Genomic DNA, 144,179 nt, shown 5'->3' with positions numbered 1-144,179 from the left:
ATGGAGAAAACAAAATATTCCAGGACAAAACCAAATTTACACAATATCTGTCCACAAAATGCAGCCCTACAAAGGATAATAGATGGAAAATCCAACACAAGAAGGACAACTACTGCCTAGGAAAAGCAAAAAAATAATCTTGAAACAAACCCAAATGAAGAAAACTACACAAACATAATTCTACCTCTAACAAAAAAAAAAAAAAAAAAAAAAAAAAAAAAAAAAAAAAAAAAAAAAAAAAAAAAAAACAAAAAACAAGACAAAACCAAAAAAAACAAAAAAAAAAAAAAAAAAAAAAAAAAAAACCCAGGAAACAACAATCACTATTCCTTAATATCTCTTAACATCAATGGACTCAATTCCCCCAATAAAAAGATATAGACTATCAGACTGGATATGTAAATAGGATCCTGCATTTTGCTGCATATAAGAAACTCATCTCAGTGGCAAAGAGAGACATTACCTCAGAGTAAAAGACTAAGAAAAAACCTCCCAAGCAAATGGTCCCAAGAACCAAGCTGGACAACCCATTCTAATATCAAATAAAATAGTTTTTCAACTAAATATTATCAAAAAAGATATGGGAATACACTTTTTACCCATATCTGGAAAAAAAACTATCAAGATAAACTCTCAATCCTGAACATTGATGCTCCAAATACAAGGGCACCCACATTCATAAAAGAAACTCTACTAAAGCTCAAAGCATATATTGTACCACACACAATAATTGTGGGAGATTTCAACTCCCCACTCTCATCAACGGACAGATCATGGAAGCAGAAACTGAAGGGACATACAGAAAAGAAAAGACACGAAAAGAAGTTATGAACAAAATGGATTTAACAAACATCTATAAAACATTTCATTCTAATAATCGCTAAAAGAAATAGAAGCAGCCATCAAAAGCCTCCCAAACAACAAAAGCCCAGGACCACATAAGTTCAGTGCTGAATTCTGTCAGAACTTCATAGAAGACCTAATACCAATACTCTCCAAAATATTCCACAAAGTACAAACAGAGAAAACCCTACCCAACTCATTCTTCAAAGCAACAATTAATCTCATTCCTAAACCACACAAAGACCCTACAAAGAAAGAGAATTTAAGAACAAATTTCCTCAGGAACATCTATGCAAAATTACTCAACAAAATTCTTGCAAACTGAATCCAAGAACACATCAAAAAATCATTCACTATGATCAAGTAGGCTTCTTCCCAGGGATGCAGGGATGTTTCAGCATATGGAAACCCATCAACATAATCTGCTGTATAAACAAACTGAAAGGGGGAAAAAGCACATGATCATCTCATTAGATGCCTAGAAAGCATTTGACAAAATTCAACACCACTTTATGTTAAAAGTCTTGGAAATATAAGGAATTCAAAACCCATATCTAAACATAGTAAAAGCAATATAGAGCAAACCAGTAGCCAACATCAATCTAAATGGAGACAAACTTGAAGCAACCCCACTAAAATCAGGGACTAGATAAGGCTGCCCATTCTCCTCCTACCTACTTAATATAATAATGGAATTCTTAGCTAGAAAAATTAGACAGCAAAAGGAAGCAAAAGAAATACAAACTGGAAAGGAAAATGACAAAATATCACTATTTGCCAATGATAAGTGACCCCAAAATTTCCACTGGAGAATTCCTACAGCTGATAACTTCAGCAAAGTGTCTGCATATAAAATTGACTTAAACAATTTAGTAGCGTTCCTCTACTCAAATGATAAACATGCTGAGAAATAAATTAGGGAAAGGAAACCTTTCACAATAGTCACAAACAATATGAAATACCTTGGTGTGCCCTTAACCAAGCAAGTGAAGGATCTTTATAACATGTACTTCAAGTCTCTGAAGAAAAAAATTGAAGAGATATCAGAAGATGGAAAGAATTCCCATACTCATGGATTGAAAGGATCAACATTGTTAAAATGGCCATATTGCCAAAAGCAATCTACAGGTTCAATGCAACCCCCTTTAAAATTCCAACTCAATTCTTCAGAGAGTTAGAAAGAGCAAGAAACAATTCACAGACTTTATTAAGCTAAAAAAGAAGGAAGGCCAAAATGGGGATGCCTCAGTCCTTCTTAGAAGGAAGAACAAAACTGTCATGGGAGGATATTCAAGGTCAAATAGAGGAACAGGGCTTGACAAAAAGATCATTCAGAAGCTGCCTCACTTGAGGACCCACTACATATGCAGGCACCAAATCCAAGCACTATAGCTGATGCCAAGAGGTACTTACTGGCAGGAACAAGATAAAGATGCCTCCTCAGGGACTATGTTAAAGTCATATAGATACAGCAGATCATGTTTGCAGGTAACCATTGGATTGAACTTGGAAAACCAAATGAGGGTGCTAAAGAAAGGACCTAAGGAGCTGAAAGGGTTTGCAACCCCATGGCAAGAAGAACATTATCAACCAATCAATCCCTCTGGAACTCTCAGTGACTACAACACCAACCAATGAGCACACACAGAGAGACCCATAGCTCCAGTTGCATATGTAGCAGAGGATAGCATCCTCTGGTATCTATGGGAGAAGAGGAATTTGGTCCAGTGTAGGCACAGTTTCCCAGTGTAGGGGACTGTCAAGTCACTTAGGTGAAAGGGTTGTTCGGTTAGGGAGCACCTTCATGGAAGTAAGTTGGAGGGGGGGATGGAAGTGCGGGTAAAGGGGATCACATTTGAAATCTAAATACAGAAAATATCCAATAAATAATCAATTAAATTAAAGAAAGGGAGAAAATTTTTTTACCAATTATTCTTCAGGAAAAGTGGTTAATATTCAGAATTTGCAAAGAGTTTTAAAAATTTAATACCAAAGACATATAACTGACAATTAACAAATAGGGTAATGAAATAATTTCAAAAACCACAAACATCAAATAACTAATATAAAAGTTTTCAACATCCTTTGTCAAAGTAGAACCATCAAATGACCCACCTATTTCACTTCTAGGAATATACACAGAGAACTCCATCTTCCACCACAGAGACATTTGCTTCCCCATGCATAGTTCTGCTGTATTCATTCTGGTAAGTAAATGCAACCAATTTAGCTTTGTATCAGCAAGTGAAGGAGTAATAAAAGTCTGATACAAGAACAGACATGATGTACATTTTTAATCCTAGTACTCAGGAGGCAAAGGAAGATGCAAGTGGATTTCTGTGAGATAGAGGCCATCATTTCCTATATGCATAGTGAGTTCCATGTCAGCCAGAGTTACACAGTGTAACTATGAGAAAATAAATTTCTATTGACATTAAAAAATAAAACAAATAAATAACCAGAACATGTCTGGAAAGATGGCATGGCAAAAAAAAAGATACTTTATAAAATTTCAAAACAGAATATAATTTTTGCTCTAAGATCAAAATGAAGTCACAAAAATTTCAGGAAAATAAATTTATTTAGATACCTAATGAGGTCACCCAATCTCAGAAAGAAAAATCCTACATGTTCTCATACACAAATCATAGCCTATACTATGTACATGCATATAAATAAATAAATGCACATTTGGTTGTAGTGTAACATTTAGAAAGAAGAACAAGAAAGACTAATAAAAATAATAGTATGTCTACTGAAAAGTTGCATTATATTGTATATTTCTTGTAAGTTAATTGAATACTCTAAGTATATCACATATTCACTGCTAAAAATACTTAAATGAAGTTCACATGAAATTCTATAAAGGCTTATTATCTTACTTGTGGATTTGAATTTTAAATTTTTATTGTTTGAATAGTTCTATAGAATTTAGTTCTTTATAAATAATACAAAAGTTATTGTATTTTATTCTTTACACATGAAGTTTATTTAACCAAACAATAGAGTGTGTATATTGTTAAATGTTTAAATTAATTACAATTTTGAAATTTCTGAGTTTTCCTGGAAATGCTAATTTATTGTCAGGGAATCTAAAAGAGGAATATGCCTGGAATTTGAAAACTCTGAGAAACTTCTTTTTTCAATATCTATTATAATTCTAAAATGTGTCATTTTTGCTGAATAAAATTCCATTTAAAAAAATAAAAGATTAAAAACTAAGAAAATCAATTTACAGTACTATTCCAAAGAATAAACAACTTACTGAAAACATAAAGAGACTATACATAAACAAGGGACTATACCTAAAACTATAAAAGTATTCTGGAAAGATTAGGAACACTTAATTAAATAAAACCATCCTAATGTACATGAATTAGGCGGCAATAATATCAGCATGGCAATGCCAACTAATACAGTGAAAGATTCCTTGCAATTTTACCAATATTGTAATATTTTTCAAAAAAGGTAAAAAAGTTATTTTTAATTTGCTATTGATTCTTTGTGAGTTTCACATTATGCCCCCTATTCCTGCTCATCATCCTGTTACCTCAAATCTACTTTTGTCTTTGCAACATCCCCCAAATTAAAAAAAAGCACACAACCAAACAAACAACTTCCAAAGCCTGAAAAAAAATTTTCATCATAGAAGCTGTAGTGTGTCACACTGTGCCCCACAGTATATCCCTCTGTCCACACTTCTTCACTTGTAAATGTTCATTTCAGTGAGTAATTGGTTTCGTTTGAGGACTCTGGCTTGTGAGACACAGTCAATATTATGTCCTTATTTGGGACTCCTCATGGTTATCCTGTTGTTTTTCTGTGTCATGGAATTTCTTGAACAGCAGGACTGGCTCTTTCATGCATCGCAATGGTTTGCAGATGATGTAGATTTTGAAGTGATTCAACTCAGAGCCCTCGAATTTTGTGGGCCTGGGTGGTAGCTGAACTAGTCAGTTCACCAGATTTCCCTTGTCCTTACTACCATGTTGAGCTCTCCAGCATTGCTTTGGCTAGACCACACAATATGGCCATCAGCAGATGAAGGTTATAAGTGATTTGATAAGAGTCAATGGAAAAGGGGGGCATGTGCTTCATAAAGGGGGAGGTAAATACAGAAGGAGGAGAACAGTTAAAAAAAGTCTTTGATAAAACTAAATTTTAAATACTATTACTTACCTATAATATATATATATATATATATATATATATATATATATATATATATATATATATATATATATATAATTATTTATACCAGTATGCATATATAGTTTTAATGAACTTTTCTCTTCTGGTCTGACATGCTCCAAAAACGAAAGACCACCTAACAAAACCCCCAATATCAGACATTAGCTATCTTTTGAGTTGTTGGCTAGGGATGTTCAAGAGACTCTGAAGACATATTGCCCTTATTTGCCCCCTAGAAGAGAGAAATAAGTCCTTATTGCTTAAGACAACCTGTACTTCAGTAAGAGGCCTAGAGATCCCTGAACTAAAACTCAGTTGAAAGCTTCCTCTCTAAAGAGTCACTTTTGTGGTACCAGAAAGTGCCATGTAAGTTTCCAAAGAAGGAAGACAATCAAAAATCATATCAAGCTATGATGCCCATATAGCACATCAATAATTAAAATGACACAATAAAGCCAAGTGTATAGTAGTGATCATCATCAGCTCTTAATTGTGCTTTAGAGCCACTTCTAAAGAGTAAAATGAGAAACCTAGGTAGCTAGCTACTCAGTAGTAGTGAACTCATGGTTATTACAGGAAAACCTCACATCACTATTTAACTAAACCAGCAGATTTCATAACAGCAATGTAAATATTTGTTCTTGTATCCAAATGTAAATTTAGTTTAAAGCTCAGTACAGAATGCCACAACTAATCATAATGCAAACACTCCCAATAGATACATATACAAAACACTTTTGTACCTAAGTCTCAGTCACACTATGCAAGAGAAAATGGAAAGATTGTGAGAAGAGCCAGAAGATCATGAAGCTTATTGTGAGATTGTTCACATATGAATGTCAGAAGCTATTCCCACATTGCAGTCAGAACATGAACTGAACAAGGGGACGCCACCAGACTTGATAAAATGGACAGAGACATATTCAGGAGGTCTCAACCATACAAAAAGAATTAGAAGCAACTAAGTGATGTTGAACATGGGAGAAATAGTCTTCCTCAGGGAAAAGCACACCAATTAGGAACCCAATAGGAAATGATCAACCATGAAATCATAAACACACAATAACATATACAGAGTAAGCAGGCTACATTTAAGAATATCTATTTCTATACATAGATATATGCAATAACAATGAAAAAAGTGGACATGAATTTGAAAGAGAGCAAGGAAGGACATATGAGAATGTTTGTAGGGCAGAGGAAGATGTAATGATATTATAATCTCCAAATAAAATAAAAGTAATAAAAACTCACATACAATTATGTGGAACTTTATGTAGATAAATAGTCTTGAGAAAGAAAATAAAACCTCTCATATTTATTGCTTTTTAAAACATACAAAATTACAATAATTTAAACACCGAGATTTAAATGTGTTATTATGGCTGGAACAGAAAGAGCTCCTATGTGTGTAATCATTGCTGCTTAGCTCATGACACTTTTCTATCAGGTGCTGGAAACTTCTATGAGTTGGCACCTCATTAAAAGGCATAGGTCACTAGGGATATGCATTTATTAGCTATTCCCAGTCTTTAGCACTGTCATTTCTATCTGCTTACTGTCTGCTATTTCTAATATACATTGCCAGCACCATGATATTCTTTGTCACCACAGTTTCATAATCAAGAGAATCTAGCATTATTACCTGAAATCTCAGAAACCAAAAGCTATTTTTTAAATCTTCTTTTATCTGTTTCTCTTTTGTGTCTTATCATGAAATAATTAGTTAAAACATGTCTAATATTCTCATTTATAGGCAAAAGACTTTGGTAATTATTCCTACAAAGAAAATATCCATATGTCCAAAATTACTTTATGAAACCCAAGCACTTTTGCCGATGCTAAGAACTACTTACTAGCAAGAGCCAGTTATGGATGCCTCCTTAGAGGCTCTGTCAGAGCCATACTGATATAGATGAGCATGTTTGCAGCTAACCTTGTGACTGAACATAGGGACCCCAAGGAAGGAGCTAGAGAAAGGACTGAAGGGGCTGAAAGGGTCTGCAACCCCAAAGGTAAGAACATTATCAACCAACCAATTCTTCAACAGCTCTCAGGGACTAAAACACCAACTAATGAGTATGCATGGAGAAACCCATGACTCCAGTTCCATATGCTGCAGAGGATGACGTTCTCTGGCATCAGTGGGAGAAGAGACCTTTGGCCCAGTAAGGCTTGTTTTCCCAGTGTAGGGGAATGCCAAGATGTTGAGGTGGGAGAAGGTCGCTGGGAGAGGGAGCATCTTCATGGAGGCACAGGGAGGGGAATAGGAGATGGGAATTGGGGGTAAGAGTATAACATTTGAAATGGAAATACAGAGCTTATCCAATAAATAATGAAGATCTTAATTTGATGTTATGCAGTGTGACAAAGAACAAAAACAATGGTGTGTAATGTATGGAAACATCTTTTATCTAATAACCAAAGATGCTGAGCATATTTTTATTTGTCGATGATCATTTTTCCCTTTTGTTTTTATTTTGCATCTTATGACTATCTCTTTTTGAATAATACCTATTTCAACACTACTTACATTGTTCTTTTTTGTTCATTGCATTCCTTTCTTTTACATATATGCTTCTTTAATGATCAAGTTTTCTCTTTTAAAAGCTTTATTACTTGGTTTATTGCTACTGCATCTTTGCTGCTCACTAGAGTTGGCTATGTGACAATTTCAAACATGGATACAATTCATTCTGTGTCGTCTCACCCTCATCTCTCTTATTCCTCTCCCATATCTGTCACCTCCTACTCTCTCCTAGCAGTTATTTTTCTAGATTTGTGTCTTTATGCTTGATTTTATGACCCACAGATTTCAACCAAGACAGTATCTATGATATTTAATTTAGAACTATCCACTGGAGTGTGGTGAGGTCAGCCAAAGTTATAAAAGTTAAAATAATATCTACCCAGAACCTATCAAAAGCAAATAATAGTAAGGCCTAATAAGCCCATCCTCCATCTATGCCTAACTGTTGACTAGTTTGTTTTTGTGAAGGCCATTTGCTGGCTGTAGCTGCTCTGGGCTCATCATCATAGTGCCTGTCTTTGAAGATATCATTTTGCAGCCTTTCTGCTCTCCAGTTCTTACATTATACCTAGTATTCTATGATATTCTATAAGCTTTAAATGAGTGCTATAGATATGTTCTTTAGGGTCATGTTTTTAGGGTTCACTTATGCTCAGTGTATTTAGCAGAGATAAGTTTCTATATTAATCATTGCTGAATGGAAATTCTCTTAGTTGGAAGTAGATGACCCACATGAAGTACAGTTCTAATTACATCCTCTTGTGATAGAGGAAAGGACTGATTTCAGCTTATAATTTATATTCCACTATGAAGGAATGTCAGGACAGGGACCTGAAGGAAGGAACTGGAGTGGAGTCAATAGAAGAATATTTTTATTGCTTTGATCCTCACGGCTTGCCTAGCTTGTTTTCTTATACCACACAGTAACACATAATCAGGAGATTATTGGGCAGGCCTGCCCACAATGATAATTAATATAGAAAATATCTCACAGACTTGCCTATAGCCCAGTCTGATAGAGGTGCTTTCTCAGTTAAGGTTTCTACTTCTCAAATGACTTTAGCTTTGTCAAGACGACATAATCTAACCAGAACAAACAAGTAGTAACTGTGATTTAATTTTACATTCACAATCATTTGTTAAATGTTCTCAACACAATTATACATGCAAGTTAAAATATGTATCTGTTTTCTAAAAATTTGAAAAATCAGACAGTGTAGAAACTGTCACATAAAAACAATAGAAAAAAGAAAAATGCTCTCTTTGAAATCTTTTGGGCGTATTCACATTCTAGCATATTTTCTCATGAAATAAATTGGCATCTGTCATGTGTTTTAGATTGTAAATACTCATCATAGTGAGTGCTTCTTGCCATCACTAGTTTTGAAACAAGCATTACAGATTGTTATTATTTTATTGATGAAAAATCACGTTCAGAAAAAATTGATTTGCTTTGGATCTCAAAGGAAGTAATGAAGAAGTATGACCAGAATGCCAAGTTTCTAGTTACTGCTGTTACCTGCACGCTCATGTTTGTTCCTTCCCTCCCTTTCTCCTTCTTTCATTTATTCCATTTACTTATCTTCATTACATTTTTCTTTATCTACAGTCTAACACAATTAATTTTTGTTATTCATTGTACAATATCTTTTGTTTCACTGAATTTACATTATACAAATAATATATCAAGCATATATTATCCCCAATTTTTCTCTATCTCCATCCCCATATCGCTCCCCCCCTCCCTCTCTGTCTCTATATCTGTGTGTCGGTCTCTCTTTCCTAACCCATTCAACTGGTCTTCTTCCTCTCTTTCTAATGTCCTTCCTTCTCATTATATGTCACACACATACACACTCATAGATAGATGTGTTGTGGATTTGTTTTAATAAGTACATTATGGGTTCTCAAATTGCATGAGATTCCCATATGTGAGTTGATTAGGGTCTCTGCCCACAGCTGGTTCTGATTGGAAAATAAAGTTGCCAGTGATTAATGGCTGAGCAGGAAGACAGAGGTAGGACTTCAGATTTCCTGGGCAAGGGAACCCAGGAAAGAGGAAGGATTTAGAGCCACAATGCTGGGGAAGCAGAAGGATCAGGCTTGAGAGCTGGATTAGAGAGAACATCCAACCATGTAAGAGCTGGGAAAGAGAAGTCCCAAGGGGCCCCCCAATTGGGTCTAGAGAAAAATGATGAACTATACATTTTAGTAAGTAATAATTCAGGAGGGGAGTCATTGGTTATGTGGAAGTTTGGGAGTGGCTTAGCCATTGTGCTCTCTAAGGCATATTAAAGTAGAAGGATGTAGAGAGATCATATCCAGTGAATAGGCACCATCCTTACATGAGGGATGGGGGCACTCACCCACCTCAAAAATAGTAATTCAGAATGTCTCCTGTGCAAAAAAAATGCAGAGAGAAAGAGTAGAGCAAGTACTGAAGGAAAAGCCATCCAGAGACTGTTCCACTTGGGAATCCATTCCATATAGAGTCACCAAACCCGAAAATATTGTGGATGCCAAGATGTGTACAGACAAAAATGGAGCAGTAACAGAATAAATGGCCAACCAGTGAGTGGTCCAACTTGACAGCCATCTCATGGGGCAAGAACCAGTTCCTGACAGTATTGATAATGATACTCTGTTATGCATGCAGAGAGGAGCTTAATATAACTCTCCTCTGAGAACTCCAGCCAGGAGACAAAGGAAACATGCAAAGACCATAATCAAAGATTAGATGGAGTCCTGGGAGTCTTGTGGAAGATTTGGAGGAAGGATTGAGGGACCCAGAACTGATAGGGACCCAACAGGAAGACCAACAATGTCAAATAATCTGGACCCTTGAAGGCTCCCAGAGACTGAATCACAAACCATAGAGCATACAAGGGCTGGACCTAGCCTCCCCATATATAGCAGATGTGTAACTTTTTCTTCACGTGGCTATTCTTGAATCTGTTGCCTGCCTGTTGATCTTGTTTTCCTAACTAAGCTATCTTATCTGGCCTAAGTGGAAAAGGATGTGCCTGGTCTTACAGTGACTTGATTTGCCAGGGTGTGGTAATACCCAGGAGGGCCTTCCCCTTCTTAGAAGAGGAAATGGGGTTTGTGAGAGGAGGGGGGGACCAGGCGGAGGGGTGAAGGCTGTGATTGGGAAGCAAAGTGAATAAATAAATTAGTGAAGAAAAGGAGTGATAAATGTTCCAAGTGGTAGTTATATAAACAACTAAGTAAACTATTACATCATATATACATGGAGTTAAATAATTCCTTATAAATTTGGACAATTATTAAGTGGCAATCAAAAAATGATAAGAGATGAAATATTTGAGAGTATGATTAATATTACTTGAGAAAAATAAATTCTTGGACTTCTGCAGACATTTTACAAAGCAATTGCTCTGCAAATTCATGACCCTTCCCTCCATAGTTTTCCTTGCCAGTTTAAATAGAACTTTTCTCCTTTAACATCTGTTTCTATTTTCCTTCAAATTCTTATTCAGAATTGGCAGTTTTGCCTGGTGACTTGATAAGCAATAAGAATAGTCTGATTCCTATTCTCAGCTGGTGAAGATTCACTACCCCATCAATAGTCTCCTGATATCTGACTGCTTTTCTTCTGTTTCTTAACTCATTACTCATTTGAAGGTCTTGAATTCTGTGGATACCTATCCTGTTTTGTACGTAAGATCTGTGGTTTTGAATGAAGAGAACAAACCTTGTGACCTTAGTTAAAGCTTCTTACATAATGAATTGTAGCCACATTTGTATGAAATGTATTTTTACTTTTCACAACCTTTTTTCTTTAAAAAATTCAGACTTCCTCCAGCATAATATCAGAGAGATGAGATTATATTGCAGTTAAAAGTTAGAAGAGAAAATTAATTAATTAACATTAATCATTCATATTGTATCAGACAGAGTGCTGGCACTTAGAACACAGAAATGAATAAATTATAGTTCCAGCCCTCAATGAGTTCACATTCTGGTTGAAGAAGAAAGAAAGAAAAATAAAAACACAATTACAATACATTGGACTAAGGCTTATAGGATTAAGCTGCACAAGATGTTGAACCTTGCCTAGTCTAGAGTGAGGAGAGTCAAGGAAGCTTAAAAGTCCTAATATATTTATCCCTAGTACTCACAGTCTCCAATATTTTGTAGCAGAGCTCATCTGGATAAACACATCATAAAAGAGACAAAAGACTTACTAACAGTTAGTCAATAAAATTATATAGGGACAAGTGCTCAAAATAGCACTGCATTTGGAGTTTATCCTTTGTAGCCACTGCCTTAAGTTTCCTCATAATTTAACTCTGAGTTTGTATTTTGTAAGTATAGTCCAGTGGGATAACAGACATTGAAACCCAGCTCCTGTTATTTTTCTGCCACTCTAGGATAGATTGTTGGCCTTTTTATATCCTGTTTCTTTCCTTTTAAGTCCTTACTTGGACTCTTATTTCTCTTAATTTCTACTAGGAATTTTTTTCAATTTTTGCATCTAGTCATGGTCTAGAAACATAGGTGGAGTTTCTTTTGGTGTGAAACATGGTATTTCAGTTGGAAAAGGTGGTATTATTCATACCTTGGATTGTCAGCACCATGACAATTTCACAAGTCAGCTGGTTTAAGACTTCTTAATTATATGCAATTTTTCTTTCTAGTGGCTGATCCCACCTAAGTTGAAGTGAACCTTCATGAAAAGCAGACTTTTGGTTTAACTTTGTCAGTGTCCATAGCAAACACTTCCATTGACTAGGGTGAGAAGAAAAGTCATAGTCAACATTCTTGAGCTAGTGTGAGTATATATGTGAGAATATGTGAGTACTGAAGATTTGTACTCTGCAGTTGAAGACCACTCTTTGGATGAATACCTTTTCTTTCTCTTCTCAACTTCACAAGCTTGGATTATTTGTCTCTTCTGGCCACGGGAAAGAGTCCCCAATTATAAATTTTATAATTTTGTGATTATATACACATGTCTTAAATCCTCTGATATTTATATTTGTATCTTGAACTATTACTATATTAAAATGAATAACAAATGTTAGACTGAAATCATACTAATAGCTTTTCTTTTACTCTTGGAACATTAAACAACAAAAATATGACAAGAGGAGATAAATTATGGAAGAACTGAAAACAATTTAGAATGTTAGAAGCTCAATTTTTCTATTTTTAAGGAATGGAGCTTTAGGCTTTTATTCGCCAAAATATGTATTTATGGAGTCAACTATGGGAAGAAGTGATGGCACAGAAATTCCAAAATCATATAATAAAAGTAAATATAGCACAACAGTTTTCTTTCTAAAATCACCTTTTCTGTCAAAGGCACACTTTTTGGTCATAGGACAGAACAGTATTAATAGAGAGGCTTATATGGTAAGGAATTATAACTACTTGTTTGTAAGCATTCAATGAGCCTAACTAAGTACTATAACAACAACCAAAGTGAGTTTTTAAGTACATACGATAACTCCAGACCTTGGCACTCCAGTAATAATTGACTACATCATCATCAGACCTGAAGCCAGGGGTTTTATTCACAAAATTTATATTAGATGGCAGCTAGTATTTTAAGCTTCTATATTTAGGGAGTAAATTGTTTGTAGCATTAGGTAATTAATGTATAAAGAGATGGGATTGGTTGGGGACTGACAGATTAGTTGACAAATAAATGTCTCTATTATCATGAAGTTAGAGGAAAGGGCAGATACTGTATCTATAATGTCAAGTAGATAACTTTAGTAAGTATTTGTCTGTATAATGATCTAAACAGAGATTGAGATTTTTATGTTAAGATCTGGAATGTTAGGCAAAACTAGATGTAGGGAGCCGAATGCAGACACCATTAAAAGATGGCGCTGGCTCCCTCACGGTTTGAGGTCAACAACTCCATATATAGTAATGCTCTTGTCAGCTAAGGCGCTGCACCCTGCTCATGCACAGTACATAACCTATCTCCGGCCAATCCCAAGGCCTCTGGTGTCAGCAGACTGGTGACAACCAATCATGGCAAGCCCTGTATGCACTTCTCCCTATATAAGCAGACAGCTAGGGTAGTTCGGGCTTCCTGCTCTCCCCTTCAACCAAGAGGCTCCCACAATAAAGCGTGATCTGAGAAGAATCCTCTGGTGGTGGTTGTCTTTCCTCGCTGGTCGAAGAGCGCGCCGCAACTGGTGTCAAAACCCGGGACCGAGCAAGGGGCCGAAGAGGATCCATAACTCAACACTCGGGAGTGGCGACGTCGGTAAGTCAACTTTTCCCAGGTATGTTGCTTGCGGGTCCTGACCCCCTGTTTCTCTGTGCTGTGTTTCTGATTTGGGTGATTGTTGTCCTTGCCTGCTGCTTTTGGTTGCAGTGTAGGGAAAGATGCAGAGTGTTAACCAAGTACCAGGATAGTGTGTCAGAGACCTCAAAAGCTGAATTAAAAGGGGAAAACTTGGGTAGGCCTAAGAAAAAACAAAAAAAGGAAAACAAAGACAAAAGCTTAAAAGTAGTGCCTGCAAGTGAAAAAAAAAACCGAAAGCTGAGAGAGGAGAGGATTGTGCCCGGAGAAACAAAGTACAAGTTTCCCGGAGAGGATACTTTGTATCCGCTAAAAGAGAAAAAAGCTTTAGAGCTGGCAGAAGAAGAAGATTTAGAGGAGGAGGCAGCAGAATGTGAGGCAGAGCGTTTTCAGCCCAGGCGGAGGACTCCTGTAGCACAACCAGAAGCTCTTAAAGCAACCGCCTCTGCTCTTCCGCTCTATCTTTTGTTCACCGGAGACAAGCCTTGCGCTCAGGCAAATGTTTCCTTTGTTCAAGGATGATCACTGCCTCGAGCATAAGCAAGTTAAAGAGTTGGCAGAGTCAGTCCAAACTTATAGAGTCACTGCTAATTATACAAAAAACCTAGATAGGCTAATGCCACCTGGATTGCTGGTTTCTGGCCTATTTCCCAGCCAAAGGGTAATTTGTCTATTCCAGCCCAACCTAAGTGGTCACCTTTCTGTATAAGAAGAAGAGATTCAGCCCTGCATCCTTAGACTGGCTGTCAATCTCGGAGAGTACATTGGGCAGTTAAGGGCCTCTTTACCTTTGCTTCTAATATAAAAACCGTTTATAATAATACCTTAGAGAATTGATCTGGTTCAAAAACAGATGGATATATTGTGGCAGGTTGTCTAGCTGGGCTTCCAATGAAAGTTCTCAGGATTATGTGTGACCAGTATTCAGTATAAAAATTTTACTAAATCTGCAAATTATTCTAAACAATTATCTCAGTATCTTTTACATGTGTCCATTGATACCTGTTCAAGAGCCATTTTTGCTTCTCCTTTATTGGGAGAAAAGGCTTCTCATGTTATTACTCATTGTCTTGAAGCATGGAGTGTATGGGGCATTCCTAAAGTGTTAAAAACAGATAATGGTCTTGCCTATACTTCAGCAAAATTCAAGCAATTTTGCCATCACATGGGAGTTTCACTCCTGACAGGATTGCCCTATAATACACAAGGCCAAGGCATTGTTGAAAGGGCCAATAAAAATCTTAAAGAATGTTTACAAAAACAAAAAGGGGGTATAGCAGAAGGAGCTGCCCCCAGGGAAAGAGTCTCTCTTGCACTCTTTACCCTTAATTTTTTTGCATCTAAATGATGATGGAAAATCAGCTGCAGACAGGCATGCCTCCGAGGGACCACCAGATGAGGAGAGGCTAGTTATGTGGAAAGATGTGCTGGATAATAAATGGTATGGACCTGATCTGGTTATATGGAGATCCAGGGGAGCTGTTTGTGTTTTCCCCCAGGGTAAGGAAACACCTCATTGGGTCCCAGCCCGGCTGACGCGCCCCATCAAGAATGCGACGACCTCTGTAGAAGATGTCCCTGTTGCTCCTGTCACTGACAGCAATGGCGACCAAGACCGCAGCGGACCTGGGAATATTATCAGCATTCCCCAAGCCCATATTGGTCCAAAAATTTTAATGCCAACCTTGACTAACTAAGAAGAGCAGTGACTGCCATCAATGCTACTCGCGTAGATCCTGGATTTGTTGAGGGACTTACCTCTTGGCTCTCCTTTACTGTGTCCTACTTTAAAGAATGGGTGGGGGTGGGGTTATTTATAGCTTGCTGTCTGGGAGGTTGCATACTTTGTCTATGGTTGGTGTGCCGGCTGCACGCCCAGAATCATCGAGATAAGGTTGCTATTACCCAGGCATTTGCTGCATTGGAGGATGGTGCCTCACCCCAAATTTGGCTCTCAGCCTTAAAGAGCACTTAAGTTAGGTTGCACATGTGGCCTTTGCACCCCCACGAGACCATGTTGTCTCATTGCACTGGGGAAGGCATGTGTAAAACCTGGTCTTTGGCGTAGCCTTTGCACCTCCCTGGGCTAGTTACCATCACACGGGAGAAGGTGCGCCTTGGACACGGCCTCCTTTGAGCAGTCCACACATCATGAGGTGGGGACTTGTATGGGAGTAAGTCTGATGTTGTGCTCAAGTTAAAACAGAAGGGGGAACTGTGGGGAGCCAAGTGCAGATGCCATTACAAGATGGCGCTGGCTCCCTCACAGTTTGAGGTCAACAACTCCATATATAGTAATGCTCTTGTCAGCTAAGGCGCTGCACCCTGCTCATGCACAGTACATAACCTATCTCCGGCCAATCCCGAGGCCTCTTGTGTCAGCAGACTGGTGACAACCAATCATGGCAAGCCCTGTATGCACTTCTCCCTATATAAACAGACAGCTAGGGTAGTTCAGGCCCCTCGATTCCTGCTCTCCCCTTCAACCAAGAGGCTCCCACAATAAAGCATTATCTGAGAAGAATCCTCTGGTGGAGGACGTCTTTCCTCACTGGTCAAAGAGCATGCTGCAACTAGATAAATGATCCTTTTAAATAAACTGATAAGCAGGATACTGGTATTGAAAAAGTAGGGGAAATGATTACATGGATGAAGCTAGACATGAGGCAGATGAAATAATGAGGGGCTTTTACAAAGAAGGTTGATTAATGCCCAATTTGTGTTGTCTAATCTTCCATGATATAAACCTCTATCATTTTCTTAAAACTTCAGTAAACTGTGCCATATGGTAAAAATTGCTTTACTCTTTTCTGTGTTTTAGAAATAAAAGGGAGATTTTGTGCCTTGCAATAAGTTCCAGAAAAAAAAATCACACCACAAAAATCGCAAGAAACATGCTGCACTACACACACACACACACACACACACACACACACACACACACATATATATATATATCAGAGAAGTGATTCAAATACTTAGATTTTAAGAACAAGAAGATAAGGACACAAGTTTCTTGTTGGTTTACCCAGATCCCTGCTTCTGGTACTTTTTCTTTTGTGCATGATGCAGAAGAGTACTATATGTACTTTGAAACAAATTAATGTTGTTGGATATTAAATATTATCTGTAATAATATTTCCCCAATACTCACTTAACCTCCTGTTTCATGTTTATTCCCCTTTTTTAGTTTCTGTTTTCCCTTTAGGTAGTTTCATTTATATTTATTATCATAAATTCAAACTTCTGTGGTGAATGAAGTAGGTTACCTTTACACCAGCAGTATATAAGACATTTAAACATTTTTGAAAGCACTTATTCAACTCCTCTACATATCAAATATTAGAATACAATACTGTTTTCCATTTTCTGTTGAAACTAATTTGCCATCTCAGTTATGGAAAATTCAACTAGCAGTTACCTTAGTGTGTTCAACATATTCTAGAATAGCTTTATTACTTTTACTCAGCTTGTCGTTTTTGTCCCATTTGACCTATCTTAGAGGAATTATCAAAAGTTGATTGTTAGTTACTACTTTATACAAACTTATTCATTTTGATTTTATTAATTTGAAAGTTTTTTGTAATTATATGGGGCCAATGAAGCAATGTAACAAGAAAGGGCAATTGATGTCAATTATTATCAAACCTGTATTATACCCCTGCCCCCAGTGGAAGGAAAAAAATATACTTGCAAGTTGTCATCTGACCTTTACACTCATGCCATGGCATATATGTGCACACACATATACATAAATAAATAATAAATATCTAAATGTGATAATATTTTAAAAAGAAAGCATATTTATGAGTTTGAATGATTTAAGCACAAAACATTAGGAAGAGCAGTGAACATTCATTTCAATGGCAGCTGTGTTTCAAATATCTATGCAAATTAGAGGAATAGTTCCCATTCTGACAAAGTTAGATAAAACTTTTTGATTTTGTATGAGTACTTTAAATCATCCAGACTAAATATTAAAGATGTGAATTAAAAGAAGTATTAATAATGTATAGGGGCTGATTAATTGTAAGGTACTCCATGTTAAAATTATTCAAATGCAAAAAGTTAAAATATAGTATGACATTAATAAATTTTGATACAATTAGAGTTTAAATGGGATAAAGGATCAAATGAAGTATGTCAGTGAGTAAGTAGTAATTTGTTAAAAATGCTACCGTATAGGTTGCAAGAGTGAGGATTGCTTGCTATAGATAGAACCAGCTAGACAGAACAAATATGCTCAAGGAGACAATCTCTCTGTATATAAATACTTGAAGGACTACTATGTATGTTCAGAGGCATGTGGGATAGAATTTGGTAAGAAAGAGTGACACTCTAATTTCTTCCATTAATTTCAAAATGTGTCAAAAACATGTAGGGACACATAAAAGATAGTAGTTGAAAATACAAATTAAAATCATATGGAGTTATGAAATTTTCAAGCAAATAAAATAATTTTTCCTGATACTCTGGAAATCTTTAAATGACATATAAAGATTATGTATTTTAGTCATAAAGAGAATGGAATCAAATGGCAGTTTTAAATCTCAGATATAACATGAGTGTATTTGTAGTAATAGCTACAAACAAAGAAAACAAAATCTATGACCTATCTTTGTTATCCTTTATTCGGCTTTTGTTTATACTTACATAATATATGTATCATATACATAATTTATATATGTGTATATACATATATGTAGTTAATTGCCTAAAAATACCAGCTATTGTGATATTCTACTTTCTATCATGTATTTCACTATTATTATATTTTATTTGACATGTCTTGAAGATTGTGTAGTATAAATCCATAAGAGACATCTTTATCACAGCCACATCATATTTATTTTTATGAATGTACTGTAGTTTGACAACTCATAGGGAGCCCATCAGGGTTCATAATATGGATGTGACATGAATTGTTTCTTTGTATTGGGTTTTTTTTGGGGGGGTACTTTAACTGGCAACGCTGGAGAATTAAAAACCAGGAACAGAGAAACCAATTAAGAGGATCAATGATAGAATGTATGAGAAAGCACTTTTCAAAGATAATGCACTAAATAAATCTGAGTTATTATGATTATAACTCATGTCAGAATTAATGAGGGGCTGAAGCTCAGGCTTTCTGACTCCAAATCTAGGGCCTTCTTTCCACATCATGTTCTTTGGGCTACTCCACCCAGCCTTGCCATTTGTACTTGTGGTAATGCTGACAATTAAGGCTCTTACAGTGCTTTGCCATTTCTGAGGGCTTGGTACTCAGAACTTATGGCACTTCCTAGCACCCAGTGAGGTAAACTCACCAGTGATTCACAGCTGGCAAAGTGACACTTAAAGCGACTGTACAAAATAATGAAGCTCAGTAGGAGAGAAAAACATAAGTGTCTTGGGAAAAAGGCACTATCATAGGACTAGCAGAATGGGACTAGCACAGTAAAGGTGGATGACCTGAAAGAAGAACAGAGGAAAGATAAACAAGTTTCCAATCAAAGAATCATGCCTACGTAGCTTACTCTTTTGCCTCTAGCACATAAAAATTGATCAAACATTTGCCACTTGAACCTGAAAATCACTTTCAAAAACATGTCTTTTATCTATCCCCTCTAAAATGGGATATAAATAGAATAAAGGAAAGGAAGAAATGGCTAGGGTCTAGCCCCTCGGCAATTCTTTATAAAGTCATGTTGTAGTGTTCAAATACTTTCAAAATAGAACCTCTTTGATTCATTCCTGTGAGGCAAATACTTTACCCTTCTTTTTCAGAGAAGAATTAGCCTCAAGGTGGCCAAAGGTTCCACCTTTGATATGTGGCAGAACTGGAAGTCTGACTCTTGATTGTCCAATTCACTGTCCTGTGGACTTTCCATTGTACCACAATGTCCCTGTATGAAGCCTTAAATAGCACTGTCATAGGAATTAAAAAAAAAACAGATTATTTAAGCCCAAATTATATTTACAGAGGGAAAGTAAGGTGACAAAGCTTTAGAAAATTGATAGGTTAAGGTGACAGCCATTGATTACAGATCAAATTACATGGCCTTTGAACTTTGCTTTCTGAGAAGAGATGTTTGTCTATTTGTAGGTTTCCATAGTAGGAAGCATTGAGAAGAGAGAGATCAAATGGCAGCTTTTTTTTTAAAAGGCAAGAGACTCCAAAGGTACACCACTATAGACTATAAGAGTTGAAATTCTGGCTTTTCTGGCAGTATGAATTATTTTTTTTCAAGGTGAATAATGAATGGTGTGCCACATGGTAAGTAGTTAGTAAGTTGTTTAAAGATTTGAAAGATTTAGATTCATCTAGGAAACAGACAAATACCAAGAAGCAAGTTGGGGGGAAAGGGTTTGTGCTGGTTACACTTCCATATAGCTGTTTATCACCAGAGGAAGTCAGGACTGGAACTGAAGCAGGTCAGGAAGCAGGAGCTGATGCAGAGACCATGGAGGGATGTCACTTACTGGCTTGCTTCCCCTGGCTTGCTCAGCCTGCTTTCTTATAGAACCCAGGTCCACTAGCCGAGAGATGACACTGCCCACAATGGGCTGGGCCCTGTCCCGTTGATCACTAGTTGAGAAAATGCCTTACAGCTGGATCTCATGGAGGCATTTCCTCAACTAAGGCTCCTTTCTCTGTGATAACTCCAGTTTGTGTCAAGTTGACACAAAACCAGCCAGTACAGAAGATTAAGTTTTCTTTTGTTTTGTAGTTCCCTTTTTTCATTCATTCTGTAATTAGCCCTTCTTAACATGTTCTTCATTAAATCCACAACATTCTCTGATTCTGTGCTTTTCCCAAACCAACGGAATATCTAATCCTAACATGCTTTGCCACTATTGTTATCTACATTGTTGAACAACTGTGTAACTGCTTTCAGCATTCTGAATGTACAGACTACATATATATGAACTTTACTCAGATGTGATGAAGCTTCTAAACTAATCCCCTGTATCTTGGAGGTGGTCTGGGCATAAACCTTGCTTTTGACTTGGACTATATCTATTATGTTTTACAAATTAAGGACAATTTAAGTAAAATCAAGCTTGTCTAGTTGTGTTTATGCCATTGAACCATCCTAAATAAAAATAGTTATGGGCTGTCTGTTTCTCAAGGCAGAAGATCAGGTTAAATGAGAATAGAGTCTTGAGAAGCCTCTCAGTTAGAGGCATATGTAATGCTACCTGTTTTAGTTATGTGAAGGCAGCCAGCAGAAGTGTTCCAGTGAGAGAAGGAACTAGTTATTGGGACAAATATATGTAACATCATCATTTTCTTTTTTACTAACAACAGCTGAAACCCAGAAATCATTTACCTTAGTCTTTCTATTTCTAGAATGGTAAAAATTATTACTTTTAGTCATAAAGGTACATGTAATTAATTGTCTAAGGTAATATAGCTACTCTGAAACCAACTCAATAGTAGAAAAGAAGCGTAATGAATCATAGGCAAATAGAACTTCAGGCTTGAAGATTTTATAAAAGCAAGAAAAGTAACATTAATAGATTTTATTAGGCAACCATTCAGCATGATGCATAGAACTCATTAGATACGCAGGTGATAGATCATGGTGGTCAGAAGCATAAGTCTTAAAACCCAACTGCTTAGATTGGAATCCTACACTTGCTGTGCCTCTGCCTTGAGAGTTGGTGAAAATTAAATTAATGAACCTTTTAAAAATGCATAAAATTTGCAAAACATATAAAACCCCATGTAAATATTTATTACAGGAGGACAAGTTTCTAAGTTCCTTCATTTATTGCCACTACATGGGTTTGAGCTCTTTGAGAAGAGTCACAGAACACTTATAGTAATGAGGCTTCTATTCTTCCTTTGTTTCTGAATACGGGGGGGGGGGGGAGTACAGGGAGTTGAAGTTACAGGAGACTTTATAAGTTTTTTCAAGCTTTCTGGGTCAAGAAAAAGAAGAAATGGTATAAAAATTACTCAAAGATGATGAATGAGCTTCCTGTTAATATATGTGAAGTTCATTGTTGAGTTATTATTTATTGAGTTTTGTAATGCCTCACTTTTATTTTCCTCAGGTAAAAGAGAAGGTGAAGTCACTCTATCATAAGGATTTCTGAAGATTAACTAATATAATTCACAGGACAAAAGTCTTAGCATATACCTGTCACGTGAATATTACTTGGTTAACCTTATCTTATTTTTAATTGATATCAGTCTGAGTTATATAGTGACTTGTCCATGAGCTGTCCTTAGAATAAGCAAACCTGTTTTAAATCTGTGCTGAGGTCTTTAGTCTGGGAATACCTCAGGGCACATATCCATAATTCCTCTCTGGTGACACATTTCCTGGGTGTTAGCAACAAGAGAAGGCTCCTCTAAATATCCAGTTCAATAATGTGAAAAAATGGCTCTGACACATTTTAGAAAGTATAGTCTCTATTTTACTTAGTAAGCCTCATCTTCTAACACCAGTTTGCAAAGTGTTAAACAGCATGACAAGTTACTTTTTCTCTATTTCACATAAGTGTGAAAAAGCAAGCTTCAAGATGATCATAGTCACCTCACCCAGTTTTACAAATCAAACAGAAACAAACAGAAGTTTTGCCTAAGCGCACACTACATACCAGGAGCAGAGCTGCCTCTTAAGCATATTTTTTTTTCACTTAAGATCAGTGTTCTTTCTCTTTAAAGTACCTTTTGTAAATCTGGTGGTTTCTCAGAAAACTGGACATAGTATTACATGATGACCCAGTTATTCAACTTCTGGGTATATACCCCAAAGATGCTCCAACATATAAAAAGGACACATGCTCTACCACCTTCATAGCAGCCTTATTTGTAATAGCCAGAAGCTGGAAAGATCCCAGATGTCCTTCAGTAGATGAATGGATACAGAAATTGTGGTACATTTACACAGTGGAGTACTACTCAGCTACTAGAAACAATGATGTTATAAAACTCCTAGGCAAATGGATGGATCTGGCGAAATGAGTGAGGTAACATAGTCACAAAAGAACAGACATAATATGCAATCACTGATAATTGGATACTAGCCCCAGAAAGCTCTGAATACCCAAGGGACAACTCACAGACCATATGAAGTTCATAAAAAAGACTCAGTACTTCTTAGAAAAAAAAATGTATAGCACTCTCTTAGAGTGCAGTACACCTAGACCTTAAAGCATTAATAATTCAAGAGCTAAGAATATAGCCCTGTAACAAGTCTCAGTATTTAGAAACCTTTTGAAAATCTAGAGAAATAGGAACTCTAACTTGATCCACAACATATTAGAATAGCTAATGAATCTGAATATAGATGATATGGAATTTAATAAAAAGCAAGTTACATTATGAATTTGGAAGTGAGAATGATTACACTTTGATATTTTGTTTAAAACCCAAAGTAAAAGCTAGTCTCTTTTAATCTTTTAGTGAAGTGAATGGAAAACCAGAGTGAAGAGAGAGATGCACAGCAGATCCAGCCTGAGAAAGCGGCTAACTTTCAAAGCTGCACTGTAGATCCCAGCTTTGAGGGAGCTTAGAGATGTGTGTTTGGGGTCTTTGATTTGGAATAGTGAAAGTAATCCTTTTTATCAGTCACTCAAATCATTGTCAGTATGCTCATAATGTATTTAGCTATTCATCTGTGTATAAGTCTTTCCAAGTTTAGTGGAGGCTAAGTGCTCCTGGGAAGAAAGTGGATGTGACAAGGTTGGATTCTCCATGTAATTATGGTGGTAAAGTACTATAAGGACAACAGAAACCCCCTGGTATCTTTTAGACAAAGATTACTCTAGTGTTGAGTTTTTTAAAAAGAAAGAGAAGCCAGGGATATAGTTTATGGTGGTGCAGTATGGTACAGGGAAAGGGGTGCCTCTGTGAGTCCATGCTGAGACATGCCTTCCCCCATAGGTACCCCGTATGAGTATATTATGAAATATCGTTTATTTAGGGCATGCAGAGGGGATTTGAGGGTGTAGTAGAGAAAGGGAGATGGAGACAGAGATGAGACAGAGAGAGAGAGAGAGAGAGAGAGAGAGAGAGAGAGAGAGAGAGAAAGAAAGAATGGAGAGAAGAGACAGAGGAGGAAGAGGGAGAGGGAAAGAGAGCAAAAGAGAGAGGAGGGGGAAAGCAGCCCCCTTTATAGTGAGTCAGGCATACCTGGCTGTTGCCTGATAACTGTGGGGGCAGAGCCTAGAAGAAATGCTGACATCTAGACTTAACGAGTCATGTCTTCATTCCTATACCTTCTGCTTGTCAAATTGGCCTATTTCTAACAGATTTGGAAAAATAATCAAGCATATTGGAGGATGTTTCATCTAGTGTGAAACATAACCACATACTAGATAGACTTCAGCTAATTAGAAATAGGCCTCTGTGCTGTCTAGAGAAGCTCTAACTTGGCAATTCAGACTACTTCTCACCAGTAACCTGCCCCCAAAGTACCCACAAAACAGGAAAAATATGAATTTGCCTGAAGCTAGGCACAGGAATTGGCCAGCTCCCATTGACTTGGCATGACCAAATGGGGCAAAGTAAACATTTCAGGACACATTTGGTTGCTTCACATAAATTACTATTGGGTAATAATTATACAAGAAGTAAGCTTAGGTGATTTTAATTATAGCATTGAAGTTTTGCTTCTTCTTCTTATACTGCATACTCTTTTATAAGTCTAAGAATGATTTGGTGGAATCAAGGAGAACCCAGCATTCCCAGATCCTCCCTGAAGTGGTGAGTCAAAGGCAGGAGTGATCATTGCACTGAAGCCAATTAGGGAGGCTTTATGTGTATGAAATATTTCAAAAGGCCTTTTTGCTGTCTTCGAAGTGAGGCAATGCATTTTTCCATAGGTTGAATTGGCAAAAATCCCTCAAGAATATTTGTTTTATTGATTTTGTATAAGTGATGTAAAACATGTTTTGATGGGATGAGCTTTTGAACCTAAGCCCCAGTATGCATTGATAATGCTGGAAGAAATTGTGTACCAAACACCCCATTTTCTCTCAGCTCAGAAGCTTCTTGGTCAATATGGAAAAGAATAATTACAAAAATGTTCAAATATCGGTGTGTTTCATTGCATTCATCTCTCTTCCTCATGAAACTACAAAATGAATTCCAAATGCTGCATTTTAGAGAGATGCCAACTTTTTCTTTTTCTCCCTCTTTTTAAATTGGATATTTTATGTATTTGCTTTTTAAATGTTATCCCCTTTCCCAGTTTCCCCTTCCCATTCATCCTTCCCCTGTTTCTATGATGATGCTCCCACCCAACCACTCCCACCTCATCAGCCTGGGATTCCTCTACACTAGGGAAATGGGCCTTCATAGGAACAAGGGCTATGCCAGACAGTGGTATCCTCTGCTACATAAACAACTGGAGTCAGGTGTTCCACCATGTGTACTCTTTGGTTGGTGATTTAGTCCCTTGGATATCTGATTGTTTGATATTGTTGTTCTTCCCTTGGGGTTGCAAACCCCTTCAGCTTCCTCAGTACTTTCTTTAACTCCTCCATTGGGGTCCACATGCTCCGTGCAATGGTTAGCTGCAAGCATCCTCCTCTGTATCAGTAAGGCTCTAGCAGAGCCTCTCAGAAGACATTCATATCAGGCTACTATCAGCAAGTACTTCTTGGCATCAGCAATAGTGACTGGGTTTGTTGGCTGCATGTGGGCTGGATTCCCTGGTGAGGCAGTCTCTGGATGGCCTTTACTTCTGTCTCTGCTTCATGCTTTGTCATTATATTTCCTCCAATAAGTATTTTGTTTCCCTGTCCTTTTTTATTTTTATTAGATATTTTCTGTACTTGTATTTCAAATGTTATCCCCTTTCCCCCAACTCCTATCCCCCTCTCCAGTTCCACTTGTTTCCATGAAGGTGCTCTCTCTCCCAACCACCCTCTCTACCTCAGTGCCTTGGCATTCCCTTACACTGGGAAAACACACCTTCACTGGACCAGTGGGTTCTTCTCCCATTGATGCCAGACTATGTTGCCTGTAGATTTATGTTAAGGCAATATATAATTAGACAGGGAGAGGAGGAGGGAAAAAGGAGAGGAAACAGAAGGGGAGGAGTCAGGGAAGAAAAAGAAAGCAGAGGATTCAGAGAAGGAGGAGAGGATGGAATGGGAACAAAAGGATTGTTCAGGGCAAGTGAAAGGAATTTCTTAGGAGGGGAATAGAGAATGAAGTGGTAAATCTGCCCAAAATAGACCACAGTTTGTTTTTCTAATTACTGAGTTGTGTTTTCATTGAATGAATTTATTTGGGTTGAAGAGGAAAATGCAACTAATTGGCGATTGAGTTGAAAAGGATATTGCAAAAATTGGCACCCAATGTTTGGTTTAGAACCCAACTAACCTGAGTCTAAAGTTCACTGCTCCCTGACCCCAGCCCCGAAAATAGGGATCTTGGTTGGAGCATGTTGTATTGAAAGCTGACTTGGTCTGAGGGGCCTACAGAGAACTACAGGAGGCTTCCTTCCCCAAACCGTAGACAGAAAGCTACAGCCAGGGGCAGTATCAGGAAACACAGGGAGGAACAGAAGTCTCTGGGGCACTACTACCAGTGAGGTAGCCTGAGACCTGCATACAAGCAAACGGTGCCAGCTGCAACCCAAAGAGGCCACTCTCAGGGAATAAAGAATCGGAAAGGACTGTAGTGTTCTGAATTAAACAGCAGAAAAAAGAAACAAAGGGCTCCAGATCAGGTATTTTGATACTTAAAGATGAGAAACACAAATATATTTTGGGATTTATGGGATGATATTTTGGATGGCCTGACAGGCATGAATTTTAAGGAAATAGACACCTTATTATTTACCACTATTGTGATATTTATTCTCTTGATTTACTATGTCCTCTCAAAAGACAGGGCCTTAGATAAAAAAAAAAAATTCCTTGCCTTAAAAAAGAAATTACATGTAACACTAGAGCTAAAGGATCAGTATTTCATAGGTCAAAATAAGCAACAGAAAGAGGAGGATGAAGGCTGGAGACAAAAGCTAGAGGAGACTCTAGAAAAAAATTTTAACAATTCATAGATCAGACTAAATGGCAAGGAGATAGAGATAAAATTTAGAAGCAAAGTCTAGAAGATAACTTACTGAAGCTAGCAAATCAAAATAAGGTAGATGCTGCAATATCAGAATTGCAACATAAAGGAAAGCTAAGATTATGGAAGCAGGGCTTAAAACAGAAGATATAGGAGATTATAGAGCAGCATAAACAACAAAAAGAGAAATTTGAGATCTGCCACCCAGAACGGCGGCTCCTAGAGGTTGAGCAACTGGTGGGTGGGAGACCTGGGCTGCCAGGGAGCAGACAGATCTCTGTGGAGTGCACACGGAAAGTGCACCCCCTCCCTTGCCTTGCCCTGCCCTGCCCGATCCAGCTACCAGGAACAGAAATTTCGAACTTCTGTTTCCACCCGGTGGCGACTTCAGGACGCAGAGCAGAGCCTGGCCCATCTGGCACCCGGAACGGCAGCTCATAAAGGCTGAACAACTGGTGAGTGGGAGACATAGGCTGCTGGGGAGCGGAGGGATCTCTGCTGAGTGCACAGGGAAAGTGCACCCCCTGCCTTGACCTGCCCTGTCCCGCCCTATCCAGTGACCTGTAACAGAACTTAGGAACTTCTGTTTCCACCTGGAGGCCACTTAAGGACACAGAGCGGAGCCTGGCCCATCTGCCACCCAGAACAGAGGCGCTCGCTCGTAGAGGCTGAGCAACTGGTGGGTGGGAGACCTGGGCTGCCAGGGAGCAGAGAGATCTCTGCAGAGTGCACACGGAAAGTGCAACCCCTGCCTTGCCCTGCCCCGCCCTGTCTGATCCAGCAACCAGGAATAGAACTTTGGAACTTCTGTTCCCACCAAGCAACACTGAGGCATAGAACAGGGCTCGACCCATCTGACACCTGGACCAGTGGAGATCCAGGGACACAGACCAGATACAAGGGGAAGGCAAGAACATATCACTGACAACAAAATGGCAAGAGGAAAGTGAAAGAGTATATCCCAAGGAAACCAAGACAACCTGGCAACACCAGAACCCAGTTCTCCCATAACAGAAAACGTCGGAATTCCAAACACTCCAGAAAAGGAAGACACAGACCTGAAATCATACCTCAAGATGCTGATAGAGATACTTAAACAAGAACGGGAGGAAAAGCAAAAAGATTCAGAAGCTTTTAAAGAGGAAACAAGAAAAACACTCAAAGAACTCAAAGAACTAGAAGAAAACAGAATCAAAGAGATGAAGGAATGGAAGAGGGAATTTAAAATGGAAATTGACACAATAAAGAAAACACAAAAAGAGATAACCCTAGAGGTAGAACACCTAAAAAAGAAATCAGGAATCACAGAAGCTAGCATTTGCAATAGATTACAAGAGATGGAAGAAAGAATCTCGGGGGCAGAAGACAACATTGTAAACATAGACAAAACAACCAGAGAAGATGTAAAAAACAAAAAGCTCCTAACCCAAAATGTCCAGGAAATCCAGGACACAATGAGAAGACCGAACCTAAGGATAATAGGAATAGAAGAGGGAGAAGAGTATCAACTAAGAGGCACAGTAAATATCTTCAACAAAATTGTAGAAGAAAACTTCCCTACCCTCAAGAATGAGATGACCACGAGCATAAAAGAAGCCTTCAGAACTCCAAATAGGTTGGACCAGAAAAGAAATACCTCCCGACACATAATAGTAAAAACATCAAGTGCCCAAAGCAAAGAAAGAATACTAAAAGCAGTAAGGGAAAAAGGTCAGGTAACATATAAAGGCAGACAAATCAGACTCACACCCGATTTCTCAACGGAGAGTATGAAAGCTAGAAGAGCCTGGACAGACATCATGCACACCCTAAGAGAACACAAGTGCCAGCCCAAACTGCTATACCCAGAAAAACTATCAATCACCATCAATGGAGAGATGAAGATATTTCAAGACAAATCAAAATTTACACAATATCTGACCACAAACCCAGCACTACAACGAATTATAGGTGGAAAACCCAATACATTGAGGGAAAATACAGCCTACTAAAAACAAGAAAACTCCTAAACAAGAAAAATAAATAAAAGAAAAAGACACAGACACAACTCAACCCACAAAAGCAATAATGGCAGGAAACAGAAATAACTATTCCTTGATATCTATTAACATAAATGGACTCAACTCCCCAATATAGAGACATAGGCTATCAGACTGGATAAATAAACAAAATCCAGCATTTTGCTGCATACAGGAAACTCATCTCTGAGACAAAGACAGACACTATCTCAGAGTTAAAGGGTGGGAAAAAAACTTCCAAGCAAACAGCTCCAAGAAGCAAGCTGGAGTGGCTATTCTAATATCGAATAAAGTAAATTTCCAACCAAAAGTTATCAAAAAAGATAAGGAAGGACACTTTTTACTCATTACTGGGGAAACTGGTCAGGAGAAACTCTCAATCCTTAACATATATGCTCCAAATAAAAAATCACCCACATTCATAAAAGAAATCCTATTAAAGCTCAAAAAATATATTTCACCTTATCCAATAATAGTGGGAGACTTTAATACCCCACTCTTACCAATGGACAGATCATGGAAACAGAAACTGAACAAGGACACTGCAAAACTAGCAGACACTTTGAACCAACTAGAATTAATAGATATATACAGAACATATTATCCTAAAGTAAAAGAATACACTTTCTTCTCAGCACCCCATGGCACCTTCCCAAAAATTGACCACATAATTGGACACAGAGTGAGCCTCAATTGATATAAGAAGATTGAAATACTCCCATGCATCCTCTCAGATCACCATGGTCTACGGCTGGTCTTTAACAACAACAAAGACAACAAAAAGCCCACATAGACATGGAAACTAAACAACGCTCTGTTAAACAATAGCAGGGTCAAAGAAGAAATAAAAAAAAGAATTAAGGATTTTCTAGAATTCAACGAAAACGAAAACACAACATACCCAAACCTATGGGATGCAATGAAAGCAGTATTGAGAGGAAAACTCATTGCCCTAAGTGCTTCCAAAAGGAAACTGGAGAGAGCTTACATCAGCAACATACAGCACAGCTAAAAGCCCTAGAACAGAAGGAAGAAGATATACCCAAAAAGAGTAGATGGCAGAAATAATCAAAATTAGGGCAGAAATAGACAAAACAGAATCAAAATGAACCATTGAAAAAATCAACAAAACCAAGAGTTGGTTCTTTGAGAAAATCAACAAGATTAATAAACCCCTAGCAAGACTAACTAGAGGACAAAGAGAGAGTATACAAATTAACAACATCAGAAAGGAAAGTGGGGTCATAACAACTGAAACTGAGGAAATTCAAAAAATCATCAGATCCTACTACAAAAACTTATACTCCAAAAAATTGGAAAATCTGGAGGAAATGGACAAATTCCTAGACAGATACAAGATCCCAAAGTTAAACCAGGACCAAGTAAACCATCTAAATAACCCTATAACACTTAAAGAAATAGAAGAAGTCATCAGAAGTCTCCCAACCAAAAAAAGCACAGGTCCAGATGGGTTCAGTGCAGAATTTTATCAGACATTTGTTGAGGATATAACACCAATACTCTCCAAAATATTCCAAAAGATAGAATCAGATGGAATACTACCTAACTCATTTTTTGAGGCTACAATAACCCTCGTACCTAAACCACACAAAGACCCTACAAGGAAAGAGAACTTCAGACCAATCTCACTTATGAACATTGATGCAAAAATACTCAACAAATCCTTGCAAACCGAATCCAAGAACACATTAAAACGATCATTCATCATGACTAAGTAGGCTTCATCCCTGGGATGCAGGGATGGTTTAATATAAGGAAATCAATCAATGTAATCCACCATATAAACAAACTCAAAGATAAAAATCACATGGTCATCTCACTAGATGCTGAGAAAGCATTTGACAAAATCCAACACCCCTTCATGTTAAAAGTCCTGGAAAGAACAGGAATCCAAGATCCATACATAAACATAATAAAAGCAATATACAGCAAACCAACAGCCAACATCAAACCTAATGGCGAGAAACTTGAAGCAATCCCACTAAAATCAGGGACTCGACAAGGCTGCCCTCTCTCCCCCTACCTATTCAACATAGTACTGGAAGTCCTGACTGGAGCAATTAGACAGCAAAAGGAGATCAAGGGGATACAAATCGGAAAGGAAGAGATAAAAACATCACTCTTTGCTGATGACATGATAGTGTACTTGAGTGACCCCAAAAATTTCACCAGAGAACTTCTACAGCTGATAAACAAGTTCAGCAGAGTGGCTGGATACAAAATTAACTCAAACAAGTTAGTAGCCTTCCTATACTCAAAGAACAAACATGTGGAGAAAGAAATTAGGGAAAAGGTACCCTTCACAATCGTCACAAAAACTATGAAATACCTTGGTGTGACTCTAACTAAGCAAGTGAACGACCTGTACGACAAGAACTTCAAACCTCTAAAGTAAGAAATTGAGTAGGATCTCAGAAAATGGAAAGATCTCCCATGCTCATGGAATGGAAAGATCAACATCTTAAAAATGGCCATCCTACCAAAAGCAATCTACAAATTCAATGCAATCCCCATCAAAATTCCAACCCAGTTCTTCATGGAACTGGAAAGATCAATGTGCAATTTCATATGGAATAACAAAAGACCTAGAATAGCTAAATCCCTCCTCAACAACAACAACAAAAAAAAAAAAAAACATCTGCGGGAATCACTATCTCTGACCTCAAGCTATATTACAAGGCAATTGTGCTGAAAACTGCATGGTACTGGTACAGAAATAGGCATGTGGATCAATGGAATAGAATAGAAGATCCAGAAATGGGCCCTCATGTATATGGTCACCTGATTTTTGACAAAGGAGCAGTAAACATTCAATGGAAAAAGGACAGCCTATTCAACAAATGGTGCTGGCCCAACTGGCACTCAGCATGCAAAAGAATGAATATAGACCCTTTCTTAACTCCTTGTACAAAGCTCAAGTGTAAGTGGATCAAAGATCTCCCCATTAAACCAGATAAACTGAAACTATTAGGTAAGAAAATAGGGAAAACCTTAGAACAAATAGGCACAGGAGAAAATTTCCTGAACAAAACACCAATGGCTCAAGCTCTAAGGTCAAAGATTAACAAATGGGACTTAATGAGATTGCAAAGTTTCTGTAAGGCTAAGGACATCCTCAAGAAAACAAAATGGCAACCAACAGAATGGGAAAAGATCTTTACCAACTCCACATCAGATAGAGGCCTGATATCCAAGGTATAAAAGGAACTCAAAAAGCTAGACACCAGAGAATCAAATAACACTATTTAAAATTGGGGTACAGAGCTAAACAAAACGTTCTCAGCTGAATAACACCGAATGGCCGTGAAACATCTGAGGAAGTGCTGGACATCTTTAGCCATCAAGGAAATGCATATCAAAACAACCCTGAGATTCCACCTCACACCAGTCAGATTGGCCAAGATCCAAAAGTCAGATGACAGCAGATGCTGGAGAGGCTGCGGAGAAAGAGGAACACTTCTCCACTGTTGGTGGGGTTGCAAACTTATACAACCACTCTGGAAATCATTCTGGCAATACCTCAGAAAATTGGATATAGTACTACCTGAAGACCCAGCTATTCCACTTCTGGGCATATACCCCAGAGACACTTTAATACACAACAAAGATACATGCACCACAATGTTCATAGCGGCTCTATTTATAATAGCCAGAAGCTGGAAAGAACCCAGATGTCCTTCAGAAGATTAATGGATACAAAAATTGTGGTACATTTACACAATGGAATACTACTCAGCCACCAGAAACAATGACTTAACCAAATTCTTAAGAAAATGGCTGCATCTAGAGAATATCATCCTGAGTGAGATAACCCAGTCACTAAAGAACAGACATAATATGCAGTCACTGATAGTGGGATGCTAACCCCAGAGGCTTGCACTCCCCCAGAAACAACTCACAGACTGTATGAAGTCCAAGAAATAAAGAAAACAAAAAAAAAATATTTACAAAACAAGAAGACTTTGACTATTTCCATGTTGCATTTTGTTTTGCATGTACTTTATGCTCATGGTAACTATTAGGTTTTGAATGCATACTGTCAAGCCCTTGAAAATATCAAGTACTGACTAAAAAATATATTCACATAGTTTTATGGAAAAATAATTTTAATATCTGAAAAAACAGTACTCATAAAAATGTATAATTTTAAGCAAGAAATGTTTAAAATCTGTACATTTATCTTTGTTTTGTAAAATAAAGTCGTTTAAAAACAAAGAGTTCATTACACACACACACACACACACACACAAAAAAAAAAGAGAAATTTGAGGTTTGGCAATACAGCCTAAAAAAAACATTATAAAGGAAGACACAGAAAATTATAGATCAGAATAAGAGACAGAAAGATGAAAATGAAGATGGGAGACAGGAGTTGAAAAAAAGTTTAGAACAAAATACACAGCAGCTTACAGATCATACTGAGCAGCACAGAGAAAATAATGAGGTTTGGAAGCAAGACTTGGAGAATATTTTTTTAATTAATAAATCAAAAATTAATGGACAGTAGACTATTAGAATTGCAATATAAAGAAAAACTCAAAATGTGGAGGCAGAACCTTGAACAGAGAATATAGGAACTCAAGGAACAGGATAAGCAACAAAAGGAGAGACATGAAACATGGATACAGAACTTAAGGGAGGAATTTAAAATTTCAATCAATGAAAATATTTAGGTAGAGACAGAAGTTAAAATTAGAGAAAGCCAACCAAAAGTTGTTAGAAAGCAAACTTAAGTCTATCCAGTTAATGTACAACAAAGACCTCCAGACAGTGACGATCCACGGGGTTATAAAAATTTTGAATGGCAACCTGTGGATGTACTAAAACTGAGAAAATTTAAGGAAAGTGTTACTAATTTTAAAATGCACTCACCATTTGTAAAACAAATCCTAATTTCTTGGGCTATTAAAAATAAAACAATCTCTGGTACATATGCTGCTAGAGCCATAGGTCTCTTCATAAGAGCTCATTGGTTGGTGTTCTAGTGTCTGGGAATTCTGAAGGGTTTGGTTGTTTGATTCGGTTGCTCTTCCCATGGGGTGCAGACCCTTTCTGCTCCTTCAGGCCTTTCTCTTTGAGAAAGCTTCTTCATTGAGGACCATGTGTCCAGTCTGATGGTTAGCTGCAAACTTCCTAAACTGTATCTGTATGATTCTGGCAGAACCTCCAAGGAGGCATCCATATCTGGCTTCTGTCAGTAAGCACTTCTTGGTATCAGCAGCAGTGCTTGGGTTAGGTGGCTGCATATGGGGTAGGACTAAAGCTTCTACATTTTGGTCTTCCTTATTGAGCTTCATATGGTCTTTGATCTGTATCTTGGGTATTCCATGCTTTTAGGCTAATATCCACTTATCAGTGAGTACATACCATGTGAATACATTTCTGATTGTGTTACCTCACTCAGGATATTTTTTAGTTCCATCTATTTGCCTACAGTGGTTGCAATAGCTCTCAATCCAACTAACAATGAAAGAATGTTCCTCTTTCTCCACATCCTTGCCAGCATCTGCTGTCACCTGAGTTTCTGATCTTAGTCATTATGACTGGTATGAGGTTGGATCTCAAAGTTGTTTTTTTTTTTTTTTTTTTTTTTTGCATTTATCTGATGAATATTGATGGTGAACATTTCCATAGGTGCTTCTCAGCTATTTGGCATTTCTCAGTTGAGAATTCTTTGTTTACTTATGTCCCCTATTTTTAATAGGATTATTTGATTCTCTGGGGTCTAATTTCTTGAGTTCTTTGTATATATTGGATATTAGCCCTCAATCAGATCTAGAATTGGTAAGAAAAATAGAATTTCCCAATTTGTTGATTACCATTTTGTTCTAATGACAGTGTCCTTTAACTTTGCAATATTTTGATATCCCATTTGTCAATTCTTAAACTTAGAGCATAAGCCATTGGTCTTCTTTTCAGGAAATCTTCCCCAGTGCCTATATCTTCTAAGATCTTCCCCACTTTCTCTTCTATTAGTTTCAGTGTACATGGCTTTATGTGGAGGTCCTTGATCCACTTAGACTTGAGATTTGTATAAGTAGATAAGGAAGGATTGATTTGTATTCTTCTACATGCTGACTGCCAGTTGGACCAGCACCATTTGTTGAAGATGCTGTTCTTTTCCACTGGTTGTTTTAAGCTCCTTTGTCAAAATCAAATGACCCTAGATACATGGGTTCATTTCTGGGACTGCAATCCTATTCCATTGATCTACTTGTCTGTCTCTGTACCAAGACCATTCATTTTTTAAAATTATGATTGCTCTACAGTATAGCTTGAGGTCAGTGATGGTAATTCCCCCAGAAGTTGTTTACTCTGTACTGATTTCAGGCTAAACATGTGCAAGTGGTATTCACCTTTTTTATTTTAGAAATATACTCTTTAAAACATGTACATATTTTGTTAATTCCTTGAGAATTTTATATACTGTGTTTTAATCATATTTACTCTGTTTCCTTCTGCTTTTTGCAGATCACCCTCTCCTTCTCTTTTGCATCAAGTCCAATTTGTGCTTCCCAAACATTCTTGGATACATAGCCTTCCACTGGAACAGTCAACTTATCCTGGGCTACACTGTTAGACAAAACTTATTTTTCCTTCTATCAGGTAACATTTGGCGATTTCTCCTTGGTTAGAGGTGGAACTTCCTGTTCAACTCTCCTCTCCTTTTTGCGATTTGGTCTGGCTTGAGCTGGCACAGATCTTATGCAGGCAGTCACATCTACTGATTTCAGTTCAGCTCTTCTTTTTTTCTAGATACAATAAATAAATTTGTTTTCACCATAGGGATAACATATTGTACCTCTCTGCCAATGTTCCTCGAAAACTTTCCATGTCAAAACAATTTGACAGCAGATACAAACAAATAAATATGCAATGATTTTTCTTATGATCCTTTAAATACGCATGTAATTCCATGCCATTAGCATTAGGATCACAGTGCATAGAATCTAAATATAAACAGTTGGGGTGGCTTTCATTGTATTGTTTGATCCCTCACTTTCCTTATAATCCTACAATAACTAATAAATTCATCTCATAGGCCCTGTCATGCATTAATCACTGAGTGGCAAAGTTAGGTAACTTTCTCTTCTAACCTCCATTGCCAGCAATGAATGTCTCCAAACCACTGAAGAAGTCACTGTTATTGCACAATACTGAGGACCTGGATCATTTCCAAAAGCTTAAAAAAATGAAATTACAAAATGGAATTATAATTCACATTTTCTGATACCTGCATTAATACTGTATGACTAATAAAACTATATCAATTCGTTGGACTGAACCAGCACTCAACATGTGCCCAGGGTGCACACGAGTAAAAATGCAGTAAAAGGAAGTAGTCTTCATTGCCTATAGGTCACTTCCAGTCAAAGGTTAAAGTTCAAATACTGAATGATCCAAGTGCTCATCTTCTCAGTAGGATTATCTTCTGCAATGAGGATGAGAACAGTGGCATCAACGAGTATCATCATGATACCTCATTTTGTTTTCTTTGGATTCTTGTTATATGCTCAAACATAAAAGGAATTATGTTCTGGTCGTCTCTTTTCTTTGCAGCTGGAAAGCATGCTGATAATGCTGAGACAGATTGGCTATAGTGAGGGCACCTGGGACCAGTCTTATGTTAGAATGGATAAACAGATATGACCATTGCTATACACATGAGAATGAACAGGAATATTTTCATCAGTAAACATGAACTGAGGACAGTCAAAAGGGTATGGACTACTAAATTTAAAAAGAATTTCCCTTTCATATAAGGTTCCTGGTGTACCTTCCATGTCTATGATTCACTGGGTAATTGAAGTCTGAATGTTCTTTTCATTTAAAGTCATTCCATGAGGTGGGTCATTCTGCAAAGCCAACAGTTCCTTTTGTAGTCTTTTCTGAATTGACACCTGAGACACAGGGGGCAAAGCCTCCTTGCTGGAGTCACACTGCTCAGCTATTAGGTAGGCAGATGATATCATCTTCTTGGACTTTGGAACAGAGAAAGCTCATTTTCCCATTGTAGGGGAATACCATGGTGCTGAGGTGGAGAAGGTTGTTGGGACAGGAAGCTCTTTCATGGAGGCAATGAGAAGAAGAGGAGGGATGGGATTGGTGCAAAGCAGATAAGATCTGAAATGTAAATATAGAGAATATCCAATTTTAAAAAAGGAGGAAAAAGCAATCTAAGACCTCTAGCTGCTAGTCTTTTTGCCCATTCTTCCAAAAGGAACTTTGTCTTTAGAAGAAAAGATATGGTATATACATTTCATTTATTAACCATAATTTGACACTATTCTATTCTCTGTACCTTGGTTAGTTGTGGGTCTCTCTGGTGATAATCATCTAAATCAAACTAAAGCTACTCTGGTAAGAGTCGAGATACCATAACATATGAATTAAATAACAATTCTTGGAAGTTGACTTAATACTATGTCCATTAAGCAGAATACTAATATCAAGTTCTCTCCTAGGGCCTATGATCTGTTTAACCAGAGATTCTTAGTTCTGTAATGTGTCTATGTAGAAAACATTAAATTACCAGAGTGGCTGGTTACTCAAAGGACATACAGAGATGACTTGCCTTGTCAGTCACTTCTGTAATTCATAGGGTGTACAGCTAATGCACTATGATGATTACTTTACTTTTTTGGTCATATGCAAAGCACCATCAAGCATCCTAAAAACAATCCAGAGGGAAGAAGTGTCCAGATCTGTCCCAGATCAATTTTTTTATGTTCTATTTCTCAAGTATATAGTGTCTTCAGCAGAAGAGTTTTCTTTTTAATTTTCTTTTCTTTTATTAGATATTTTCTTTACTTGCATTTCAAATATTAGCCCCTTTCCCAGTTTCCCCTCCATAAACCCCCTATCCCACCTCCCCTGCTTCTATGAGTATGTTGCTCCCTCCACCACCACATTTTCCTGCTCCCTTGCCCTGTCATTCCCCTGCACAGAATTAAGCTTTCACAGAACTAAGGGCTTCTCCTTTCATTGATGCCAGACAATTCCATTCTCTACTACATATGCAGTTGGAGCTATGGGTCTCTCCATGTGTACTCTTTGTTCAGTTGTTCAGTCCCTCAGAGCTCTAAGGGATCTGGATGGTCGATATTGTTGTTCTTCCTATAAGGTTTCAATCCCCTTAGCTCCTTCAGTCCTTTCTCTAACTCCTCCATTGGACTCCCCATGCTCAGTCCACTGGTTAGATGCAAGTATCCTCATGCATCAGTAAGACTCTGGCAGAGTCTCTCAGGAGATATCCAAATCAAGCTCCTTTCAGGAAGCACTATTTGGCAACAACAATAGTGACTGTGTTTGGTGGCTGTATATGGGATAGCTCTCCAGGTGGGGTAGTCTCTGAATGGCCTTTCAGTCTCTGCTCCACAATTTGTTACTGTATTTTCTCCTTTTAGTATTCTGTTCCTGCTTCCAAAAAGGACTGAGGCATCCACACATTGGTCTTCCTTCTTGAGTTTCATGTGGTCTGTGAACAAATGGGACCTCATAAAATTGCAAAGCTTTTGTAAGGCAAAGGACACTGTCATTACTATAAAACAGCACCAACAGATTAGGAAAAGATCTTTACTAATTCTACATCCGATGGAGGGCAATATCCAACATACAATGAAATCAAGAAATTAGATTCCAGAGAATCAAATAACCCCATTAAAATGGTCTATAGCACTAAATAAAGAATTACCAACTGAGGAATATAGAATGACCAAGAAGCACTTGAAGGAATGTTCAACTCCCTTAGTCATCAGGGAAATGCAGATCAAAATAACACTGAGATTCTACCTCACAACAGTCAGAATGGCTAAGATAAAAAATGCAAGTAACAGAAGATTTTGGCAAGGATATGGAGAAAACAGAATACTCCTCCATTGTTGGTGGAATTGCAAGCTGGTACAACCACTCTGAAAGTTATCGTACTGATTCCTCAGACAATTGAACATAGTACTACTTGGTGACTCAGCTGTTGCACTCCTGGACATATACCCAAAATTTGCTCCAACATATTACAAGCACACATGTTCCACCGTGTTCATAGCAGCCTTATTTATAATAGCCAGAAGCTGGAAATAACCCATATTTCTTTCAACAGAGGAATTGATACAGAAAATTTGGTACATTTATACAGTAGAGTATTACTCAGCTATTACAAAGTGATTTCATATGATTCTTAAGCAAATAATTAAAATTTGTGAGATTAAAAATATTATCCTGAGTGAGATAACCTAGTCACAGAAGAACACACATGGTATGTACTCACTTATAAGTGGATATTAGCCCAAAAGCTCAGAATACCCAAGATACAATCCACAGCCCACATGACGTTCAAGAATTTGGAAGACCAAAGAGTGGAAGCTTCAGCCCTTCTTAGAAGGGGAAACAAAATATTCACAGGAGGAAATACAGAGGCAAAGTATAGAGCAGAGACTGAAGGAAAGGTCATCCAGAGACTGCCCCATGTGGAGATCCATCCCTTATATAGTCACCAAACCCAGATCATAGTGTGGAAGCCAAGAAGTGCATGTGCACAGGAGCCTGATATAGATGTCTCTTGAGAAATATAGTCAGAAGCCTGAGAAATATAGTCAGAAGCTATCAACCAATCAGCATGGTGTCCCCAGTAGAGGAGTTAGAAAAAGGACAAAAGGAGCTGAAAGAGTTTGCAACTCCACAGGAAGAACAACATTATCAACCAAACAGACCTCCCACAGAGGTCACAGAGACTAAACCACCAACCAAAGAGTACATATGAAGGGACACATGGCTCCATCAGCAAATGTATCAGGGGATGGCCTTATTTTGCATCAGTGAGAGGAGAGACCCATGGCCCTGTGAAGGATTAATATCCCCTTATAGAGAAGTGCCTGGGTGGGGACTTGGGAGGGAGTGGATTGGTTGGTAGATGGCAGACACTTTCATAGAGGAAGGAGAAAATTTCCCCAGAGGGGAAATTGGAAAAAGGGATAACATTTGAAATGCAATTAAAGAAAATATCCAATAAAAACTAAAAATATATTAAAAACAAAACCTGTCTTCATGATTCATTAGCCATTTTCTAACCTCTATTTGTATTTCAAATTATATATATATGATATTATGTATCAGTATTAATATATGTATATATTCAAAGCCAACATCTGTAAATAAGAGAAAATATATGACATTTATCAGTGTAGGTCTGTATTACATCACTCAGATTAACTTTTTATAGCTTTATTATCCCACCTGAAATTTTTATAATTTTATATTTTATATCTGAGTCATATTCTATTATATAAATATACTATATTTCATTTGTATTTTCGTTGATGGATATAAATATCTACACTTTATTTATTTTAGACACCAGAGAGATATGAGTAGTAGTAGTAATAATATTTTGTTAAGTAATTAGGAGAAAGGGACATTTTTTATTAAGTCATTTAAGAATAAGGATAACACTTACACCTAACTGGGTTCCTAGTCTATCCTAAATAGATGCGCCTAGTCTTACTGAAGCTTATGCCAAGGCCATAGGAGGACTCTCTTCTTTTAAGGAGAAAGGGAAGAGGGGTAAATGGGGGTGGGGTGAGAAGGAAGGAGTAAGAGGAGATGAGGGAAGGGAAGCTGTGATTAAGACACACACACACACACACACACACACACACACACACACACACATATATATATATATATATATATATATATATATGTTCCTGCATTTCTCTCGAGTCAGTGTAATACCTATTTCCAACATTTTGACCATGCTAGGTATAACTTGAGTAACTCAGGACAGAGTAACATGAATATTACAGTATTGCTTTGAATTATTCTGCATCTCATTTATCTCTATATTTGACATGTTATTTAGTATGTACTGATAAAATGTTTATTAAATAAATATATGCTTCAATAAATATGACAAAGTATCCCATTTGTCAATAAAATAAGTAAGCTTTTCACAGAGCACTTTGCATGTCTTGCCTTAAGTTTTGATGTTTCCTACTTTCCTATTTTCATGTACAGGAATGGAAAATCTGTGGGCCAAAATAGGGCCCAACCCAGAATTAATTCTGAGGGTAATTTGTAGTATCTAATTTTCTCATTTGCAAGAAAACTGTTATAGTATCTCTTTAATTTTCACCCACGTTGTCCTTAAAACAATGAAGAGAAGAAAAAGACACTGATATCAAATTAGTTTTGAATGTTTGTACCAACGTCTGACACTCTCCAAATTTAAGACAAAAACTCAACATGTCAGCTACCTTGGAATGTACTCTACTCTAAATAAATCATGCATACATAGATATATTATGTAAGGCCTTGATTGCATACAATTTGGTAAAGTGTTAGAGTTGTAAGAATCCTATATACAACAGAGTTTGAATTGTTCCTTTTATAAATCGTCACATCAGAACCTAGAAAATGGGAGATATTGAAGCATGAATTGCTAATATCCAGCTTAGTATTCTCACCAGACTATAGGATTTTCACTGATGGTCACTCCCCCCTCAAGAAATCTCATCAGTACCCTTTAAGTTTTGTCATAGTTTTCTGTATGAGAAATACCATGCAGACAGAAAAAAAAAACCACAGGCTTCTGTCTCATTTAGGTGCTGCACTGATGATAGATTATACGTTTATTTAGGCTGGGACTGTTTGCTGATATATTGATAGGAAGATCCGGAACCCTCAGGCTCTTCTGCCTCTGTCACCATGCTAAGCCAGTAATACTGGTGCATGTTTGCATAGTGCCTTCCTCTTTGTGTTTTGTAGTAATAGAAGTCACAGGCCAAAAACATGGTAACATAGCTATGTGATGTATCTTAGGACCCACAGTTTCAGACTGTGAAGACATGAGCACAGGCTTAAAAGAAATGAGGCTGAACTAGAAGACCTCTGATTGGCAGATGAGCGGAAAGCACTAAAGCAATTCAAAACAATACTGGTCTTCCAAAACTCACTTTTCTAATCTTGGCTGGCCCTAAACAAGTTACTTAACCTCTTTGACCTTGGTTTCCTCATCTGTAAAATGAGAATAATAAGATAGGGTTCAAGTATTTTAATAGAGCTATGAAAACAGTTTGGAAGTGGTGGTATAATAAAAGGATTTTCGTGAGTATATCTGGACTTCTTTATTTCTCTACCTACTTTCCCTCTTTTCCCATTATCTCTGTTTCTGAGAAAGAGTCCAGCTATAGTATTCATATTGGTTTGATACTCTGGCCTCAGCCTCCTGAGTGCTTATCTTGTAGTGGATTTGTACTAATCTAATTTCCTACATCATGTAAACACAATAGGAACTATCAGCTCTTTTTTTCTAACAAATGTAGAAAAAGAAAACATGGAGTTGTTAAAAGTATCATTGTGTGCTTATTTTAAATGTACTAATTCCCCAAAACACTTATTTCCAAATGCCCAGATCACATTAGCAATGGTATTAATTGTATAGGTCAATTTTTCATTATTGGGGTTAACCATGGATCTGAAATCCCATACTAAAAGAGAATGAAGAACAAATGTTGTGGCATAACATCATTATTTTCACCAAATAACTCCAAGAGAAATGTCACTATAGATTACCTTTAAAGACTGCAGTTGTTTTAGATTCACCAGTGCAGGGAGGAACAGAAGAAAACAAATCTGATTCCAGGACAATCATGTTCAAGTATTCATATAGAATAGATCAGCTTTCTCCCCAAAGCTTTCATTTTGCTATCCATAAAATAAAATTATCTACTTCTTGTAATTATTATGGAAGCCAAGTAGAGGACATAGAACGATGACCGCCATAGTTAGTCTTGTGTGGTTACTAAAGACTGCCTACTTACTTTGCCTCTGGGTAAGCACTTAGATTAATGGGCTGTATTTTTTTACTTCATTTCACTTGGTACCTAAAGATATAGGATAAGGATAGGGAGAGATATGAAGATGAAAAGTCTAAAAATTGCAATAGAGATTTTCAAATAAAGCAGAACTTATCACAAGTATATAAGAAAACTGAAACAGAAGAAAATGAACATTGGAAGCTAGAGAGTCTTCAACAACTTCAAAGATTCTTTATTGGAATGATTAGACAATTATCTATTTACTTGAATACCTTGACAGCTGGATTTCTCCTCACTTCAGCTTGAATACAGTAAAAGAACATATTTTGTTTCAACCCAATATGGTGACTTTCGGCTTTCCACTTATGTGACTTTTGATCTCATATGAGAAAGATAATTTTGTGTGTTCATGAGTGTGTGTTCAATATGAACAAATAAAAATTTCTAGACCATATTAATAATCTGTACCTTTGTATCAGGTTCAACCAAGGTATGGTTATTTGGTGGAAAGCATGGTAGCCTAAGTTTTAGGAACAGCTTATCTTTTAAGGAGGTATGGTTTTGAATGAAATATGGTTTTGGCAGGGAACATGATAGAATAATATAGCTCTCTGCTTTTGGGTTGAGGAATTGAAGTAGACATAAGCAGAGATGTGAACTGATTAGGAAATGTAAGAACATCTGTTTTGGAGGAAGAAATGTGTTTTTGGAGTTGGTATTTTAACTCCTAACAGCAATCTCTATATAATGCAACCTGATTTTCTGATTCCTCTGCACAATGACTTACCAATATTGAATATTCATCTCCATGATCTTCATTGAGTTTTAAATTAGCCAAGTTAAGGAACTAAAAAATACCATTTATCTCACAACTTCAAGGTAAATAAAAGTCAAACCTGCTCTATGTGTTTTTTGATTCTATGCTATTTCCATCATACACAACTTTTGGCTTTTCTCATTATAACCAAAAGAAGGTGTACTGAATTAACCACCTCTAATTATCTAAATAGAGTATCTAGGGCATGTGAACCAGGTTAATATTTATAGTCAAAGTAGGCACCATACTTTCAAAAACCAGGTGAAGTTTTCTATTTCATTGGTTCCATCCTAATATGACTCTACTTGATACTGGTACATAGTCAAAATCACATGGCCTGGAAAGAAGAAAGAGTGCAATATTTATTTTTAATGACTAGAATCTCAGTTATAGAATATGAAATATCTCTGGGAAGGATAGTACTGATGGTTGTATGACATTGTGAATATACCTTAAAATACTAAGACTGTACCTTTTGAGTAATCTGGATTTTATTGTGATTTAAGAACAAAATTTTCTTTGAAAACTAAAAAAATGTTTTATAGTTTTGAGAACTGAGAAGGTTATATTGCTATACACATATATTCCTTATACTTTGGATGCAAATATAGGAAGATTTTGTGTACAAATCCTTCCTTATTTACATAGCCAAAATATCTAAATAAATTAACTCATGAGAGAATAAATAAGAATTTTCTTAGTAAACAACTATAGCACAGTTCTTCACATTTAGGGCATGCAACTCCAAATTACATTCATTTTAATTTCATGAAAATTAAAAAATGAGTAGCAAGTAGAATATAGATATTTAAAACATTTATATTGATGACCTAGGTGATACATATCCATTTGTTGAGTTATCATAAATAATATCAGATATATATATATATATATATATATATATATATATATATATATATATACTACTTTTAATAATTTTTCTTGTTTGTGAAAAGAATATTTCATAAAGAATCTACCTTATTTATAAATATTTAATTATTTGATTCTGTTTTACCTTTATAGAATATATTATATAGTAACTTCCTAGGTCTTGTTCATCATGTATAATTGAAACTTTATGTCTTTGGATAATCCAAGCCCTGTCTTTTTGCCCTTCTAGTTTCTATTTCTGAGTTTCAATATATCATTTTCTTTATATAAGGTGGTTTGTCATATTGTTTCTCATAAGTACAACACATTTTACCTAGCAAAGATTTTAAGGAATTTGTTCTTAATGCTGGAAGTAACAACATTCTTTCTTTTTAGGCTGAATAACATGTTCTATTAGGTATGTATATAACCTTTACCTTATCCATTCCTGTGTCAATGAGCATTTAGCTTGTTTCCATATCTTTTCTGTAAAAGAAAATAAATACAGAAACATCTTTCAACTATATTTTACCTATATATCTAAAAGTTACAGAATATCTATATAATTTTACATAATGGTTGTATTAATTTTAATTTCCAGAAATAGTTTACAAGGTTTCCCTTCCCATCTCACTCCTGCCAGCATTTTCCCAATTAATTTCCCTAATTTCTATGTTATTAATACATTCATACATTTATTTTTACATTGGTATGTGTGCTTTACAAACATCTTTTTGGTCTTTTGCCTGTTTTTAAAATCAGATTATCTGTGTTTTTCAGTGATGATTTTCTTTTGTTTAAAACAGAATCACTAAAACTATTAGATGAGAAAGTAGGAAAAACCTTAGAACACATAGGCACAGGAGAAAATTTCCTGAACATAACACCAATGGATCGTGCTCTAAGGTCAAAGATTGACAAATGGGACTTAATGAGATTGCAAAGTTTCTGTAAGGCTAAGGACACTGTCAAGAAAACAAAATGGCAGCCAACAGAGTGGGAGAAGATCTTTACCAACTCCACATCAGATAGAGGCCTAATATTCAAGATATATAAAAAACTCAAGATTGTAGACACCAGAGAATCAAATAACCCTATGAAAAATGGGGTACAGTGCTAAACAAAAAGTTCTCAATTGAGGAATATCAAATGTATGAGAAGCATCTAAGGATGTGCTAGACATCATTAGCCATCAGGGAAATGCAAATCAAAACAACCCTGAGATTCCACCTCACACCAGTCAGATTGGCCAAGATCAAAAATTCAGATGACAGAAGATGCTGGTGAGGATGTGGAGAAAGAGGAACACTTCTCCACTGTTGGTGGGGTTGTAAACTGGTACAACCACTATGGAAATCAGTCTGGCGATTCCTCAGAAAATTGGACATAGTACTACCTGAAGACCCAGTTATTCCACTTCTGTGCATTTACCCCAGAGATGCTCCAACATACAACAAAGACACATGAACCACAATGTTCATATCAGCCTTATTTATAATAGCCGGAAGCTGGAAAGAACCCAGATGTCCTTCAGTAGATAAATGGATACAAAAATTGTGGTACATTTACACAATGGAGTACTAGTCAGCTATCAGAAACAATGGCCTAACGAAATACTTAAGAAAATGGATGCATCTGGAGAATATCATCCTGAGTGAGATAACCCAGTCACAAAAGAATAGACATAATATGTAGTCACTGATAATGGGATACTAACCCCAGAAAGCTCTGAACATCCCAGAAACAACTCACAGACTGTGTGAAGTTCAAGAAAAGAAAAGAAGAAAGAAAAGAAAAGAAAAGAAAAGAAAAAAAACCATTATGCTCAATCCTTACATACCAAGAAAACTTTGACTAATTCTGGGTTACATCCTGTTTTACATGTACTTTATGCTCATTGTAACTAGTAAGACCTTAATGTACACTATCAAACCTTAGGGGAAAAAAGCCAAGTACTGACAAAAATGTATTTGTATACTTTTATGTAAAAAAGCTTAAAATTCATTCATTTATCTTTGTTTTTTAAAATAAAGTTGTTCAAAAATATATAGCTTTACAAAATAAAAAATAAAAAAAATCAAAGTCCTATTAAAAAAAAATCAATCAAGCGGGAATGGTGGTGCACACTTTTAATCCTAGCACTTTGGAGACAGAGGCTTGGGGATCTTTGTGAGTTTTAGGCTAGCCTGATCTACAGAGTGAAATTCTGGGCAGTCAGGGATATACTGTGAAACTGTCTCAAATGGAACAAAACAAAACAGAACAAACAGAAAAGGAGAAACAGGCTTTAATATATGATCACCTGCCCAATTTACAATTATTTCCTTGCATTCTATAGGAGGCCTTTTGATTTTTTGAATATTTCCTGTGAAGTGTCTGTCCTTTAACCTCAATAGACTATTTTTAATTTTTGCTTTTTTTGTTTATGTTTTTTGTGTAATATCAAAAGAGGAACTTCCAAAGTTTTCTCTCTGTAGAGTTTTAGATAACAGGGGATTTCATGTTTAAATATCTAATTTCTCTATATTGATATTTGTGCATGCTATAAGATGGTATTCCAATTACACTTTTTGTGGATATACAGTATTTCAAGCACCATTTATTGATGAGACTTTCAGTTTTGTCATGTATTCTGCTACTCCTATGAGGGGAAAAAGGCAAAGCGATACAATAAAGAAGTATTTACAGATGCAGATGCCTTGCATGTAGAAAGTTCTCAGGATTTAAAAAGTCCACTAAGAACTAATTAATGAGCCTGGGCATATTGTCACAGGATATTAATGCTTCTATTTTGGAGGCACAGGAAGGTAGAAATTGAGAATAGCCTAGTCTATATAGAGTTCTAGGACAGCCAGCACTACATAGTGGGGCACTGCCTCAACCAAACATACAAAAAATACTCTTCATGTACCAAAACAACAATAAAACTAAGAAATGATTTCAGCATAGTTTGAGCTAGTAGCACTGAACTATCTGAAAAGAAAACAAAGCACATTATAACTCAAACAACACAAAAAATATTTGAGTAAATGACTAATGATTTGAAAGATTTCTATATTGGAAAACAACAACTGATAAAATAGAAAGACTTGGGACTAAATAAGAACATATTATGTTTTATAAAATTAATATTGTCACAGTATACACTACCCAAAGAAGTATACAAATTCAATGCAATGAATTTTAAAACCCTAATAACAGTTTCCATATTAATAGAAAAAAATTCTTAAGTTTATGTGAAGTTATAAGCCCTCAATAGCTAGAGCAATTGGGCAAAAATGAACAAAGCCATAGGCAGTACATTTAATTATTTAAATATATAGTATAAAGCTACCAGAATAAATATGTAAAGATTTCACACTGAAAAATAGTCATTGGCACCAATGTAACAGGAAGCTTAGAAATCAGTCCACTCATTTATATCTGTCATTTTATGATAAAATCTTCTGAACCTTTAAGGAAAGTCTTCCCACTTGGTACTACTATCTCTTTGCCTCCAGATTATATAATTTTACAATCCCTTCAGACAATATTAAGTGACAGAAAGAAGTGTTGAACTAGAACATGAAGAACTAAGTGGTCAGGCTGAAAACAAAGGCTTGTGTTTCTATGTCTTAAAAATGCCAAAGAAAGACTATAAAGAAAATTAACCCTAATATGACTGTGACAGAGGAATGGGGTGCTCTAAAGAACCAAGATGATATTAGCAGCCTTTATTTCTACGTATATCAATCTTTATTTCCTGCTTGATTCATCCAAAGCTTTAGCCACTTCTCTCTCCCCACTCCCCCATATCTCTCTTCTTTCTTGTCTTGTCTTTTGTAATTTGTAAGATGTTCTGCTTTTTTTTTTTCAATTTTCATCCTGATCCAAACCCTCTGACTACTCTCCCTCCTCTTTCAAGTCCCACCCTTTCCCCATTGTCTCCTTCCTCACCCTGGGACAGCTAGTCCCCGCAACAATAGGTACATCCTCTCCCACTGAGGCCTAAACAGAAGTCCAGGTAGGGGAAATGAGATCCACTGCAGGGAACATAGACCTAGACAAACCCTGCTCCACTTTCTAGGAAATCCACATGAAGACCAAACTGTGCATTTGCATGCTCCCTGCTTGGTGGCCCAGGCTCTGTGAGGCCCCATGGTCTCAGGTTAGTTGATTCTGGGTCTTCTGTTGTCTCTTTGTCCCCTCCTACTTCCTCACTTCTATGTCCAACTCCTCCTCAAGACACCCTGTGTTGGGCCTGATGTTTGGATGTGTGAGTGTCTATATCCACCTCGATCTGATGCTGGAGGAAGCCACTCAGGGGAAAGTTATGCTAGTCTCCATTCTGCAAGCATAGCAGAGTTAATAGTGCCAGGTATTGGCTCTCTCATATGTGATGGGTCTCAAGTTGGGACAGTCATTGGTTGGCTGCTCCCTCAGCCTCTGCTCTAGCCACTTCATTTTTGACATAAGCTAACCTGGCCATTTTGGCAGGACAAAAAACTCTACTGTGGGTTTGGCCTGATTGATCACAGAAAAATTGGAGCTGCAGTTATTCAAAGGGTTCTATAACTTTTGTGGGTTTCATAGTAACCTTAATGACATGTTAAGCCAAGGATGGCTGAACATGACTCTCAGAATTCCTGAGTGAGTAGATTCAAGATGGAACTCCAGATTTACAAGTCTTTCATATTTCCAGTTCTTGCTGCTGAACCAAGTACTAGTATCAATTTTGACCTTAAATTTTAGAAGAATTTCCTTGACATTTTGAAGTGCAGTCATTTCGTTTGCTGACCTAGAGTCCGTCTCAGTTCCTTATTTCTTTATTGCATACCTTCACAGTTGCTTTTCTGAATTTATGTCTTACTTTATGACAGGCTAGAACTATTTCACACTCCTTGCTGAATTGTGACCACATCTTCCTGACTGCATGTTCAGGTATGGAAGTGTTTATACAAAAGAAACTGGCAAATTCTAGGAATTAGGATAGCTTTGCTTCCAGAAAGCTAGCCACAGAGTCCCCAGCTAAGTGGTGCACCTCCTGTTAGCACCATTGCCAGCTGACTGCCTGAACCCTAACTTAACTATTGCCAGATGGAAATTACTTCGATGGAATTTATTTTCACTAATGCTGTATTGTGGTAGCTCAAGGAGGTCATTGTTTTCATTTTCTAACCACTTTCAATCTCTAGCTTTAGGATGGAATTATTACAACAGAACAGACAGGAGCCAACTGCCACAGGTTGTTGCTATTGCACAGATTTTTATATTTTTAAGCACAGAACCACAAATAAATCATAATTTAATAGAAGAAATGAAATTATACAAAGTGGTAAACATTTCATATACATTGTCTGTAGTATTTCAGTACTTTGAGGCAAGATTACTATATGGTACTATATCTGCCAACAAAAGAGTTTTACTTCTTCCTTTTCACCCTGTATACATATTTACTTCATTATGTTACTTCTTTAGACAAGACATAAATATTGACTAGAATGTATAAAAAGAGTCATTTTGTTACTGATCTTAGCATGAAAATAGCTAGTGTCTTGCTGTTTGATATGCATAAGTTTGTAGCCATTCTTTTGCTTTTGTTTTGTAGTGTTGTGAAGTAACGCAGGGCCATAGACATGCTTAACAGATTCTAAAACACAGCCCCATATCTACTTTTATGTAGCTATTCATTATCAAATTGAAAAAGGTTCTTTATTTCCTGTTTGCTTAGTAAGTGGTGTCATTCATGGTTTTTTTTTTTTTAATGACTTTATTTTACAAAACAAAGATAAATGTACAGATTTTAAACATTTTTTGCTTAAAATTATACATTTTTGTCAGTACTGTTTTTTCAGACATTAAAATAATTTTTACATAAAACCATGTGAATATATTTTTTTAGTCAGTACTTGATTTTTTTCAAGGGCTTGACAGTATGCATCGAAAACCTAATAGTTACAATAAGCGTAAAGTACATGCATGCAAAACAAAACACAACATGGAAATAGTCAAAGTCTTCTTGTTTTTTAAATATATGTATTGTCTACATTCTACATATATTTTTCTTTTATAGTATGCTGATGGGGAGATCATCTCAACTTTTTTTTTAAAATCCTGAACTTAAATATAACTGTAAATTTCATTTCATCATGTTTTCTAATTTTACACACTTATTGGTTTGCTTACTACTTTTGTTTGATTGTCATCTACTGTAGTATTTTACTTTTTAAAAATTTATTCTTCTCTAATATATTTCATTAATTTTTTCTGGTCATGTTTGGTTCTATCTTAGGTCTCTAGACTATCCAGCTACTGGTTCTTGGCCTTCCAGATAGTGTCAAGTGTGACCTTCCTCTCATGGCATATGTCTCAACTTGGCCCCTTCTACAATTTCTGGGCTGCCTTTAGTACTGCTCATCTTGCAGGCAGGACAAATTGTAGGTAGAAAGTTTTGGGGCTGAGCAGTTTCTCTGTAATAATGGTAGCAACATTTGTCTATACTGATACACATAAATATTTAGACTGAAGCTTGGTACCCCCATTAATTTAGGTAAACAGTAGTAGCAAGTTCTCCCCCTAGAGTTAATTTTGGAACTTTTAATGGACTTGATCTTATGGATTTATTCTGTAGGCAAACATAGCTGCTGTGAATTCAGTGTGCAACAGCCAAGGCATGTCCAGAGGACAGCTTCTCACAGCATTCTTTCCCATCCTCTTGTTCTTACATAGTTCCATTCTTTCTACTGAAATGTTCTCTTAGTTTGGAGAAGTGTGGCTGATAATATTCCATTTATGTCTGAGAACTCACAGTCACTTATTCTCAACATGTTCAACATGAACACATCTGCATGTTAGCCACGACCCACTGCAATAAGAAGCTATGAAACACTAATAGGCTTTCTTCTAGGGCCTATGATTACTCTAGCCACAAGTTTTTGTTAACATTTTACAGTACCAAGCATGGATTTTCTTCTATGGCATTTGGCCTCAAATTTAATCAAAATAATAAGTGATTGTCCCTGTAAACAGCCTTGCCACTACTGCACTAATGGACACCTTGCCTGGCAGATCAGTATTTTACCATGCAGTGAAGAGTGATAGGTAAGACAACTAATGATTTTTTTTCCAGCAGCCTTTATATAGCACCTATCAGCATTATAAAGCTAACCAGCTGGGAGAATCTCTTGGTCTGTTCAAGACTGGTTTATATAACCTGCAACAAAAGTGCGCAGTGTCCTCAGATATAGGGTCCTACTATCCACTTATGTTGAACAACTGTGAACAATGACAATAGCCTGTATCTATTTGGATGCCCAGGAGCCTCTCTGATCTATAACCTGAAGGAAGGTAACTCATGCCTGACATTGAGATTTTCATTTAATATTCTATGTCTTCTAGGATCAGTATTGTTCAGTAATGTTACATCTGTATGAGCAAACTTGATTTTAAAAGTTATATTTTGGTGATTTGATAAATTAGTGGGTTTTCATAAGAATTATTTGTGCATCATTAGTTTTAATTAGCCTATTCCATTGTCTTACTTCCTCCACATCAAGTCTTTTAGTTGAAACTTATTTAACACTAACACTTATACTTTAATTCATACTTTTAGTTTACATAATTATTCCTTATTACTTTATTTCACATGTATTTGATGATTTTTATTGATATATATTTTTTTATTTATATTGCAAAACAAAAAGAAATAAAAACTTAGTTTTCTAAGTACCTTCTTCATGCATACATCTCTCTGGCTCCCCACTTCCCTATCCCCATCGTTCTATTACCTGCTTAAATTCTTCTGTCTATAGTTCCACTTACTTCCTTGTCATCTATATTTTACTAGCCTCCTTTCTAGTTGCATCCCTTCCCCCACCTATGAATGATTTCTACATTCCTAGATTCAGTGCATTTATGTTAACAGATATTAAGGAATAGTGGTTGCTGCTTCCTGGTATTTTTGGTTTTGGAGGTAGAATTTTGCCTGAGTATCTTTCTTCTTTTGGTTTTCTTGCTTAGGTATTTTCTTGTTTTTACTAGGATGTAGTTTCCCTCCTTGTATTTTGTTTTCCACCTATAATTCGTTGTAGTGCTGGGTTTGTGGTCAGATATTGTATAATTTAGTTTTGTCTTGGAATATCTTGGTCTCTCCATCTATGGTGATTGAGAGTTTTGCTGGGTATAGCAGCCTGGGCTGACACTTGTGTTCTCTTAGGGTCTGCATGATGTCTGTCCAGGATCTTCTAGCTTTCATAGTCGCTGTTGAGAAATCGGGTGTGAGTCTGATTGGTCTGCCTTTATATGTTACCTGACCTTTTTCCCTTACTGCTTTTAGTATTCTTTCTTTGCTTTGGGCACTTGGTGTTTTTACTGTTATGTGTTGGGAAGAATTTCTTTTCTGGTCCAACCCATTTTGAGTTCTGTAGGCTTCTTTTATGCTCATGGTCATCTCATTCTTAAGGGTAGGGAAGTTTTCTTCTACAATTTTGTTGAAAATATTTATTGTGCCCCTTAGTTGATATTCTTCACCCTCTTCTATTCCTATTATCCTTAGGTGTGGTCTTCTCATTGTGTCCTGGATCTCCTGGACATTTTGGGTTAGGAGCTTTTTGGTTTTTGCATCTTCTCTGACTGTTTTGTCTATGTTTTCAATGTTGTCTTCAGCCCCTGACATTCACTCTTCCATCTCTCATAGTCTGTTAGAGATGCTTGCATCTGTGACTCCTGATTTCTTTTTTAGGATTTCTACCTCTAGGATTGTCTCTTTTAGTGTTTTTGTTATTGTGTCAATATCCGTTTTAAATTCCTTCTTCCATTTCTTCATCCCTTTGGTTATGTTTTCCTCTAGTTCTTTGAGTCTTTTTCTTGTGATTATATGTGGTCTTGTTGTCAGTGATTGGCTCTCATCTCTCCCTTGTACCTGGCCTGTGTCCCTAGATCTCCACTATTCTTGGTGGTAGATGGCCTGAGCGTCTGTTCTGCATGTGTGGGTTGCTGACTGGAAACAAACACCCTAAAGCAGGGTTCCTGCTCCCCTGAACCAATCGGGGGGCTCACTTTCCATGATCTTGGCAGAGACCTCTCTGCTCCCTGGCTACTCAAAATGCAGTCTCACTAGGCCTGTGTCCCTGGATCTCTGCTGTTCCTGGTGGCAGATTTCCTGAGTGCCTGTTCTGCACGCACAGGTTGATGGCTGGAAACAATCACCCTAAAGCAGGGTTCCTGCTCCCCTGAACCAATCGGGGGGTCACTTTCCTTGTGTTTGGCAGAGACCTCTCTGTTCCCCAGCTACTCAGAGTGCCATCTCACCAAGCCTGTGTCCCTGGTTCTCTGCTGTTCCTGGTGATAGATGGCTTGAGCATGTGATCTGCATGCATGGGTCACTGTTTGGAGACAGACACCCTAAAGCAGGGTCCCTGCTCCTCTGAACCAATCAGGGGGTGCACACTTTTTGCATGCTCAGCACAGACCTCTCTTTTCCCTGGTTACTCAGAATGTCATCTCACCAGGCCTGTGTCCCTGGATCTCAGCTGTTCCTGGTGGCAGATGGCCTGAGCACCTGTTCTGCACACATGGGTCACCTGCTAGAAACAGACACCCTAAGGCAGGGTTCCTGCTTCCCTGAACAAAGCAGGGGGGCACACTTTCTGAGTGCTCGGCACAGACCTCTCTGTCCCCTGGCTACCCGGAACACCGTCTCATGAGGCTTGTGTCCCTGGATCTCCCACTAATTAAAATATTAATTTGGATTTTTTTCAGAAATTTCTTCTTTTTATTGAATTATCTTTTAAAATCTTGTATCCTTTTAATTCATTCATTTTTTCCTCTTGTAGTATATTTATGTCTTCTCTGACTTACAGAACATTCATATACTCATATTTTGTTATTCTTTTTTCTGTAATTTCTTCCAAACCATCTTAATTACGAGACAACATTAAAAAATTGTGATTTGTGGATGAGATGTGTTTTATTGTTAGTGAATGAAATCATTCTGCATATCTATCAATGGATAAATAGATAATAAAAATGTGATATGTATGCACAATGGAAATTTAACAGCAAAAATGAATTAAAAGCTTGTAGGTAAATGAATAAAACAATGGAAATTATACTGAGTGAGGTCACATAGGCCAGAAATAACAAAGGCTGAATTTTTTTTATTTTTTTATGTGAGAATTCTATCTTCAGAAGAAAAAGATATAGGCTATCAGACTGGATACATAAACAAAACCCAGAATTTTGTTGCATAAAGGAAACTCATCTCAGAGACAAAAACAGACATTATCTCAGATTAAAAGGTTATGAAAAAACCTTCCAAGAAAACGGCCCCAAGAAGCAAGCTGGAATGGCCTTTCTAATATTGAATAAAGTAGATTTTCTACCAAAACTTATCAAAAAAGTACACTTTTTACTCATTACAGGGGAAGTTTTTCAGGAGGAACTCGTAATCTTTAACATATATGCTCCAAATACAAGAACACCCATATTTATAAAAGAAACCCTACTAAAGATCAAAAATTACATTGTACCCCACACAATAATAGTGAGAGACCTCAACACCCTAATCTCAATAATGGACAGATAATGGAAACAGAAATTGAACAAGGACACAGTAAAACTAGCAGAGGTTACTAGCCAATCGGAATTAATAGATATCTACAGAACATATCATCCTAAAACAAAAGAATACACCTTCTCTGCACCTCACGGCACCTTCTCCAAAATTGACCATATAATCGGTCATAAAACAAGCCTCAATAAACACAAGAAGATTGAAATACTCCCATGCATCCTATCAGATCACCATAGTCTAAGGCTGGTCTTTAGAAACAACAAAGACAACAAAATGCCCATATACACATGGAAACTAAACAATGCTCTATTAAACAATAGCATGGTCAAAGAAGAAATAAAGAAAGACATTAATGATTTTCTAGAATTTAATGAAAATGGAAACACAACATACCCAAACCTATGGGATGCAATGAAAACACTACTGAGAGGAAAACTCATAGCTCTGAGTGCTTCCAAAAGAAACTGGAGAGAGCATACACTAGCAACTTGACAGCACAGTTGAAAGCTCTCGAACAAAAGGAAGCAGATACACCCAAGAGGATTAGAAGGCAAGACATAATCAAACATAGAGCTTCTCCTTCTGATTGATATTCAAGCATCCTTTCTTGGGTCCTCCTTATTACCCAGTTTCTTTGTGTCTGTGGATTATAGCATTGTTATTGTACATTTTGTGGCTAATACTTCTTATAAATGAGTACATAGTATTCATGATATTTTAGGTCTGGGTTACCTCACTCATGATGATATTTTCTAGTTCCATCTATTTGCTGCAAATTTCATGATGCCCTTATTTTTAATAGCTGTGAGTATTCCACTGGATAAATAAACTACACTTTTTTTTATCCATTCTTTAATTGAGGGACACCTGGATTGTTTTGAGTTTTTGGTTATTATAAATAAGGATACTATGAACAAAACACAACAAGAGTCCATGTGGTATGCTGGAACAGCTTTTGGTTATATGCCCAGGAGTAGAATAGCTGAATCTTGACGTAGAACTATTCCCAGCTTTCAGTTTGTGTTCTTAATTGATACAGATCATCAAGTTGAAGAAATTGACAGTACATTTTGAGTAGAATTATATAATCTAAATGTTAGTGTATATGTATTTTTGAAGGGATTTGGTAGACTTTGCTCTAATCTAAACATGATGTTGAATAAATCTATTATTCATCCAGTTATGGAAGTTATGCTAAGTATTCACAATGACTTTTACAATTGAGTAAATCGTCAGGCCCTGGCATGAGCTATATCCAATAATTTCCCCCCAGAATAGTGACCTAAATATAAGAGCTTTAGAAATAGATACTCTCCAAGCTCTAAGATGAGTTAGGAAGTAAAGACACTTGCTGCTAAGCCATATAACCTAGTTTTATCTCTGGGACCCATATAGCAATCTGTTGTCTAACTTCCATTTTCTGTAACACACACCCACACACCCACAAACATGCACACACACACAGACATGCATACACACATACGCATAATTTAAAAAAATTACTCAGAAATTCTTATATAACTGATCTAATTATTTTATGAGCATCAACCCCCTGAAAAAATTTTTAAAAAAGCAAATAAAACCTCAAATAGAATTTTTTTTTCATGATAATTTCCCTGGGAGAATCATTTGCCTCTCTAGCATTATTTATAGGTTCTTTATCAAAGATGGAGCTGTTTTATGTTGAGAATAATTATTCTAATGCAGAGATTCATAGAATACTAAAGTCTTTTTTCTTGGGGATGACCTTAGCTGTGACTCACAGCATTGGGGATAGAGAACCTAAAGATGCCAACTCCTGTAGAGTTTTTCTTGAAATGGATGAAATGCATTGTCTCATCTTTGTAAACATTTGAGCTCATGAAACATTTGACTTTTAATGTATTACTCATCAAATAAGGTTGATGGAAGGGGAAGTCAGAATGGTGAACTAATAATTATTTTTCATTCTTTCAGGTTCAAATTAGTGAATGAATTTAAAAGTGTACTTACTAATATGTTTTGAAAGAGGTAAATAGAAAAGATATCCTCTATGGAGGCGTTGTGAGGTATGTGGGAATGGGGTGCTTACGAGAGCACAGGCTGAGGCATCCCTTCCCTGTGAAGGACCAGCCACACAATAGTATAGTGCAGGATATATTTTATTCAGGGCAGGGGAAAGGAAGTCAAGAGAGTAGTTTAGGCCGAGGGTGGGAGGAGAAAGAACGAGACTGAACCACAAACAAGAGTAGTGGAGGACTTCAACACACCACTCTAGACAATGGATAGGCCATTAAAACAGAAAGTCAATAGAGAAACAATAAAACTAAAAGTTGTTATGAACCAAATGGATTTAATAGATATCTACAGAATTTTTACCCAAAACTAAAACAAAAAGAATATATATTCTTTCCAGCTGTTTGTAGAACATTCTCCAAAATTGATTATATAACCAGGCACAAAACAAAACCCCAACAGATACAAGAATATTGAAATAACCACTTGCATTCTATCTGATCACTATGGATTAAGGGTGGACTTCAACAATAGAAGCAAAGGAAAGTCCACATACTCATGGAAACTGAACAAATCTCTACTCAATGATCACTTGATCAGGGAGTAAAGAAAAGAAAATTAAAGACTTTTGAGAATTTAATAAAAATGAAAGCATAATATATCCAAACATATGGGAAACAACAAAAGTAGTGCTAAAAGGAAAAATTTATAGCACTAAGTGCCTTCATAAAGAAATTTGAGAGATCTCATATTAGCAAATTAACAACATAACTGAAAGCTCTAGAACATAAAGAACAAACACATGGAAGAGGAATAAAAAGCAGGAAATAGTCAAACTCCAGGCAGAAATCAATCCATTAGAAACAGAGAACAATACAAATACTTAAAAAACCAAGAGCTTCTTCTTTTAAGAAAATCAATTATATAGATAAATCCTTAGCCAGACTAATTGAAAGGCACAGAGGTCATGCCAAATTAATAAAGCAAAAATGAAATGGGGGATATAACAGAAGCTGGGGAAATTAAAAAAAAATAAAAAACATTATGTCATACTTCAAAATCCTGTAGGGCACAAAATGGGAAAATCTAAATTGAATAAATAATTTTAAATTTAAATCAATATTGGGTAAACTATCTAAATTTTACCATAACCCATAACGGAATAGAAGCAATCATTAAAATTCTCACAACTAATAAAGCTCAGGGCCAGATGGTTGTAGTGACAAGATCTACTACACCTTCAAAGAAGAGCTAATACCAATACTCCTCAAACTATTTCACAGAATACAAACATAAGGAACACTAATTCTATGAGAGCCACAGTTACTCTGAATCCTAAACCACACAAAGATCCAATAAAGAAAGTGAATTTCAGAGCAATTTCTCTTATGAACACCAATACAAAATTACTCAAAATTCTTACACATAAAAAAATAATCACTTTGGTCCTGTGGACACTTAATACCCAAGCCTAGGGGGATGCTAGAGCAGTGAGGCAAGAATGAGAAGGGGTGGGAGAACACCCCCCTGAAGGCAAAAGGGAAAGGATGTGATAGGAGGTTGTAGAAGGGGCAACATTTGAAATGTCAGTAAAAAAGTTAACCCAAAACAAAACCCAAAACCATCATTCACCATAATCAAGTAAGCTGTATCCTAAGTGCTGCAGGAATGGTTCAATATATGAATAGTCATCATTATAATTTGCTATATAAACACAATGAAAGAAATCACATAATAATTTTATTAGATGCTGTAAAACCCTTCGACCAAATCTAATACCCCTTCATGTTAAATGTCTTGAAGAGATCAGGAATTCAAGGCACTTAACTAAACATAAAATAAAAAAAATTCTATATACAGCAAGCAAGTAGCCAACAACAAATTAAATGGAAAGAAACTTGAATCAATCCCACTAAAATCAGAGACAAGACAAGGTTGCTGACTCTCACTATCTATTTGATATAGTATTTGATTTTATAGCTAGAAAAGTAAGATAACCAAAGGAGATCAATGTGATATAAATCTCAAAAGAAGTCAAACTATCAGTATTTTTGGATGATATGACAGTCTATGTGAGTGACCCTAAAATTCTACCAGAAAACTTCTTTCGCTGATAAACAGCTTCAGCAAAGTGGCTGGATGTAAACTTAACTGAAATAAATCAGAAGCCTTCTTTTTTATACAAATGAAAAATGGGCAGATAAAGAAATAAGGAAAATAGCACCCTACTGAATAGCCACAAATAATATAAAATATCTTAGTGTAACTGTCCTCAAACAAGTGAAAGATCTGTTTAATAAGAACTTCAAGACAATAAACAAAGAAAATGAAGAAGATATCAGAAGATGGAAAGATCTATGCTCATACATAGCTGGGATTAAAATAGTGAAAATGGCCAAAAACAGTTTGCAGATTTAATGCAATAACCATAAAATTTCAACACATTCTTTTACAGACCTAGAAAGAGCAATTCTCAACTATATATTGAAATATAAAAATCCAGGATAGCTAAAACAATTCTTAACAATAAAAGTACTTTCTGGAGGAATCATGATTTCTGATCTTGGGCTGCGTTACAGAGAAATAGTTATAAAAACTGTATCATAGTGGTATAAAAACAAATAAATTGGTCAATGTAATCAAATTGAGGACCCAGAAAAAAAGTCAGCAAATGTATGGACACTTGAATTTTGACAAGGAAACCAAAACCATACAATGGAAAGGGAGAACATCTTCAACAAATGTTGCTGGTCTAACTGGGTGTCTGCATGTAGACAAAAGCAAATATTTATCATCCTGCACAAAACTCAAGGCCAAGTTGCTCAAAGACCTCAACATATAACCAAATACACTTAACCTAATAGAAGAGAAAGTAGGAAATAGTCTTGAACCCATTGGTACATAAGACAACTTCCTAAATATAACCAATGGCTCAGGCTTTAAGATCAGCAATTGCTAATTGGGACCTCACAAAATTGAAAGTCTTCTGTAAGGCAAAGAATACTGTCAATAAGACAAAACACAGGAGACTGGAGATTGAGAAAAGATATTCCCTAACCCTACCCCTGACAGAGGACTAGTATCTAAATTATATAAGAAACTCAAGAAGTTAGATTCCAACAAAGCAATAACTTGATTAAAAAGTAGGGTATAGAAGTAAACAGAAGTCTCAAAAAAGGAATCTTGAATGGCTGAGAAACACTTAAAGAAATGTTCAACATCCTTAGTTACTGGGAAAATGTCAATCAACCTACACCAATTAGAATGGCTAAGATAAAAAAAAAAAAAAAAAAAAAAAAAAAAAAGAAACCTCAAGTCACAGCACAGGCTAATGAGGATATGAACAAAGGGTGATACTCCTTCATTGCTAGTGGGATTGCAAACTTATACAAACATTCTTCAATTTAACCTGTGGGTTTCTCAGAAAATTGGAAATAATGATATCTGGAGACCCAGGTATATCATTTCTGGGCATATACTGAAAAAATTCTCTACCATCCCACAAGGGATGTTCTACTATGATCAAAGCAGTTGTATTATAGACATGGATGATGGAAAACTATCCAAAGTCAATGGTATAGACAATAACATTGAATTACACTTTCCCTCGCCCTGATGAATTGAATACCGCCCCAGTCTGCTAGCTGTGGAGAAAGGTATTTTCTGAGTTGTGAGCTCATCTTGGGTCAATATAGGAAATATGCTAGTGCAATTCCTGTAACCCTTTAGCAACAGGGATAATAATAGTGGTCCAAATTTGTTTGCTATCTTGCAGGCAAATGAAAAGCATATCTACATTCAAGTCCAGGCTAACTAAGGTCTGAGGAAAAGAGTGAACTGCAAGGGGGGGGGGGGGGAACTGAGGTTACCCAGGCCACTGACAGAAGCATAACCAATATTAGAACTCATGGGCCACAGCATGTTCACATCAGTAGCACTTCAGGTGGAATGAATAATCTTTAGCAGTCATTACTGCTGAAGCAAATTAATCAATTTATTAGAAGACACCAATTTTAAGACCATGAAATCTTTGCAATTTCAAATTGACTTCCTTTCTTGCCACATTAATCTGTAGGGGCTGATGTATAATCCTACTGTTGTAGCTGAGTGCTTTCTGTTCCTAGTAAAAAACTGTTCTTTAAACTAAAAATAAATAAATAAATAAATAAATAAATAAATAAATAAATAAATAAAAATAAAAAAAATAAACTGTTCCAAACTAAGAAAATAGATATACAAAAAGCATACAAAACACCAAATACAAAGTACTAGAAAAGAAAAACCTTAATGTCAAGAAATAGTTAAACCATTAAGTATCTAGAGCAAAGTAAGTTCACTGCAAGAGGAAAGTACATTAAAAGCAACAAGAGAGAGAAAGAGAGGAAGAGAAGGGGGGAGGGAGGTCCTATATTTAAAAAAAGAAGACATTAGAATAACAGCTGATTCTTCCATGACATACTTTCTCCCCAAAGACAGGGGTTTTCTGTGTAACAGCTCAGGCTATCTGGGAACTCAATCTATGGACCAGGCTGAACTTTAACTCACAGATATACACCCTTGTCTGCCTACTGACTGTTTAAATTAAAGGTATGTGCCACCAATACTAGGCTCAATGGGAGTTGTTGTTGTTGTTTTATTTTTTTGATTTTATATATTTAAATGTCAAATGTTATCCCCTTTCCTGGTTCTCCCCTTTTTCATCTTCCCTACCCCCTGATTCTATGAGGATGCTCCCCTTTCCTCCCACTCACCCACCCCCACACCACCACCCAGGCATTCCCTTACACTGGGGAAATGATCATTCAAAGGACAAAGGGCTTCTCTTCCTATTGATTCCAGATAAGGCCATCCTGTGCTATATAAGTAGCTGGAGACATGTGTCCCTACATGTTTACTCTTTGGTTGGTGTTTTATTCCCTAGGATATCTGAGAGACCTGGGTTGATATTGTTGTTCTTCCTATGCGGTTGCAAACCTCTTCAGCTCCTTCAGTCCTTTCTCTAACTCCTCCATTTGGGTCCACATGCTAAGTCCAGTGGTCAGCTTCAAGCGTCCTTATCTGTATTGGTCAGACTCTGGCAGAGCCTCTCAGGAGACATCCATAACAGGATCCTATCAATAAGCACTTTTTGTCATCAGCTATAGTAACAGGGTTTGGTGGCTATATATGGGAGGGATTTCTAAGTGAGGCAGTCTCTGGATGGCCTTTCCTTCAGGCTCTATTCCACTCTTTGTCCCTGTATTTCCTTTAGACAGGAGCAAATCTGGGTTGAAATTTGAGAAAGGTTGATAGCCCTCTCCCCCAACCAGGGGCCTTGCCTAACCTCTGGATAAGGACTCTACATGTTCTCCCTCCCCTTTATTGGTCATTTCTCATCTTTATTGGGCTAATCTCATCTCTGTTGGATCCTGGGAACCTCTTGCTTTCCTGGCATCTAGAACTTGCTGATGGCTACCCCTTGTTCCCCATCCCCAATTGCTACAGACATCTGTTCAAATACCTGACACTCTATATATCATCCCTGTCTCCTCTCACATCTGATTCTTCCCTCCTTTCTCCTCCCACTCCTTTGTTTCTCCAAAGTCCTTCCAACTCTCTAACTCCTGTGAGTATTTTGTTCCCCTTCTAATAAGGACTGAAACATACACATTTTGGTCTTTCTTCTTATTCAACTTCATTTGGTCTATGAATTGTATCATGAATTGTGTATTTTGAGATTTTGGGCTGATATTCACTTATCAGTGATTGTATACCATGTGTGTTCTCTTCTGACTGAGTTACATCACTCAGGATATTTTCTAGTTTCATTCATTTGCTTAAGAATTTCAAGAAATTGTTGTTTTTAATAGCTGAGTAGTACTCTAATGTGTAAATGTAACACATTTTCTGTATTCATTCCTCTGTTCTGAAATCATGAAAATAATGGAGCAATGTGTCTCATGTCCTCAAATAACACAGCAGCCAATCTAATACACACAGAAGACTATTTTCCACAGTTAAAGGGAAAACCATCCATTTTACAAATTGCATAAACACTTTATCCAATAAACCAAATGCAAAGATAATAAGGAAACAACGTTTTGAGCTGAAATGAGCAGAGCAGAGAGTGAGAAAAGCAATGCAAAGTCATACTTACTAAAATATAGAGTACTACTACCAATAACACAAACAACACAACCAAAATAAGGCAAAATAACTCCAAGTAACATATACAATTCAACAATTCTTTAGATATTATGGGCTTAGTTCTCTGGTCAAAAGAAACAGGATGAATAAATAGATCAAGAAACACAGTTCATCTATTGTCTACATGAAATAACTAATAGCTTTAAAAATAAGCACTACATTAACATAAAAAGATAAACAAATATACTGCAATTATATTGGACCAGAAAGCAGGCAGAATTCATTTTACCAATATCCAATTAAAGTTAATAAGAAGGCATATTTGTAGAGAGCCGTTTGTGCCGCACCCAAACATGGCGCCGGCTTCCTGCTAAGGACTCAGCAAACAGAGCTGTTGCCCAGCCAAGAGACTTAGAGAGCATGCGCCACATCCGTCACAACCCGCTCTCGGGGCATACTAATGAGCTACTGGAGGGCGCACCAATCAGGTAGCGACACAAGTCTCCTGGGCATATGAAAGCAGTGCATTTCTCTCCCACAGGGAGTTCCCCTGCTCAGTGTTGTACAATAAAGGTTGTTCCAGAAGAATCCTGTTGTTGCACGCCTATTCCTGCCGGTGGGACATGGGGCGCGCGACAGATATTAATGAACATTGCATTATAATCACAGGTATAATTAAACAAGAGGATATTACTATGCTAAATATACTCTGTTTCACCCAGTTAAACTATATTACCAAATCTATAGATAGAATAACCCAAATCCATTAATCATAGGTAATTTTGATACCCCACTTTCTCCAAAGGGATGATTATTGAACAAAACAATAATCATAGAAGTTAAATGATGACATAAACTACAGACTAGTTGCCTTTATTGATGTTCTATAGTTGTAAGGAAACACCATAACCATGGAAGCTCTTGAAAAAGAGAACATTTAAATTGGGCATGCTTATATTTAGAGCTTTGGACCATTATTGTCAGGGCAGTATGGAGGTAGACATGGTTTTGGAGAAGTGGCTATGAGTTATACATCAGAATCAGTAGGTGGCTTAAAGAGAGAGCAATTACTGGGTCTGACTTGAGTATTTGAAACCCTAAATCCTCCAATTCTGAGGACACACTTCCTCTATCAAGGTCATACTACTCCTTAAAGGTCATATCTCATAGTGGGACCCCCTAATGACAATTCAAACCTATGAGTTTATGGGATCATTCTTGTTGAAACCACCAAAATAGTCTAACTAATCACCAAAAAGTCCCATTATACTCAAGAGGATATAGAAGTTTCTCTGAAATGGACTATATCCTGGGACAAAAAAAAAAAAAAGTTACAAATTACAACAGATTGGAATAACTATGTGTATCCTATCTGACTATAGTGCAATAAAATGTAAAATTGACACTGTGATGGTTTGCATATGCTTTACTCAGTGAGTGGCACTATTAGAAGGTGTAGCCTTGTTTGAGAAAGTGTGCACTCTGTAGCAGGGCTTGGAGAAATTTTTCTTAGCTGCGTGAGGATACTGAGTCTGCTCCTGGTTTCCTTTGGATAAAGATGTAGAACTCTCAGCTTCTCCTGCACCATTCATGCCTGGATGCTGCCATGTTATTGCCTTGATCATAATGAACTGAACCTCTGAACGTGTATGCCAGCTCCAATTAAATGCTGTCCTTTATAAAACTTGCATTGGTCCTAGTATCTGTTCACAGCAGTGAAACCCAAACTAAGACAGACACTAAACAAATCTATAGTAAATAAACAAACCCATGGTTATGAAACAAATAATTAGTGAATGATGTATGAGTAGAAGAAGAAATCAAGAAGAGAAATAAAAGTTACTTCTTAGAAATAAACAAGATTAAAAACACCAAGCAACAAAATCACTGAGACACACAGAACAATTTTTAAAGAAAATCTTAGCACTAAATGCTTGAATTAAAATAATGAGAAAGAGCACAAATAAATAACTTAATGACACAACTCAAAATTTGGAAAAATAAGAATAGACTAAACAGTGGCCTTCTATAATACCAGAAACTATAACAATCAGAGCCAAATATATGTAATAAAACAAAACAAATATCAAAAAGAGATAAAGAGTCTAAAAACTGGCTCTTCGAGAAGATAAACCTGAATCACAGACCCTTTGGGCAACTAAATTACAGAAAGTGAGAAGTCAAATTAATAGAATTATAAATGAACATGGAAGCCTTAAAACAGATAGGAAAGAAATTCAGACTACTGTGAGGGGATGATTCAAAAATGTGTACTCTATTAAGCTAGAGAATCTGAAAAACATGGATAGATCTCTAGATTTAGCCAAACTACCAAAATTAATGCAAGGAAAGTTTATCAAACTAAATACACACATAATAAATGAAGATATTAGAATAGTAATAAAAGTAAAAGCATCAAGCCAAGTGGAATCACATCAGGATTCAGACATTAAAAGAGGATCTATATCCAGATCTTCTTAAAGTATTAAAGTATCTGGAACAGAAGCAGAAGAAGCACTCTCAAACAACTTTTATGAAATCAATATCCCTCTAAGACAGAAAACCAAGTAAGGCCACAGCCAAACAAGAAATGTACATTTTGGTATATATAATGAACATGGATTTTAAAAAGATAATAAAATTACTGCAAACAGAATAGAGACATGTCAATAAGACTATTCATTATGAGCAAGTTTGTTTTATTTATGAAATGTAGGAACCACCAACCAAAGAGTACACATGGAGAGACTCATGGCTCCAGCCGCATATGTAGAAGAGGGTGGAACTGTCAGGCATCAATAGGAGGAGAAGCCCTTGGTTCTGTGAAGGCTCATTTTCCCAGTGTAGGAGAATGCCAGGGTGTTGAGGTGGGAGGAGGTAGTTGGGAGGGGAAACATACCCATAGAAGCAAGGCATGGGAGAGATGAGAGAAGCAGAAACTGAGAAAGGGATAATATTTGAAGTGTAATACGTAACATATCCAATAAAAAGGAAAAAAATAAAATAAATATTTTAGAAAAAATAATGTAGAGTATTTGAACATACATATATATAATAAAGCACATACATGGACTTAAAATAATGTTGATTGTGGCTTTGTAACATAGAGCCTTTTTATGTTGAAGTATATTGCCTCTTGACCTACTCTTCATAGGACTATTATTAAAAAATCAGTATGGAGACTCCTAAGGAAAAAAACTCTATCATATGCCCCACATTTAGCACTCCTTGATACATGACCAAAGAAGTAAAATCTTACTCCATATACTTTCTCATTCATGTTCATCGTCTCTCTATTTACAGTACCTAGGATACAGAAACAATCTAAATGTCCTTCCACTATGAGTAGGTTATGAAAATGTGGTATATATATATCCACAGTGTGTTCTAGTTATCTGCAAAGAAAAATGAAATGTTGGAATTGTAATGTAAAATGGATATACATAAAAAATTATCTTGAATGAAGTAAACCAGAATCAGAAAGACAAAGTTTGCATGTTTTCTCTCCTCTGTGTTTTGTAACTCTGATCTTCAGATGTGAAGTAACTGTCTTCTATTATGCATAAACACAGAAGCCCACTAGGCTACATTGGATAGTCCTAAACCTGTTGCCACAAAGATAATGCTGGCTTAAACCAGTTTGTCACAAAACAAAATTAAAGGTTAATGTGGGAAAGAGATGTTTACAGAAGAGGTAACCAAAAGAGGTGTCAGATTTATAAGATAGGGTATATGTGGTAGAAATGTCAGAATATTCCTATATATGGGAAATTACCAAACAACACATTTAACAAAAGAGTAAATAAGAATAAGAAAAAGAGAAATGTACTCTGACAGAAAAAAAATAAACAAAGTCAAAGCAACAACTCCAAACAGTGACAATATCAAATGCTGGCAGGCTCACTCACCAACTGGAGAACTCAGATATTGCTGATGGAGATGGAAAATGATGAAGCTACTCTTAAAAATATTTTGGCACTCATAATACTGAGCCTATAATTGCAATAAGGCTCAACACTTGTATTCTTAGACACTTATTCCAGAGAATGGAGAATACTTATGCACATAAAATGCAAATTTCTCTAGCAGTTTTACTTAAAACCTCATGGGAATGTGAAGAACTAAAATAATTTTCATAGGTGAATGGTCAAAGCAACTGTGACACAAGCATGACATGGAACACTATTCAGCAACAAAAATGAATGAACTACTGTTACATATGTGAACTTGGATGATTCAAATTTTGCTTTATTTAAATAAATTCTAGAGAGGATGGAGAGATTAGTGATGGTCAGGGTTAGGGATGATTGGACAGAGGCTGAGTATAAATTTGCAAGTTTCAGGATGATGCAAATTTTCTATAATTTTAATTCAGTGGTGATTATAAACATCTACATATGTGAAAAACATATTGGATTTAGAAGGGAGCATAAAGAAGAGAAAGAAAAATTCTTACATTGAGGAGAATATTTTCTGAAATATAAACCCTTTAAAAAAAAACTAAATTTTGGAAAATGGAGGCCTGTGATTCTACTGCTCAGTAAAGCTTTCTTGCCTCTGGCACCATTTTGGAATATAGAAGCCCTAAATCAAAATAGAACAAATTGGCTGGAACAATTTGCACTTCAGTTATAATTAATGTAGACAGACCAAAGACCTTAGGGCTCTTATTTGTATTGTGGCATAGCACTAAGTAGCTCAGGATGAATGTAACATCTAAAAGCAAGGTCCAGTCATGACAGAGCTTGAATACTGAAACAAAATGCTGCACAGAATTATATTTAATTTAAATCAAAGAAAAAGATACCAAATCAAAACCTATTCATTCCACATTTGATTAATTTTTTTTGTATCAAACCACATATGGGATCAACCAAAATATATTCTAGAGTGACTGGGTGCCCATAATTCTGTCTCTATCAGTTTCCATAAGAGAATGTTGCGGATAATAATCTTCATGCTGTCTTGCAGATGTGTTCAACCTTTAAACATTATGACATAATGCTTCTCCCTATAAAATGTATACATAAATAGCATACATGTGCGTTATGAGTAGAAATCCAATAATGCTTTAAGGAAGTTTAAATTATGTTGGGCTACATTACTGTTTTAGGTTTCATATGGCCTATGGGCCTCAGATAGGACACATCTGCTAGCATCTCCATCTCAGATCCCCCAAGATCTTGATTAAAAATACATCCAAGTATAATTAAGTATTTGCAGGTCAGTAAACTAGAATTCTAAAGTTCTATCCTATCCCAGTGAATTAAAAAAAAGAACAAGAACAATCAGTAGGAACAGCTTTTCTAGATTCCATGCACCCTGTCCTCTATGCACTTAAATAGCTAATAAGTCCAACAACACATTCTCAGCTGATCAGTTTTTGAACTTTGACAAGTGTTTTGATTTTTTTCATCAGTAAATTTGCGGTAGCATTTTGAATTTTAGGACAGGACCTTTTGGGCCAGTCTTTGGTTATACAGAAACACATGCAGATTATGTATCTCCTTTTTTAATGGGACAATTGAATGTTGACAAGAACACATACAAACTCAAACATTTGTTCGCTTGCTAAAGAGATTGAAAAGAAAGCCCAGGTGAATGTTTGGAGACTTGCACACTATTTAGCCTTGAGACGACTGTTAGAATGGGAGGTTATGACTAGATTTTTGTATTCTTATTATAGTATAAATGGATGATTGAGAGCCAATACCATGAGTAGAATCTACGAAATCAATACTTTTCAAACACAATTTTCCAATGTGCAGAAAAAACTCTAAACTGATTGGTTCAGTTTTAAGTTGAGTAGCACTAGGCTTCAGACTAAATCTCTGTCATTTTCTTCTCAAGCACTCTCAGTATTGTACTCTACTCTGTCTTATAGTTAGGCTCTTAGTCTTTGCTCCTTCCTGGGCATCCCTTTACCTGTTCCCCTTCATATAAAATGTCCAAGGATCAACATATCTATGCTGAAGAAACTCCTCTTCACTCTTTAGGATTCTGTTCAATTATTTCTTTAGTTGCTTGCTGAAATTACTATGATAAAGTATTTGTTTTTCTCTTTATTTCTGTTGTTCTTATAAAATAATCACATTATAATGTTACATGTGTATCTGTCTATAATTATTGTACTCTCAATGTATAAACAAAGAAGGTTTCAAGAAACTTGTGGAAGCTAGGGTAGACCTTGGTTGTAAGTTTAAGTATGGGAAATATAAGTTTTCCAAATTATTGAAAAGAATTCTGTCACACTAGTGGAAAAATTTGGACAAAGGCAAATTAGATTGCAAGTTTATATATGTACTTAGTGAGATATTTACTGACAACAAAATTTGAGAATCTTGCAGTAGAGAGGAAATGTATGACATCATAAATATAATCTATATGCATCAACCCTACAACCAACAACATTTATTGTTGTAAAAGCTTGAAAGATTTTCCTCTAATAACAAACAAGACTATACTGCAATGGGATGACTGAACTGTGACTTTCCATTTTTCCTAATAGGGATACAAATACTTTTTTGGTGGTTATATTTCCTCCCTAGGACACCATTACTCTATATTGTAAAGAGAGAATTTGGTTTAATTAAAACAATGATTTTCAAACAATTCTTTACCAGTGTACCCTGGAACAGTGATTGCTATCTGTTTCTTTTTACCTACAATTACCATGGCATATATCATGGTGCAGATGTTTTGTACACACCAGGCTTATTGTCGTGTAGGAAATGACCTCAGAGGACAGTGCTACCTTCTATGATTTGTCTCTACTACATAGGTCTAACATCTTAATGATTATTTAAATTTCAAAACAAGAGATGATGGCATTTGCAAATGGATGCAATTCTACTTGATCAACCCTCTTTTTCTGATTTTCATTTACTTTTCTTGGCTAATTGCTTTACTTAGAAATCTCAGTGCCACAGTAAAGAAAATTGGGAATAGGGAAATCCTGGTCTTGTTACTGATCTTGAAGGAAACTTTTCAGCTTTTGCCATTTCATATGGTGTTTGTTGTAAGCTTGCTTCATATGGTATTTATGATGATGCCATGCAGTTGTTCTATATCTAATTTATTAAAAAATTATTTTTATAATCAAAAGAAGTTAAATTTATCACATAGTTTTGTGAATTTTGTGGTCATACACCTTGCAACATTTATTATGTTACTTGTCATATTTTGTGGTTTCTTATTATTGAATGGTCCTGGCATGCCTGGGTTAAATCCTAGTTTATAATAGTGAATGGATTTTTGCAATATGCTCTTGACTTTCATTCACTGGGTTTGTTATTGTTCTTGAGAACCTTTCTGTTTTTTGGGAATGTTGTACTATCAGGACTGAATCTGGATCATGGGTAATAGGGGGTTGAAGCCAAGATATATGGATATTTCCGGATAAGCAATCTGTTCAACCAATGACTTTATCTCTGCAGGACTGACATATTTTACATAGATTCAAGGAATGAAGATGTCCTCCAGATTGTATTGGGAAGGGACTAGAATCTGGATATAAATATGATTTCAGGTGACACTGAGGTAAACTAGTCTGCCACTTGTGATACAGAAGGATATATTTCAGAGAAGAAAGAGGGTGTGGGAACAGGGCTCGGCCCATCTGCCACCTGGACCAGCAGTTCCCAAAGGTTAAGGCATGGTGAGAAGGAGATCTGAGCAGCCAGGGAACAGAGAGATATCCGCCGAATGCACATGGAAAGTACGTCCCTGCCCTGCCAGATCCAGGGACCAGGAACAAAGCATTGGGACCTCTGTTCCCACCTGGCAGCTTGCGGCACAGAACAGGGCTCAGATCATCCACCACCTGGACAAGTGGAGATCCAGGGACACAGATCAGGTAGAAGCAGAAGGCAAGAACATATCACTGACAACAAGATGGCAAGAGGAAAGTGAAAGAGCATATCCCAAGGAAATCAAAACAACCTGGCAACACCAGTACCCAGCTCTCCAATCACAGCAAACATTGGAATGCCAAATACTGCAGAAAAAAGACGCAGACCTAAAATCATACCTCAAGACAATGATAAAGATCCTTAAACAAGAACGGGTGGAAAAGCAAAAAGAATCAGAAGCTTTTAAAGAGGAAACAAGAAAAACACTCAAAGAACTCAAAGAACTAGAGGACAACAAAACCAAAGAGATGAAGGAATGGAAGAAGGAATTTAAAATGGAAACTGACACAATAAAGAAAACACTAAAAGAGATAACCCTAGAGGTAGAACAGAAGCAAGCATTTCCAATAGACTACAAGAGATGGAAGAGAGAATCTCGGGGGCAGAAGACAATATTGTAAACATAAACAAAACAGCCAGAGAAGATGCAAAAAACAAAAAGCTCCTAACCCAAAATGTCCAGGAGATCCAGGACATAATAAGACCAAACCTAAGGATACTAGGAATAGAAGAGGAAGAAGAATATCAACTAAGAGGCACTGTAAATATCTTCAACAAAATTTTAGAAGAAAACTTCCCTACCCTTAATAATGAGATGACCACAAGCATAAAAGAAGCATTCAGAACTCCAAATAGGTTGGAACAGAAAAGAAATTTCTCCTGACACATAATAGTCAAAACACCAAGTGTCCAAAGCAAAGAAAGAATACTAAAAGCAATAAGGGATAAAGGTCAGGTAACATATAAAGGCAGACCAATCAGAATCACACCCGATTTCTCAACAGAGACTATGAAAGCCATAAGAGCCTGGACAGACATCATGCAGACCTTAAGAGAACAGAAGTGCTAGCCCAAGCTGCTATACCCAGAAAAACTATCAATCACCATAGATGGAGAGATGAAGATATTTCAAGACAAATCTAAATTTACAAAATATCTGACCACAAACCCAGGACTACAACGAAGTATAGGTGGAAAACCCAATACAATGAGGGGAACTACATCCTAGTAAAATCAAGAAAACTCCTAAGCAAGAAAACCAAAAGAAGAAAGAGACACAGACACAACTCAACCTACAAAAGCAATATCAGGAAACAGAAACCACTATTCCTTGAATCTATTAACATAAATGGACTCAACTCCCCAATAAAGAGACACAGGGTATCAGACTGGATACGTAAACAAAATCCAGCCTTTTGTTGCATACAGGAAACTCATCTCAGAAACAAAGACAGACACTATCTCACAGTAAAACTTGGGAAAGAAACTTCCAAGCAAACAGCCCAAAGAAGCAAGCTGGAGTGGCTATTCAAATATCAAATAAAGTAAATTTCAACCAAAAGTTATCAAAAAAGATAAGGAAGGACACTTTTTACTCATTACAGGAGAAATCTGTCAGGAGGAACTCTCAATCCTTAACATATATGCTCCAAATACAAAAGCACCCACATTCATAAAATAAACCCTACTAAAGTTCAAAAACTACATTTCACCCCACACAATAATAGTGGGATACATCAATACCCCACTCTCACAAATAGACAGATCAAGAAAATAGAAACTGAAGAAGGACACTGTAAAACTAGCAGAGACTATGAACCAACTGGAATTAATAGATATCTACAGAACATATAATGCAAAAGTAAAAGAATACACCTTCTTCTCAGCACCCCATGGCACCTTCTCGAAAATTGACCACATAATTGTACACAGAACAAGCCTCAATCATTATAAGAAGATTGAAATACTCCTATGCATCCTCTCAGAACACCATGGTCTACGGCTCGTCTTTAACAACAACAAAGACAACAAGAAGCCCACATACACATGGAAACTAAACAACACTCTGTTAAACAATAGCAGGGTCAAAGAAGAAATACAGAAAGAAATTAAGGATTTTGTAGAATTCAATAAAAACAAAAACACAACATACTCAAACCTATGGGATGCAATGAAAGCAGGAAAGCAGTACTGAGAGGAAAACTCATAGCCCTGAGCGCTTCCAAAAAGGAACTGGAGAGAGCATACATCAGCAACCTGACAGCACAGCTAAAAGCTCTAGAAAAAAAGGAAGCAGATACACCCAAGAGGAGTCGACGGCATGAAATAATCAAACATAGGGCAGAAATAGACCAAATAGAAACAAAAAGAACCATCGAAAAAATCAACAAAACCAAGATTTGGTTCTTTGAGAAAATCAACAAGATTGATTGATAAGCCCCTAATCAGACTAACTAGAGGGCAAAGAGAGAATATAAAAATTAACAAAATCTGAAAGGAAGGTGGAGACATAACAACTGAAACTGAGGAAGTTCAAGAAATCAACAGATCCTACTACAAAAGCCTATACTCCACAAAGTTGGAAAATCTGGAGGAAATGGATGAATTCCTAGACAGATACAAGATCCTAAAGTTAAACCAGGACCAGGTAAACCATCTTTATAATCCCAAATCACCTAAAGAAATAGAAGAAGTCATCAAAAGCTTTCCAACCAAAAAAAAGCCCAGGTCCAGACGGGTTCAGTGCAGAATTTTATCAGACATTTATTGCGGACATAACATCAATACCCTCCAAACTATTCCACAAGATAGAATCAGATGGAATACTACCTAACTCATTTTTTTTTGAGGCTACAATAACCCTCGTTCCTAAACCACACAAAGACCCTACAAGGAAAGAGAACTTCAGACCAATCTCACTTATGAACATTGATGCCAAAATACTCAACAAAATCCTTGCAAACCAAATCCACGAACACATCAAAACGATCATTCACCATGACCAAGTAGGTTTCCTCCCTGGGATGCAGGGATGGTTTAATATAAGGAAATCCATCAATGTAGTCCACCATATAAACAAACTCAAAGAACAAAATCACATGGTCATCTCACTAGATGCTGAGGAAGCATTTGACAAAATTCAACACCCCTTCATGTTAAAAGTCCTAGAAAGAACAGGAATCCAATGTCCATACCTAAACATAATAAAAGCAATATACAGCAAACCAACAGTCAACATCAAACTTAATGGTGGGAAACTTGAAGCAATCCCACTAAAATCAGGGACTCGACAAGGCTGCCCACTCTCCCCCTACCTATTCAACATAGTACTGGATGTCCTGGCTGGAGGAATTAGACAGCAAAAGGAGATCAAAGGGATACAAATCAGAAAGGAAAAGGTAAAAACTTCACTCTTTGCAGATGACATGATTGTGTACTTAAGTGACCCCACAAATTCCACCAGAGAACTCCTACAGCTAATAAACAAGTTCAGCAAAGTGGCTGGATACAAAATTAACTCAAACAAATCAGTAGCCTTTCTATATTCAGAGGACAAACATGTCGAGAAAGAAATTAGGGAAAAGATACCCTTCACAATAGTCACAAAAAGTATGAAATACCTTGGTGTGACTCTAACTAAGCAAGTGAAGGACCTATATGACAAGAACTTCAAACCTCTAAAGAAGGAAATTGAGGAAGATCTCAGAAAATGGAAAGACCTCACATGCTCATGGATTGGAAGGATCAACATTTTAAAAATGGCCATTCTACCAAAACCAATCTACAGATTCAATGCAATTCCCAATCAAAATTCCAACCCAGTTCCTCATTGAAAGAGCAATGTGCAATTTTATCTGGAATAACAAAAGACCTAGAATACCAAAATCCATCCTCAACAATAAGAAAACATCTGCAAAAATCACTATCCCTGACCTCAAGCTATATTACAAGGCAATTGTGCTGAACACTTCCTTTTCCTGGTGCAGAAATAGGCACGTGGATCAATGGAACAGAATAGAAGATCCAGCAATGAGCCCTCACATATATGGTCACCTGATTTTTGACAAAGTAGCTGTAAACATTCAATGTAAAAAGGACAGCCTATTCAACAAATGGTGCTGATCCAACTGGCACTCAGCACTCAAAAGAATGAAAATAGACCCTTTCTTATGTCCTTGTACAAAGCTCAATTGTAAGTGGATCAAAGATCTCCCCATTAAGCCAGATACACTGAAACTATTAGATGAGAAAGTAGGGAAAACCTTAGAACACATAGGCACAGGAAAAAATTTTCTGAAGAAAACACCAATAGCTGGAGCTCTAAGGTCAAAGATTAACAAATGGGACTTAATGAGATTGCAATGTTTCTGTAAGGCTAAGGACATTGTCAAGACAACAAAACGGCAGCCAACAGAATGGGAAAAGTTCTTTACCAACTCCACATCAGATAGAGCCCTAATATCCAAGGTATACAAAGAACTAAAAAAGCTAGACACCAGAGAATCAAACAACCTTATTAAAAAATGGGGTACAGAGCTAAACAAAACGTCCTCAATTAAGGAATATCGAATGGATGAGAACCATCTAAGGAAGTGCTAGACATCCTTAGCCATCTGGGAATGCAAATCAAAACAACCCTGAGATTCCACCTCACACTAGTCAGATTGGCCAATATCCAAAACTCAGATGACAGCAGATGCTGGCTAGGGTGCGGAGAAAGAAGAACATTTCCCCACTTTTGGTGTGGTTGTAAACTGATACAACCACTCTGGAAATCAGTCTGGCTATTCCTCAGAAAATTGGCCATAGTACTACCTGAAGATCCAGCTATTCCACTTCTGGGCATATACCCTAGAGATACTCCAATATAGAACAAAGATACGTGCACCACAATGTTCATTGCAGCTCTATTTATAATAGCCAGAAGCTGGAAAGAACCCAGATCTCTTTCAGTAGATGAATGGATACAAAAATTGTGGTACATTTACTCAATTGAATACTACTCAGCCATCAGAAACAATGACTTAACCGAATTCTTAAGAAAATGGTTGCATCTAGGGAATATCATCCTGAGTGAGATAACCCAGTCACAAAAGAACAGATATAATATGCAGTCACTGATAGTGGGATACTAACCCCAGTGGCTAGGACTGCCCCAGAAACAACTCACAGACTGTGTGAAGTTCAAGAAAAGAAGAAAACAAAACAAAACAAAACAAAAAAAAGTCATGCTCAATCCTTACACTCCAAGAAAACATTGACTAATTTTGGGTTATATCCTGTTTTACATGTACTTTTTGCTTATTGTAACTAGTAAGACCTTAATGCAGAGTATCAAACCTTAAAAAAAGGGAAAAAAAGGCCAAGCACTGACACAATTGTATTTGTATACATTTATGCAAAAATGTTTAATTTTTTCTTTTATCTTTGTTTTATAAAATAAAGTTAAAAAAAAAGAAAAAGAAAGAAGACAGGTTTCTTATAAAACTAGCTGCCATAGTAGAGAGTTTGGTACAGAACTATGTGGGAAGTGAATATTAAATATTAAATATTAATGCTTCTATAAAAAAAGAAAGAGGGTGTGACTGATTTAAGGAGCCATTTTAAGATGTACTGCAGGGTTAACATTTGTGAATTTTGGTTCCTGGTAAGGCACATTTCCATAGATTGCAGCTTAGGCATGAGTATTCTAAGATAGCAAATGAGTGGTGCAGAAACTATTCATGGATTACTTCTGGATTTAAAGCTGAGAGGTCATGGGCCAGTTATTTAATACTCACCGGTGAGTATTACTCTTGTCGGTTCATTGGTGGATGGTGCAGGAACCAGTACAAAGAGAATAAAGCATTAACTATACCTCAGTACAGGTGAGGATAGAGCCATTTCTGATTCAGAAGCTACTAACAGGTCAAGGATGTTACCCTTCTGTTAAGGTGATGTTAACATTTCTACTTTTGTACATAAGATTATAGTCAGCAAGTCTATACAACTTTAGTGTAGGTCTGCCATCCCAGAATGGATCTTCCGGAGCGCCCTCTCTATTGTGGTCTGACTACTTCCTATTTAGGATCCACGGCTCCTACAAAAGCACTATGTCTACAGATGGCTTCTAGATGATTTTTGATGTTAGAGGATGCAAATAGGCAGTCTACTATTTGGTCATCTTGTTGATGTTTTGACCATTTTTTGGCTTTAATTATTAAAGGGATATAAGCACAGTTCAGTAATTTTAAGTAACACACCTAAATGAATATACTGGGACATATGTGTACTCATCATTTCTGTTGGAAAAGTTCTAGGCTTTACATAAAGAATTTTTATTTAACACAAACATATACAAGGTAAAAACAGAGTAAATGGATTACATCATAAGCCATTCCCTATGGTGATGCCATTCCTGTGCCCTAAAGTAGCCAATTTTCTCTGGTTTGTATAGTTCCAGAATGTTGTCTGTACATAAAGCATATTGTCACTTTCATACTCCTCTGCTACACATTTTAATATAAATCAATTCACAGAATTAGTATTATTCTACACAATTCTTATTTTCAGATTATGGAAAATAATCTCTCCATGCATATTGAACACTTTTACTCTCTAGTAGAAAAACATTTCATTCCATTTTTGTGAACTGTAATATAACTTAGTTGATAAATGCTTAGCTTACTTGAAATATTATAGAGATTATATTAGGACACATCTTTAGGTGAGTGTGTAAATGTTCCCCTGGTGTATATTCTGAGAGGAACCTCTAGAAATATATATTGTGATCAAATTTTATTTGGTCATTTTTGAAAAATACTCATATCATTGGTCATTTTGCAACACCAGACACTGTAAAGTTGTCAATCAGAAGCAAAAATAAATTTTTATTTAGTTTGCATTTTCTTTTCTTAATTGTTTTAATTCCAAATGCTGCCACACTTACCAGTCTATCCTCACAGAGTTCTTTATCCCACTCCTTTTCTTTTAAAAGGGTAATCCCCCAGGTATTCTCCTTCTCTGGAGCTTCAAGTCTCTACAGGACTAGGTGCATCTTCTCCCATTGAGGTCAGATAACGCACTTCCCAGTTACATATATTCCTGGGACCACTGATCAGCCCATGTTAGCTCTTTGATTGGTGGCTTAGTCTCTGGGAGCTCCCAGGGGTCCGGGTTAGGATATAGTGTTGTTCTTTTCAGGCGGTTGCAATCACCTTCAGCTTCTTTAGCCCTTTCCATAACTCTTCCACAGAGGTCCCTGACCTTATTTCAATGTTTGTGAGTATCTTCGTCTGTCTCTGTCAGTTGCTGGTAGAGCCTCTTAGAGGACAGCCATGCTAGCTAGGCTCGTTTCTGAGAGCACAATATGGATTCAGTAAGAGTGCCGGGGTGTGGTGCCAGCGCGTGAGATAGATTATAAGTTGGAGTCCTTCAGTCTCTGTTCTGTTTGTCCATGCATTTCTTTGAGACAAAAAAAATTTTGGACCGAAAAATTTGAAGGTGGGTTGGTGTCTTCATCCCTCCAGTACGGGTCCTGTTCGACTACTGGAAGTGGTCTCTTCAGGTTCTATCTCCTAACTGTTGGGTATTTCAGCCTCCCTTATCATAAATCAGACTTTCTAGAGGTTCCCTTAATTCTCACCCCTACTCTGTGTTAGTTGCATGTTTCCATTCATTATTCTGGCCCTCTGGGATTCTCTCTTGTTTTGTCCCCATACCAAATCCTCCCCCTTTACCCCTTCTCTCTCCTCTAGGTCTTTACCTAGGTCTCTCTTTCCATCTGCCTCCCATGATTATTTTGTTCCACCTTCTAATTGGGACTGGCCTTCTTCCTTGTTAAACTTCTTACAGTCTGTGGGTTGTATCATGGCTATTCTGTATTTTTTTATTATTAATATCTACTTATCACTGAGTACATCCCATGCCTGTTCTTTTAGGCCTGAGTTACTAACTTAGGATACATTCTAGCTCCATCTATTTACCTGCGAAATTCACGATTTCCTCATTTTTAATAGCTGAATAGTATTCCATTGCATAAATGAACCACATTTTCTATATCCTTTTATTGGTTGAGGGACATCTACATTGTTTCAAGTTTCTGGCTATTATGAGTAAGTCTTTTATGCATATAGGGGAACACATGCATTGGTTGTGCATTTTCTAGAGATTCTTCCCATGTTCTTATACTTTTGTGCACATTTTATTACTCTCTCTAGACATTAATATTAATAATATAATATATATTTCTTTATCTGCTAAAAACACTGGAAGTTCAGTAGCTTATTTTAAAAATTTGTTTCTAATTGTTATGTAGTAAAATTTATCATTAAAAATACTTCTTCCTGGTTTTAACCCTTCCTTAATAAGGCTCTTGCTCTAAGGTAGAAACGTTTTACTTTTTTTTTTTTCTCCTAGTATTTCTTACTGTTTACTGTTTTATTCTTGTTTCAATTTCAGTGGCATTTATTTCATTGCATATTTTGATCTAAGAGTGAAACTATTCTTCAAGTTAGTTTTCAAATAAGTGTATTCAACCTGTTTCCAAATAGGCATTCTTGTTAGACTGCCTTTTTATAATGGTATAGCAAGATAAAAATCAAAGTAGGCCAGAGTCTCTCCTTCAGCCATTTCATTTCAGTATTACATCATACAATCTATACTTCTTGATAGATCTTAATTGTCTTATTATTTGTCCCTTGAGAGTCCTTTGATGAATCTGGAAGATACCACACTACTTTCTTTTCTGTTCACTGTGTTTCAAGAAGCCTTATAATTTTAATTGTCCTTTCCATGTGACAGGAAAGTCCATATCCAGGTTGCAATCTGTGCTTGGGTCTATACTTCTCAGCCTTTTTGATGACCTACTTTGCTAGGAGGGCGCTGGCTCCTTCTCTGCTCCAGTTCTAAATTTTCCAAGAACTTGCTGCTGGGTGTTCCAGCTGATCCTGAGATAACCTTGAAGTCTCCTATCTTGAAAAGAAATGTTAGAATTGTAAGATTCCAGTAAGTCTCCTGTCTTGTACTGTAAAGAACAAGACAGTGTTTTCATATGTTTAAGCCACGTAGTTTATGGTTTAAAGATAATCAAACAATTGATTAAAACTGAGTACTTATCATAATAATGAATTGCAGTCTTTATAATAATCTTAGACAAAATTGCTATTCTCAGTTTAAAGATCAAAGATATTCATATGATTAAATTATTCACCCAAGTTGAGACATAGAAAGCATTTAGAGGTTCAAAGAAGAAAGCACAGTGCCCAAGTATATTAGGAGCTCTGGAGCCAGGCATGAGACAGTTCCAGTTCTGCATCCATTGCATCCTAGACGAGTGAGCTTGGACAAATCATTATCTTTACCTGTGCCTTTTATTCTTTACACCATTATAAGTTATTGAAAGGTTAAATTTATAATGATGCCAAGTATCTGGTACAGAGCATATGTTTACAACCTGTAGTTCTTTCCTGTCACTCTTAACCATACATGTGATATCTCCCCTCCCTCAATAGCATTATTTATTATATTTGTGGTTTTTATTCTATGGTCTACCTCCTCATCTTGATATTTTAAGTTTTTATAATAGAAATTTTTGAGCATCTATGATATGCTAGTTAGGTATTTATTTATGTATTTTATTGGTTATTTCACTTATTTACATTTCAAATGTTATCCACTTCCCAGTTTCCCCTCTACAAGTCCCTTTCCCTTCCCCCTCACCCTGCCTTCACGAGGGTGCTAAAACACCTGCCCATCCACTCCTCCCTAGCATTCCACCACCCTGGGTCATCAAGCCTCCACAGGACCAAAATGGACTTCCCTCCCAGTGATACCTGATAAAGCCATCCTCTCCTACATATACAGCTGGAGCCATGGGTCTCCCCAATGTGTACTCTTTTGTTAGCTGTTTAGTCCCTGAGAGCTCTGGGGGGGGGGTCTGGTTGGTTGATATTGTTGTTCGTCTTATGGGATTGCAAACCCCTTCAGCTGCTATAGTCCTTGCCCTAACTTCTCCATTTGGGTTCCCATGCTCAGTCCGATGTTTGGCTGTTTACACTTACATCTCTATTGGTCAGGCTCTGGCAGAGCTTTTCAGGGTACAGCTATACTATGCTCCTGTCAGCAAGGGCTTCTTGGCATCAGCAATAATGTCTGGGTTTGGTGTCTGAAGATAGATGGATCTCTAGGTGGGGTGATTGATGCCCTTTCTATCAAGTGGAGGTGGACTCTTCTAGTTCCCTCTCCTCAGTTTTTGTCATTGTGGCTAAGGTCACCCCCATTGAATCCTTAGAGCCTCTTACCTCCTGTGCTTTCTAGAGGGTCCTCCCACCTCCCACCCCTGATGCTGTTAATCTCCATTCATTCTCTTGGTTCTCTGGGCTTCTTTTATGTTGCCCTACCCCAACCTGTTCCTGTTCCCCTTTTCCCTTTCCCTACTCTCTCCCACACAGGTCACTCCCTCTCTCTGCTTCCAGTACTTATTTCCTTCCCCCTTCTAAGACAAATTGAAACATCCTCAATTGGGCCTTTTTGATTGTTACACTGCATAGAGTCTATGAATTGAATCCTAGATATTCTGTACTTTCTGGCTAATGTCCACTAATCACTGAGTATATATCATGTATGTCCTTTATGGTCTGAGTTACCTCACTCAGGATGATATTTTCTAGTTCCACCCATTTGCCTACAAAATTCAAGATGTACTGATTATTAATAGCTGAATACTATTACACTGTGTAAATTAACCACATTTTTTTGTATAATTCTTCAGTTATAAATTATTCATCTGGGTTGTTCCAACTTGTGGATATTACAAATAAGGGCACTTATTTGTAATAACATTGTGTGATATGTACCCTTGTGGTATGGGGGTGTCTTGTGGATATTTGCCCAAGAGTGGCAGAGCTGGGTTTTCAGAAAGAACTATTTTCAATTTTCTGAGAAACGGCCAGATTGATTTCCAGAGTGGTTGTACCAGTTTGAAATCCCACCAGCAAAGTCAGAGTGTTCCTCTTTCTCCACATCCTTGGCAGCATTTGCAATCAAGTAAGCGTTGATCTTAGCAATTCTGATTGGTATGAGGCAGAATCTCAGGGTCACTTTGTTTTGCATTTCCCTGAAGACTAAAGATATTGAACATTTCTTTTAGAGCTTCTTGGACATTTGATATTTTTATGTTTTGATTTCTCTATGTAGATCTGCACTCAATTTTTTACTTTGGTTATTTGGGGTTTTTGGAGTTTAATTTCTTGAATTCTTTATTATTTTAGATATTAGCCCTCTGTCTGATGTAGGGTTAGTGAGGATTTTTCCCCAATCTCTAGGTTGCCAATTTGTCTTATTGTTGGTGTCTTTTGCCTTACAGAACCTTTTCAGTTTCATAAGGTCCCATTTATCAATTGTTGATCTTAGAACTTGAGCCAGTGGTATTCTGTTCAGAAAATTTCTCCCTGTGCCAAAGAGTTTGAGGCACTTTCCCACTTTCTTTTCTTTTAGAATCTATGTCTGGTTTTTGTGTTGAGGTCCTTGATGCTCTTGGACTTGAGTTTTGTATAGGGTAACAAATGTGGATATATTTTCATTCCCCTTCATAAAGACTGCCAGTTAGAGTAGTATCACTTATTGAAGATTCTTTCTTTTATCCACTGTATGTTTTGGCTTCCTTGTCAAAGAATAAATTTCCATAGATGTGCCAGTTTACTTCTGTGTCTTTGATTCTAGAACTTATATCTCTAAAGTAAAATACTCCCTTTATAGCTAGAATATGGGGAGATGTTTCAAGACTAGTTCAATATACTTGTTAAATAATCTTGTTTTTTTCATTAAACTTTTACCCATGAGATTTTTACTTATTGACAATATTATTTTCTTCTTTTGTTCTTTTTTAAATATGAAAATGATTTTATCCTTTTCAGGGTTTGCTTCTTAAACACCTCTTAGCTATTGTTTTTCACTATACTTCTCCATCTTAAATAAAACAGATCAGAAGTCACAGGAAGGCAAGATATCATAGTGCAATTGTGATGGCTATACTCTTTCTTTTCCAAGATTCATTTTCTTATTGATACATAATTATCAAATTGATTTCTAAGCTCATACCCCCTTAAATATTCTGACACTTCCTGTTCACATATACATAAAATGTTGAAATAAGTTTCTTCAAGGCTAGGTGCTTCCTCTCCCACTGATACCAGATAAGGCAGCCCAGCTAGAAAAACATACCCCACATACAGGCAACAGCTGCACATCTCCTACATTTGTTCAGGGAGGCTTGTGTAAAGTCTGTGTATATTCATTGTCTGGTGATCTAGTATTTGGAGCCCTAAGGGTCCAGGTTATCTGACTTAGTAGAGTTTCCTTCCCCCTAGGGGATACCATCCTTTCTCCTATTCTTTCATAAAGCGTCCCCATGCTCCATCCATTGTTTTTTTTTTATTATTATTATTTTTGGAATACATTTTTAAGGTTGCAATTAAGTATTTGTGGGTACATATACATACACATATGTATATATGAAACAATAATATAGGAAAAGAGGCTATTAATTTGAGGATAGGAGAGAGACTAGGAGGGGCTGTAGGGAGGAAACGGGGATGTGATATATTTCTATGTTAATTAAAATATATTCTTTTTTGTTGAACTTCACACAGTCTGTGAGCTGTTTCTGGGGTGTTCAGAGCTTTCTGGGATTAGTATCCCATTATCAGTGACTGCATATTATGTCTGTTCTTTTGTGACTGGGTTATCTCACTCAGGATGATATTCTCTAGATGCAACCATTTTCTTAAGGATTTCGTTAAGTCATTGTTTCTGATAGCTGAATAGTACTCCATTGTGTAAATGTACCAAAATTTTTGTATCCATTCATCTACTGAAGGACATCTGGGTTTTTTCCAGCTTCTAGCTATTATAAATAGAGCTGCAATGAACATTGTGGTGCATGTATCTTTGTTGTATGTTGGAGCATCTCTGGGGTAAATGCCCAGAAGTGGAATTACTGAGTCTTCAGGTAGTACTATGGCCATTTTTCTGAGGAACCGCCAGATTGATTTCCAGACTGGTTGTATCAGTTTACAACCCTGCTCCATCCATTGTTTTGCTGAGGATGTCTGCATGTGTCTGAGTCAGATGTTGGGTGGAACTTCTCAGTGTAAAGCCATGCTATCCTCCTGTCTACAAGTAAAAGAGAGTATAGTTGTCAGGAATCAGTGCTTGCCGATGGGATGTGGTTCTTGTTGGTCCAGCTATTAGTTGGGTGTTCCCTTAGTCTCTGCTCCGTCCCCAAACCTTGCATTCTTTCAAAATAACTACCATACTTGGCCACTAAATGTCATTACAGCCAATCTTTATTGTATATTAGTGCCTACACAGATCTTTAAACAGTGCCTGACATATAATATATGATTAGAATATATATCTTAAATTAAGGAATTACATCTTATCTCACATATGTAAAACCTTAGAATAAAAGCCAAGTATTATACTTTCTTTTAAGTCCAGTTCTTGGCATATTGCAACATAAATATTTCAAGTCTGTGACCAGGTTGAGCAGAGTGAGATAAAGTTTATTTTGTATACAGTTAAGATCCTTTCTTTTATTTTTATTTTTTTTTATTTTTTTATTTTTTTTTTGCCACATAATCAGGACAGCACTGAAAAAGATTTTATTGCATCAACCCTCTGAGTGCTGGGATTACTGATGCACACTACCACACAGAGAATTTCTAAATTCTAAGTACAACATCCTGAAACAGGTACTTCTCATGTTGCTTCTTCCCCTGACTCAGCAGCAGGTCCTTATGTATTAACTGCAACTTTTCCTCCAGACACTGGGATTCCCTAAAACCTGTAATGCATTGTATAGTCACATGACATCTGTATTAATATACAGTACTGTCACATGGGGGAGGAGTCGAGGTAGGCTTTCACATTGTAGCCTGGACTGGTCTTGAATTTAAGGCAGTTCTCCTATCTCAGACTCCCACATGCTAGGATTAGATTAATCTAAAACCACCTATCTGGCTCCAGGGCTTATGTTCTACCACTGAGCCATCCTCACAGTCCTTGAGAGGGTTTTACATTGTATTCCAGGCCACCCTTGATCTTATAGGGATCCCCACGCCTCAGCTTTCTACTGACAGGGATTTCTGCTGTGAACCATCATACCTGGTCAGGCTTGGTTTTAAATTCTTAACTTCCAAAACAAATGTGTTAGCATACTCCCCCCCCCCTTCTTTTCTTTTTCCTCCTTCAAGATAGGGTTTCTCTGTATAGCCCTGGCTGTTCAGGAACTCTGTAGACCAGGCTGGCCCTGAACTCAGAGATCCACCTGCCTCTGGCTGCCAGGCTTAAAGGTGCGGACCACCTAGCAATATGACAGCAGGAGGATCTAACCTCAAGGTCATTTTTGGTCACAGAACTAATTTTCCTATATATAAAACTCTAGTCATTAAAAATTTGAGGGCTGTCAAAACACTCAAGGTATTTGCTGCCAAGCCTGAGTCTGAATTCCAGGACCAACATGTAGGAGACACCAGACTCCTGCACGGTGTCCTTTGACCTCTTCATCATAGCATTGCCCCCACTAGACAATAATATCAACAATAAAACAAACTCGAGAAAATACACATTAATGGGTTTCACAAGTAAAACCCATACTCTCTTTTGTTTGTTTTTGGTGACAGAGTTTCCCTGTGTAGCACTGGCTGCCTTAGAACTCAGAGATCTGTTTGCCTTCACCTCCTGAGCACTGGGATTAAGGCGTGTGCCATTGCACCTGGCTAAAAAACCATACTTGTTAATAGAAAGTAATTGTTCCTAGGCTCAAAGTTTCTAGACTGTCCAACATCATCAAGGCACCATTTATAGATGTCTTACTAAAGTCCCAGATATGAAGAATTTATGTCATGCGGGGAGTAGGCACATGTTGGCTGGCGCTGTGCACTAGAGGCTTCCTGTATTTGCACTGAATCCAGACACGGTACATGGTCAGCTGTTTCCCTCGATTCACCTGCAAGCGTCGATCCACCAGGTTCTGCACCTTTTCCAGACCCGTGGCAGTGAAGAGTGCATCCAGCTCATCTTGTGTGAAGAAGTAAACTCTGGTGCCATCACCTCTCACATAGAAATTCCCAGACAGACACTGACCTTTTTTAAACCGAAGTTGAGCCATGTCATAGCGGCCATAGTCTCGAAGCAGCATCACCCCTCCATGCTTCAGAAGTCTGCTGATAGCTTTTTGCATCTTGTCTGGAACAATGGCTGAAAGAACAAATATAAGAACGATGACATAAAGGCTGTCCTCGGGCACTGGGTAATGCTGCTCTTCATCACAGAGATCATGAACAAAGGCAAAAAACAGCGAGAAGGATCATAGTCTGAATTTGTCTTGAGCAGTTCAATAGCTGTGGCAGAAAAATCACAACAGTAAACAAACAGGTCTGGGTTATTGTTAGTTTTTAAAATTGGAAAGACTGTGTTTCCCACACCACAACCAACCTCAAGTATTCGGTAGGTAGCAGAGGAGCCAGGGAAGTCATCAGCACAAATTTCTAGAAGACTGAGCTTCTGAGTCACCGGCTCTTCCACCTGAGTCTCACACCCATGGCTGGTACAAGCACACTTGCGCCACTCGGTTGTCAGGTCAGGTCCGTCCTCACTGCTTCTGTTTTTAGAGACTTCACTCTTCGGGCTCTCCAAGGGTAAACTCATCAGGTGACTGTGGCTAGGTGCCAGTTCAGGGAACTCAGTAAAAAGACAGTGTCTGTCCTTGCTTCTCTGCGCACACCAGCTGGGAACTGTTCTCCTGCACTTTCCTCTCCGCTGCTGCGGCCTGCTCCTCTGACCACTTCACTTTGTCCCAGGCATTGTGGTGGAAGACGCGCGCCAGGTCGCTCAAGAACCGGTTCCCGAACTGCGGCCTCTTCCCATCCTCAGTCTCTGGCACGCTTACCAAGATCCTTTCTTAAAGCCAGATGTAATGGCCCATATTTTAATCCCAGACCTCAGGAAACAGAGTCAGGAGGATCTCTGTGAGTCTGAGGCAAGCCTAATCTACAAAATGTGTTCCAGGAGAGGCAGGAATATAAGATAATTCCTTTCTTATATTTACTTCTCACATCTAGGAGGCAGAGACATATGAATCTCTAGTTTGAGGTCATCTATCTACAAGGCAAGTTCCAGGACTATCAGGACTACTGATTATAGGAGAAAGCCTGTCTTGAGAAAAGCCAAACAATAAAATAAATACTGTCCTATAAAATAACTGAAGGCCCAAAATAAAGAGCATGCTCAATGGTTATTGTAGAAAATCTTTCAATACTTTTACAATCAGTAGCTCTGCTATTACTTGACGTTGCCATGAGACACACAGTAAATTATTTAGGCTAGGTGACATCTTTGGAACTTCATAGTTCATCTTTCTCAAACTACATTTTTATATCTCATTTCTCCCTATAACAGGTTTTACAAATTTTTTCTCATCTCATTTATATGAAGTAAAAGTCCCTTGATTTAATTGGCCCTATAATGCCATTATTTGTTACATTTCCTTAGATAACAAAGATATTTTTATTAATTCACAGAGCATCACTTATATAGCAGCAGATTTTTTGTTTTGTTTTATTTTTTCTAAGGTAAGTCATTTTGTAGTTTTGAGTTAATTGTACTGTTACCTTGTTTGTCAGGAATATAGATTTCCAAAATCTTTCTCCTGTTAATCCATCTTAAAGCAGATTCCAATTCAGGAGGCCTGAGCTATGGACAGGCATTCAGATGGTTAATTAGCTTTCCAGGAGATTCTTCTGCAAGTAGTTTTTGGAACCTAGTTTGAGAATTCCCAGATTAGCATTGCAATCTCTGCTACACATCAAAAAAGTTTAAAAAGCTGCTGATATGTATTGATAAGGAAACATTGATAAGCTATGTTCAGTGATGTAGTTGGCAGGTGTGATATTCAAGTGCCAGATAGATTAGATTCTGCAGAATATAATATGGCCCCCTAGCATTGTAGGCTGAACTTTAGCACAACTGATTCCAAAGTGGAAGTATCATTCATGCCATAAAGTTGACCATGTAAATAGAGCCACCTTCCAAAAATGAGAACAAAGATCAATTCATCAAAGTCCATACTTCAGAAAATGTCGCTAATAGTACTAACCTTGTTTTTTAATTTCTGCCATTCTCCATCTGGCTAACTGTTCTAGTTACCTGAAGTATCTTAACCCAGAACAAGATTTTTGGGTTTAAAAGCTTTCCCTGAGAAAGGCTAGGAGTTACACTGGGATCCAAAATACCCAGCATAATTGTTGACCAGCTAATAAAAATGTTTTATTGGGGCTTAAACCCATATTCAAGAGCAGTCTTCTCTGGTGAATACCCCACAACACAGAAACCCACAAAACAGGCTTCCTTGGTTAAGAAATGTTCACAAAACAGAATAGTTTTTGGTCAATATTATTTCTTTATTGTGACATTATGAAGTTATGGAGAGTGTATTTTTCTGTAAATAAGTATGAGTAATGATTGAATAATCCAAGACATGCCTTTTACGTTTAGTTATCCATAAGTTTGGTATATTCTACCCTTTATTTTCAGTAACTGTATTATATGCATATCTTTAAAATTAGATGAAATAATAAATATAAAAATAAAATATAGTGTCCTGCACAAGGAACAAAGAGATTGGGAAAATGAGAATGAAGTACATTAAACTGTGTTTTCATAGATTTAATAGTTGGTCACTGAACCTTTGTGGGCCCCAATTTCTTTGTTAATTGATACAAGGAAGCATTAAACAGATGATTGCCAGGGTGCCAGTTCTGTGTTATGGGATGTGGGACAAGTTCAGTGTCAGGGCTGACGTAGGAATTTTGAAGTAGATCATCATCTTGTCACTGTGTAGTATTGCCAACTAGGGCTGGTTGATATATTTTCCTCCCTCTTTCCTGTCTCCTTGCTCTTTGACCTTTTTCTCTATTCTGCCTGAAAATAACACATTTTTTTAAATAGCAGGAATAAAGACAGAGCTCTGAAAAGGCACAGGAAAACAACTAAAAGAACAAGTTGTAAATGATATTCTTTAGTGTAATTGAAATAAAATTCTGAGTAACAACTTTGTAAAAGATGGACTAGGTGCCATTTCAATGATATTAAAAATTTTTCCTGTTGTGGTTATGCTATAAATTAACTTGTATATAGATTTAAGAGAAAGAGAGAAGGTAAAAATAGAGTGAATTGTTCTGCTATATAGTTGTTTGCTTTATTACAGCAAAAGGGAATAGCTAAGAAAGCCAGTGGAAAATTGGTGGAACATAACCCCATAGAAATATTCTTGTTCAAGTTGTTTCCATGAGTTTAAAAGAGCAGAAACTAAAAGACAGTAATAATCCTTGGGCCACTTACCTAGAAAGTATGGAATTGCTATATATATTCTAGATTGCTAATAATAGCTCGCTTTATATTATTGCATGTTTAATTCAAGCCTAAAAACATTTAAACACATATTTATATCTCAACCCTTCAAGTTCATTACAATCACTAAAGTAGACACTGAAATTATCAACCACATTTGCAAATAAAATAATTGACAAATGTAGTGAGTAGCATACAATTTCACAAAGGGGCCACATGTGCATGTAAGATGTCCAAATTTAGAATATGTGCAACTGCCTTTTCAACCTTGAGTTTAAAATACTCTAAGGCACTGAGAGTTGGATTATTTCTATTTTAGGTTTGTTTCAAAATTCTTGTTGTGGTCTAGGTCTTCATCATCATCTTTTGAGTGAAATTGCAAAACAAGGAGTTCAAGTTCTTATTGATTGGCCTTCCCTGACACCTCCCTTATAAGCAGAGGAAAAGCAGTAGATCTGAAGTCTGTTTCAGCTGTTGCTCAATTACTTTGACCTATAATTTTTAAAAGCAACAAGAAATACATCTAACAATACACAACAATGACAGGTGCATTCCCTTTTATGTTCAGCAGGTATTTCATCATCTAAGTAAGAAAGAGAATAATATCTTCATATTGCAGATAGCAAATTTAAGGACCAGAGAATATAACTGACTTGCCATAGTTCACTAGTATTAAGAACATATCCTTTGTCAGTAGACTCATATATACATATTGAACACTTGTTAGATATCTGCCAAATACAATTCTAGAATCACATAACTCCAATTCCATTGTGCTAGACAAAGTTCCACTATGTGCTTTCTTGGAAGCAGGGCAGAATACTTACTTGACTTTAAGGATGAAGGAAGATATATTCAATCAGGTAGGCCTTATCCTGTACCATGCTGGGAAATTTGTTTATATTTGCTCTCTTACTGAATCAATCTGCCTATTTGGATTTGTGTCAAATGAGAAATCTCTGAAGTGAGGCAGACTTTAGATCCACTTTGAGATGGTTCCTTTGGTTTTTTTCCCCTCTCTAGAGCTTCTTGTCAGGCTCTGGCTGCAGCTGGAACATCCTTCTGGCAAACTGTACTGAAAGCATTCCTAGGAATGCTGAGCCCAACATGAACACATCTTCTCATTTATGTCTTATTGCTGCCCTGGGTCTCAAGCAGAACTGTAAACAAGTAAGCAGAAGCAGTCAAACTAGCAAAGGAGAAAGGAAACAAGCCCCTATTTTAGGTAATCATTCCTGAAAACACCCAATGTGTCATTTCAACCGAAGTCTCCGAGGAATGGAAAGGGTCTCCCGCAGAATTCCCCTGAGATCTGACCTAGTTCTAATGCTCAAGGTTCTGTTGCTTGTTCCAGCTGGTGCTTTTCATTCCTCAGCCTCGCCAGCATTGCTCAGAGGAGGAGTTGAGAAAGACCAGAGGGTGTGTAAAGAAAAGTTTTCTCAGAATCAGATCATGCCTCTTAAGGGCAAGGAGTTCAGTCCAGTTGAGACCATTTTTCCTGGTTATGAGGATCAATCTCCTGGTAATGATTTCTCTGGTTGTGACCAAACCTCAAAATGTCATAGATCAGAGAATTTAGGAAGTCGTGCTTCATCAATCCTGCTTCCTTGTTTTTACTTTCAGGCAAGGGGACTTATTTTCATCCCTTGCCTCTTAATTCTGAGGACTTAGTTTAAATTTTGAGAATTGTTGGATCATGTAGTCTTGACCAGAAGGATGCAGTAGGCCCAGTTGTCTACCACGTAGTCCTTAGCATCAATCCTTGTGTGTGCATATTCATTACGTTCAAGAAGTTCCTGTGGAAAGGTGATCTGACAACTCCCACTGATTGATCCATTAACCACTATGTTTTGACTGTGTTCCTTGCATGTACCTTGATTCTTCTTATCTTCACTTAGTGTCATAATTCTATGATCATAGGAATTTGGAACAAGAAAGGGGTACTATATCATAACATATTGACCAGCTACATCTGATTGCTATAGCTTTCTTGTCCAATATTTACATATAAAGATGAGGTAATTATGACCCTTTGGGATAAAAGAATTTGCAAAAATCAGGTTACAATGGCAGGTTTTCTGAAACAATTACCATATCCTATCATTAAAATTTCATCCTTTCTTATTTCTTAGGATTTAGTAAAAGTATGATGCCATTGCTTGATTTTCTTTTCCACGGAGTGAATTTTTTAGTTTGGAAGGCATTGACTTATAAGTTGATAATTATCTCTGAAAATGAGGTCTTTCTTATTTTCATGTTTTAGTTTATTAAGACTTTATTTATCCAGTGGTTTGGGGGCTATACAATTCTGGGAGTGATTTAGAAATTAAATCATTCTTAGAGGGTACAGAAGTCTTTTAACATATTAGACAAAAAGTCTATTATATTTTGCACTAACCCCACAGATGAAGTTTTTTCTTTCAGCTAGACAGGCATTCTGATATTTCTTCATTGTGGTCTGGTACCTACTGAACTACTAGACATAAAGTAGATATTCGATAAATATTTGTTTGAATGTAATTTAAAGGGGCCCTTATAGAATTATATTTTTCAAATATAAATTTAAGCATGTCCTTATTATTACAACAAAATAATTTAGTTTCATATTAAACAAATAGAAAAATGTACAAATTTCTTACAATCCAACTAATATAATATTAAGAATTGCTAGGATTGGAGAGTATTTTAGCCTAAATTTTCATTTATAGATTTTCAACAATATAAACAAACATAAACTTATTTGCTGCATTTATTTCCAACTTAATGTTGTAGTCTTTTCACAATTAGTAACTTTTTATTATCATGTCCTGTTCACAGCATTCTTATGGCTGTATCATACTATTTATATCATTTATACTTAAATCTTAGAGAAAATACTATAAATTATTTTTGTCCCATGGACTATCATACCCTCACTCATTAACTTTGCAGTTATGAACTGTAGAATACCAGACAGTCGGGACATTTTGACTGTTGGAAACTGTTCATTTTATTTTTCCCTTAATATGTTCCTAAAGTACAGTATTAGTATAAATGACTTTTTCTCATCCTTTGTAGTCTAATATGGAAAGATAGCATACTTCTACTCTTGGTCTGCCAAGATTATGGTATTAGATTTCAGTACTTAAAATTAGAGCTGCTTGGGCAAAAAAATCCCACATGAAGAAAGTTCATGAACAGGAACATATTTACATCACAGAGATTAGAAGTGGTGGGTACTACATAATGAGTGGAATACTGAGAAGATAGAACAGTTCAAGAGAAAGTGGTCAGCTCTTCTCAGTTCAAGAATGCTTCCTGGAAACGTTACCACTATCCACAATCATATATTATTTTTGGCCTCGGACATGTGAACATGTGGTTCTCCATTGGATTGGGTAACAGTGTGTGTGAGGATGAGCTTTACTCATATTAGATATGGTTTTGCAATATGATAAGGTAACTGAAAGGGGCCAATGTTATTTCCAGGAGTGTTCTGAGAGACACTGTGTCAGGGAATGACGTGACTTTGATGAGATGCCTCCTAGGATGTCCAAGTTAGTGCTGGGCCACCAGAGGCTCCAAATGATGAATGCACAGTGAGGGAAGTCAGGGAGAAGCTGTAGACATGATTTATGAAGTGGGAAGGTCTGATTGGCATGGAAAGATTAAAGGAACTATGCTTTTTGAGACACAGTTGGTGAGGAGGCACAGAGAATAGGCCACATGGTCCTCTATAAATATCTGAAAAGCATTAACACTATTAGAAGGAAAAATATTTTCTGGAGTAGACTAGGGTATAAGAGCTAAGATACATAGATGGAGATAAAAGAAGTTATAAAAACGTTTTCCTCTGATAATTTAAAAAAAAATACTGTTAACAAATATAGAAAGGATGTTGACCAGAGAGAAAAGACATAGCTTGCCCATGGCCCTGTGACATGGTCTGCTTATACAAGAGGCAATCCTTGATGCTGAGGAGTAATATGAAACATGTTGGATATAACAGGGGAGTGGGTTATAAACAACAAAGACAGGAAATAGCATTGTACCAGGTAATTTTAATAACTGGTGTCATCATACAACAGTGATAGGGGAGGAAGTTTACTGTTACCTTGGGATAGTTTCCCCCTAGAAGGTATTTGAAAATATCTGAAAGCCGTTTTTATTGTTATGCCTGTGAAAATGCTACTGAAATACAGTTGGTAGAGAAGATGATTCTCAACATTATACTGCATAGGATAGCCCCATGTCTTCTACCCCACTGCCATAGTCTATAGGGTTATCTGATTATGACAATAAGTAAAACTGAAGTTATTATACCATGGCCTTGAAAATATCATTCTCCTTCATGTCAAAGCCAGTATGCCATTATTATTGAGGGCACTAAATTGTTTTAAGAAATAGCTGGTATTTTTGTCTCACTTTGATAATTTTTATTTCTTTCTCTCACTTCCACTTTTCTTCCTTCTCTTTCATACTCCCTTGGCACCATTACCTATTCACATTGCTCAATTTAAAGCCATTTATTCTCCATGATTCTTTCATTCTTGCTTCCATGCATCCAGTAGTTCATTAAATCCTGGAATTCAAATTCAAATTCTTTATTATCCAGCCACATTTCTCTGTCCCCAGTCTCATTTCCATTAGCTTAAATTCTGTCATTATCATTATCAATTTCTCTATCCATTATGACTTTCTAAAATTTTTCCATGAACCACTACACTGTGCCTTCTCATTCCACACTTACCCCTTCCACAATATTCTTTTTACCATCATAATATTGTAACCCTGTGGATAGCATACACTATCTTATCCAGGATAAACTCTATTTATTAAATTAAATAATGAACAAATAAAATATATCACAATTTTATCCAAATTTCCCTAGGATTTATTGACTATCTGCAGAGTAAGTAGAAAATTCCATGGCAAGGAATACAAAATCATGCAAAATATTATATTGATTTTTATTTCTAGCTTAAATTATTCCTTAAATTCAATCCTACAACTGTATAGTTAATACTGTAATATAATGACTTAATCTACTTCACCCAAATACATACTTTTTAGTTTCTGTTTCTCAAATGTGCTACCCACCTCACATTGTTTCTTGTCTTTAGTCATACTTCTCTCAATGTTTCTCAGTATAGAATGGGCATAAGGTCTTCATAAGCTTATTCAAAACAAAAGTGCACAGATTCCACACTGTACCTACTGAATCTAGTTTATAGTTGGACACAAAATTGATATTACAATTTAACACAATAAAATACTGTTCAAATAAACATTTCAAATTTTGTGCATTTGTTTCTTTTCTATTCTCTTGTATTCTGCATAGATTCTTTCATAATTGAATTATTAATTATTTCCCCAAATTAGCTTTTGCCTCCATTGGTTTGTATTTGTCTCAGTCTTCTAAACTTCTTTTACTGTGATTCCTCTCATAATTAAAAAAAAAATTTCCATGGTCTTTGTCATACTTTTAATTTCTTTTCTTAGATGAAAGATTTTCATTTTTATTGGATAGAGTTATTTGTAGTTCTTGGTGCTTTAATACAGTAGCATCTTTAAAGTTTTGTCTAATAACTATAAGTCTATGACTTTTGTGTGATTTGTACTTTTGAAGACTTTAGATTATCCTACTTATCTTTTACTTCATTAGCAATTATATTATACTTTTTAAGTTATAATAAAAATTATATTATTTTCTTCCTTCAATTCCATTCCTAAAAACATTTCCTTTTTAAAAAAATTTCTTTTAAATTTATTTGATGACTACTTTTTCTTTAATTAACACATACAAATGTTTATGCACGTGCACGCGTGCGCACACACATACACACACACACACACACACACATATATATATGTATATATGTGTATATATATATATATATATATATATATATATATATATATACATATAAATAAAGTACAAAGAACAGAGTTGATGCCTAGTGCTAACTGACACATCTACAATACAACTATACATATCCTGATCAGTCTGTTCAATGTTAACTGACTCCTTCATACTGCATAAACACTCTGTGTGGGGGAATTGTTATTCTCTAAGAAAGAGTATTTTTCCTACTCTCTCTAATCTTTAAGTGTCTTCTAGATTTAGGTTGAAAGTTGAGGTATAATGAGCTTCCTATCATCCATGTTCTCATGTCTGTTGGTGTTGGCATTGCCACTGTTCAGGCAGCCATATTAATGGAACTTTATGGGTTCAGTTTCTTAGATATCTTTAGAACTAAAATATCATAATTACCCTCCTGTTACTCTAGACTTTACACTCTTTCTGTTGCTCTTGTGTTAGGATTTCTAAGCCCTAGGATTTGATATATAAGTTGACAATGAGCACTAATTCTATTCTCTTAATTTTGATTAGCTTAGGCTTTCTCTAAAGGTTTGTATTGGTTGCAAAGAGATGTTTCTTGATATGGGACAAAACCTAGACTTTTCTGTGGATATAAAGTAAAAAAAAAGATAGAAATGTAGTTAAAGATTATGCTGTGTTAGTAAAGTTGTGGTTTTAGGTCTCCTCCACCCCACCAAGATACAAGAATAGATTTACTTTGTTTTTTTAAATTGGTTATTTTACTTATGTACATTTCAGATGCCATCCCAGTTCCTAGTTTTCCTCCACAAACTCCCTAACCAATCTCCTCACCCTGCTTCTCTGAGGGTGCTCCTCTGACCACCCATTCCTGCTTCACTGCCTTAGCATCCCCCTATGCTGGGGAATTGAGCCTTCACAGGACCTAGGGCCTCCTCTCCCATGGATGTTAGATAAGTCTATCTTCTGCTACATGTAGAGATGGAGCCTTGGGTCCCTCTATGTGGATTCTCTGGTTGGCGGTTTAGTCCCTTGTAACTCTGGAGTGTCTGTCTGGTTTGTTGATATTGTGGCACTTCCTATGGGATTGCAAACCTGTCAGGGCCTTCAGTCCTTCCCCTAACTCCTCCACTGGGATCCCTGTGCTCAGTCTGACATTCAGCTGTGAGCATCCACATCTGTATTGGTCAATATTTGGCAGAGCACTATCAGGAGACAGCTATACCAGGCTGTGGTCAGCAAGCACTTCTTGGCATCAGCAATAGTTCTGGGTTTGGTCACTGCAGACAGGATGGATCCCCAGGTGATGCATTCTTTGAATGGCCTTTCCTCCAGTCTCTCTTTGGCCCTACATTTATTTTAGCCAGGACCAGTTCTGGGTTAAAATTTTTGATGTAGATAGGTAGCCCCATCACTCAACTGGGGGCTGTGCCTATTCTCTGGGTATGGTCTCTACAGGTTGCCCCCACTTCATTGGGTATTTACGCTAATGTCATGCCCCCTGGGAACCTCTTGCTTGCCTGGCATCTGAAACTTTCCAGTGATTAGCCCCAATTCCCCTATATTTCCCTCTTGTTAAATGGCCTGAAGTCTAATTAGAGAGCTGTTGCTTATTTCCAAAGAATATGTGCTACTATTGCTCCCATGACGTTATTTTCCCATGTTTATCATTATTGTGGTTTATCATTATCATACTTGAGTGGGACTATTGGTTGTTTTCTTCCCTTGGAAATGTCTATGATGCTTTCTAGTGTAATGAAGTCCAGACCTCAGGAAGGCAGCTTTCAGGTCAGTCAGTTCCTACTCAGATGTGCTAGGACCTAAGTCCAAAGTGCATGGTGTTTTCAGGCAATAACAACTTGCTTTGCGTATTTGAAGGGCAATCTAGGACAACAGCAATAGGTTGTTTATTTATAAAGTGTCTTGGGTAACCTCAACTACCTCAAAACAAAGCTTCTGATGCTTGCTGTTTGGAGTCCTGCTAAGTGATCTATGCTTTTTGAAGGAAGTGTTGTCAGCCCAAATGGGAAAATTTTATTTAAACTCTTCATGTGCATGTAAATTCACCTATTTATATTTGTTATGTATAATTTATGTTGATTAATGATATGATTCATTACAAATGTCTCATGTATATTTATCATTAATTTACTATCATACTTCTTTATTTATTTCTCCCATTTATTTAAAGATTTACAAGTTTCACTTGAACCCTACTAGTATCATTTCTACTGTCCTCCATGGGGCTTCTTTAATTTTCTGGGTGTCTGTAGTTATTTTGGATCAAGACTTGAATCTGAAAACATGACTTAGGAAATGCCTCACCTCAACAAAAACAATCCTTTTAGATTTTTCTACTTACCTAACAATTACATAAATTTATTTATCTTTGAAATGAATAGCATTCCACAATGTAGATGTACCCCTTATTGGTTATCCAGTAATCAGTTGAAGGACATTTGGTTTTGTATCGTTTTCCTAGTTATTGTGAATAGAACGTGCCTCAGCAAGTATCTATGGATTAAAATGACTAGTGGATTGGGCATAAGCCAAGGAGTGATATAGCTGAGTTGAATGGTAGAATTTTTTTTTCTTATAAATGATATTTAATTGGAGGTGGTGTACAGATTCAGAGGCTCAGTCTATTATCATCAAGGTGGAAGGAACAAATGACAGTGTCCAAGCAGACATGGTGCTGGAGGAGCTGCGCTCCACATCTTGATCAGAAGGCAGCCAGAAGACTCTTCTGCTGTACATAGAGCTTAAGTATAAGATCCCAAAGCCCACTCCCACAGTGACATACTTTCTCAAGGCCACATCTGCCCCAGAAAGGCCATACATTCTAATACTGCCACTTGCCATGGGCCAAGTATATTTAAACCACCACACCTTTGAAGATCACTGTAAAGGTTTTACTACATTCTTTAAGCATTTGGAAAGTCCTCCTTACTGAATACAAGAACATCTGTGCTAATTTGTGATCTCACCAAAAATGGGTTAAGGTTAACTTTCTCCTAAATCCTTTCCAACATTTGTTGTTTGTATTGTTGATCTTTTCCATTGTGACTGAGGCAAGTAGAAATTTCAAGGTTGTTTTGATTTATAATTCCATAATTGCTAGGCATTGTGAACATTTTTTAGATATTAATTTGTCATTTTAATTTCTTCTTCTGAGAATTCTCTATTCTGATCACAAAGCCACTTTTGAATGAATCATTTGTTTTTGAGTCTTTGTTCTTTTGAATTCCGTATATATTTTGGATATTTAATTTTTGTTTAGATAGATAGCCCATTTTGTTGGCACTCTCCACTCAGCTGATAATATCTTTTATTGTGCAAAGGGCAATTTTGTTGTATAAAGAAATACTATCAATTTTGGAATGAATTCTTGGATAAATGGGGCTCTATTCATAAAATCCTTTTCCACAATATATCTGTGGGGTTTTGCCAGTGTTTTCTTTAAAAAGTTTCAGTATTTCAGGTTTCATATCTAGGTATTGGTCTATATTAAATTAGTTTTAGTGCAGGTTTAATTTAATTCTCCTGCATTGAGGTACCCAATTTTCTCAGGACCACTAGCTAAAGATGCTGTATTTTTTCCCTCTCTTTTCACTGTATTTCTTTTTGCCATCTTTTTTAATGGCTGCATTTTGTGTGCTCTCCTGTTAGGGTCTTAAATTTTGTTTCATTAGTTTATATGTCTTTTTTGACAGTTTGATAATAATAATTATTATGAGTCTGAAATATATCTTGTGATCTGTAGTAATCCCTTCATAGTTGTTCCTTTTCCTCAGAATGTATTGTTTATTTTGGATCTTTTGAGGATCCCCATTAATTTTAGGACAGTTTTATTTTGCAATTTCTGTGAAGCATGAGATGGTCTTTAATTGGAATTACATAGGATTTGTTTACTTTTTATTCTTTATTGAATATTCGCTGCATTTTCATTTCAGATGTTATCCCCTTCCCCCAGTCCCCTCCTCCCTCCTCTTCCCATTGCCTCCATGAAGGTGCCCTCTCTCCCAACCACTCTCTCCACCTCAGCACATTGGCGTTCCCTACACTGGGAAAAGAAGCCTTCACTGGACCAAAGTCCTCTCCTCCCATTGATACCAGAAAATGCTACCCTCTACTACATAGGCACCTGGGGCCATGGGTCCCTCCATGTGTGCTCATTGGTTGGTGTTTTTGTCCCTGGGCACTGTAGTACATTTGGTTATTTGATAATTTTGTTCTTTCCATGGGGTTGCAGACCTTTTCAGCTCCTCCAGTCCTATCTCTAGCTCCTTCATTGGGGTCCTTGTGTTCTGTCTGATAGTTACCTGCAAGCATCCTCCTCTGTATCAGTATGGCTCTGGCAGAGCCTCTGTGGAGATATCCACATCAGATTCCTGCCAGTAAGCACTACTTGGCATCAATAGTGATTGTATATGGGGTGGATCCAAAGGTGAGACAGTCTCTGGATGGTCATTTCTCTAATTCCTGCTCCTCTATTGGTCTCTTTATTTCCTCTCATGAGTATTTTGTTCTAAGAAGGACTAAGGCATCTAGCTTCTGGCCTTCCTTCTCTTTAAGCTTAATAAGTTCTGTGAATTGTTTTTTGGGTATTCTGAGATTTTTGGCTAGAATCTGCTTAAAAGTAAGTATGTACCATTAGTGTACTTTTGCTACTGGGTTACCTCACTTAGGATGATAACTTCAAGCTTAATCTATTTGGCTACAAATTTCATGAAGTCATTGTTTTTAATATCTGAGTAGTACTCCACTGTGTATATGTACCACAATTTCTGTATCCATTCTTCTTTTGAAGGATATGTGGATGCTTTCCAGCTTCTGGCTATTATAAATAAGGCTGTTGTGAACATGTTGGAGTATGTGTTCTAGTTAGAGATTCTTTTGGGTATGTGCCCAGGAGTAGTATAGCTGGGTCCTCAGGTAGTACTATGTCCGGTTTTCTGAGGAACCACCAGACTGATTTTGAGAGTGGCTGTACCAGTTTACAACCCTGCAAAGAGTGGAGGAGTGTTCTTCTTTCTCTACATTCTTACAAACAAGTGCTATCACTTGACATTTTTATCTTAGCCTTTCTGACTGGTATGAGGTAGAATCTTACGGTTGTTTTGATTTGCATTTTTAATGACCTGGATGTTGAGCATTTCTTTAGGTGCTTCTCAGCCATTGGATATTCTTCAATTGAGAATTCTTTGTTTAGCTCTGTATCACACTATTAAATATGATTATTTGATTCTCTAAAGTCTAACTTCTTCAGTTCTTTAGATATCTGATACTAGTTCTCTATTAGATGTAGAATTGGTAATGATCTTTTCCCAATCTGTTGGTTGCTGTTTTGTCCTTTTGACACTGTTCTTAACCTTACAAAAGCTTTGAAATTTCAAGAGGTTGAATTTGTCAATTCTTGAACTTAGAGCATAACCGATTGGTATTTTGTTCAGGAATTATTACCCTGTGCCTATGTGTTCTAAGCTCTTACCTATTTTCTGTTCTTTTTGTTTCAGTGTACCTGGTTTTATGTTGAGGTTTTTGATCCACATAGACTTGAGCTGTGTATAAGGAGATAAGAAAGGATTGATTTGCATTTTTCTGCATGCTTACTCCCAGTTGAACCAACACCATTTGTTGAAGAGGCTGCCCTTTTTCCTTTGAATGTTTTTAGCTCCTTTGTCAAAGATCAAGTGGCCATAGGTGTATGGGTTCATTTCTTGGTCTTTGATGCTACACCACTGATCTACATGCCTGTCTCTGTACCAGTACCAAGAAGTTTTTGTCAAAATTGATCTATAATACAGCTTGAGTTCTATATGGGTGTACCTAGTGTTTTTTTAACACAAGGTTAAAAAGGAGTGGAAGTTTCTGATTACTCTCTCGTTCCTGATTTCATTGGGATTACTACAAATTTCAGTTCATTGAGGATGATATTAGTTTTGAACATTGCTATATAAATATTTTGTTTTGGATTTTGTTTTGGATTTTGTTTTATTTTCTGAGACATGATTTCTCTATGTACTGCTGGATGTCCTGAAATTTGCTCTGTAGACAAAGTTAGGCTTGAATTCACAGAGATCCACCTGTATCTGCACTCCAAGTTCTGCTTATAAAGGCATGCACAATCATACCCAGCTGCAAACTTTATTTTGTTGAGTCATGTTCACTTTAGTCCTACTCTTTGTATGAGTTTTATCAGTAAATTATACTGGAGTTTTAGAAGATTATTTCTGCAGATACTTTGGTAATGATGAGATTTTTTAAATGTCTATTAGTTTGTGGATTATTACATTTATTGATTCTTGCATATTGAATTATATTTACATGTCTAGTTAAAGCTATGTTGCTGATGGTACATAATTTTGATGTAGTCACTTTATAAGTATTTTATTGAACATTTTTGAATCTTAGATTATTAGATCAACAGGCTTCTATTTTTCTTTGGCTGTTGTTGTGATTTTATATGTTATTAGCATGATAAGCTATTGCCAAGAAGAAGACTGGGAGTGATTCTTCTGTTTCTATCATTTCAATATTTTATGAAGTAAAGCATATAAATTTTATCTGAATATGTAGAATAATTCTGATGTTAAGACATCTTGCTCTGAACTTTTAAATGAGAAAGATTTTTATCACTGCTTCAATCTCATCATCTGTTATGGGGTCTCTCTTTAGGTTGTCGATCTCTTCTTAGTTCAATTTTGGTTGTTTGGCTGAATCAAGAAATTATGTTTTTTTTTATAATCAAAGAACTAGCTCCTAAATTAGTAGAGTCTTTCTATTAATACCTTTGTTTATATTTCATTAAATATGACTCTAAATTTTATCTTGTTTGACATCTAGTGGGTTCATATTTGTTCTTGATATTTCTGATTCTTGAGTCCCATAATAAAGTCATTTATGTGAGAATTTTCTGATTCTTTAATGTAGAATATTAGGGTTATCCTCTCTCCTTCCCTCTCCCCACTTCCTCCATCTCTCCCTCACTCCCTCTATCTTTCTACCCCCCCCTCCTCTCTCTCTCTCTCTCTCTATATATATATATATAAATATATATATATATATATACTCTCTCCTTTGAATAATCAATCATTCAGTATAAGTTGTTTAATATATATGAGTTTGTGTACTTATTAGAGTATGTTTCATTTAATTGTGGTTATATGCTTCATGGAATTACTTCAGTCTTTAATTTGTTAAGATTTGGTATATGGCTCATGATGTGCTCTATTTCAGAGGTTCCTGTATGCTGCTATGTAGAATTTATATTCTATGATATTTTGCTGAAATAGTCTGTATATATTTGCTCCATAAACTTGAAGTATTATGTCACTAATTTATTATGTCTGCTATTTTTCACCCAGATGACCTCTGTATTGGAGAAAATGAATTATTGAAATCACCTCTTTTTTTAAACAACTTTATTTTACAAAACAAAGATAAATGTACAGATTTTAAGCATTTTGCATAAAATTATACAATACATTTTTGTCAGTACTTTTTTTCAGAGTTTAAAATAATTTTTACATAAAACTGTATGAATATATTTTTTAGTCAGTACTTGATTTTTTTAAAGGTTTGATAGTATGTATTGAAAACTTACTAGTTACAATGAGTATAAAGTACATGTAAAACAAAATGTAACATGGAAATAGTCTAAGTTTTCTTGTTGTATAAAGATTTTTTTGTTATGTTTTGTTTTCTTTATTTCTTGGACTTCATACTGTCTGTGAGTTGTTTCTGGGCCAGTGCGAGCCTGTGGGGTTAGCATCCCATTATCAGTGAATGCATATTATGTCTGTTCTTTTGTGACTGGGTTATCTCACTCAGAATGATATTCTCTAGATTAAAGTCTCTCACTATTATTGTGTGGGGTGAAATGTATTTTTTAGCTTTAGTAGGGTTTCTTTTATGAATGTGGGTGCTTTTTTATTTGGAGCATATATGTTAAGGATTGAGAGTCCTGACAGATTTTGCCGGTAATGAGTAAAAAGTGTCCTTCCTTATCTTTTTTGATAACTTTTGGTTGGAAATTTACTTAATTCTATATTAGAATAGCCACTCCAGCTTGCTTCTTGGGGCTGTTTGCTAGGAAATTTTTTTCCCACCCTTTTACTCTGAGATAGTGTCTGTCTTTTTCTCTGAGATGAGTTTACTGTATGCAATAAAAGGCTGGATTTTGTTTATGTATCCAGTCTGATAGCCTATGTCTCTTTATTAGGGAGTTGAGTCCAATTATGTTAATAGATATCAAGAAATAGTTGTTTCTGTTTCCTGCCATTATTGCTTTTGTGGGTTGAGTTTTGTCTGTGTCTTTTTCTTCTTTTGGTTTTCTTGTTTAGAGTTTTCTTGTTTTTACTAGGCTGTATTTTCCCTCATTGTATTGGGTTTTCCACCTATAATTCGTTGTAGTGCTGGGTTTGTGTTCAGATATTGTGTAAATTTTGATTTGTCTTGAAATATCTTCATCTCTCCATCTATGGTGATTGATAGTTTTGCTGGGTATAGCAGCTTGGGCTGGCACTTGTGCTCTCTTAGGGTGTACATGATGTCTGTCCAGGCTCTTCTAGCTTTCATAGTCTCTGTTGACAAATCGGTTGTCATTCTGATTTGTCTGCCTTTATATGTTACCTGACCTTTTTCCCTTATTGCTTTTAGTATTCTTTCTTTGCTTTGGGCACTTGGTGTTTTGACTATTATGTGTCAGGAGGTATTTCTTTTCTGGTCCAACCTATTTGGAGTTCTGAAGGCTTCTTTTATGCTCGTGGTCATCTCATTCTTGAGGGTAGGGAAGTTTTCTTCTACAATTTTGTTGAAGATATTTACTGTGCCTCTTAGTTGATACTCTTTTCCCTCTTATATTCCTATTATCCTTATGTTAGGTCTTCTCATTGTGTCCTGGATTTCCTGGACATTTTGGGTTAGGAGCTTTTTGTTTTTTGCATCTTCTCTGGCTGTTTTGTCTATGTTTACAATGTTGTCTTCTACCCCTGAGATTCTCTCTTCCATCTCTTGTAATCTATTGGAAATGCTTGCTTCTGTGACTCCTGATTTCTTTTTTAGGTGTTCTACCTCTAGGGTTATCTCTTTTTGTGTTTTCTTTATTGTGTCAATTTTTGTTTTAAATTCCCTCTTCCATTCCTTCATCTCTTTGGTTCTGTTTTCCTCTAGTTCTTTGAGTTTTTTGAGTGTTTTTCTTGTTTCCTCTTTAAAAGCTTCTGAATCTTTTTTCTTTTCCTCCCGTTCTTTTTTAAGTATCTCTATCAGCATCTTGAGGTATGATTTCAGGTCTGTGTCTTCTTTTTCTGGAGCGTTTGGCATTCCGATGTTTGCTGTTATGGGAAAGCTGGGTTCTGGTGTTGCAAGGTTGTCTTTGTTTTCTTGGGATTTACTCTTTGCTTTCCTCTTGGCATTTTGTTTTCAGTGATATGTTCTTGCCTTTCCCTTGTATCTGGTCTTTGTCCCTGGATCTCCACTGGTCCAGGTGGCAGATGGGCCCAGTCCTGTTCTATGCCTCAGATTCGCCGCATGGGAACAGAGGTTCCAAAGTTCTGTTCCTGGTCCCAGGATCAGGCAGGTCGGAGGGTGCGCCCTGCGTGCGCACTAAGCAGAGATCTCTCTGCTCCCGGCTGCCCAGATCTCCCTCTCACCAGTCTCTCAACCTTAGGAGCTGGCGGTCTGCATGGCCTAGGGGCCAGGCTCTGCTCCGTGCCTTGAAGTCGCTGCTGGGTGGAAACAGAAGTTCCAAAGTTCTGTTCCTGGTCCCAGTTTTTCAGCCCTAGGAGCTGGCAGTCTGGGCGGCAGGTGGTCCGGGCTCTGTTCTGCTGAAATCACCTCTTATTAATGAGTTGCTGTTAACCTGTATGTTGAATTTTAGCATTAGAGTTTTTAAGAAAATGCATGGTTCACATTTTAGTATGTATATATGTTTAGTGTAGAAATGTCTACTTGAGTAATCTTCTCTTGATTGTAATTAAGTTTCTTTCTTTATCTACTTTGGTTAGTTTTAGTGTGAAGGCTATTTTGTCAGGCATTAGGATAATAACACCTACTACTTCCTGGTAATTTTTGATTGAAATATATTTGACCTTTCTTTCCAAAGGCATTGCCTATCTGTGATGCTAATATGTGGTCCTTATTGACAACTGTAAGATAAATTTTTTTTTTCTTGATCTATTTATATGGAATATGTCTTTCAATAAGAAAATTAATCCATTAATATTTAAAAGTATTTTTGAAAGGTGTGCTTAATTTGGAGTCATTGCATTATTTATTTTTGGACTGTGTGTGTGTGTGTGTGCACCTATGTGTCTGTGTCTTTATAGTAGCATTTTGTTTTTCAATATTTTTAGACTTGTTTTTTTTTCTACACTCTCTTGGCTACACTTATTCCTCTCTTCTTCCCAAAATGTTGCTTCCTGCATTTTTTTCTTTTGTTTTCTACAGGGTATCTCTCTGTAGTTATGGTCATCCAGGAACTTTAGACCATGCTTGCCAGAACCTCACAGGAATCCATCTATCTCTGCTTCCAAGTGCTGGGATTAAAGACATTTGGCACCACACCCATCTGTTTCTTGTCTTTTATTTAATTTACTGTACCTATTTTTAATGTTTATTTATAACATGGACAGTTTTTTTCTCCTTTGACTATGGAATGTAGTTTTTTCTAGGCACATTAGTTTCTGCAGGGCTAGGAGCTTCTTTTTGTACTGAGGCCAGACAAGACAGCCAAGTTGGAGGAAAGGATTACAGAGACAGGCCACAGCTTTAGGGAAAACCCCTGCTCCAGTTTGGGATCCACATGAAGACCAAGCTGCCCATCTGCTACATATGTGCAGGATGTAGGAGACTTAGGTCCAATCCATGTATGCTTTCTGGTTGGTGGTTCAATCTCTGAGAGCCCCCAAGGGTCCAGGTTATTTCTGTTGCTGCTCCTGTGGAATTTCTTTCCCCTTCATTGTCCTCTTGTTTTGTTGGAAATCTGTTATGAAAAATGATGTTTTGCTGGGGCACACAGGTAAAAAGATGTTTTGCTAAAGCATACACAGTAAAGAATGTATTGCTGAAACAGACATATAGGTGAAAGGATGTTTTGCTTTACAACTGCATAAAAGGATGCTTGATATTTAGAAGGAATATAAATATGACCCCACAGAGAGTGGGAGCTGAAGCTTTGGATTTCCTTATTATTCTTTGCTGTTGACAAACATGTACCATTTCACTTTACATTGCTTTGCTGCGCTTTGTTTCTGGTGACTTCATACAGAGAATCTCACTTCATAGAGATAATCATGCCAAACAACTTGTCATGAGGTTCATGTGGCTTTTTCCCTCTTTCGTGGATTTGGGCCTCACAGTTTCTTCTGAATTGAAGTGTCTTTTCTGATTTATGTGTGGTATCTGCTGAGTACACTTGTCCTTAGCTGCTGAGTAATGTTTTGTGTTTGCTAGTAGATGGGGCTGAGAACAAGAATGATTGGAATTGCCCCAAAGATTTATTTCTAAACAGATTTACTTCCCCAGTGTTCTAATAACTTATTTTATTAACTACCTCTGGTGGGTGGTAGGCTAAAGAAGAGGTTGAACCCCCTCCTCTCTATATGCTTACAGTCCTTAATCCTTCCCTCATCTCTTCTATTAGGGTCTCCAAGCTCCACCCAATTGTCTCTGGGTCTCTGAATCTGGCTGATATTCACTCAGAGCACAGACATGATAGGCTCCTGTCTGCATAAATAACAGAATAGCATGAATAGTTTCAGGGATTGGTGCTTGGCCATTTCCTCAGTCTCTGTTCCACCCTCTGTTTCTCCATTTCCTATAGGCAGGATGCATTTTGGATTAATAGTTTTGTGAATGAGTTGGCTTTTCTATTGCACTATTGGGGTTCCTGCTTAACTACAAGAGGTAGATTTTTGTGTTCCCTATTCTAAATGGTATGAGTCTCAAGTATGGTTATTCCGATTGATTCTTGGGCACCTTTCCTATCCCAGATCTCTTTCTCTTCTAGGAAATGCCCCATACCTTCCTATCCCCATTAGTTACAGGTTTCCATGTGGCCATAAACCCTGTTTCTTGTATCTCCCACTTGCTTCCCTCCATCTGATTCTTATGACTATTTTATTCCCTGTTATAAGTTAGATTTAAGGGTATAGCTTAGCCCTTCCTTCTTGTTTAGCTTCTTTGGGTCTGCATTGTAAATTTTACAACTAATATCCACATTCTTCCCAGCAAGTGCTATCACTTGAGATTTTTATCTTAGCCATTCTGACTGACCACTTCCTTTCTTTATTTCTCTTTTAAAGAAACAGTCATCTAAGAAAACAATACTAAAATAAAATTAGATAAAATAAAACAAACAAACCAGAATAACACAAAACAAACAGAAGAAAAAAATCCACCAAAAAAGCTCAAGAACTATGTAGACATCCAAATACACATATATTTGCATATGCAGAAATCATATAAAAACAAAACCTGAAACCATATGTATATTCAAAGCCCTATAAGTTTGGAAAACAATAAAGAAACAAGTAAACATCATTGCTGAAAGCACCATATATAGTAGTTATGAGATATGGAAAAAATCAAGGTGATACTAGCCTGGCATCTTCCTTGTTAATGTGCATAAAATAGAAGGTGCTATGCAGTAGTTGAAAGAAAAAAGTCACCAACAGTCATATCCAGCTGTGAACTCTGCAACCCCCACACATGAACAGCCTAGAAAGATGTGCCTATGGGTACAAAAGTGGAATCAATGCTATGAGACAGTTAGCTGATTTTTGTATTTTATTTATAACTCAAGCCACAGGAGGAAACATATTCCTGATATTATATATAAAATACAAAATCTCTCTGTGGTAATCTCATGCAGCCTAAAGTGAACCTACTACTATTATTATGCTAAATGTACACTGTATCTGCTTTTGAAATATGTATCTCTATACCAATAAATTAGTTTTTCTTTTAGTATTTATAAGAGAATCATATTTGTATAGTGAACAATGTTAGGATAGCAAGACTCACATTCCATTAAGATGGATATTAGCCAAAAAGCTCAGAATGCCCAAGATAGAATTTACAGACAAAATGAAGCTGAAGAAGAAGAAAGACCAAAGTGTGAATGCTTCAGTTTTTCCTAGAAGGTGGAACAAAAGGGAGGAAATACAGAGACAAAGTGTGGAAGAGAGACTGACTGAAAGGCCATCCAGATACTGCCCCACCTGGGGATCCATCCTAAATACAAACACCAAGCCCAGACAACCATTGTGGATGCCAAGAAGTACTTGTTGACAGTAGCCAGATATAGTTGTCTCCTGAGAGGCTTTATGAAAGCCTCACAAATACAGAGGTGGAAGCTTGCAGCAAACCATTGAACTGAGTAGGAAATCCCAACTGAGAAGTTAGAGAAAGGACTTAAGGAGTTTAAGGGGTTTGCAACCCCATAGGAAGAACAACAATATCAACCAACCAGACCTCCCAGAGATCCCAGGTACTAAACCACCAACCAAAGAGTACAAATGGAGGGACCCATGGCTCAAGCCACATATTTAGCAGAAGATTGCCTTGTCGGTTGTCAATGGGAGGGAAGTCTCTTGGTCCTGTAAAGGCCCAGTGTAGGGGAATACCAGAGTATGGAGGTGGAAGTGGGTAGAGGAGCACCCTCATAGAAGCAGGAGGAGGGCAATAGGAGAGTAGAGTTCTCGAGAAGAAACTGGGAAAGAGGATAACATTTGAAATGTAAAGAAATAAAATATCAAAAAATAAGAGATGCAGATGGCAGATATAAGCGGAGTGCTCAATAATAATTGTGATTAATATTTTTAAATTGGTGGTTTGTTGTGTATTGTATACCTTTCATTCCTTGATCTATAGTTTAAATGTCAGTTTTCAAATTTCTAGATTTTGAAAAATTTAATTTTTCATTCATTCACTTAACTTCCTACTCAATGGTCCCTTCCCAGTTATTCATTCCCATAATCCTTCTCCCACCCACCTCTTCTTCTCTAGAATCTATTTTCTGTCAATTTAGCATATAACACATGCAATGGTCTACTTTGTAGATCTAGTGTCTAGACTATTACAGATTCTTCCACACACATACCCAATAAAGAAGTAAACTCAAGTGGTCATATATAAATTTTTTCATCTACATTCTATTAGTCATTAATCTTGACAGATATGGAAAACAACATCAGTTTATATCATTTAAAGAATTATTTTTACAGTTAGTGCCAAACAGTGAATGAAACAAAAAAAAAGGAAGAGAGAAAACAATAGATCCATTTGGATGGACAGAGAACAGACTGACATACAGGGAGAGATATGAGAGCATATCTTGCATCCCTTCTTTATTCATATTTTCATTTCTTTGACCCAAAAGAGTCTTTCTTTTCCTATGGAATTCTATGAATGGTGTATGGTAGATAGACAAAGAAACGTGGACATTTCTTCCTTCTGTCTAATCTTTAGTAATTTTTTATATTTTTCTTCTCCAGAAGAACAAGATATAATTTCTTTTGTAACATTTTGTCTCTGTTCTTGGCATAGGTTTTCTTACGACATTCTTTATCATGTCAAAGAGCTGAAAGCAGGTACACTTCCTTTTCTGTCAGCTTCTCCAGAAGAAGTAATGAATCTATTAAAGAACTTAAGTAGCTTTTTTAGCTTTACTCTGTATATCAGGGCTTCCAGGGCAACTTTTCCTTCCAGATATTACAAGGAAAAATATGCTTTGAGAGGAGCCAGGAAACCAAGCTGCTTTTAGTTTGTTCTATCTCTTCCTGTACATTTTACCCATTCATAAGTATAAACATTATCCATTTAACTTTAGTTTCTTTCTCAGTAAATTTTGTTTTCTATTTTTATAGTAAATTTGAGTAAGTTTTAAATTTTCTTAGTAAATTTTATTTGGATATTAAAATATCTATAGGATATTATTATAATTAATATGTTTGTTGCCCAATTTTATGGTGGTATTTATGATATTCTCTTATCGAATGAACACTTCCACTCTGTTACTTAATCTTGGCTGTGATCTTGGCTGGATATAGAATCAGTTAAGTGGTAAGTAGTTGCATGTATACATAAGGAATAATTTTTCTTTATCTTTTAATTTTGGATGAAATTCATATCTGCACACTACATCTGTATCACTCTCACCTTTCTCTTTCAAATTCTCCTGTGTTATGTCCCTTCCCAAATTCATGATTAAAAATTCTCTCTTTCATCAAACATTGAATGCCCGTAGTTCTTTATGTAGGTATAATACTATGTATAACCTAATGGCCTGCTCAACATGATGGAATGTTTCTCTGATAATATAAACCTATCCAGCTACCCATGGTTGGACTGGAGATAGGGCTAATAAAGCCTACTCTTGCTCCTTTACTTAAACACTAATTTTATAACTGCATTGTATGCAATTATCTTTAAACCCACATATAATTATAGCTTTCACCCCTCATCCAATAAACTTATTTTCACAGCATAAAGAAGCTACTATGGAGATTCTAAAGTGGTCAAAATGTAGAGAATAAGTGACTAGTGTCTAAGTCCAATGGATTCATCTGCAATGCAATGCCACATTTAAGGTTTGGAGAAAATTGCAGAAGAGTAAACAAAAATATTGTAAAACTTTCAGACACAGAATGCCTACAGCAATATAGTTTCCCATAAACATGCATGAGTATGTGCTCTCATAAAAACTGATCTAAGTATTTGAGGAAGTAATGCCTATCTCCAGTGTGGGTAGTACCTTTGAGTAGCAAACATAGAAAAGGAGTTCCCATGAGAAAAGCATGGCTCAATGAAAAAAGGATTTCAGTTGCATTCTTATTATGTTAGAAAGTTTAACACTCTTTATATGTTCACATCCAGTTCACCTACCTTGTTACTGGTGCAGTCATGGGTTGATTCTTCTTTGACATGAGAACTCATTGTTTCCATCATTCCAATGCTGACTAAAGATGTATAAATACTTTCAACTTTTAGCACTTGATTGGGTATTGATTGACTGGCTAACTGATCCGTAGCCTCCCCAGTGTAAAGACAGCCACTATGAATCCCCATGATATAAAAAAAGAATTTAACAACATTCCTTCGTGTATATATCATTATAACAGTTTTGCTCATATGTAGAACCTTGGCTAACTATAGATGTTTCTAGAGAAATGTCACTGTAATATTTTTGATGGCCTTGATTGCATACAGGAGCCGTCTCTCCAATTCTATAAAACCTTTAGTTACTAATATCTCCCTTGGTAGCATAGAAAGAACACTGAAGATACAAAGTTTAAATTATGTTAAGAATTATGCCTGAAAAAAACATATTTCATATGAAAATCAAGGAATTTGGTGACTTTATACACAAAAATGTTAAACATTTTTGAAAAATAATACCAACGTGTGGTTTCAAGTATTTTGAAAAAAGTAACAAAGTGAAAGAATGAGCTATGTCTTAAAATCACACAATTATGAATTTATATAAGCAAAATGTAAAGGTTTTATTTTTTTGACTTTCAGACTCAGAGAGAGAGAGCCAGGTCAATTCTATCATGACTCCGGGCCTGCCTGCAGACTCTGAGCACCTAAAAGAGCTTCTGAAGCGTTCTTCCACCAGAGCCCATGGGTGAGTCCCCACACCCCTCCCCACAGTGACTCTCTAGGAGCGACCATCAGGAACTCTCAGGGCACTGATAGCAGGGTGCTCTCTGAGAACGGGTCAATTCCAGCACACACAAACACACACACACACACACACACACACACACACACACACACAGAGAGAGAGAGAGAGAGAGAGAGAGAGAGAGAGAGAGAGACAGACAGACAGACAGACAGACAGAGACAGACAGAGAGAGAGACAGACAGAGAGACAGAGACAGAGAGATGGAGACAGAGAAAGACACAGAAACATAGACAGAGAGACAAACACACACGCACACACACACACACACAGAGAGAGAGAGAGAGAGAGAGAGAGAGAGAGAGAGAGAGAGACAGACAGACAGACAGACAGACAGACAGAGACAGACAGAGAGAGAGACAGACAGAGAGACACAGAGAGAGAGAGACAGAGAGATGGAGACAGAGAAAGACACAGAAACATAGACAGAGAGACAAACACACATGCACACACACACACACACACACACACACACACAGAGAGAGAGAGAGAGAGAGAGAGAGAGAGAGAGAGAGAGAGATGGTTCACATATGCTTGTCCCAGGGAGTGGCCCTATTGTGGCCTTGTTGAAAGAAGTGTGTCACTCTGGGGGTGGGCTTGAAGATACTCCTAGCTGTCTGAGGATGCTCAGTCTGTTCCTGGCTTCCTTTGTATGAAGATATAGAACCCTCAGCTTCATCTGCACCATGCCTGCCTGGATGCTGCCATGGTCTTTCTTGATGATAATGGATTTTACTTCTGAACCTGTAAGCCAGCCTCAATTAAAAGTTGTTATTTATAAGATTTGCCTTGGTCATAGTATCTATTCACAGCAATAAAATCCCATCTAGGAGAGAGAGAGAGAGAGAGAGAGAGAGAGAGAGAGAGAGAGAGAGAGAGAGAGAGAGAGAGAAAGAGAGAGAGAGAGAGAGATAACGGGTCACTGCCATCAGGCCTCAGGGCCCTCCAGCAGACTGCTGAGCACCCAGAAGTACCTCAGAAAAAGCCATTCTAATATCGAATAAAATAGAATTTCAACCAAAAGATATCAAAAAGATAAGGAAAAAAATTTCTTATACATCACAGGAAAATTCTCTCAAGACAAACTCTCAATAATGAACATGAATGCTCTAAATACAAGGGCACTCACTTTCATAAAAGAAACCTTATTGAAGCTCAAAGAATATATTGTACCCCAAAATAACAATGGGAGACATGAATACCTGACTCTCATCAATGGACAGATCATGGAAGCAGAAACAGAAGAGAGACACAGTGAAACTAGCAGAGGTTATGAACCAATTGTATTTAACATATATCTATAGAATATATCATCCTAAAATAAAAGAATATACCTTTTTCTCAGCACCTCACAGCACCTTCTCCAAGACTGACCACATAGTCAGTCACAAAACAGACTTAAACATACAAGATCTAAATACTCACAGGTATCCTACGAGGTCATCATAAACTAAGGCTGGTCTTTAAAAACAACAAAAAGCTCACATACATATAGAAGTATAACAATACTCTACTCAATGATAATACAGTCAAAAAAGAAATAAAAAAATTAAGGATATTTTAGAATTTAATGAAAATAAAGGCAAGCATACCCAAACCTATGGGATGCAATGAATGTAGTACTAAGAGCAAAATGCATAGCTCTGGGAGCCTCCAAAAAGAAACTGGAGAGAGCATACACTAGCAGCTTTACAGTACAGGTGAAAGCTCCAGAACAATAACAAGCAGATACACCCAAGAGGAGTAGACAACAGGAAATAATCAAACTCAGAGCAAAAATCAATCAAGTAGAAACAAAAAGAGCTATACAAAGAATCAGCAAAACCAGGAGATGTGTTTTGGGGTTTTTGTTTGTTTTCTTTTGAGAAAACTATTCTCAAAAATAAAAGAACTTCCTGAGGAATCACCATGTGTGGCCTCAAGGTATATTGCAGATCAAATGTGATAAAAACAGCATGGTATTGGTACAGAGATAGGCAGGTCAATTAGTGGAACAGAGGTGAAGATCCAGAAATGAACCCACACTCCTATGGTCACCCGATCTTTAACTAAAATTATTCAATGGAAAAAGAACAGCCTCTTCAGCAAATGGTGCTGCTTCAATTGGCACTCAGCATGCAAAAACATGCAAATCAATCCCTTCTCATCTCCTTCTACTAAGCTCATGTGCAATTGGATTAAAGACCTCCACATAAAACCAGGTACACTGAAACTATTAGAACAAAATGTGGGAAAGAGCTTAAAACACATAGGCTCAGGGGAATATTTCTTGAACAGAACATCAGTGGCTTATACTCTAAGAAGAAGAATTGACAAATAGAAAGGACCTCCTTTGATCCAACATATTACAAACACACATGTTCCACCGTGTTCATAGCAGCCTTATTTATAAGAGCCAGAAGCTGGAAAGAACCTGGTTGTCCTTAAAGAGGAATAGATACAGAAAATTTGACAGAAACAATGACTATGAAATTCTTAGGCAAATGGATTTTTCTAGAAACTATCATCTTGAGTGAGGTAACCCAGTCATAAAAGAACACAGATGGTATGCACTCACTGGTAAGTGGATACTAGCCCCCCAAAAGCTCTGAATAACCAAGAAACAATACACAGAACTTATGAAGCTCAAAAGAAAGGAAGGCTAAAATGTGGATGCCACAGTCCTTCTTAGAATGTAGAACAAAAACACTCACAGGAGGAAATACAAGGTCAAATAATGGAACAGGAATTTAAGAAAAGATCAGTCAGAGACTGCCTTACCTGTGGATCCAACCCATATGCAGCCAGCAAAACCAAACAATATTGCTAATGCCAAGTAGTGCTTACTGAAAGGAACCAGATATAGATGCCTCCTCAGAGGCTCATCCAGAGTCATACAGATACAGCTGAGCATACTTAGAGCTAACCATCCAACTGAATGTGGGGACCCCAATAAAGGAGCTAAAGAAAGGACTGAAGAAGCTGAAAAAGGTTTGAAGCCTCATAGGAAGAACAACATTATCAACCAACTAAAGTCTCCACAACTCCCATGTACTAAAACACCAACCATTGAGCACACATGGAGAGACACATGGCTCCTGTTGCATATGTAGCAGAGGATAGCATTTTCTGCATCAATGAGTTAAGAGGTCTTTGGTCCAGTGAAGGCTTATTTTTTCAGTTTAGGAGAATGTCAAAGCACTGAGGTAGAGAGGGTCATCAGTAGAGTGTGGGTCTTCATGGAAACAAGTGGAGGGGGAGGGGGAATGGGAGCAGGGGTAACGTTTGAAATGTAAATACAGAAAATATCCGATAAATTTTTTAAAAAAAGAAATTTTTCTTCAAGAAGAATTGTATTTTCAGGAGTCACAGGAATCAAACTAATAAAAATCAAACCCAAACACTAATATAATTTTATTCTTATTTAGAGAAGAGAGATACATGTACAGATTTTTAAAAGCATTTTGGCAACTCTTTTAGAGGTTTGGTAGCATGCATTAAAATTCCACTAGTTACCATAAATATAAAGTACATGTAGAATATTTTTTTTATTTTCCATCTATTCCATGCAATAGTATTTGCTGTGTGTGTCTGAAAATAGGTTGAAGAAGTGAAGATAAAGATGAAAAATACAGACTAATGATGCTAAACTAAATAATAATATAATTGACCAAACTGCAATGTAAATTTGTCTCCCACACTGTAAGGGGGTAAGCAGTAGATGTAGTGAGGGTAGTGGTTTGGATTTAGTGGGATCCTATAGCTTTAGATAGAGATGTTTAAGAGGATGCTAATGATGCTCAAGACACCAAACTCTCAGAGACTAATAATTTAAAGGATCAAAAGCACTTTGGTCCTCCTGCTGAAGTAAAGGCTTTTGCATAAAAAGTTATTGATGGAGTTTTAGCCAAAGTCCACACACTGGAGGTTCATTGGTTTCTCAATTTAGTCCTGTGTCTATGTTCTCTGTTCCAGAATGCTTAGTTGGGATAGTTATAATTAGAAGTTGGCAGAATTCCCACAGTGATTCCCAAACCTGTGAATTAAGGGCTATTATGATTTGAAATGTCAAATGAGAGCCATTGTGCTTCCCCTTTCAGTAACAATAGCAAAGAACAACAACTATAACAATAGCAACAACAAAAACCCAATGACATATCATTGGAGGACTTACAGAAATCCCTTATCAATGTTTCAAAAGAGGCAAAAGTAGTGGTTATTTTTTCACAATTAACATACATATTATTTGTAAATTCCTTCTAAAGTACTTTAATTTATTCTCTATTTTATTAATCATTTTATTTGTTTACATTTTAATGGTATTCCCCCTTCTCAAGTTCTCCAGAAACTCCCAATCCCATTCCCCTCTCCCCCTCCCCTTTGCCTCCATGAGGATGCTCCTCCACCCATTCACCCACTCCTGCCTTACTGATCTAGCCCCACCCCTCCACCACCCTGGGATATCAAGCCTCCACAGGATCAAGGGCATCACCTCCCATTTATTCCAGATATGATCATCTTCTGCTACATATGTATCCAGAGCCATGGATCCATTTATGAATACCCTATGGTGGGCAGTTTAGTCCCTCAGAACTCAGGATTCTCCTGTTAGTCATATTGCTCTTCCTATGGGGGTTGCTATTCCCTTCATTTCTTCAATCCTTCCACTTGGGGTCCCTCAGCTCAGTACAATGGTTGACTGTGAGTACCTGCATCTGTGTTAGCCAGGTGCTGGCAGAACCTCTTGAGGAGCAGCCATATCAGGATCCAGTCAGCAAGTGCTTCTTGATGTTAGATACTGTCAGGGTTTGGTGTCTGCACATGACATGGAGCCCTTGGTAGAGCAGCCTCTGTATGGCATTTCCTTCAGTCACCAATCCATTTTTGTCCCTGTCTTTCCTTTGGATAGGAAGAATTCTGGGTTAACCATTTTGAGATGGGTATGTAGCCCAATACCTCAACTGATGGCTGTGCCTGTCTACTGAAGGTGGTCTCTAAGGGTTATATATCCCTATTATTGGGTATTTTAGCTAAAGTCATCCTAGTTGGGTCCTGAGAGCCTCTTGCTTCCCCAGTACCTGGGAGCCTCTTGCTTCCCCAGTACCTGGAATATTCTAGTGGCTAACACCAGTTCTGCACTTCCTACTGCTACATACTTCTATGCAATTTCCTAACCCTCTGTAATTCTATCCTGTCCTTTCCCATATCTGATTCAGCCCCTTGTCCTTTTACCCTCCACATATTTCCCTCTCAGGCCTCTTTCACCTTCTACCTCCCAAACTAGTATAGCTGGATTGTCAGGCAGAATTATTTCCAATTTTCTGAGGAACTGCTATATTGATGCCCAAAGTGGGTTTTACCAGCTTGCAGTCCCACCAGTAATGAAGATGTGTTCTTTCTATACATTCTTGACAGCATCTCCCATTGTCTGAGCTTTTATCTTAGCTATTTTGATCAGAGTGAGGTGAAATCTCTGAGTTGCTTTGATTTGCATTTCTCTGATGACTAAAGATATTTAACATTTCTTTAGATGTTTCCAGACATTTAAGGTTCCTCAGTTGAGAATTCATTGCTTAGCACTGTAGGCTAATAGGGTAATTTGATTCTCTGGAATATAACATCTTGAGTTACTTGTATATTTTGGATATTAGCCCTCTATCAAATGTAGGGTTGGTAAAGATCATTTACCAATCTGTTGGTTGCCCTTTTGTACTGAGGACAGTGTTCTTTGCCTTACAGAAGATTTTCAATTTTATGAGGTTCCTTTGTCAATTGTTGATCTTAGAGCCTGAGCCACTAGTTTTGTATTCAGGAAATTGTTCCCTTTGCCAATGAGTTTGAGGCTCTTTCTTACTTTCTCTTTTATGAAATTCAGCATACGTTGTTTCTTCTAGGGGTCCTTGACCCACTTGGACTTGAGCTTTGTACAATGAGATAAGAATGAATCAACTGGCATTATTCTACATGCTGTATTTAGTTGAACCAGAACCATTTGTTGAAAATGCTGTCTTTTCTTCCACTAGATGGTTTTGGCTGTTTGGTCAAAGATCAAGTGACAATAGGAGTGAGGGTTTATTTCTGTGTCTTCAGCTCTATTCCATTGATCTACATGCCTGTCTCTCTGTACCAATAACAAACAGCTTTTACCATGATTGATCTGTAATGCAGATTGAGGTCAGGGATGGTGATTCTTTCAGAAGTTTTTATTGTTGAAAATAGTTTTTGTTATCCTGGGTTTTTGATTATCCCAAATAACTTTGCAAATTGTTCTTTCTAATTCTATGAAGAATTGAGTTGGAATTTTGATGGGGATTGCACTGGATCTGTAGATTGCTATTGTCACAATGGCCATTTTTTACTCTGTGGATCATTCCAAAGCCCGAGCATAGAAAATCGTTCCACCTTCTGAGGACTTCTTAAATTTTTTTCTTCAGATACTTGAAGGTCTTCTCATACAGATCTTTCACTTGCTTGTTTAGGGTCACCACAAGCTTTTTTTATATTATTTGTGACTATTGTGTAGGGTGTCAATTCTCTAATTTTTTCTCATCCTGTTAATCCTTTGAGTAGAAAAAGGCTACTGAGTTGTTTGAGTTAATTTTATATCCAGTCAATTTGCTGAAGTTGTTTATCAGCTGTAAAAGTTCTCTGATGGAATTTTTGGGGTCACTTAAGTATGCTATCATATCATCAGAAAATAGTGATATTTTGACTTCTTCCTTTCCAAATTTTATCCCTTTGATGTCTATTTGATGTTTGATTGCTCTGGCTAGTACTTCTATTATTATATAGAATAGGTAGGGGGAGAATGGGCAAAAGTGTCTAGCCCCTAATTTTAGTGGGATTGCTTCAAGTTTCTCATCTTTTAGGTTGATGTTGGTTACTGGTTTGCTATATGTTGATTTTACTGTGTTTAAGTATGAGCCTCGAATTCCTAATATTTCCAAGACTTTTAACATGAAGGGGTCTTGAATTTTGTCATTGCTTCCTCAGCTTCTAAAGAGATGATAGCTTGTGTTTTTTTTTCTTTGAGTTTGTTTATATAGTGGATGACATTGATGGATTTCCATATACTGAACCATCCTTGCATCCCTGAGATGAAACCTAATTGATCATGGTGAATACAGCAAAATGCTGGATCCTGTTTACATCTCCAGCCTTATAGTTTATATTTATTTATTTGGGAATTGAAATCATTGATTTTAAGAGATATTGTTGTTTCCTATTTTTGTTGTTAAAGTTAGAATTATGTTTGTGTACTTTTTTCTTTGGGGTTTGTTGTAAGATTATTATTATTATTATTATTATTATTATTATTATTATTATTATTATTATTGCTATTTCTAGGATAAAGTTTCCCACTTTGTGGTGGAATTTTCCATCTATTATCCTTTTTAGGGCTTGATTTCTGGACAGATAATGTGCAAATTTGCTTTTGTCCTGGAATATCTTGGTTTTTCAGTCTATGGTAATTGAAAATATTGCTGGATTTAGTAACCTTGGTTGACATTAGTATTCTCTTAGGGTTAGTATGACATCAGTCCAGGATCTTCTAGCTTTCATAGTCTCTGTTTAAAAGCCTGGTGTAATTCTGATCGGTCTGTCCTTATATGTTACCTGTCCTTATTTTCTTGTTGCTTTTAGTATTCTTTCTTTGTTTAATATATTTGTTGTTTTGACTATTATGTGTCAGGAAGAATTTCTTTTCTGGTCCAATCTATTTGAAATTTTGTAGGCTTCTAGTATGTTCCTGGTCATCTCTTTCCTTAGGTTAGGAAAGTTTTCTTCTATAATTTTGTTGTAGACATTTACTTGTCCTTTTAGTTGGGACTCTTTGCTCTCTTCTACACTTAATATCCTTAGGTTTGGTCTTATCATTCATATAGAGCCAGATCTACCAGCCCAGTAATGGTATCACCCAAAATGTGCTGAGCTTTCCCCCCCTTGATCGCTAGTTGAAAAAAAAAATGCCTTATAGCTTTATCTCATGAAGGAATGTCCTCAACTGAGTCTTCTTTCTCTGTGATAAGTCTAGTTTATATCAAGTTGACACAAAACCAGCCTGTACAATGAGTATGTAGTGTTCTTCCCTATCCTTTTTTGATGATTTTTTGAAAGTATATTTTATTGAATATTATATTGGCTACTCTGTCTTGTTTTTTGAAACCATTTGCTTGTAAAATAATTTTCAGCATTTTATTCTGAGGTAGTGTCTGTGCTTGTCTCTGAGGTGTCTTTCCTGTATGTTACAAACTGTTGGGTGCAGTTTATGTATCCAGTCAGTTAGCCTATGTCTTTTCATTGGGGAATAGGGTCGGTTGATATTGAAATATTAAGGACCAATGATTGTTGCTTTCTGTTATTTTTGTTAGAGGTGGAATTATATTTGTGTGTGATAGGAGAACTGCTTTCTGATATTTTCAGATTACATTGTTTTCTGTTGCTTATATTCTTGTGCTTGCCATCTGCTTATCTCTCATGTTATATGGCTATGCTTTCTCTGACATCAACCTGTCTCTGGGTATGTGTAGAGTGAGTTGGGAGCTGTTTCTTGGTCCAGAAACCAACCAGCAGTAAAGTGTGTCTCTAGCTCAGCAGTGGTTCTTGTGTCCCCTTGCCCCTTGCCCCCCTGTGGTCCCAGTTAGGCCAGGTATTCTAGTTGGGGTTGGGGGGTTGGGTCCTCACCTGTCATCCTGGGTGTGTCAGAGCTCTTGGAGGTTGAGTTTTCTCCGAATGTGTGTAGAGTGGGTTGGGAGGTAGAACAAGGAATTTTTACAAGGCAGAGTGGCAAACAGAGAAGAATCTGTGTCTGTCAGTGTAGGAGTTTTTTTTGTCCCCTGTGCCCCAGGGACTCCCAGCTTAGCCAGGTATTGGGATCATGGTTGGGGTGTGATCTCTGATCCTGGGTGTTTCAGAACTCCTTGGGGGTGGTAAATTTGTCTCTTTATGTGGGCAGAGTGTAAGATAGTAGTTCTTACTATGTTTCCACTTAAATTTTTTTTGGCCTATACAAGCAGATAAACATGAAAAATGACTGTTGACTACCTCAAGGTTAACTATGCAGTGACTACAATTGCAACTGTTATACTAGGTGGTAAGTTCTTACCTGAGGCTTTTGATAGGTTTCCTGGTATAATGTACAGAGCCATGGCTCTACCAAATGCTTTTATTTCTATGTGCCTATTTCTAAGGACTACATGAAAAACATTTGATTTCAGCTTGCAAGACTAGTAATATGCCTTTACAATTATACCTTAAGTGTATTAATTCTTTAACCTTGTATCATAGTTTAGCTCATAAGAATACTGACAGTTATTTCCTATCAAAAGATTCCATACTAGCCAATTATACTGATTATATTATGTTGATTCTACCAAATGAGTATGGAGTAACAACTTTGATACTGGTAATGCATATACACATCAGAGGATAGGAAATAAATCCCACCACGACTAAAGGGATTTCTATTTCAGTGTTCTTTTCAGGAGTTCAGTGGTATGGATCATATTGATATATTCCTTCTTAGGTAAAGGATAAATTATTGCTCTTTGCACCTCTTTACCAAGAACAATGCTTAGAGATTTGAGACACATTGGTCACTTGAATATGTTATCTTGGCTAAAATACTAAATGATCTAAAAATATAGCTTTGAATGTGGTCTACAATAGATCCTGTTCCTTTACAGTGTCCAGGCTGTGATACAGCATGGTCTACCACTGGACATTACAATCTCATTGATCTAATGGTACTCAAGTTATCAGTCATAGACAGGGATGCTGTTTTGAGCTTTTTAAAAGCACTAATAAGTGAATTACAGTAAAGGTCCCTGGACTTATGGAGCAAGGCCTTGGCATAACATGGAACAAACTTTCTCCCTTTGTGAGACAGCACTTAGCAATTAATTCTTAGGAAAATTAAACATTTGGCAATGGACACCAATTTATTTGTGACCTGTGTCACTGTGATGAGATGTTTATTATATAGCAATCCATTATCAAATATAAATGGTGTATATATTATTGGGTCTGAGCAGGTCCTGAGGGCATAACCAATTACATAAAAAAGCTCATGGTTAGATGGCATATTAATCACAGATCTTATGGGTAGTCTCTATATAGTAAAGGAATTTGTTAGTGACTTGCCATCTGTTATCCAATTCGACAACAATAGTCAGCAGCAGCTGAGAATGGAAATCCAAGTATCTAGCCGATGCTCAGTCCCACAAGGCAAGCAGGCAAAGAGAGAGAGTATTCCTTTTCCAATGTCCTAATGTAGGTCTCCAACAGAAGGTGTATCCCAGATTAAAGGTGTGCACCACCACACTTGGATCTGTGACTTTCTTTGTCAAGATGACCTTGAACTCAAAGATTGCCTTGTCTTACTGTCCTAGGTTTCAGAGCCATTATGCCTCAAGATCTCCATGCCAAAATACAGGTCAGAAACTTGAATCATCCAGCCTCAAGATCAGGATCAAAGGTGAGCCTTCCAATTCTGGATTTTGGTTCATTCCAGATATAGTCAAGTTGACAACCAGGACTAGCCACTACATATGGTTTGTTCCTGGAACATACAAAGGCTTTTTTTTTACTGTGTCCTATGAATGGTTGACAAAACAACAAAAATGAAACCAGAACAAAACAGGACAAATTAGAAAAGAATGAAACCAGGAGAGCTGCAGTTTATATTGAGGTCTCAGTGGAACTCACTGTAAGCTGGATCTGGAACTGGAAGACCTCAGTTAGAATCTGACATGGAAGGCTCTCAGAGTTTACCCTCAGATCGATGTATTACCTTCTCTGTTTCACAGTAGTATGTTGGTAGTGTGGGGCAAGGTAAAGGGGGTTGGGAGAAGTTTCCTTTCCTTGTAATTCTATTGATTGGCTCTCTCTCCACCCAAATTATATGTTGTAATTTTAACCCCCATTAATGACTGGAAACAGGATCTTTTGGAAAATAAGTGAGGTCAGAAAAGTAAAAAACAAAACCAAAAAATCAGGACTAACATGTGTATTACAGATTGTTTTATGTGTTATGCAGGCACCATTAAAAATGAATAGCTATTTTATTACATTACATTTTTGCAACAAATGCAAAGGTACTGGTAAAGAGGAATATACAGTGAGCATAAATACAGACAACACAAATGATCATATATTATTTTTAAAGGATAAATTGCTAAATGAGTGATTATAGGTGACTCATGGATTAATTATTGGATTATTGAGGACCTAAAAGGAGCACAACAGGAAAATAAGTAATTAGCACAGTGGGCATTAAATGCAGCACAATTTAGCCATCTAGTTAAATTATAATTTTTAAATTTTTAGTTGACTTATAAAATAATAGTTTCCCACACAGAATTTTCATCCATTTTTTACATGTTGGGCTCTTTTTTTAATTGGTTATTTTATTTATTTACATTTCAAATGTTATTCCTCTTCCTAGTTTCCCCTCTACAAGCCTCCTATCCCCTTATCCCTCCCCCTGCCTCTATGAGGGTGCTCCCCTACCCATCCACCCACTCCTGCTTCATCAAACTAGCATTTTTTATCCTGGGTCATCAAGCCTTCACAGAATCAAGGGGCCTCTCACCCAATGATGCCAACCAGAGAAGACAATCTTCTACTACATATCCATGTGGAGCCATGTGTACCCCATGCATACTAGGAACAGCCCCCAGTTGAGGGATTGGCCCACCCATCCACCTCCAGTAGTTTTGAGATATTTGTCATAATTAAATATCTAGGAGTAAATATAATAAAGGAGGTCAAAGAATTATACAATGGAAATTGTAAGATGGAAGAAATTAGGGAGGAAGTAGACAAAAACTACAGGCAACCTACAAATGACAAGAAATAAGAACTAGGCTTTCCCAGAAAGAACCCAAATTGCTTTTTCAAAACCAAATGATCATCCTTGAGAACATGAATACAAGTAACATTACATAGACTAAGTAGGTTTTTTATATGCATATATATATATATATATATATATATATATATATATATATATATATAAAAGCAACTGAATTTCAAGGATCACAAATTGAGGTACATGAGATGTTTTAGAGGTGTAATAGGAAGATGAGAATGATGTAATTTTGTTACAACCATGAAAAAATTTATTTCATTAAGAGGATATCAGAAGATGGGATAATTTGTTGCCATGCTCATAGTTTGGCAGGATTAATATTGTGAATGTTGCTATTTTACAAAAAGCAATCAACACAATCCCCACCTGAATTATAGCATAACTCTTTATAGAAATAAAAATATCTTAAATTTCATAAGGAAACAGAATAAAAAGATATCAAAATGATGTTAAATAATTAAAAAACACACACTGCTGCTCCCATCAACCCAAATTTTTAATTACACTACAGAATCTTAGTAATAAAAACAGCATAGCAATATCATAAATCAGACTTGTTTATCAATAGAATAAAGCTAAGAGAAAAACACATAAACCCACATTGTAATAGTTATTTCATTTTTGAGAAAGAAGCCAACAAGCCACATTGAAGAATAGAGCATATTCATTAAATGGGGTTGGCCAAACTGGATGGCTACATATAGAATAATGAAATTAGGTTCTTATCCCTTTCAGCTGAATATAACTCAATTCTGAGGGGATTTATTCCACTTCTGGGAATTTACTCCAGAGACGCTCCAACATGAAACAAAGATACATGCACCACAATGTTTGTTGCAGCTCTATTTATAATTGCCAGAAGCTGGAAATAACTCAGATGTCCTTCAGTAGATGAATAGATACAAAAATTGTGGTACATTTACACAATGGAGTACTATTCAGCTATCAGAAACAATGACTTAATGAAATTCTTAAGAAAATGGATGCATCTAGAGAATATCATCCTGAGTGAGATAACCCAGTCACAAAAGAACAGACATAATATGCAGTCACTAATAATGGGATACTAACCCCAGAAAGCTCTGAACACCCCAGAAACAATTCACAGACTGTGTGAAGCTCAACAAAAAAAAAGAATATATTTTAATTAAAATAGAACTGTATCACACCCCCTTTCCTCCCTACAGCCCTTCCTAGTCTCTCTTCTATCCCCTCAAATTAATAGCCTCTTTTCCTATATTATTGTGTGTGTGTGTGTGTGTGTGTGTGTACCCACAAATACTTAATTACAACCTTAAAAATGTATCCGAAATAAATAAAAAAAGAAAATATAAAAAATAAAGAATACTCCTGTGGGGGGGAAAAAGAGAGAACCTCAGTAGATGACCTGATATGCTAAATTTGATAGAGAAGGAAGTCAAAATATGGCTGAACTTTTTGGGACAAACGACTTTCTAAATAGGACCATAATAGCACAGATATTACAACCATTAAACATGATCTCATGAAGTTAAAAAAGCCTCTGTACAATAAAGTATACCAAAAAGACAACCTGACGAGTGTGAAAATATTTGTATCAAGTATATATTTGACAGAAACTTAATGTCTATAGTATAAAAAGAACCAAATAAACATCAAGAAAACTAACAACCTGGTCACTAAATAGGGCATCAGATTGAATAGCACATTCTCAGAAGATGAAATCCAAGTGGTTGCGAAGCATTTTAAAATATTTTATTCAGCAAGGAAATGCAAATCAAAACCACTTTGAGATTTCATCTTACCCCATTCAGAATGGCTATGTTTAAATTACAAATAATGACAAATGTAGGCTTGGATGTGAGTGTACAATATATATTTATTCATTTATGGTTGGAGTGCAAACTCTTATAGGTTGAATGGTAATTAGCATGGAACATGAAAAATAAATAAATAAATAGAATAGAACATATTTATAAATTATTCAGCTATACAAAGTTTGGGCAAAATTCACAAATCATTTTGGTGCTGACTTTGAAGTGTCACCCTTACTACATAGCTGGGAGATTCTATGCAGGCTTTGGTAAGTTAAAAGTAATCATCAGTTTTATAGAGCTATGCACATTGCGAGATTCAATGATCACCAACCAGTAAGACATATTCACTGGAAAAATATTCCCATGAGCATCATGAGAATAACCAACTACTTCCTATTTAGATTTAAATCCCACACCCAAGATGAAACCTAAATCTGGCCCCATTTTGGGGATAATAACTTGTGGCTAGACAGGCCATAGGACCTAAAAGAGAACCTACTAATATTTTTTTCTGCTAAGTGGACAATAATATTAAATTAACCACTAATAACTCATACACAGAGTTTAATGCATCTCTCCATTTTCCTTGTAAACTTTTGATCTTGATACCCACAACTAAACATAAGGCTGAGCTCAAGTAATGATAGGTTCTCTCCTTCTACTACTTGGGTCCTGGATACTACTATATATCCTTTGGATTTTAGTAGGTATCTTTATTCACTGTGGTAGCTTTAATGTGAACTCATCCCAAAGTGAATATGTTTGAAATAATTGGTTCCCAGTTGGTGGCACTGATTGTGTATGTTTGGGAGTTATGGTCTCATTAAAAGATTTATGTCACTGGAGAAAGGTTTTAAGAGTTAAAAGACTGTGAGCATCCAACCATTGGACTGAGCACAGGACCCCAATGGAGGAGACAATAGACTGAAGTAGCTGAAGGGCTTTGTAACCCTATCAGAAGAACAACAATATCAACTAACCAGACTTGGCACAGTTGTAGATACATGTAAATACATGTTTATATACACAGACAAACACATGAACACACACACACACACATACACATGCACACACACCACATGTTTCATTCACAAACATATCTTGTATTGAACAAACATGTTGTTCTCTTTATTTTTTACCATTTCTAAACTTTTAAGTTAACTGAATTGACTGTGCAGGGAACAAACACTGTATGTCATTGTTATCATTTTGTGGGCCATACCCTGAACTGTATGATTGACAGCAATGAATTAAATATATTCAAACAGAAAAGCATTTATTCTTACTCTGCATTACTAAGGATATGCTATTACTTAGATGCCTCAGGGTTCTGCCTTAACTTCTTCCAAAATAATAAAATATAATGTAGAATTTTAAGCCAGAAAAGCCCCTTTCTCCCTTAAGTAGTTTTATTGTCAGTATATTTTATCACAGTAACAGAAATGAAATTGGAACACAGTATGTGATCTAATTAAAAGTTTGATCTATGTCCTGCTGATAAAAATGCATATTTTGTAGTGTTCAGACTAATGTTTTGTAAATGTCTGTGACACTATTTCTCTGTATTATTTCATATAACTGCACCTTTTTGCTGAAGTTTTGTCTGGTTGATCAGTTTCCTTTTGACAGTGGTACACTGAAATAATCTACTACTGTGTTTGAGTTAATTTGTGACTTACCTTTAAGAAACATTTAAGAAATTATGTATGCTCAAGTTTGATGCTCATATGTTAGAATAGCAATGCCCTCTTCATAGATATTTTTTAAGCCCAGCACACTACATGTCCTAGTTACTGAAAATTACTATGACCAAATCAATTTCAGAAGGAAAAGGTTTATTTGGCTTATACTTCAAAATCATTGTTGTTTAGTATACTTCGTTATCACTTCTGATTACTTTTGCCTTACATTTTGTTTTGTCTAACAGTAGAATACTAATGCCTACCTGTTCTCTGGACCCATTTGATTTGAATCTTTTATATCTTGTAGGTGAGATATGCTTTCTTACTAAGGTCTCTGTGTAGGGTGGCTGGGAGTTCCCTGAAAGGTAAAAATGTGGCACTGAATAGTCTCAAATGGAGAGGTGACAAGGAAAGGAGGCATAAGTTGTATTAGCAATTTGTCAGATCTTTATATAGCATCTTGGATCTGCTAGGACAGTGGATAGAGGGACAATGTGTGGGAAAGTGCCAGGAGGAGAAAGAATTTAGTAGTTTACTTGGTTCCTATATTAGTCTCATGTAGAAGCTAGAGGGATACTGATAGGTGGCAGGCAATGTTGTAAGATGTCCAGAAAAGAAAGCAGTGTATAGGAGGAAGTGATGTGATGGGTCTCAAATGAGCAGTTGGAAGGTGTCTGGCAAGTGCTGCGTGGGACTTCAATGGTGTGAATGGTAAAAAGGTTTGGAAAAAGAGATGTGGATTCCCTTTTAAGAATCTCCAGAGAGGCTTTATTGATGGGGGCAGTCACTATACTGATCTTTATGATATAAGGATAAGATTTAAGATGTAGTAAAGAATTAAGGTGGCCTAAGAGACTCGGAGTAAAATATTATTTTCTTAGGTTTAAGTCCTCACTAGCCTCTAGAAGCTTGCTAGCTAAATTCTCAGATGTAAGTATACAACTTTGACTATACACTAAAACCAGGAAAGTTAAGTTGGTGTCAAGAAGTCTTGGAAGGAGAATATCAGAATTCAGGGGATACAAATTGGGTAATAACATATTATAGGCTTTCTTCAGCTGAGGGGGCAGGATGGAGGCCAGTACAGAATGAGAAAAAGAAAGGACAAACATTGAGGTTATTTGTCTTCAATGATTCATATTTTATATTTAACCAAAAGTATGCACTAAATTGCTAATTATATATATATATATACTTGTATATGTACTAAATTAGAGATAATATTTAATATGTACATAAATATTTATATATAATATATATTAAAAGAAATTAAGCCAATGAGGCTAACAGCTTTCCCCACAAGAACCACACACTGACAAAATATCAGTAACAGGCATAGAAACCTAGTCTAAGAATTTGAAGCTAAGATTTGGATATGAAAAAGAACATGCAGCTTTTATCTATAAGGACTCATGTTATGTCACTAAGTACACATTTTTTATTTATATTTTAATAAGATTCTGTTGTGTATGTGTACCTGTCCTAGTTAGCTTTAACTCTCAACTTGACATAGGATAAGTCATCTGAGAGGAGCCTTAGGTGAGGGACTGTGTAGATCAGATTTGCCTGTGGGCATACCTGTGTCAAATTGTCTAGAATGTTAATTGATATAAGAGGCCCCAGACTTCTGTGGATGTTACCATTCCCCATGGTAGTCTTGGGTGGTATAAGAAAATTGGCTAAACATGAGCCTGTGAGTAAGCTAGGAAACACATTTTCTCTTATGATATCTAATCTACTCCTTTGGCTATGAGTGAGTCCCTTGATCAGAGGTGATTCTGTCTATAGCTTTAGGTTCCTCGTTGAATTTCTATCCTGACTTCTCTCAATGAGGGACTGTAATGTGTAAGGTGAAATCTATTCTTTCTTCAACTAACTTGTTATTCATCATGCTATTTATCACAGAAACAAACTAAAACAACAACAAAAACACATTGTTTTATCTACTCATAGTTGATGGACATTTGGCTGGTTCTTCTGAATAATTAATTTTTGGTGTCAAATTTACTGGATATAGAATTAAAAAAATGATCCCCTGGGTGAACCTTTAATATTTTTTCTTTACTAGCTAATTGAAATCAGAATACCCACCACAAAATGAGGTGGCACATCCAAGTGGGTAACAAAGATATACAATGATCATAAGAAATTTGTTTATTTTTTATTTTGCTTGCTTGCCTTCTCAACAGAACCTATACCCTGCTTGTGAATTCATTTTCCTTGTTGCTGCCTCAGATTGTGACTCTGTTGCTGTTGATTCCACTGATATTAGAACTCAGATTTTTTGGCTTCCCAATATTTACCAGGCAGTTTCCAGGAGTCCTCTTGTCTTTTAGTACCACAATGTGACTGCTGAAGCATCTAGCCTTGTTGACTGAGCATCCAACATCCTTCAGCCTCATTAATGGGTACACAGCCATTGCTGGGATACTTAGAACTTTTCTCATAATCTAATAATTTAAACCCACATTTAATGATTTTATTTTCTACTATTTGATAGCTTTATGCATTCACAGACTGTATTTGATCAAATTAACTTCATTTATCTTTATTTGATCTTTTTTCAACCCACAAACACTACTTTACAATAATTTAGTTTATTCTTTGAGATCACCCCTACTCTCCCATTTAGCAGTGCTCAGATTCTTCCCCATGCCTCCCCCAACTTTATATACTCCTTAATAACACATTCATAATTATTCAAATTAGTGCTGCCAGCATGTACATGGGTAGACAGCCAACTATAGAAAGATGGGAAAAATACCAGGAACCACTTCTATGAAGCCAACTAACTCTTCATTCTGCAACACCCATCAACTGAATTCTAGTGGATCTCTTTCTCTGGAGAACCTTATTATATAAATATGTCAGTAATTAATACCTATATCTTTAGAAGGATACAGAAGTTGTACTGTATAAGACTATGAGTGATAGAGATGGATTACCCTGAAATTATACTCTTAACTTTTTGAGAAACCTTCACACTGATATCCAAAGTAGATGTATGTTCAAACTGCCACGAACAGTATTTCCCTTCATTAGTATCCTCATGAACATTCCTTAATGTTGTTTTTCTTAATAATAGATATCCTGATTAAAGGGTACTTGGAATCTCAAAGCAGTTTTAATATTTATTTCCTTGATTAATTAAAGATATTGAATAAAGTAAAAACATGTACTGGAAGTTTATATTTTTCTTTAGAGAATTCTGTTCTATAGACCATTATCTTCCATTGTGTAGACCATATCTTCACTCAACATTGTCGTTTTCTGTTCACATTACAAGATCTCATTTGGTTATTGTTAGTCTTATTTTTTAAATCACTGTGATCCCAGACATATTCATATCCATACCTTAAAATACTATTTATCATTTTTCAATTGTTTTCACAGGATCAGCTGCTATGTCTTTCAATTATCTGGAGTAGATTATTTGTGTAGATTGAGAGAAAAGATCTAGTTTCCTTCCTCTGCATGTATATATCGCTTTTTCAAAATTGATTGTTCTTTCTCAAATGCATATATTTATCTCTTTCTCAAAAATAAAGTGGATATAATACTTTGGACTTATAACTGATTCCTCTATTTTATTTCATTGCCAGAATCAACATTTTTTTTTTATCACAAAGGCTCTGTGATATAACTAAAATAATTGAGCATGATAATATTATAGGGTTATTCTTTTTATATGATTATTTGCTATTCCTTTGTTTTATACTTTCAGCTTACTTTTGAATTGAATATTATTTTCTCTATGTGAATAGTGTTATTGGATTCGTGTCTGGTATTATACTAAATCTGTAGGTTTTTTTTGATAGAATCCTTTGCAATTTTAGTATTTTCATCAGTTTTCTCCAGTTTATTTATTTATTTATTTATTTATTTATTTATTTATTTATTTGAACAACTTAATTTTAAAAAACAAAGACAAAAAATAAATTTTAAGCATTTTTTCATCAATGTAACAAATACATTCTTGTCAGTGCTTGGATTTTTCTTCTAAAGGTTTGATAGTGTGCATTAGGGTCTTACTAGATACAATGAGCAAAAAGTACATGTAAAACAGGATGTAACCCGGAATTAGTCAAAGTTTTCTTGGTGTGTAAGGATTGAGCATAATGTTTTTTTGTTGTTTGTTTTGTTCTGTTTTCTTTTTTTCTTGAGCTTCACACAGTCTGTGAGTTGTTTCTGGGACCAGTCCGAGCCTCTGGGGTTAGCATCCCACTATCAGTGACTGCATATTATGTCTGTTCTTTTGTGACTGGGTTATCTCACTCAGGATGATATTCTCTAGATGCATCCATTTTCTTAAGAATTTAGTTAAGTAATTGTTTCTGATAGCTGAGTATACTCCATTGTGTAAATGTACCAAAATTTTTGTATCCATTCATCTACTGACAGACATCTGGGTTCTTTCCAGCTTCTGGCTATTATAAATAGAGCTGCTATGAATATTGTTGTGCATGCATCTGTGTTGTATGTTGGAGTGTCAATGGGGTATATGCCCAGAAGTGAAATAGCTGTATCTTCAGGTAGTACTATGTCCAATTTTCTGAAGAATCGCCAGACTGATTTCCAGAGTGGTTGTGTCTGTTTACAACCACACCAACAGTGGAGAAATGTTCCTCTCTCTCCACGTCCTTGCTACCATATGCTGTCATCTGAGTTTTGGATCTTGGCCAATCTGACTGGTGTGAGGTGGAATCTCAGGGTTGTTTTGATTTGCATTTCCCTGATGGCTAAGGATGTGCAGCACTTCCTTAGATGTTTCTCAGCTATTCCATATTCCTCAATTGAGAACGTTTTGTTTAGCTATGTACCCAATTTTTAATAGGGTTGTTTTATTCTCTGGTGTCTAGCTTTTTGAGTTCTCTGTATACCTTGGATATTAGGATTCTATCTGAAGTGGGTTAGTAAAGATCTTTTTACACTCTGTTGGCTGCCATTTTGTTTTTTGACAGTGTCTTTAGCCTTACAGAAACTTTGCAATCTCATTAAGTCCGTTTTGTCAATCTTTGACCTTAGAGCTTGAGCCATTGGTGTTATGTTCAGGAAATTTTCTCCTGTGCCTATGAGTTCTAAGGTTTCCCTACTTTCTCTTCTAATAGTTACAGTGTATTTGGTTTAATGTGGAGATCTTCGACCCAGTTACACTTGAGCTTTGTACAAGGAGACAAGGGTCTATTTTCATTCTTCTGCATGGGGAGTGCCAGTTCGACCAACACCATTTGTTGAAGAGGCTGTCATTTTTCCAAAAAAATGTTTACAGATCCTTTATCAAAGATCAGGTGACCATATATACATGAGGGCTCATTTCTGGATCTTCTATTCTATTCCATTGATCCACATGCCTATTTCTGTACCAGTACCATGCAGTTTTCAGCCCAATTGCCTTGTAATATAGCTTGAGGTCAGGGATAGTGATTCCCGCAGATGTTTTTTTGTTGTTGAGGATGGATTTAGGTATTCTAGGTCTTTTGTTATTCCATATGAAATTGCACATTGATCTTTCCAGTTCCATGAAGAACTGGGTTGGAATTTTGATGGGGATTGCATTGAATCTGTAGATTGCTTTTGGTAGGATGACCATTTTTAAGATGTTGATCTTTCCAATCCATGAGCATGGGAGATCTTTCCATTTTCTGAGATCTTCCTCGATTTCCTTCTTTAGAGGTTTGAAGTTCTTGTCATACAGGTCCTTTACTTGCTTAGTTAGAGTCACACCAAGGTATTTCATAGTTTTTGTGACTATTGTGAAGGGTATCTTTTCCCTAATTTCTTTCTCCACATGTTTGTCCTTTGAATATAGGAAGGCTACTGATTTGATTGAGTTAATTTTGTATCCAGCCACTTTGCTGAACTTGGTTATCAGCTGTAGGAGTTCTCTGGTGGAATTTGTGGGGTCTTTGAGTACACTATCATGTTATCTGCAAACAGTGATGTTTTTACTTTTTTGTTTCCAATTTGTACCCCTTTGATTCCCTTTTGCTGTCTAATTGCTCAGACCACGACATCCAGTACTATGTTGAATAGGTAGGGGGAGTGTGGGCAGCCTTGTCTAGTCACTGATTTGAGCAGTATTGATTCAAGTTTCTCACAGTTAAGTTTGATGTTGGCTATTGGTTTGCTCCATATTGTTTTTATTATGTTTAGGTATGGGCCTTGGATTGCTGTTCTTTCCAAGACTTTTAACACGAAGGGGTGTTGAATTTTGTCAAATGCTTTCTCAGCATCTAGTGAGATGACCCTGTGGTTTTGTTTTTTGAGTTTGTTTATATTGTGGAATTCATTGATGGATTTCCATATATTAAACCATCCCTGCATCCCTGAGATGAAGCCTATGTGGTGAATGATCTTTTTGATGTGTTTGTGTATTCGGTTTGCCAGAATTATGTTGAGTATTTTTATGTCAATTTTCATAAGTGAGATTGGTCTGAAGAGCTCTTTCCTTGTAGGGTCTATGTGCGGTTTAGGAACGAGGGTTATTGAAGCCTAAAAAATGAGTTAGGTAGTAATCCAACTGATTCTATCTTGTGGAATAGTTTGGAGAGTATTGGTATTATGTCCTCCATAAATATCTGATAAAATTCTGCATTGAACCCATCTGGACCTGGGCTTTGTTTGGTTGGGAGGCTTTTGATGATTTCTTCTATTTCTTTAGGTGTTATGGGATTATTTAGGTGGTTTACCTGGTCCTAGTTTAAATTTAGTATCATGTATCTGCCTAGGAATTTGTCCATTTCCTCCAGATTTTCCAGCTTTGTTGAATATAGGCTTTTGTAGTAGGATCTGATGATATCTTGAATTCCTCAGTTTCAGTTGTTATTTCTCCAAATTCCTTTCTGATTTGTTAACTTGGATACTTTCTCTTTGCCCTCTAGTTAGTCTGTCTAAGGGTTTATCAATTTGTTAATTTTCTCAAAGTGCAAGCTCTTGGTTTTGTTGATTCTTTGAATGGTTCTTTTTGTTTATATTTGGTCTATTTCTGCCCTATGTTTGATTATTTCTTGGGGTTTACTCCTCTTGGGTGTATCTGCTTCCATTTGTTCTAGAACTTTCAATTGTGCTGTAAGGTTGCTAGTGTATGCTCTCTCCAGTTTCTTTTTGGAAGCACTCGGAGCTGTGAGTTTTCCTCTCAGTACTGCTTTTATTGCATCACATAGGTTTGGGTATGTCATGTTTTCATTTTCATTGAATTCTAGAAAATCCTTAATTTCTTTCTTTATTTCTCCTTTGACCCTGCTATCATTTAATAGAGTATTGTTTAGTTTCCATGTGTATATGGGCTTTTTGTTGTCTTTGTTGTTATTAAAGACCAGCCTAAGACCATGGTGATCTGAAAGGTGCATGGGAGTATTTCAATCTTCTTATATCGATTGGGGCTAGTTCTGTGTCCAATTATGTGGTCAGCTTTCGAGAAGGTGCCGTGAGATGCTGAGAAGAAGATGTATTCTTTTGTTTTAGAATGATATGTTCTGTAGATATCTATTAATTCCAGTTGGTTCATAGTCTCTGCTAGTTTTACAGTGTCCTTGTTCAGTTTCTGTTTCCATGATCTGTCCATTAGTGAGAGTGGTGTATTAAAGTCTCCCACTATTTTTGTGTGGGGTGAAACATATTTTTTGAGCTTTAGTATGGTTTTTGTTATGAATATGGGTGCTTTTGTATTTGGAGCATATATGTTAAGGATTGCGAGTTCCTCCTGACAGATTTCCCCTGTAATGAGTAAAAAGTGTCCTTCCTTGTCTTTTTTGATATCTTTTGATTGGAAATTTACTTAATTCAATATTAGTATAGCCACCTCTGCTTGCTTCTTGGGGCTGTTTGTTTGGAAGTTACTTTCCCAACCTTTTACTCTGAGATAGTGTCTGTCTTTGTTTCTGAGATGAGTTTCTGTATGCAGCAAAATGCTGGGTTTTGTTTATGTATCCTTTCTGATTGCCTATATCTTTTTATTGGGGAGTTGAGTCCATTTATGTTAATAGATATCAAGAAATAGTGGTTGCTGTTTCCTGCTATTATTGCTTTTGTAGGTTGAATTGTGCCTGTGTCTCTTTCTCCTTTTGGTTTTCTTGCTTAGGAGTTTTCTTGTTTTTACTAGGATGTAGTTCCCCTCATTTTATTGGGTTTTCCACCTATAATTTTTTGTCATCCTGTGTTTGTGTTCAGATATTGTGTAAATTTAGTTTTGTTTTGGAATATCTTCATTTCTCCATCTATGGTGATTGAAACTTTTGCTGGGTATAGCAGCTTGTGCTGGCACTTGTGCTCTCTTAGTGTCTGCATGATGTCTATCCAGGCTCTTCTAGATTTCATAGTCTCTGTTGAGAAACTGGGTGTGATTCTGTTTGGTCTGCCTTTATATGCCACATGACCTTTTTCCCTTATTGCTTTTAGTAATCTTTCTTTGCTTTGGGCACTTGCTGTTTTGACTATTATGTGTCAGGATGAATTTCTTTTCTGGTCTAACCTATTTGGAGCTCTGTAGACTCATTTTATGCTCGTAGTCATCTCATTCTTTAGGGTAGGGAATTTTGTTTTCTACAATTTTGTTGAAGATATTTACTTTGCCTCTTAATTTATATTCTTCTCCCTCTTCTTTTCCTATTATCCTTAGGTTTGATATTCTCATTGTGTCCTGGATCTCCTGGACATTTTGGGTTAGGAGCTTTTTGGTTATTGCATCTTCTCTGACTGTTTTGTCTATATTTTCAATGTTGTCTTTACATCCCGAGATTCTCTCTTCCATCTCTCGTAGTCCCTTGGAGATGCTTGCATCTGTGACTCCTGATTTCTTTTTTAGGATTTCTACTTCTAGGGTTGTCTCTTTTAATGTTTTTTTTTTATTGTGTCCATTTCTGTTTTAAATTCTTTCTTCCATTCCTTCATCTCTTTGGTTCTTTTTCTTCTAGTTCTTTTTCTTTGAGTGTTTTTCTTGTTTCTTCTTTAAAAGCTTCCAATTCTTTATGCTTCTCTTCCCGTTCTTGTTTAAGGATCTCTATCATCATCTTGAGGTAGGATTTTGTGTCTGAGTCTTCTTCTACTTGAGTGTTTGGCATTCTGCTGTTTGCAGTGATGGGATAGCTGGGTTTTAGTGCTTCCAGGTTGTCTTGTTTTCCTTGGGTTACACTTTTCACTTTCCTCTTGCTATCTTGTTGTCAGTGATTGGTTCTTGCCTTTCCCTTGTACCTGGCCTGTGTCCCTATGTCTCTGCTGTTCCTGGTGAGGGATGGTTCGAGCCCTGTTCTGTACCCAGAATCCACCAGCTTGGAACAGAGGGTCCCTGTTCCCTGGATTAGGCAGGGCAGGGACGCACTGTCAGTACGTGCTCGGCAGAGATCTCTCTGTAGGTGGCTAGTCGGAACCCTTCTCACCAGGCCTTATCTCTGGGTCTCCTCTGGTCCTGGTAGCGGATGGTTCGAGCCCTGTTCTGCCTCCAGTTTTATTTTTAAGTTTACATTTTGAAAGATGGCCTCTTGTGAATAGGATTGGTTTACTAATTTATTTCTTGGTGTATTATTTATCAGTAATGGAAGGTTATTTTATGGTTTGTGTGTGCATATATATATATAACTTTCCCATGTTGTTAATATCTAGCTTTATTCCACTGTCATTCAGTAAAATATAGGGAATTCATTTAATTCTCTTGCCCTTGTTGAAATTTACTTAAGTATCTTAATATAAGATCAATTTTAGAGAAAATCCTGGGCTTTTAATAATAATATATATTCTACAATATTTGGGTTGCATGTTCTGTAAGCATTTTTAGGTCAATTTGAACTATGATATCTTTTAATTTCAGTATGTCTTTGTTTAACATTTTCTGGATTATCTATCTAATTTTGAGAGTGGGAAATTAAAATCAACCAATATTAATGTACTTTAGTTAACCTAGAGTTTCATCTGTAGTAATATTTATTTTACAAAATGAGTTCTACTTGCGTTTTATATATTGCATAATGGTTTGGAATAGTAATATTGGTATATTACTATTGGAACCTCCCTGTTCTGACATTTCCCTACAGACTGGGGAATTGCTCATGCGTGGACACACACACACACACACACACACACACACACACTTACACCACCAACATCAAAATGACCAAAAATAACAATCACTGGTCATTAATATCTCTCAACATCAATGGACACAATTCCTTAATAAAAAGACACAAAATAACAGAATGGATATCGATCGGGATCCACCATTCAGCTGCATAAAAGAGACACATTTCAACAATAAATCAAACTGTAATTATTGCAACACAATGTACAACGAAGAACACAAATGGCTAAAGCAGAACAAAAAATAAATATAATGAATGAAATTAACATATATTTTCCAATAAAATGTTCTTTTTTATTAATAAAGGCAACATTTAATAGGGGCTGGCTAAAAAGTTCAGAGGTCCATTCCAATATCCTCAAGGTGGGAGCATGGCACCATTTTGGCAAACATGGGGCTGGAACAGCTGAGAGTTCCCACTCTTGTTGTGAAGGTAGCTAGGAGAGGCCATTAAAACTTTCAGTATTGATGTCATCAACCTCTAATCCAAAGCCAGAAGCAAGGAAAATTGAATAAGGGACTAAAATTATCCTTCTGTTGTTGAAAATAAACTTATTTTAAAAGTTAGACAATGTCATAATGTGAAAGAATAGAGAAACATATTTTAGAAAATGGACCCATGCAGCAAGCAGGTGCTGCTATCCTAATACGTGACAAAATGTATGTCAAAATAAAATAAATCAGAAGTGATAAAGAAGGACATTCTAATCAAGAAAACAGCTAACTAAAAATCATTACTATCCTAAACATACATTCCAAAATTGCAGGGCTTGATAAAAAGTATTATAGTGAAATTAAAAAAAAAATAAGTTAACCAGCTCAATAATAGTAGGTAATAGTAATACTCTAATTTCTTTAATAGACAGGCCCTATGAGGAAAATTATCAAAAATATAAACATTAACTAGAACACACTTTAAATACACATCAAATGGGTATAGATAAGATCTACATAATATCATAATTAAACATGTATACACATTCTACACAGCAAGTCTATTTTCTAAAATAGACCACTTATTGGGAAACAAGAGAAGTCTTAATAAATTCAGATAAATAATAAATTCTATATTCTAGCGGACCACAGTTCAATGAAAATTAGAATAATCAGTTAAGAAATCTCTAGTCATTACAAAGTTAATGGAGATTAAACAATATATAATTAAACAATGAATGGGTTAAAGAAGTAATCAAGAAAAATACTCCATCCTGGAACCAAATGAAAATTTAAACACAATACACTAAAACTTCTGAGACACATTAAAAGCAGTCCTAACTGGGAACTTTATAGCTACAAGTGTCTATGTTAACACATCAGAAAGAACACAAGTAAATGACTTAATGATGTAACTCATCAACTTGAAAAACAAAACAAATTTAATATAAATCCAGTTAATGGCAAATAGTAATAGATATTAGACAAGAAAACAATGCAATATGGAAAATAAAAGAATAAAAGAATTTCAGAACATTTTTTAGAGAAGATAAACAAGATTTACAGACCCTTTGCACAAATAACCAACTGAAAGTATTGACCCAATTTAGTAACATGATAAAAGTATAAGAAAACAGCAGTTATTCAGAATATTATAAAGAGATACTTAAAAACTATACTCCCCTAAGTGAGAACATATTAAAAGATGTGTGTACTTATAGATTCATTAAATGTAACATAATTTTTAAAAAATATGGGATATTTTCTGTATTTAAATTTCAAATGTTATCCTTTTTCCCCCACTAACAACACCCCTACCCTCAACTTGTTTCCATGAAGGTGCTCTATTTCCCAAACATCCTCTCCCACCTCAGTGCCTTGGCATTCCTCTACACTGGGAAAACATGCTTTAACTGGACCAAAGGCCTCTTCTCCCAGTGATACCAGAGAATGCTATCCTCTGCTACATATGCAAATGGAACCATGGGTCTCTCCATGTGTGCTCATTGGTTGGTATTTTAATCACTGGGAGTTCTTGAAGGGTTTGTTTGACTGATAATGTTGTACTTCCCATGGGGCTGCAAACACTTTCAGATCCTTCATTTATTTCTCTAGCTTCTTCATTGGGTACCCCATGTTTAGTCCAACTGTTAGCTGCAAGCATCCTCAACTGTGTCTGTATGATTCTGGAAGAGCCTCTGAGAAATCATCTATATCTGGATCCTGCCAGTAAGCACTTCTTGCTATCAGCAATAGGGCTTGGGTTTGATGGCTGCATATGGGGTGGATGCCCAGGTAAGGCAGTCTCTGGATGATTATTTCTTGAGTCCCCGAATTTCCTCCCAAGAGTGCTTTATTTCCCCTAAAGAAGACATGAGGCATCAACATTCTGGATTTCCATCCACACATTTTTTTGAGATTCATAAGGTCTGTGAATTGTTTCTTGGTTATTCAGAGCTTTTTGAGCTAGTATGCAGTTATCAGTGACTGTATACCATATGTGTTCTTTTGTGACTGGGTTACCTCACTCAGGTTGAGAGCATCTAGTTCCATCCAAGGGCCTAGGAATTTCATAAAGTTATTCTTTCTAATAGCTGAGTAGTACTCCATTGTGTAAATGTACCACAATTTCTGTATTCATTCATCTGTTGATGGATATCTGGGTTCTTTACAGCTTCTGGCTATTAAAAATATGGCTGCTATGAACAGATTGGAACATGTATCATCCTTGTTATATGTTGGAGCATCGTTTGCATATATGTTCAGGAGAGGTTTAGCTGTGTCCTCAGGTAGCTATATACAATTTTTCTGAGGAACTGCAAGACTGATTTGCAGAGTGGTTGCAAAAACTTGCAACCCCACCAACAGTGGAAGAGTATTCCACTTTCTTCACATCCTCACTAGCATCTGCTGTGAATTGGGTTTTTGATCTAAGCCAATCTCACTAGTGTGAGGTGGAATCTTAAGGTTGTTTTGGTCTGCATTTCCATGAACATTAGGGATGTTGAACATTTCTTTAGGTGCTTCTCGGTCATTCCATATGCCCCAATTGAGAACTGTTTGTTTAGCTCTGTACCCTATTTTTAATAGGATTATTTGATTCTCTGGAGTCTAACTTCTTGAGTACTTTGGATATATTAGATATTAGCTGTCTATTAGATACAGGATTGGTAAAGATCCTTTCCAAATATGTTGGTTGCTATTTTGTCCTCTTGGCAGTGTTTTTGCCTTATAGAATCTTTGCAATTTCAAGAGGTCCCCGTTCTCAATTCTAGATCTTAGAGCATAAGCCATTGGTGTTATGTTCAGGAAATTTTTTTTTGTACCTATGTGTTCTAGGATCTTCTCCATTTTATTTTCCAATATTTAAAGTGTACCTGGTTTTATGTGGAGGTTTTGATCCACTTATACTTGAGCTTTGTACAAGGAGATAAGAATGGATCAATTTGCATTCTTCTGCATATTGACTGCCAGTTGAACCAACACCATTTGTTGAAGAGGCTGTCCCTTTTAAATCAAATGGTTTTAGCTCCTTTTTTTAAAGATCAAATGACCATAAGTGTGTGGGTTCATTTCTAGGTTTTCAGTGCTGTTGCATTGATCTACCTCCCTGTCTCTGTACTAATACCATGCTCTTTTTATCAAAATTTATCTGTAATATAGCTTCATTCTAGGGATTGTGATTCCCCCAGAAATTCTTTTATTGTTGAGAATAGTTTTCACTATTCTGGGGTTTCTGTCATTCCAAATACACTTGAAAATCGACTTTTCTTACTCTATGAACAATTGAATTGGAATTCTTTTGGGGTGGGTTGCATTGAATCTGTAGACTGCTTTCAGCAAGATGGCCATCATTACTATGTTGATACTTCCAATCCATGAGCATGGGAGATCTTTCCATCTTCTGAGATTGTCTTCATTTTTTTTTTCCTTCAGAGACTTGAAGTACTTCTCATACAGATCTTTCACTTGCTTAGTTATGTATTCACAAAGGAATGTCATAATTTTTGTGACTATTGTGAAGGATGCTATTTCCCTAATTTCTTTCTCAGCCTGTTTATCCTTTAAGTAGAGGAGGACTACTAAATTGTTTGTGTTAATTTTATATCCAGCCACTTTGCGGAAGTTATCAGTTGTAATAGTTTTTATAGTCACTTAACTATTTGATCATTGCATCTGCAAATCATATTTTGATTTTTTACTTTCCAGGTTGTATCCATTTGACTTCCTATTGTTGTCCAATTGCTCTGGCTAGTACTTTCAGTACTACATTGAATAGGTAGGGGGAGAGTGAACATCCTTGTCTAGTTCCTGATTTTAGTGATAATTCTTCAGGTGTCTCATCATTTTGCTTGATGTTAGATACTCCTTTTCTGTATATTGCTTTTACTATGTTTAGCTATGGACCTTGAATTCCTAATCTTTCCAAGACTTTTAACATGTAATGGTGTTGAATTTTGTCCAATGCTTTTTCAGCATCTCAAGAGATGATCATATGCTTATTTTTTTTCCTTTGAGTTTGTATAGTGGATTACATTGATGGATTTACATATATTGAACCATCCCTGCATCCCTGGAATAAAACCTACTTGATCATGGTGAATAATCATTTTGATGTGTTCTTGGCTTCTGTTTGTAAGAATTTTATTGAGTAATTTTGCATCTGTGTTAGTGAAGAAATTTGGTCTGAAGTTCTTTTTTTGTAGGGTCTTTTTGTTGTTTAGGTATGAGCATAATTGTGGCTTAGATTAATGAGCTGGGTAGTGTTCCATTTGTTTTTATTCATGGAATAGGCTGAAGAGTATTAGTATTAGTTCTTCTATGTAGGTTAGATAGAATTCAGTACTGAACTCATCTGGTCCTGGTCTTTTATTGGTTAGGAGTGTTTTGATGGTTGCTTCTATTTCTTTAGGGGTTAAGGAACTGTTTAGATGGTTTATCTGATCCTGATTTAACTTTGGTACCTGGTATTTATTCTAGAATTTTGTCCATTTCTTCTAGATTTTCCTTTTTTTTTTTCTTTTTGAGTATAGGCTTTTGTAGTTGGATCTGACGATTTGTTGAATTTCCTCACTTACTGTTGTTATGTCTCCCATTCATTCCTGATTTTATTAATTTGGATACCCTTTCTGTGCCCTCTAGTTAGTCTGACAAAGGGTTTATCAATCTTGTTGATGTTCTCAAAGTACCAGCTCCTGCTTTTGTTGAATCATTGCATAGTTCTTTTTGTTTCTATTTGGTGATTTCAGCTCTGAGTTTGATTATTTCCTGCCATATACTTCTCTTGGGTATATGTTCTTCCTTTTTTCTAGAGCTATCAAGTATGCTATCAGGCTGCTGTTGTATTGTCTCTCCAGTTTCTTTTTGGGTGCATGCATATCTATGAGTTTTCCTCTTAGTTCTGCTTTCATTGTTTCCCATAAGTTATTGAAAGTTTCATTTTCATTAAATTCTAAAATGTCTTTGAATTCTTTATTTTTTTCCTTGACCAAGTTATTGTTTAGAAGAGCCTTGTTCTGCTTCCATGTGTATATGGACTTTTTGTTATTTTTGCTGATATTGAAGACCAGCCTTAGTTCATGGTGTTCTAATAGCATGCATGGGATTATTTCGATCTTCATGTATCTGTTGAAGCCTGTTTTGTGACCAATATGATCAATTTTGGAGTAGGTACTAGAGGTCCTGAGACTAAGGCATATTTCTTTGTTTTAGGATTTTATAGATGTTTGTTAAATCCAATTGGTTCAAAACTTCGTTTAGTTTCACTATGCCTTGTTCAGTTTCTACTTACATGATCTGTCTATTGCTGGGAGTGTGGTGTTGAAGTTTCCCACTATTATTGTGTGTGGTACAATATATGCTTAGAAATTTTGTAGAGTTTTTTGGTTTTTTTTTTAATGTGGGTGCCCTTGTATTTAGAGCATATAAGTTCAGGATTGAGAATTAATCTTGATAGATTTTTTTCCTGTGATGTGTGTCTTTCCTTATCTTTTTTGTAACTTCTGTTTGAAAATCCATTTTATTCAATATTAGAATGGCTATTCCAGCTTGTTTCTTAGGACGATTTGCTTGAAAGTTCCCCTCCCCTGCACACTTTATTCTGAGGTAGTGTCTTTCCTTTTCATGTAGACAAATTTTCTGTATGCAGCAAAAACTGGACCCTTTCTATATATCCAGTCTGATAGTCTATGACTTTTTATTAGGGAACTGAGTCCACTGATGTTAAGAGTTCATGAAATTCCTAGGAAATGCCTGGAACTTGAAGCTATCATCCTGAGTAAGGTAAACCACTCACAAAAGAACACACATGGTATGTACTCATTTATAAGGGGATACTAACCCAAAAAGCTTGAATACCCAAGAAAAAATTGACACAATTTTTGAAGTTCAAAGTGAAGGAATGCCAGAAAATGGATTCCTCAGTCATTCTTCAAAGGTATAATAAAATGCTCAAGGGAGGAAATAAAGGGACAAGTAGAGGAGCAGGGATTGGAGAAATGGTGATCCAGAGACTGCCTCACCAGGGGATCTGCCCCATAGGCAGACACTAAACACAAACACTATTGCTGATGCCAAGTAGTGCTTACTGACAGGAAAATGACATGAATGCCCCCTCAGAGGCTCTTTCAGGATCATATTGATACAGAGGAGGATGCTTGTAGCTAACCATCAGACTGAACATGAAGACCCTAATGAAGGAACTAGAGAAAGGATGAAGGAGCTGAAATGTTTGCAACCTCATGGGAGGAAGAAAATGATCAACTAGCCAAACCCACCACAGCTCCCAGGGACTAAATCACCAACTAATGAGTTCTCTCGAAGAGACCCATGGCTTCAGGTGCATGTGCAGCAGAGTACAGCATTCTCTGGCATCAGTGGGAGGAGAAGCATTTGGTCCAGCAAAGGCTTCTTTTCCCAGTATAGGGAAATGCTAATATGCTGAGGTGGGAGAAGGTGGTTAGGAGAGGGAGCACCTTCATGGAGGCAATGGGAGGGGTAGGAGGGATGGGTTTGGGGGAAGGGAATAACATCTGAAATGTAAATGCAGAGAATATCCAATAAATAAAAGAGATATTAAGGAATAGTGATTGATGTTTCTTTTTATTTTTGTTGTTAGTGGTAGAATTATGTTGTGTGCTTTTCCTTTTTTGGGGTTTGTTGCAAGAATATTATT

The 144,179-nt window shown here is 36.6% G+C and overlaps 2 pseudogenes across 2 annotated transcripts; both read right to left on the bottom strand.

The window, feature by feature from the left end:
- Positions 1-36,280: 36,280 nt before the first annotated feature.
- Positions 36,281-36,883, bottom strand: LOC308414905 (annotated as a pseudogene). Its single transcript has 2 exons — positions 36,587-36,883; positions 36,281-36,531 (listed from the first exon to the last, which is right to left on the bottom strand). The product of its transcript is annotated as an uncharacterized misc_RNA (transcript).
- Positions 36,884-85,653: 48,770 nt separating this feature from the next.
- On the bottom strand, positions 85,654-120,801 carry LOC308414904 (tRNA N(3)-cytidine methyltransferase METTL2-like; annotated as a pseudogene). Its single transcript has 2 exons — positions 120,759-120,801; positions 85,654-86,717 (listed from the first exon to the last, which is right to left on the bottom strand). The product of its transcript is annotated as a tRNA N(3)-cytidine methyltransferase METTL2-like (transcript).
- Between the last annotated feature and the right edge of the window lie 23,378 nt (positions 120,802-144,179).

Source organism: Micromys minutus (assembly GCF_963924665.1).
Source record: "Micromys minutus genome assembly, chromosome: X".
Taxonomy (NCBI): Eukaryota; Metazoa; Chordata; class Mammalia; order Rodentia; family Muridae; genus Micromys; species Micromys minutus.
Note: the sequence above shows the minus strand (reverse complement) of the source record. Positions and strands in the feature narration are given on the sequence as shown.